The sequence below is a fragment of the Cherax quadricarinatus genome, chromosome 62, assembly GCF_038502225.1.
Source record: "Cherax quadricarinatus isolate ZL_2023a chromosome 62, ASM3850222v1, whole genome shotgun sequence".
In the NCBI taxonomy this organism is placed as follows: Eukaryota; Metazoa; Arthropoda; class Malacostraca; order Decapoda; family Parastacidae; genus Cherax; species Cherax quadricarinatus.
The window spans coordinates 21,387,920-21,532,098 of NC_091353.1; the positions used below are offsets into that span (position 1 = coordinate 21,387,920).

Consider the following 144,179-nt stretch of genomic DNA (forward strand, 5'->3'; position numbering starts at 1 on the left):
GCTAGTGGATCGCTTTTTGAGATATCATAATTTGTTTTTGATTTATGTGAGGGCAAAAGTCAGATATTTGGCTGAAAGTCAAAAAACATACAAAATTTATTTTTTTTAAGAATGAAGAAAGGATAAATTACAGAAAGGCAATCCACTAGAAATACAGTTTAGCATTGTTTTATGCGTAGATAATGCCAAAACAGCTTCTCCAAGTCCCACTTCGACGGTACCTTGCAATATGTATGATTATGTATGATTATTAGTAAATAATTTTTTTCTCAGTTGTTTTTTGAGCTATCTTATTGAAACTTGGTCACATTACTATTGAAAGGTGCTTCTTTACGTACAAAAAAAATGAAAGAAATCGAACGAAAAATAAAAAAAAAAAAATTTAAGGCCGGAATTCCCCCTTCAGCAGCCTCTGAGTTTCTTTCTCAATGAACATCCGATCCTCATAAGAATAGCGGCGTGACTTAGCTGTAATCGATAGCCAGTCTCCGTTTCCTATAATCATCCTTAACAACAACAACCTGTGCACGCCAAGGGGAATTACTCGGTTCTATAATACCATCCTTCAGCAGCCTCTGAGTTTCTCAATGAACATTCGATCCTCATAAGAATAGCGGCGTGACGTAGCTGATATAGGATGGCAATCCGCGGTAAGATTTGCAAACAGCTTTGGTGGGTCTACCCATAAAGTGCAAAGTCCACAGACAACAAGAGGAGGCAGTTCACCTCCATATGTTAAGGTGACACTACCATGCAGCTTCTGAAAGTCCTGACCAAGGATAACATCAGAGCACAGTTGTGGCAGAATAGCTAAATGTACATCTTGATAATCCTTTCCATTAACTCTGAGATTTACCTTACAAAACCCTAAGGTCTGAATAGAGAGAGATGTTGATGCCATGGAAACGGTACCTGATGAGTGATGTAGAGTCAAGGAGTGGCGTTTAACTAAGTCAAGATTGATGAAACTCTCTGAGCTGCCACTATCAATAAGACCATCTACTTCTGTTCCTTTGATGAATACTTTCACAACTGCCTTTGACAGTGAATTTGGAGTAGCCGCAGAAGTCACTGTCGCTAGAGTCGCATGATCACTGGAATGTGTGGAGGCACTAGCTCTTGTTGATGCATTAGCATGACATACTTTAGCAAAGTGACCTTTCTTGTGGCATTTATGGCACATTGCCTCACGAGCAGGACACTTTGGACGTGGATGTCTTGAAAAACCACAAAAGAAACACACCATACCTGCTGCTGCTGTCACTGAGGCAGGTTCCACAGTAACTTCATTGCAAGAGTCTTGGTCAGGAATTGCAGCACTTACCACTCGAGAAGGCTGAGTGATACTGTATACTTCAGAATTCTTCTGGGCTGAATCTAGAGCTCTTGCCTGGTCAAAGGAAGTGGCTCAGTCGAGAGTTTTATTCTTCAATAAACGTTGCCTTATTATTGGTGATTGCAGGCCACTGATAAAAGCATCCCTGATGGACTCTTCACAATACTGAGCAGCTGTCACTGCTTGGAAGTGACAGTCCTTACCTAAAATTTTCAGTGCTTGAAGGTATTCCTCTAAGGATTCATCAGTCTGCTGGCGGCGAGTTGCAAGGCGATAGCGTGCAAAGATTTCATTTGTAGGTTTAATATACTAAGACTTGAGGGTTTTGATAGCATCTTCATAGGTATTACACTCAGAAATAGCCTCATATATCTTAGGTGACACAAAATTGATGAGCAGACTTAGTTTATCTAGATCTGTTTTAGGAAGGGCTCCCAAGAAGTTTTCGAAAGTCTTAAACCAGTGCTTCCATTCCTGAGCAGCCGTTGATAAGCTGGGGTCACAGTCTAGCCTCTCAGGTTTCAGTAAACGCTCCATGTTGTGATGTAGTCTAGCGCAGGATCACCGCCAGGTAGCCCAGGATTCAATGTTCAATAAATTGTTGTGATAGAAACACAGGCCTTATCTCTAGGCTTTATTGGTTAACACAAGCCTATCCGATGTTATCCTGACGCCAAATGACTTCGAACAGGCGATAAATGACATGCCCATGCACTCTGCCCCAGGGCCAGACTCATGGAACTCCGTGTTCATCAAGAACTGCAAGAAGCCCCTATCACGAGCCTTTTCCATCCTATGGAGAGGGAGCATGGACACGGGGGTCGTCCCACAGTTACTAAAAACAACAGACATAGCCCCACTCCACAAAGGGGGCAGTAAAGCAACAGCAAAGAACTACAGACCGATAGCACTAACATCCCATATCATAAAAATCTTTGAAAGGGTCCTAAGAAGCAAGATCACCACCCATCTAGAAACCCATCAGTTACACAACCCAGGGCAACATGGGTTTAGAACAGGTCGCTCCTGTCTGTCTCAACTACTGGATCACTACGACAAGGTCCTAAATGCACTAGAAGATAAAAAGAATGCAGATGTAATATATACAGACTTTGCAAAAGCCTTCGACAAGTGTGACCATTGCTTAATAGCGCACAAAATGCGTGCTAAAGGGATAACAGGAAAAGTCGGTCGATGGATACACCCGCACTGTGTCAAGCGTGTCAGCGTGCCTCGTTGTGCTCCGGGTTTTCTCGTGTTTTCACGATCGCTCTTACGTGCTAGAACTTTAATTTGTGTCATCAATCCTATACGATACATCCCTCTAGCGCCTGGAACCAATCTTGGGCGGAAAACATTATATACTGAGTCAAAAAAGGAGAATTAGTGTGCACTACCAAGCAGAGTTTACTGCCAGAGGGGAATCATAGGCCTGTGTTCCGTGTGCAAAATAATAATAATAATTGAACTTTTCTTTGTCAGAGGAAAGAAAGTCTCCCTGATAACATTGTGTATACATAGTGTATAGTGTATACTACAGTGGCTCCCTAGTATATTGATGATAAAGGCTAAAGTGTCATTTGAAAACAGGTGAATTTGTAAATGAAGTGATAAGCCTATAGAGGCAGGTGCCAGAAGTCGCCAGAAGCTTACCACAGGTCAGCTGTTTTTAATAATCTTCCTGGCTTGCTAGAGTACTCGAATATAATCTAGTGACACCAGTGAATAGCAGAATACAGTGTTGTAGTAGCAACTAACCAGTATTATAATGGTACTTAGTGGAGTGGAGTGACTTTCATTAGTTTAATTTTTCTTGAAATACCAGACGTATACTGTGAATTTCATATAACCTGTAGTTAGCAGCGGTCGCAATATACACTATGAGAAGCAATTATTACTACAGAAAAAGCGTCCTTCCTCCAAAATTTCCACCAGTCAACTATAGTGGTAATATAGCATTTATTGTGGTGGAGACGGAAAAAAAAAATAGAAAAGCTAGATACAGCGATTGATAAACAAGGGTTGAGGTCGACCGTTCGTCATTGTAGGAGCTACCAGCAGTCACCGGTTTCTTCAACATGCAATTTATACTTTTGTACCAATCAAATCACATATTACTCGGGTAGATAATTTCCAGTAGATCCTTCATGTGTTAGCTCAAATCACTGACCAGTATGTTTTAAATAAGTGACCCACTGATCAGATCAGATCGACTGGTCCGAACCCTTGACTGGTCCGAACCCTTGACTGGTCCGAACCCTTGACTGGTTTCAAACGGTTTCGTTGGACAATAAAGCAGACTGTAAACGGATGGGGTTGTAGGCGCCCTTATAAACACAAACATTAAATATAAATCAGGAACGTGCACGGTAAGCTGTCCAATATACAAAAACAGTTAGAAACAGAAATACAAATAGCTAGAGCTTCATTTAAGGAGGTTATTAATAGAATATTCAAGAGGTTGCTAGTAGAATTGCAGTAAATCAACCATTCAAATCATTATGAAGCTGTGTGTAGTCTGTGGTCAGTCAAACAAACGGGCTTCCACATGGGTAAATTGTCATTTTTGTGGAAATTGGTGTCACGCCCCTTGTGCAGATATCCAAGAACTAGCTACAAGCAGTATTAAAACAGGGAAGTGTTTTTGGGTATGCCCAAATGAGATAAATCTGTGGACTAAAATCACAAGGGTATTAAAAGAGGACAACATCAAAGCTGCTTTCATAGAAAACCTGGAAGCTTTCTACAACAGATGGGAACATAAAAAGTCTGGGCTGAATGGTACTGCCCTTGATACTGGCCATGTAGTCAGAAACTGTACGGCTGGAGGTGATGTCCTGGTAGTCAGTAAATGTGGGGCTGATAGTGCTGTCCTGGGAGACAGTAATGGTGAAGCAGGAGGTGCTGTCCTGGGAGACAGTAATGGTGAAGCTGGAGATTTTGTCCAGGTAGTCGGGAATTATACGCAGGAAGGAATACATATAAATGACCTCATAGGGGACAGGAGCCATAGTAGGGAAACAAGTGTAGTCAAAGATAAGATAAAACCAATATTGCAAACTAGAAATACCGCAGGAAATAGCAAACAAGAGGACTCCACTAGCAATAGTGAGGATATATTACCAAAAACAACTGGTGGGAGCTCCATTGTTGGTGCTAGGGAGGATAGAAGTAAGACAGGGAAACATGCACCAACAGGGAATACAGTCACAGAAACCCAAGGCAAACGGAAACCAAGCCTGTGCACATACTATGCACTTTCAAATTCAATTCAAATTCCTCTAAGAAAAAGGAGTAGATGTAAAATAGAAAGAGACAGGCGCTCCCTTTACAGGCGACGGAAAAGAATAACAGAGCGGCTAAAAGAGGTCAATATATCTGAAATGCGCAGGGAGACACTGGTCAGAGAAATAGCAAGCATCGAACTTCAGCTAAAAGAATCCTTTAGGAGTCAGGAATCGCGGGAAGAACTAAAAGCTATAAATGAAATCGAAAGAAACCCAAAGTATTTCTTCTCCTATGCCAAATCAAAATCGAGAACAACGCCCAGTATTGGGCCCCTACTTAAACAAGATGGGTCCTACACAGATGACAGCAAGGAAATGAGTGAGCTACTCAAGTCCCAATATGACTCAGTTTTTAGCAAGCCGCTAACCAGACTGAGAGTCGAAGATCAAAATGAATTTTTTATGAGAGAGATACAAAATTTGATTAACACAAGCCTATCCGATGTTATCCTGACGCCAAATGACTTCGAACAGGCGATAAATGACATGCCCATGCACTCTGCCCCAGGGCCAGACTCATGGAACTCTGTGTTCATCAAGAACTGCAAGAAGCCCCTATCACGAGCCTTTTCCATCCTATGGAGAGGGAGCATGGACACGGGGGTCGTCCCTCAGTTACTAAAAACAACAGACATAACCCCACTCCACAAAGGGGGCAGTAAAGCAACAGCAAAGAACTACAGACCAATAGCACTAACATCCTATATCATAAAAATCTTTGAAAGGGTCCTAAGAAGCAAGATCACCACCCATCTAGAAACCCATCAGTTACACAACCCAGGGCAACATGGGTTTAGAACAGGTCGCTCCTGTCTGTCTCAACTACTGGATCACTACGACAAGGTCCTAAATGCACTAGAAGACAAAAAGAATGCAGATGTAATATATACAGACTTTGCAAAAGCCTTCGACAAGTGTGACCATGGCGTAATAGCGCACAAAATGCGCGCTAAAGGAATAACAGGAAAAGTCGGTTGATGGATCTATAATTTCCTCACTAACAGAACACAGAGAGTAGTCGTCAACAGAGTAAAGTCCGAGGCAGCTACGGTGAAAAGCTCTGTTCCACAAGGCACAGTACTAGCTCCCATCTTGTTCCTCATCCTCATATCCGACATAGACAAGGATGTCAGCCACAGCACCGTGTCTTCCTTTGCAGATGACACCCGAATCTGCATGACAGTGTCTTCCATTGCAGACACTGCAAGGCTCCAGGCGGACATCAACCAAATCTTTCAGTGGGCTGCAGAAAACAATATGAAGTTCAACGATGAGAAATTTCAATTACTCAGATATGGTAAACATGAGGAAATTAAATCTTCATCAGAGTACAAAACAAATTCTGGCCACAAAATAGAGCGAAACACCAACGTCAAAGACCTGGGAGTGATTATGTCGGAGGATCTCACCTTCAAGGACCATAACATTGTATCAATCGCATCTGCTAGAAAAATGACAGGATGGATAATGAGAACCTTCAAAACTAGGGAGGCCAAGCCCATGATGATATTCTTCAGGTCACTTGTCCTATCTAGGCTGGAATATTGCTGCACTCTAACAGCACCTTTCAAGGCAGGTGAAATTGCCGACCTAGAAAATGTACAGAGAACTTTCACGGCGCGCATAACGGAGATAAAACACCTCAATTACTGGGAGCGCTTGAGGTTTCTAAACCTGTATTCCCTGGAACGCAGGAGGGAGAGATACATGATGATATACACCTGGAAAATCCTAGAGGGACTAGTACCGAACTTGCACACGAAAATCACTCACTACGAAAGCAAAAGACTTGGCAGACGATGCACCATCCCCCCAATGAAAAGCAGGGGTGTCACTAGCACGTTAAGAGACCATACAATAAGTGTCAGGGGCCCGAGACTGTTCAACTGCCTCCCAGCACACATAAGGGGGATTACCAACAGACCCCTCGCAGTCTTCAAGCAGGCACTGGAGAAGCACCTAAAGTCAGTTCCTGATCAGCCGGGCTGTGGCTCGTACGTTGGTTTGCGTGCAGCCAGCAGCAACAGCCTGGTTGATCAGGCGCTGATCCACCAGGAGGCCTGGTCACAGACCGGGCCGCGGGGGCGTTGACCCCCGAAACTCTCTCCAGGTAAACTCCAGGTATAAGGATTACAATGCTGAGTTTACAGAAATTTGGTTATTGTTTGGTTTACATGTAGTAAAATTGTGATTACAGAGTGTACCACTAGAACGCTTAGCATGGCTAGGCATTTCGGGCATACTTAGTTTTATTCTTAATTGTAAAATATTACAAATTATGAGGTAAGTTGGTATTATGGCTAAGTGACTAAATACTAGTTTGTGAGTTTAGCAATGTGAATGCTTTTGTTTTGGCACAGTACATAGTTTCAGTATTGGAGTATCACAGGATTCATTATTTTAAGACTGAGATTAATATTTCTGTTTATGGTCAAATGAGTGAGTGAGTGTAAGTTTGAACCACCAGGTGGTATTCGTGTAGTTAGTTGACGGGGTGTATCAGGGAGATAAGATGTTTTCTAATGGTAGTTTTGAAGGTGATGAATGTGTCTACAGTTCTAGAGTTCTCAGGTAGGGTATTCCAGATTTTAGGGCCTTTGACATACATTGAATTTTTGTAAAGGTTTAGTCGGACACGGGGAATGTCGTAGAGATGTTTGTGTCTGGTGTTATGCCTGTGGGTTCTGTCACAACTATCAAGAAAGCGTTTTAGGTTAAGGTTGATATTAGAGTTTAAGGCCCTGTAGATGTAGATTGCACAGTAGTAAGTGTGGATGTAATGAACTGGGAGTAAGTTTAGATCTATGAAGAGTGGGGGGGTGTGTTGCCAGGGATGGGATTTAGTGATTATTCTTACTGCAGCTTTTTGTTGGGTTATTATTGGCTTTAGGTGTGTTGCTGCAGTTGATCCCCAAGCACAAATAGCATAGGTGAGGTATGGATAAATAAGTGAGTGGTATAGTGTGAGAAGGGCATTTTGCGGCACGTAGTATCGTATCTTGGAGAGGATCCCAACCGTTTTGGATACTTTTTTGGCTATATGCTGGATATGGGTGCTGAAATTCAGGTTGTTGTCAAGGTATAAGCCTAGGAATTTTCCCCCATTATTTCTGGTAATTAGAGTGTTGTCAATCTTAATGTTAATTTGTGCATCTCCTGCTCTGCTACCAAACATAATATAGTAGGTTTTGTCAGTGTTAAGCGTAAGTTTATTGGCTGTCATCCAAGTCGATATTTTAATCAGCTCCTCATTCACAATGGTGTTGAGGGTGGCAAGATTAGGGTGAGAGATGACATAAGTCGTGTCATCAGCAAAGAGAATGGGTTTCAGGTGTTGGGATACGTTTGGAAGGTCATTGATGTATATGAGGAAGAGCAGGGGACCAAGGACACTTCCCTGCGGTACTCCAGTATCAAGTGGCCGTGTTGCTGATGCTGTGTCTTTAATGGTGACGTACTGACACCTATTAGTAATGTAAGATTTGAAATAAGCAAGCGCATGGCCTCTTATACCATAGTGATCAAGTTTGTGGAGTAGGATGTCGTGGTCTACTGTGTCAAAAGCTTTTCTTAGGTCAATAAAAATTCCTAGTGGATATTCCTTATTTTCCAATGCTGTGTAAAGCAGATCTAGCATTTTTATGATTGCATCATTAGTGCTTTTATTTTTCCCGAATCCAAACTGGCAGGGGTTGAGTATGTTTTGAGCCGTTATAAATGAATACAGTCTCCTGTGCACGAGTTTCTCAAAGATTTTGGATAGCAATGGCAAGTTAGATATTGGCCTATAGTTGTTTAAGTCTGTAGGGTCACCACCTTTATGTATTGGTGTAACCCTTGCCATCTTGAGTAGATTCGGGAAGGTGCTAGTCTCTATTGACTTGTTAAAAAGTAATGAAATAGCATGCGAAAGGACATGGGCCGCTCGCTTGTACAGTAATGGTGGGACATGAGACAGATTCCCTGAGTTATTTTTAAGTGACTTTATGATCTCAATGACTTCCGTGGGCTCAGTTGGTGCAAGATAGAAGGAATTAGGGAAATTTCCATCTAGGTAGTCCCCGGCATGGGCATTGGTATGTGGGATTTTACTGGCGAGATTAGATCCTATGTTTGAGAAGAAGTCGTTTATCTTGTTAGCTGTGTCAGTAGGATGTAGTGGTGTTTCATTAGGTTTAGTTAGGACAATATTCTTGGTTTTTCTCAGTTTGTGGGTCCCTAGAATCTGAGAGAGTGTTTTCCAGGTCTTTTTTATATCTCCTCTAGTGTCTGTGAATCTACTGGAGTAGTATAGTTGTTTGGCTTTTTTTATTACTTTGGTGAGAGCTGATGAATAGTGTTTAAGAGTATCTTTGTGTATTAAGCCCTGTCTATATTGCTTTTCATATTGGTGTTTCTTGTCAATGGATTTCAGAATGGTGCTGGTTAGCCATGGGCAACCAAGCCGTTTGTTTGTGATCTGTTTTGTTTTTATAGGACAAAAACCTCTCACATTGATAAACATCTACAGAGTTCCACAGTCAAACATTAGCCAATTTAGTCAAAACCTAGGAAGTATGATAACTGATGCACGCATGAACAAAGATCACTTACTACTCTCAGGTGACTTCAATATAAATCTCCTGCAAGACCAGGACCCACACGTTACTGAATTCACAAACACAATGAGTAACTGTATGTTGCTACCAACAGTAACAAAACCTACAAGAGTTACAGAGACTAGTGTTTCCCTACTTGACCACATCTGGACCAACACCATATCCCCTTTAAAATCAGGCATAATTACAGATAATACCACAGACCACTACCCTACTTTCCTCATAACAACTCTTGGTAAATTACCCCAAGACACTACTAAAGTCACCTTCAGACTTCACAATGAGGCAGCCATTAATAACTTCACAACAGCATTAGCAAACATTGATTGGCACACTGAGCTAGAAATCAATACAGATATTGACGAATGTATTAATAATTTTCTAAAAAAGACTCAATACCTCTATAACAAGCACTGCCCTAAAAAAACTAAGCAGATGACAGCTAAGAGACTGAACAGTCCCTGGCTAACACCCAGCATTCTCAAATCCATAAATACAAAACACCAATATGAAAAACAGTACAGAATGGGTCACATAACCAGAGACCAAACAAAACGTTACTCGTCAATCCTAACCAGCCTGATAAGAAGGGCAAAAAAATTGTATTATGAGAACAGATTATCCAACTTACGAGGTGATATAAAAAAGACCTGGAAAACCCTATCAGAAATTCTGGGAACAAAAAAGATATCACGAAATAGCGAAATAAAATTAGCAAAATCAGATGAACCCCAACTCCCACCAACAGAAACAGCAAACAGACTCAATGATTTCTTCTCCACTATAGGACAAAACCTTGCCAATAAAATCCCAAGCTCAGATACCCCACCAAATGACTACCTCACCGGCAACTACCCGAACACACTGTTCCTAGCTCCGACTAACCCATACGAAGTCTCCCTTATTATCAACGCACTAAAAAACAAGACAGGAGATTTAAATACCTTACCACCCTTTATATACAAAAAAGTGTCACAAGTGCTATCACCAATCATTGCAACACTCTTTAACAAATCCATTGAATCCTCCACCTTCCCTACAGTACTCAAAATAGCAAGGGTCACCCCGATCCACAAAGGAGGAGACCAAACAGAGTTGAATAACTATAGGCCAATATCCAACTTACACCCTCTCTCAAAAATCTTCGAAAAATTAATTCATAAACGAATCTACTCCTACCTTATCTCCCAAAACATACTCAACCCCTGCCAATTTGGATTCAGGCCTAATAAAAATACTAATGATGCTATTATACACATGCTAGAACATATATACACTGCAATAGAGAAAAAAGAAGTCCCACTGGGGATCTTCATTGACTTACGTAAAGCTTTTGATACAGTTGACCATGACTTGCTCCACGTAAAATTATCACACTATGGTATAAGAGGGCACTCCCTCAACTACCTCAAGTCATACCTCAGCAACAGAAGCCAATATGTGTACGCAAATGGGGCAAACTCTTCTGCACAACCAATTACAGTTGGTGTCCCACAGGGAAGTGTCCTTGGCCCTCTTCTCTTTCTCCTATACATAAATGACCTACCAAATGCTTCTCAATTACTCAAACCCACACTATTTGCTGATGACACAACATACGTCTTCTCCCACCCGAGCCCAGTCAAGCTAGCCAATACTGTAAATACCGAATTACAGAAAATATCTACCTGGATGAGTACTAACAAACTTACACTAAACATTGACAAAACCTACTTCATTCAGTTTGGTAACAGAGCTACAGATGTCCCTCTTAACATAATGATAAACGGATCACCTATCACAAAGCTAACAGAGGGAAAATTCTTAGGAATCCACCTTGATAATAGACTCAAATTTCATACACATATACAACAAATTTCTAAGAAAATTTCCAAGACTGTAGGCATACTATCGAAGATACGGTACTATGCTCCACAGTCAGCCCTCCTGGCCCTATATCACTCTCTTATTTACCCCTATCTCACCTATGGAATTTGTGCATGGGGCTCAACAACAAGTAACCATCTCAGACCACTAATTACCCAACAAAAGGCTGCAGTTAGAATGATAACAAATTCTCACTACAGGCAGCACACTCCACCAATATTCAATACACTCAACCTACTCACCATACAAAACATCCATACTTATTACTGCACCTATTACATACATAGAACACTCAACTCTGATATTAACCCTCCCCTCAAACATCTCCTTGCCAACCTCAACAGAACACATGACCATAACACAAGGCACAGATCACTCTTTGATATTCCTCGTGTCCATCTCACGCTATGCAAAAACTCAATGCACATAAAAGGCCCTAAAATCTGGAATTCATTACCTGTTAATATAAAAGAAACACTACCTGTTTATAAATTCAAGTCTCTTCTCAAAGATCACTTACTCACCCAAAACCAAATAAATACTGAATAACTGAACCTTATAAATTGTATATCTTAAATGTTTCTCACAATTATATCACATAAATGTTAAACCTAAAACCCAATCTAACTTTATTATTTTTTAAATTCACTACCTAACAGAATACTCCATTCTACTGAATTTACAACAATGCATGCAACCATATGACCTGTCTTTGTAATACTCACTTGTGCTTTATAGTAATCAGTTTACATTAATGTTTTTCACTGATTTCATCATTGCTTAGTTAATCTTAAGTTAATTTTAAGCCAGCCCGTAATGCTATGCATAGTATAAGTGGCTTTGGCATGCTGCTCTTATCTGTATTTTTTTTTGTACCTCTGTAAGTGTGCTCAAATTATAAATAAATAAATAAATAAATAAATAAATAGTCTAAGTAATTTGTTAAGAAAAATGTCTGTCCAGTCATCAATACCATTGGCCTTGGAGAATTCTGTAGGCCAATCAACAGTCTCTAGGTCAGCTGTGAACTTCCTTACTGAGGCCTCGTCATGGAGTCTAAATGAAACTTTGTTGCATTCAAGTGGTGGTTTACTAATGTTTGTCAGGAGGAAGGTAGGGTAGTGGTCTGTAGTGCTATCTGTGATTATCCCTGATTTAAGGGGGGCTAGTATATTGGTCCATATGTGGTCTATTATGGTTGCACTTGTCTCAGTGAGCCTGGTTGGTTTAGTTATTGTTGGTATGAGAAGTGTGTTGTTCATATTGTTGATGAAATCAGCTACAGGCTGATCATCTAGTAAGCCAAGGTTGATGTTGAAGTCTCCAGCTAAGAGAAGGTGGTGCTTATTCATTTGTCTGTTTGTTATTAGTGACTTTAATTTCTCACTGAAATTTGGGATGTTTGTGTGAGGTATCCGATAAATGGCACCGATTGTTATAGGCGTCTTAAGGTTTTTTACAGTAAAATTAGCAAAAATGTATTCCCCATATTCATCACTAAAGCAAGTGGTGCTAAGACAATATAATTGGTTAGAGTAATAGATTGCAATACCACCCCCAACTTGGTTTGTTCTGCAGTTGTGAATTGCTGTGTATCCTGGTAGAGGGTAGATATCTATTGTGTCCTGCTTAAGCCAGGTCTCAGTAAGAATAATGCAGGAGAAGGGTGTCTTTAGTGATTCAAGGAGTGGTAGGAGGTCATCATAGTGTTTGCTTAAGGACCTGATGTTGTAGTTAAGTACTGATAGACTTTTAGCATTGTTTAGGATAGTGGTGGCTTGTGATGCTGTGTAATAAAGGCAGTTACTTTCCAATAGGTTTTGATTGGGTGTCAGATTATGGAGGTTTAGATCAGGGTCAACGTGATCAATCATCTTCTAGGTTTAAATTATGGTTATTTATATCCTGAGTTGTGTGTTGAGTTCTACTACTGATATCTGTAGTGGTAGGAAGTTTGGACAAGTATATAGCTAGAGTATTTTGGTCATGTAGGGTATAGTCACTACTAAACATAATGAAGTTGATGTTGTCTATGTGTTGTGCTGGAATGAACTAAAGTACAACTAGGTATAAACTAGTAATATAAAAATACAAATTAAAAATAGAACAAGACTCTCACTTGTAATTGCACTAAGGTCTAATAATGACTTTTGTGGAGTCTATGTTTTGAGCTAGAGTGAGCTAAAGTACAACAGGTTTAATCTAATAATATAAAAGTACAAATTAAAAATAGCACTAGTCTCTCACTAGTAATTGCACTATGGTCTAATATAGTGAATTTGGTATTGTCTATGTCTTGAGGTAGAATGAGCTATGGTACAACTGAATTTAATCTAATAATATAAAAATACAAATTAAAAATAGCACCAGTCTCTCACTAGTAATTGCACTATGGTCTAATATAGTGAATTTGGTATTGACTATGTATTGAGCTAGAACGAGCTATAGTACAACTAGGTTTGGTCTAATAGTATAAAAATACAAATTACAAATAGTACCAGTCTCTCACTAGTAATTGCACTATGGTCTAGTGTTGTGAATTTGGTATTGACTATGTATTGAGCTAGAATGAGCTAGAGTAAAACTGTGATTAATCTAATAATATAATAAAGGAACAAGACTCTCAATTGTAATTGCACTAAGGTCTTATATAAGTTGTTTACAAGAATTAGAGTATAATTAGATTTAAATTGACAGGATAAAATACACAAATTAAGGTAGCAAAATAATAATAAAAAAAATGATAAAAATAAAAATGGCAATGACTTGGTTATAATATGCTAGTAAGATGGTAGACAGGATAATATAAAAGTTGTAGTTGAAAATACTAGGTTAAAAAAGTATGGAATAAAAATGGTCAATAAAAGAAGTTTACAATAAGTTTGATCAATATAGTTTAAAGTAAAATTGGGCAATAATAGGGATTTAGAATAAAATTGGGCAATTGAGTATTTTTTAAAGTGAGGTAGAATTATTGAAGACAAGTTATGGTTAGTTTATAATAAAATAAGATGGAACAGTGATGTGGTAAGTTGTAAAAAAGGAGATAGATTCTGTAGATATTAAATACAATTAAGACTATGAGGTAGAATGGACGTTGAATACAACAATGACAATTAAAATTAGTTGGAGTATTAGAATTTTAGGGGGGCACTTAGGGGGGCACTTGGTATCTGCTGGCATGGGAAATCTGGAAAAACAGATGGGCCGTGCAACTATGACCACAATAGAAAATGCCATGCCTATATGACAACAGGAAAATGCAAACTCCCTTCCTGTAAGCTTTTTCACCCTGAACTGTGTACAGGAAAGAATGTGCTATAACTTAAATTGCCAGGCATACCATCTAAAGGGGACAAAAAGATACAAAACATCCAGGCCATGGGAAAACCTGGGTAGCCACAGCCACTCAAGAATGAGGGGTTTTTTTAGTGCCAGGAAGGAAAAAAAACTGGCAGGAAATGGCAGAAATCGTACACCAAATCCAGTCATTCCTGGAGTGGAACCACAGTCGATGGCCTCCACTCCAAACCAACAGATACAGATACTAATGCCGGAAAAAAAAATCCCCCCCCCCCAGTACCAACAATACCACCAGTCCAATAACATTCTTCTTTGCAAATATACAGGGTCTAAAGCCAGCAACAAACAACAAAATACCTTTCATCCGTGGACTGCTTGCAGAGGCAAAGGCAATGTTCGCGGCTTTCACCGAGACCCACATAAAGGATCACTTGGACAACGAAATATGGATCCCAGGTTACAACCTATACAGATGTGACAGAGTGAACAGGCAAAAAGGGAGGGGGGGTTGGACTGTACATTGCAGAGTCACTTGTTTGCACAGAACTGCTTAATGCCTCAAATGATGTAGTGGAAGTTTTAGCAGTAAAGGTCGTGAACCAAAACCTAGTCATTGTGGTAGTCTACAAGCCTACGGATGCAACATCCCAGCAATTCCAGGAACAGCTGTTAAAAATTGATCACTTTCTGGAAAATCTTCCAGCTCCTGCACCCAACATCTTGCTCCGGGGGATTTCATCTTAAGGCACCTAAAATGGAGGAATATAGCAAATAATATTGTTGCAGTAATAACACCAGGAGGCAGCTCTGATGAAAACTCACTCACACGAGCTTTTAAATCTCTGCACAAAATTCAATTTAAACCAGCAAATAATAGAGCCTACTAGGCTGGAGAATACACTAGACCTCATCTTCACTAACAATGATGATCTGATAAGAAATGTCACCATATCAAAAACAATATACTCAGATCACAACATAATTGAGGTTCAGACATGTATGCGTGGAGCCCCAGACCGACATAATGAGACTAGTCACGAGGGAGCATTCACCAAATTCAACTTCAATAACAAAAACATAAAGTGGGACCAAGTAAACCAAGTCCTAACCGATATAAGCTGGGAAGATATACTAAGCAACACAGACCCCAACTTATGCCTAGAACAGATTAACTCGGTGGCACTCGATGTATGCACAAGGCTTATTCCTCTAAGAAAAAGGAGGAGTAGATGTAAAATAGAAAGAGACAGGCACTCCCTTTACAGGCGACGGAAAAGAATAACAGAGCGGCTAAAAGAGGTCAATATATCTGAAATGCGTAGGGAGACACTGGTCAGAGAAATAGCAAGCATCGAACTTAAGCTAAAAGAATCCTTTAGGAGTCAGGAATCGCGGGAAGAACTAAAAGCCATAAATGAAATCGAAAGAAACCCAAAGTATTTCTTCTCCTATGCCAAATCAAAATCGAGAACAACGTCCAGTATTGGGCCCCTACTTAAACAAGATGAGTCCTACACAGATGACAGCAAGGAAATGAGTGAGCTACTCAAGTCCCAATATGACTCAGTTTTTAGCAAGCCACTAACCAGACTGAGAGTCGAAGATCAAAATGAATTTTTTATGAGAGAGCAACAAAATTTGATTAACACAAGCCTATCCGATGTTATCCTGACGCCAAATGACTTCGAACAGGCGATAAATGATATGCCCATGCACTCTGCCCCAGGGCCAGACTCATGGAACTCTGTGTTCATCAAGAACTGCAAGAAGCCCCTATCACGAGCCTTTTCCATCCTATGGAGAGGGAGCATGGACACGGGGGTCGTCCCACAGTTACTAAAAACAACAGACATAGCCCCACTCCACAAAGGGGGCAGTAAAGCAACAGCAAAGAACTACAGACCAATAGCACTAACATCCCATATCATAAAAATCTTTGAAAGGGTCCTAAGAAGCAAGATCAACACCCATTTAGAAACCCATCAGTTACACAACCCAGGGCAACATGGGTTTAGAACAGGTCGCTCCTGTCTGTCTCAACTATTGGATCACTACGACAAGGTCCTAAATGCACTAGTAGACAAAAAGAATGCAGATGTAATATATACAGACTTTGCAAAAGCCTTCGACAAGTGTGACCATGGCATAATAGCGCACAAAATGCGTGCTAAAGGAATAACAGGAAAAGTTGCTCGATGGATCTATAATTTCTTCACTAAGAGAACACAGAGAGTAGTCGTCAACAGAGTAAAGTCCGAGGCAGCTACGGTGAAAAGCTCTGTTCCACAAGGCACAGTACTCGCTCCCATCTTGTTCCTCATCCTCATATCCGACATAGACAAGGATATCAGCCACAGCACCGTGTCTTCCTTTGCAGATGACACCCGAATCTGCATGACAGTGTCTTCCATTGCAGACACTGCAAGGCTCCAGGCGGACATCAACCAAATCTCTCAGTGGGCTGCAGAAAACAATATGAAGTTCAACAATGAGAAATTTCAATTACTCAGATATGGTAAACATGAGGAAATTAAATCTTCATCAGAGTACAAAACAAATTCTGGCCACAAAATAGAGCGAAACACCAACGTCAAAGACCTGGGAGTGATCATGTCAGAGGATCTCACCTTCAAGGACCATAACATTGTATCAATCGCATCTGCTAAAAAAATGACAGGATGGATAATGAGAACCTTCAAAACTAGGGAGGCAAAGCCCATGATGACACTCTTCAGGTCACTTGTTCTATCTAGGCTGGAATATTGCTGCACACTAACAGCACCTTTCAAGGCAGGTGAAATTGCCGACCTAGAAAATGTACAGAGAACTTTCACGGCGCGCATAATGGAGATAAAACACCTCAATTACTGGGAGTGCTTGAGGTTCCTAAACCTGTATTCCCTGGAACGCAGGAGGGAGAGATGCATGATTATATTCACCTGGAAAATCCTAGAGGGACTAGTACCGAACTTGCACACGAAAATCACTCACTACGAAAGCAAAAGACTTGGCAGACTATGCACCATCCCCCGAATGAAAAGCAGGGGTGTCACTAGCACGTTAAGAGACCATACAATAAGTGTCAGGGGCCCGAGACTGTTCAACTGCCTCCCAGCACACATAAGGGGGATTACCAACAGACCCCTGGCAGTCTTCAAGCTGGCAATGGACAAGCACCTTAAGTCAATTCCTGACCAGCCGGGCTGTGGCTCGTACGTTGGTTTGCGTGCAGTCAGCAGCAACAGCCTGGTTGATCAGGCTCTGATCCAACAGTAGGCCTGGTCACAGACCGGGCCGCGGGGGCGTTGACCCCCGAAACTCTCTCCAGGTAAACTCCAGGATCTATAATTTCCTCACTAACAGAACACAGAGAGTAGTCGTCAACAGAGTAAAGTCCGAGGCAGCTACGGTGAAAAGCTCTGTTCCATAAGGCACAGTACTCGCTCCCATCTTGTTCCTCATCCTCATAGCCGACATAGACAAGGATGTCAGCCACAGCACCGTGTCTTCCTTTGCAGATGACACCCAAATCTGCATGACAGTGTCTTCCATTGCAGACACTGCAAGGCTCCAGGCGGACATCAACCAAATCTTTCAGTGGGCTGCAGAAAACAATATGAAGTTCAACGATGAGAAATTTCAATTACTCAGATATGGTAAACACGAGGAAATTAAATCTTCATCAGAGTACAGAACAAATTCTGGCCACAAAATAGAGCGAAACACCAACGTCAAAGACCTGGGAGTGATCATGTCGGAGGATCTCACCTTCAAGGACCATAACATTGTATCAATCGCATCTGCTAAAAAAATGACAGGATGGATAATGAGAACCTTCAAATCTAGGGAGGCCAAGCCCATGATGACACTCTTCAGGTCACTTGTTCTATCTAGGCTGGAATATTGCTGCACACTAACAGCACCTTTCAAGGCGCGTGAAATTGCTGAACTAGAAAATGGACAGAGAACCTTCACGGCGCGCATAACGGAGATAAAACACCTCAATTACTAGGAGCGCTTGAGGTTCCTAAACCTGTACTCCCTGGAACGCAGGAGGGAGAGATACATGATTATATACACTTGGAAAATCCTAGAGGGACTAGTACCGAACTTGCACACGAAAATCACTCACTACGAAAGCAAAAGACTTGGCAGACGATGCAACATCCCCCCAATGAAAAGCAGGGGTGTCACTAGCACGTTAAGAGACCATACAATAAGTGTCAGGGGCCCGAGACTGTTCAACTGCCTCCCAGCACACATAAGGGGGATTACCAACAGACCCCTGGGAGTCTTCAAGCTGGCACTGGACAAGCACCTAAAGTCAGTTCCTGATCAGCCGGGCTGTGGCTCGTACGTTGGTTTGCGTGCAGCCAGCAGCAACAGCCTGGTTGATCAGGGGCTGATCCACCAGGAGGCCTGGTCACAGACCGGGCCGCGGGGGCGTTGACCCCCGAAACTCTCTCCAGGTAAACTCCAATACTTCTGCAACAACAAAATATAATGACTAGTACATCTAATACCGGCTTCTACAGGGATGGTGATGTCTTGCATATGTCAAGAGAAAAGTTACAACTACAGGCCACATATTTAAACTCACAATGTAATCTTCATCACTAATATATGGATATAAGAGAAGAGAATCACACACCATGCGTTGGCGCCCATGACACACACCAAGCTGTTGTTGTTGTTAAGGGCCCCAAGAGGTGGTGCAGTATTATCCTGCTGCTGCTCCCCACAGGAGCAGTATCACTACACAGTGTTACCCTGGTCCATGAGTTTTTTAAGTGCACTTCCAGTTATAAGGCCTCGTGGGAGTCTTTGTTTACACAGAGCATGACGCCGTTCATGTGTGAATGTATGATAGGTGACACCACCACTCACATTCCCTCCCCCACTAACATTACAAGCATCACTATAACTGTCATCACCAACACCACTACCAACATTGTGTTCATTACATTTATCAACAGTATTGTATTCAACATTAATGTCAATGTGGTTAACCTCATCACACTCTGCACCACCACTTATATTACATTCATCAATATTACCAACATCACAGACACCACTGCCCTCATCACACTCTGCACCACCACTTACCTGGAGTTTACCTGGAGAGAGTTCCGGGGGTCAACGCCCCCGCGGCCCGGTCTGTGACAAGGCCTCCTGTTGGATCAGAGCCTCATCAACCAGGCTGTTACTGCTGGCTGCACGCAATCCAACGTACGAGCCACAGCCCGGCTAATCAGGAACCGACTTTAGGTGCTTGTCCAGTGCCAGCTTGAAGACTGCCAGGGGTCTGTTGGTAATTCCCCATATGTATGCTGGGAGGCAGTTGAACAGTCTCGGGCCCCTGACACTTATTGTATGGTCTCTTAACGTGCTAGTGACACCCCTGCTTTTCATTGGGGGGATGTTGCATCGCCTGCCAAGTCTTTTGCTTTCGTAGTGAGTGATTTTCGTGTGCAAGTTCGGTACTAGTCCCTCTAGGATTTTCCAGGTGTATATAATCATGTATCTCTCCCGCCTGCATTCCAGGGAATACAGGTTCAGGAACCTCAAGCGCTCCCAGTAATTGAGGTGTTTTATCTCCGTTATGCACGCTGTGAAGGTTCTCTGTACATTTTCTAGGTCAGCTATTTCACCTGCCTTGAAAGGTGCTGTTAGTGTGTATTACAACCCAGGATCCAAATGGCCTGTTACCCCAGGTGTAATGGGAGCAAATAAACACAGTAGAAAAAGTTTAGACTTATATTATCCTTCACCAATTTATAACAGCAATATGTACACTATGTACAGAGATAAGTATAGTGCACTCCACGGTAAGCAAAGCAGAAATAGAACCCACAAGATAGCAGACCGTGCTTCAACCAGCTCTAGAATGGGAATGACAAGGGCAGACAGGAGAGCGGTACCCAATTAACCTCTGCGATTGCCAAAACCATCTTCTTATTGGCTAGAACCTGGTCACTAGTTGAACGACGGGGCCCCATCATCAACTCTTAGCAACCTGGTTTGCTGGTTGGGGGAGATAGCCTGTAAATGAGGGTGTGTACATGCGCCGAATAAAGGTTACGTACTCTTTGCATGCCACAGTGTGCAGCAATATTCAAGCCTAGATAGAACAAGTGACCTGAAGAGTGTCATCATGGGCTTGGCATTCCTAGTTTTGAACGTTCTCATTATCCATCCTGTCATTTTTCTAGCAGATGCGATTGATACAATGTTATGGTCCTTGAAGGTGAGATCCTCCGACATGATCACTCCCAGGTCTTTGACGTTGGTGTTACGCTCTATTTTGTGGCCAGAATTTGTTTTGTACTCTGATGAAAATTTAATTTCCTCGTGTTTACCATATCTGAGTAATTGAAATTTCTCATCGTTGAACTTCATATTGTTTTCTGCAGCCCACTGAAAGATTTGGTTGATGTCCGCCTGGAGCCTTGCAGTGTCTGCAATAGAAGACACTGTCATGCAGATTCTGGTGTCATCTGCAAAGGAAGACACGGTGCTGTGGCTGACATCCTTGTCTGTGTCGAATATGAGGATGAGGAACAAGATGGGAGCGAGTACTGTGCCTTGTGGAACAGAGCTTTTCACCGTAGCTGCCTGGGACTTTACTCTGTTGACTACTACTCTCTGTTAGTGAGAAAATTATAGATCCATCAACCGACTTTTCCTGTTATTCCTTTAGCACGCATTTTGTGCGCTATTACGCCAAGGTCACACTTGTCAAAGGCTTTTGCAAAGTCTGTATATATTACATCTGCATTCTTTTTGTCTTCTAGTGCATCAAGGACCTTGTAGTGAATCAATAGTTGAGACAGACAGGAGCGACCTGTTCTAAACCCATGTTGCCCTGGATTGTGTAACTGATGTGTTTCTAGATGGGTGGTGATCTTGCTTCTTAGGACCCTTTCAAAGATTTTTATGATATGGGATGTTAGTGCTATCGGTCTGTAGTTCTTTGCTGTTGCTTTACTGCCCCCTTTGTGGAGTGGGGCTATGTCTGTTGTTTTTAGTAACTGTGGGACGACCCCCGTGTCCATGCTCCCTCTCCATAGGACGGTAAAAGCTCGTGATAGGGGCTTCTTGCAGTTCTTGATGAACACGGAGTTCCATGAGTCTGGCCCTGGGGCAGAGTGCATGGGCATGTCATTTATCGCCTGTTCGAAGTCATTTGGCGTCAGGATAACATCAGATAGGCTTGTGTTAACCAAATTCTGTGGCTCTCTCATAAAAAATTCATTTTGATCTTCTACTCTCAGTCTGGTTAGCGGCTTCCTAAAACCTGAGTCATATTGGGACTTAAGTAGCTCACTCATTTCCTTGCTGTTATCTGTGTAGGACCCATTTTGTTTAAGTAAGGGCCCAATACTGGACGTTGTTCTCGACTTTGCTTTGGAATAGGACAAGAAATACTTTGGGTTTCTTTCGATTTCATTTATGGCTTTTAGTTCTTCCTGCGATTCCTGACTCCTATAAGATTCCTATAGCTTAAGTTCGATGTTTGCTCTTTCTCTGACCAGTGACTCCCTACGCATTTCAGATATATTGACCTCTTTTAGCCGCTCTGTTATTTTTTTCCATCGCCTGTAAAGGGAGCGCCTGTCTCTTTCTATTTTACATCTACTCCTCCTTTTTCTTAGAGGAATGAGCCTTGTGCATACATCGAGTGCCACCGAGTTAATCTTTTCCAGGCATAAGTTGGAGTCTGTGTTGCTTACTATATCATCCCAGCTTATATCGGTTAGGACTTGGTTTACTTGGTCCCACTTTATGTTTTTGTTATTGAAGTTGAATTTGGTGAAAGCTCTGGTGGCTCTGGTGGCCTGGTGGTTAACGCTCTCGCTTCACACGGTGAGGGCCTGGGTTCGATTCCCAGCCAGAGTAGAAACATTGGACGTGATTCTTTCCACCTGTTGTCTATGTTCCATATCAGTAAAATGGGTACCTGGGTGTTAGTCGACTGGTGTGGGTCGCATCCTGGGACACTGACCTAAGGAGGCCTGGTCACAGACCGGGCCGCGGGGGCGTTGACCCCCGGAACTCTCTCCAGATAAACTAATTTCATTATGTCGGTCTGGGGCTCCGCGCATAAATGTCTGAACCTCAATTATGTTGTTATCTGAGTATATTGTTTTTGATATGGTGACATTTCTTATCAGATCATCATTGTTAGTGAAGATGAGGTCTAGTGTATTCTCCAGTCTAGTAGGCTCTATTATTTGCTGGTTTAAATTGAATTTTGTGCAGAGATTTAAAAGCTCGTGTGAGTGTTAGTTTTCATCAGAGCTGCCTCCTGGTGTTATTTCTGCAACAATATTATTTGCTATATTCCTCCATTTTAGGTGCCTTAAGTTGAAATCCCCCAGGAGCAAGATGTTGGGTGCAGGAGCTGGAAGATTTTCCAGACAGAGGTCAATTTTTAACAGCTGTTCCTGGAATTGCTGAGATGTTGCATCCGGAGGCTTGTAGACTACCACAATGACTAGGTTTTGGTTCTCGACCTTTACTGCTAAAACTTCCACTACATCATTTGAGGCATTAAGCAGTTCTGTGCAAACAAGTGACTCTGCAATGTACAGGTCAACCCCCCCCCTTTTGCCTGTTCACTCTGTCACATCTGTATAGGTTGTAACCTGGGATCCATATTTCGTTATCCAAGTGATCCTTTATGTGGGTCTCAGTGAAAGCCGTGAACATTGCCTTTGCCTCTGCAAGCAGTCCACGGATGAAAGGTATTTTGTTGTTTGTTGCTGGCTTTAGACCCTGTATATTTGCAAAGAAGAATGTCATCGGACTGGTGGTATTGTTGGTACTGCGGGGGTTATTTTTTTTTCCGGCATTAGTATCTGTATCTGTTGGTTTGGAGTGGAGGCCATCGACTGTGGTTCCACTCCAGGAATGACTGGATTTGGTGTACAATTTCTGCCATTTCCTGCCAGTTTTTTTTCCTTCCTGGCACTAAAAAACCTCTCCCTCTTGAGTGGCTGTGGCTACCCAGGTTTTCCCATGGCCTGGATGTTTTGTATCTTTTTGTCCCCTTTAGATGGTATGCCTGGCAATTTAAGTTATAGCACAGTCTTTCCTGTACTGAAGAGGTACGCATTTCAGGGTGAAAAAGCTTACAGGAAGGGAGTTTGCATTTTCCTGTTGTCATATGGGCATGGCATTTTCTAGGGTGGTCATAGTTGCACGTCCAGTCTGTTTTTCCAGATTTCCCATGTCTGCAGATACCAAGTGCATAGTATGTGCACAGGCTTGGTTTCCATTTGCCTTGGGTTTCTGTGACTGTATTCCCTGTTGGTGCATGTTTACCTGTCTTATTCCTATCCTCCCTAGCACCAACAATGGAGCTCCCACCAGTTGCTTTTGGTAATATATCCTCACTATTGCTAGTGGAGTCCTCTTGTTTGCTATTTCTTGTGGTATTCCTAGTTTGCAATATTGGTTTTATCTTATCTTTGACTACACTTGTTTCCCCACTGCGGCTCCTGTCCCCTATGAGGTCATTTATATGCATTCAATCCTGCACATAATTCCCGACTAATAGGTGTTTAATGTGTCGATATGGGTCAAAATGTGTATTTGAAAATAGAATAGAACCAACAGTTCCCTCTGCGTCTGCACGGATGTGAGCGGGGAGAGGTCGAGACAGGGCAGGGAGAGGCGGCAGTGTTTTGAATGGGTTTAAGAGGCTGTGAAAACATGGGACCAGGAAATTGGCGTTTACGGCAGCCTAAGGATTAATATAGGCCTCACTTCATAATAGGAAGTGTCGTGACTGTCCCTGGTGAAGAGTGAGGGAACGTGATTGATGGCACCGCTGTAATTAAGTGGTAAAATTAGTGAATAATGGTAGGACCGGGGTGATGGGCGTGTCGCCATGGAATGTGTCCAGGGAAAATTACCCGTGAGTTAATCCTCACTCATCGGTCTCAGATCTTAATGGAGTGACCTCTAATGTGCATAATAATTATGAGACATTAAATCGTCTTGTGAATTGTAATGTAATTAATGATAATAACACTAAGTTAAGAGAATGCGTGAAGTGAAATAAGTCGCCTTACTCCGAGTGAACACGTTAGACCGCGTTGTTCCCGTCCCAAGGATAGTGAAGTTTTATGGAGTCACGACTTCTAAACCGGGACAAACCAACGGATACCTCGTCCTGCTGGAATAAGAACCGTGTCGGTGTAGCAGGACATCGAAATGTGATGGTAAATGGAGGAAATAAGGAGCATCAATCACCCACAGTTAAGTAGCCCTTCTAGTTATAGCAGACTGATACTGGCCAGTTAGGCATGTTGTAATTGGATAGGTTATGGGTGATCCAGCTACATCAAGTGACCACCAGAGAATATCTGGTAAGTGCTGGGATTATGTACAAATGTTTTCCTTTGATGGATATATCCATGTGTAACCTACCCGCCCCCCCTTCATTTAGTTAAACTAATATAATCTATACAGTCCACAATTAATTAGTAGCGCCGTACTTGGGGGTGCTATCCAATTTATACTGGTCTCGGATAGATATGGATAAGATTGTGAGGGTCGAGGGGACCACCTGCAGTGACCAGAGGTGGTTAAGTTTTCTCACATGTCTACACGGGTGACTACGGTAAACAATATAGTTGTTGTCTCCCAATGAGATTACTCGTATGCATGTAATGTTGAAGTATATACAGGTAATCGCCCTAGAAAATTTTCCATAATATTCATCAGTATTACCAACATCACAGACACCACTGCCCTCATCACACTCTGCACCACCACTTATATTACATTCATCACTATTACCAACATCACAGACACCACTGCCCTCATCACACTCTGCACCACCACTTATATTACATTCATCACTATTACCAACATCACAGACACCACTGCCCTCATCACACTCTGCACCACCACTTATATTACACTCATCACTATTACTAACATTACAGACACCACTGCCCTCATCATGATGCTCACTGTAGTTATCAACACAAGTATTATATTCGTCATTACTGTAATTAAGAACACCACCACCACCTTGTTCAGCAGCCTTACACTTGCTTTCACAAATTGTGACAGTCTTGTTATTGGTACACTCTACACATATTTCCTTGTGCTGCTTAAGTTGTTGTTTCAGGAGAAATTGTTGTGTTTCCAGTACCCTTATGCGAGACATCAGGTTGTATACCACAGGAGCAAGACTTGGAATATCTGGAGACGTGAAGCCCCGGTCAGCTGAGCTCCTTGGGTGACTGTCAGCTGACTCAGCTAGGCTGGTATTGACAGCCGACGTGATGGAGGTCTGATGACGTGCTCCCCAGGTGAGGTGCTCAACCCCATTGTCTGAGGGCAGGCATGAGCCAGTATTCAGACTCGAGGTACCTGGTAGTCCTAGGGGGTCATAATGAGGGGTACATGGTGAGGTGTGGGTGGCTGTGATGTGGGCACCCCTCACACTGCAATCAGTATGAGCTGCTGTAACTCCTGAGGTCTTACAATTGATACATTGTTTAGCAACAGTCTGTTGATGTTTGATAATATCATAACACCGTTCAGAAGGATGAGCATTGGCACACACTGCACACCAGTGTGACTTAGATGGGCATTTCCTGGCGATGTGGCCCCAGCGTTGACACTTACAACATCGACGTTGAGGAGGTCTGTACAAAGCAATGTTATAGCGTCTGTTGAGGGCTGCACGAGAGTGAATATAGCGTGGCAGAGTCCCCTGGCCAGTCCACTCAGCTAATATCAGATCGTTGGAAAGTCGATGAGGGCTTGCAACTTGCTCTGACGCCAGATATTGAGGATTCAAGTGCTTGTTGACGTTGTAGATGACAATAAGCACTTTAGGTGCTCTTGGTGGGGCAGCTCGGAGTTTGATGTTGGCATATTCGTGAGTGAGAAGTTTGTCTATAAATGCTGAATCATTAGGCACAAAGACGTAGTTATCCTCATCGTGGACAAACTTGATCGTTTTCTCTAGGTTGTCTACACTAGCTTCGAAAAACCAGTTACACTTGGTCTCTTGATCAGTGTTGTTAGGGAAACCTAACCTGACAGCTTTGGGAGGGTGTGCACCCACCGTATTGCTTGCAGCAAGCTTTCTCTGGAAGCCTCGTTCCTTTTTCCGAGCCTGTTTACTAAAATATGTTTCAAATCTGCCTTCACCATCATCTATGTCAACACCATCAGCTATACTCATTGCTGACAGCAGTTTCACACTGGCGATGGGTTACAGGATACCGGTGAATAGAAAGGACAAGGAAGATATATTCACCTCGCTAGACATAGGCAGTATGGGATTCAGAACAGATGTAACTGCAGTGTAACTTGGCCTTCACTGGCTGGCTTGGAGTGCTGTTTAGCCTGGATCAGCTAAATCCACCCTTATCCCATATGTAGATAATGGCGACAAGTTAAAGGATACCGGTGAATAGCAAAGTCGAGGAAGGGACATTCACCTCACTAGACACACGCAGTATGGGTGTAAGTGGCATGCGGGTCTTATAGTGCCATTTTCAAGGTCACCCAGCAGGCCAGACATTCCTCACTCATTTTAAGCCTACGTAGGTACTGATGGTCGCACAGTGTCCTAAGTCAGTGAAATCCACTCGTGCAAATAGTTACAACAAACCTGCAGCACTTAACACTTCTAGCACACGTATGACAGACGAATGTTCACTCTGTGCACAAGCAAATCAACACAAACTTACTATGTTTATAGGTGAACCTCTGGCATGTCCCACTTAAAAAGTCAGTACTGCAATGCTCGTTAAATTGTTCTTAACTAAGCCACTACAGGAAACAATGGTATGCCAGCAGCACTGTAGAACATATAAGTAGACATGCTGGGCCTTAGGACAGCTGTAACTGCAGGCTGCCTTAGCTTGTTCTGGCCAGCTTGGAGTGCTGCTTTCAAGCCTGCTTGAATGTGCTTGCTAAGCCCGTGTCAACCACTTGGATATTTGCTTGTAGCAGGCAGGTAGGCACACAGGAGACATATTCGTAAGATGAGTGGAGTGCGGCACAGAGAACTAACATGGGCACTCAAGCACTTATGTGGTCTGGCAGAAACCGCCTCTAGACCATAAGTAAATAGAGGCGAATGGCTGAGTTCCAAATCGAGGAAGGAGGGGAGGCAGACGAGGCAGAGTGAAGGTAGGCCTCCTACACCCACTTCAAATCAACATGTTTGTGTTTCACTAGGTATATCACTAGTCACAGTTCACACATAAGCGTTCCAGCAGCAATTCAGCTGCACTCCAGCGATATTTGTTGCATGATGAGTTATCAGTCGCGTGAGATAAGCAGTTCTGATACAGAAAGCTTAGGACCTCACTCCCACGCACGTCCTCTCCCCTCAACCGACACAGCCGTAACTCGCTTTTAAATCTCTGCACAAAATTCAACTTAAACCAGCAAATAATAGAGCCTACTAGACTGGAGAATGCATTGAACCTCATCTTCACTGTCAATGATGATCTGATACGAAATGTCACCATATCAAAACCAATATACTGTACTCGGATCAAAACATAATCGAGGTTCAGACATGTATGCGTGGAGCCCCAGACCGACAAAACGATATCAGTCACGAGGGAGCCTTCACCAAATTCCATCCTGCATATAATTCCCGACTAATAGGTGTTTAATGTGTCGATATGGGTCAAAATGTGTATTTGAAAATAGAATAGAACCAACAGTTCGAACAGCCAACATGGCCGACGTGGCAGGTTGTGTAGCGGGCTAGCTGCGGGATTTTCAAGGATAGCTCCTGATCAAAGAGGCTGACCAGGTCCCTACTTAACAGAACTCAGTGTGAATGCTTTGAGAAGATACCAGAGCAGCGAACGGACTTCACAGTGCATCATTTCAGCGTAAATAGTTGAAGTGTTGTGCAGAAGGTTTGGTGTTGTCGAGTCAGGACCAGTCAGCGCCTCCCCCCTCTCCGCTGGGGGGGAGGGGGAGGGCGTGTGTAGTAAACAGTGACCCTCTCATAACGCCTCGCCCCTGCCCGTCTCCCCCGCCTCACCCACCCAACTCCCAGCGCCACCCCATCTCTAGAGGGTACTTCTCCCCTAACCCACGATGTCAGCGATGGCACTGCATGGAGTGCCGGGCTCACAGGAACTTCCACTACAGGGACAGCATCGTGGAGTTCGACTGCGAGGCAGCTGTCAGGTGTGCCACAGGCAGTGTGTACTCAGTTCCTCAAGCTTCAACATCCGTGCACACGAGGGCCTGGGATCTTCAGTCAACTTGGCGTCCACCAGGACGTTGCCATGTCCCTAGGACAGCTTTCCATCGGGCTGCTAATGGAGCCACTGGCTTCTTGGACCTCTTGGGGAGGGTCGATGGTGCTCGTGCAAGCAGCAGATCCCGGGGCAACTTGCTGCTGTTTGCAATGGCTGTCTGCCGAGGAGAGACAGGCACCTAGCAACATCTGTTGTTGGGGCAATGGATGAATTCCCTGCTATGTTTGTTAACTGCTCATTACTCTGTAATTTGTCTATGATTGTAATCATGTGATAACGTGTTTATCATTCATTACCTTTGAAACTTGTCATGATTTTGACCAGTTCTACCTGGAGCTCATTACCTTTGTAAATTCTCATGATTAATGTGTTTATGATTCATTACCTTTGCAATTATTCATGAGTGTGACCAGCTCTACCTGGAGCTCATTACCTTTGTAACTTGGTCATGATTATGACCAGATCTGGTTCATTACCTTTGTAACTTGCTCAGCTATCAAAACTTTGGAGTCCAGTCCCTGGACCAATTATGTACCTCTGTAATCTTTTGACTACCACCCACAGGATGGGTATGGGGTGCATAATAAACATATTAAACTATTAAACTAACCAACAGTTCCCTCTGCGTCTGCACGGATGTGAGCGGGAAGAGGTCGAGACAGGGCAGGGAGAGGCGGCAGTGTTTTGAATGGGTTTAAGAGGCTGTGAAATCATGGGACCAGGAAATTGGCGTTTACGGCAGCCTAAGGATTAATATAGGCCTCACTTCATAATAGGAAGTGTCGTGACTGTCCCTGGTGAAGAGTGAGGGAACGTGATTGATGGCACCGCTGTAATTAAGTGGTAAAATTAGTGAATAATGGTAGGACTGGGGTGATGGGCGTGTCGCCATGGAATGTGTCCAGGGAAAATTACCCGTGAGTTAATCCTCACTCATCGGTCTCAGATCTTAATGGAGTGACCTCTAATGTGCATAATAATTATGAGACATTAAATCGTCTTGTGAATTGTAATGTAATTAATGATAATAACACTAAGTTAAGAGAATGCGTGAAGTGAAATAAGTCGCCTTGCTCCGAGTGAACACGTTAGACCGCGTTGTTCCCGTCCCAAGGATAGTGAAGTTTTATGGAGTCACGACTTCTAAACCGGGACAAACCAACGGATACCTCGTCCTGCTGGAATAAGAACCGTGTCGGTGTAGCAGGACATCGAAATGTGATGGTAATTGGAGGAAATAAGGAGCATCAATCACCCACAGTTAAGTAGCCCTTCTAGTTATAGCAGACTGATACTGGCCAGTTAGGCATGTTGTAATTGGATAGGTTATGGGTGATCCAGCTACATCAAGTGACCACCAGAGAATATCTGGTAAGTGCTGGGATTATGTACAAATGTTTTCCTTTGATGGATATATCCATGTGTAACCTACCCGCCCCCCCTTCATTTAGTTAAACTAATATAATCTATACAGTCCACAATTAATTAGTAGCGCCGTACTTGGGGGTGCTATCCAATTTATACTGGTCTCGGATAGATATGGATAAGATTGTGAGGGTCGAGGGGACCACCTGCAGTGACCAGAGGTGGTTAAGTTTTCTCACATGTCTACACGGGTGACTACGGTAAACAATATAGTTGTTGTCTCCCAATGAGATAACTCGTATGCATGTAATGTTGAGGTATATACAGGTAATCGCCCTAGAAAAATTTCCATAATATTCATCAGTATTACCAACATCACAGACACCACTGCCCTCATCACACTCTGCACCACCACTTATATTACATTCATCACTATTACCAACATCACAGACACCACTGCCCTCATCACACTCTGCACCACCACTTATATTACATTCATCACTATTACCAACATCACAGACACCACTGCCCTCATCACACTCTGCACCATCACTTATATTACACTCATCACTATTACTAACATTATAGACACCACTGCCCTCATCATGATGCTCACTGTAGTTATCAACACAAGTATTATATTCGTCATTACTGTAATTAAGAACACCACCACCACCTTGTTCAGCAGCCTTACACTTGCTTTCACAAATTGTGACAGTCTTGTTATTGGTACACTCTAGTGTAATAATAGTGGTGCAGTGTCCCCAGTGTCAGCGTGCCTCGTTGTGCTCCCGGTTTTCTGGTGTTTTCACGGTCGCTCTTACGTGCTAGAACTTTAATTTGTGTCATCAATCCTATACGATACATCCCTCTAGCGCCTGGAACCAATCTTGGGCGGAAAACATTATATACTGAGTAAAAAAAGGAGAATTGTGTGCACTACCTAACAGAGTTTACTGCCAGAGGGGAATCATAGGCCTGTCCCGTGTGGAAAAATAATAATAATTGAACTTTGTGTCAGAGGAAAGAAAGTCTCCCTGAAAGCATTGAGTATACATAGTGTATAGTGTATACTACAGTGGCTCCCTAGTATATTGATGATAAAGGCTAAAGTGTCATTTGAAAACAGGTGAATTTGTAAATGAAGTGATAAGCCTATAGAGGCAGGTGCCAGAAGTCGCCAGAAACTTACCACAGGTCAGCTGTTTTTAATAATCTTCCTGGCCTGCTAGTGTACTCGCATATAATCTAGTGATACCAGTGAATAGCAGAATACAGTGTTGTAGTAGCAACTAACCAGTATTATAATGGTACTTAGTGGAGTGGAGTGACTTTCATTAGTTTCTTTTTCTTGAAATACCAGACGTTACTGTGAATTTCATATAACCTGTAGTTACCAGCGGTCGCAATATACACAACGAGAAGAATTATTACTACAGAAAAAGCGCCCTTCCTCCAAAATTTGCACCAGTCAACTATAGTGATAATATAGCATTTATTGTGGTGGAGACGGAAAAAAAAAAAAAAATATAGAGAAGCTAGATACAGCGATTGATAAACAAGGGTGGAGGCTCGACCGTTCGTCATTGTAGGAGTGCCAGCAGTCACCGGCTCTTCAACACGCAAGTTATACTTTTGTATCAATCAAATCACATATTACTCGGGTAGATAATTTCCAGTAGATCCTTCATGTGTTAGCTCAAATCACCGACCAGTATGGTTTAAATAAGTGACCCACTGATCAGATCAGATAGACTGGTCCGAACCCTTGACTGGTCCGAACCCTTGACTGGTCCGAACCCTTGACTGGTCCGAACCCTTGACTGGTCCGAACCCTGGACTGGTTTCAAACGGTTTCGTTGTGCACCACATAGAGAGGTTATTAATAGAATATTCAAGAGGTTGCTAGTAGAATTGCAGTAAATCAACCATTCAAATCATTATGAAGCTGTGTGTAGTCTGTGGTCAGTCAAACAAACGGGCTTCCACATGCATAAATTGTCATTTCTGTGGAAATTGGTGTCACGCCCCTTGTGCAGATATCCAAGAACTAGCTACAAGCAGTATTAAAACAGGGAAGTGTTTTTGGGTATGCCCAAATGATATAAATCTGTGGACTAAAATCACAAGGGTATTAAAAAAGGTCAACATCAAAGCTGCTTTCATAGAAAACCTGGAAGCTTTCTACAACAGATGGGAACATAAAAAGTCCGGGCTGAATGGTACTGCCCTTGATACTGGCCATGTAGTCAGAAACTGTAAGGCTGGAGATGATGTCCTGGTAGTCAGTAAATGGGGGGCTGATAGTGCTGTCCTGGGAGACAGTAATGGGGAAGCTGGAGGTGCTGTCCTGGGAGACAGTAATGGTGAAGCTGGAGGTGCTGTCCTGGGAGACAGTAATGGTGAAGCTGGAGATGCTGTCCTGGGAGACAGTAATGGGGAAGCTGGAGATGCTGTCCTGGGAGACAGTAATGGTGAAGCTGGAGATTTTGTCCAGGTAGTCGGGAATTATATGCAGGAAGGAATACATATAAATGACCCCATAGGGGACAGGAGCCATAGTAGGGAAACAAGTGTAGTCAAAGATAAGATAAAACCAATATTGCAAACTAGAAATACCGCAGGAAATAGCAAACAAGAGGACTCCACTAGCAATAGTGAGGATATATTACCAAAAACAAATGGTGGGAGCTCCATTGTTGGTGCTAGGGAGGATAGAAGTAAGACAGGGAAACATGCACCAACAGGGAATACAGTCACAGAAACCCAAGGCAAACGGAAACCAAGCCTGTGCACATACTATGCACTCGGTATCTGCTGGCATGGGAAATCTGGAAAAACAGATGGGACGTGCAACTATGACCACCCTAGGAAATGCCATGCCCATATGACAACAGGAAAATGCAAACTCCCTTCCTGTAAGCTTTTTCACCCTGAACTGTGTACCTCTTCAGTACAGGAAAGACTGTGCTATAACTTAAATTGCCAGGCATACCATCTAAAGGGGACAAAAAGATACAAAACATCCAGGCCATGGGAAAACCTGGGTAGCCACAGCCACTCAAGAGGGAGAGGTTTTTTAGTGCCAGGAAGGAAAAAAAACTGGCAGGAAATGGCAGAAATCGTACACCAAATCCAGTCATTCCTGGAGTGGAACCACAGTCGATGGCCTCCACTCCAAACCAACAGATACAGATACTAATGCCGGGAAAAAAATCCCCCCCAGTACCAACAATACCACCAGTCCGATACCATTCTTCTTTGCAAATATACAGGGTCTAAAGCCAGCAACAAACAACAAAATACCTTTCATCCGTGGACTGCTTGCAGAGGCAAAGGCAATGTTCGCGGCTTTCACCGAGACCCACATAAAGGATCACTTGGACAACGAAATATGGATCCCAGGTTACAACCTATACAGATGTGACAGAGTGAACAGGCAAAAGGGGGGGGTTGGCCTGTACATTGCAGAGTCACTTGTTTGCACAGAACTGCTAAATGCCTCAAATGATGTAGTGGAAGTTTTAGCAGTAAAGGTCGAGAACCAAAACCTAGTCATTGTGATAGTCTACAAGCCTCTGGATGCAACATCCCAGCAATTCCAGGAACAGCTGTTAAAAATTGACCACTGTCTGGAAAACCTTCCAGCTCCTGCACCCAACATCTTGCTCCTGGGGGATTTCAACTTAAGGCACCTAAAATGGAGGAATATAGCAAATAATATTGTTGCAGTAATAACACCAGGAGGCAGCTCTGATGAAAACTCACACTCACGCGAGCTTTTAAATCTCTGCACAAAATTCAATTTAAACCAGCAAATAATAGAGCCTACTAGACTGGAGAATACACTAGACCTCATCTTCACTAACAATGATGATCTGATAAGAAATATCACCATATCAAAAACAATATACTCAGATCACAACATAATTGAGGTTCAGTCATGTATGCGCAGAGCCCCAGACCGATATAATGAGATTAGTCACGATGGAGCATTCACCAAATTCAACTTCAATAACAAAAACATAAAGTGGGACCAAGTAAACCAAGTCCTAACCGATATAAGCTGGGAAGATATACTAAGCAACACAGACCCCAACTTATGCCTAGAACAGATTAACTCGGTGGCACTCGATGTATGCACAAGGCTTATTCCTCTAAGAAAAAGGAGGAGTAGATGTAAAACAGAAAGAGTCAGGCGCTCCCTTTACAGGCGACGGAAAAGAATAACAGAGCGGCTAAAAGAGGTCAATATATCTGAAATGCGTAGGGAAACACTGGTCAGAGAAATAGCAAGCATCGAACTTAAGCTAAAAGAATCCTTTAGGAGTCAGGAATCGCGGGAAGAACTAAAAGCCATAAATGAAATCGAAAGAAACCCAAAGTATTTCTTCTCCTATGCCAAATCAAAATCGAGAACAACGTCCAGTATTGGGCCCCTACTTAAACAAGATGGGTCCTACACAGATGACAGCAAGGAAATGAGTGAGCTACTCAAGTCCCAATATGACTCAGTTTTTAGCAAGCCGCTAACCAGACTGAGAGTCGAAGATCAAAATGAATTTTTTATGAGAGAGCCACAAAATTTGATTAACACAAGCCTATCCGATGTTATTCTGACGCCAAATGACTTCGAACAGGCGATAAATGACATGCCCATGCACTCTGCCCCAGGGCCAGACTCATGGAACTCTGTGTTCATCAAGAACTGCAAGAAGCCCCTATCACTAGCCTTTTCCATCCTATGGAGAGGGAGCATGGACACGGGGGTCGTCCCTCAGTTACTAAAAACAACAGACATAGCCCCACTCCACAAAGGGGGCAGTAAAGCAACAGCAAAGAACTACAGACCAATAGCACTAACATCCCATATCATAAAAATCTTTGAAAGGGTCCTAAGAAGCAAGATCACCACCCATCTAGAAACCCATCAGTTACACAACCCAGGGCAACATGGGTTTAGAACAGGTCGCTCCTGTCTGTCTCAACTATTGGACCACTACGACAAGGTCCTAAATGCACTAGAAGACAAAACGAATGCAGATGTAATATATACAGACTTTGCAAAAGCCTTCGACAAGTGTGACCATGGCGTAATAGCGCACAAAATGCGTGCTAAAGGAATAACAGGAAAAGTCGGTAGTTGGATCTATAATTTCCTCACTAACAGAACACAGAGAGTAGTCGTCAACAGAGTAAAGTCCGAGGCAGCTACGGTGAAAAGCTCTGTTCCACAAGGCACAGTACTCTGGCCACGAAATAGAGCGAAACACCAACGTCAAAGACCTGGGAGTGATTATGTCAGAGGATCTCGCCTTCAAGGACCATAACATTGTATCAATCGCATCTGCTAGAAAAATGACAGGATGGATAATGAGAACCTTCAAAACTAGGGAGGCCAAGCCCATGATGACACTCTTCAGGTCACTTGTTCTATCTAGGCTGGAATATTGCTGCACTCTAACAGCACCTTTCAAGGCAGGTGAAATTGCCGACCTAGAAAATGTACAGAGAACTTTCACGGCGCGCATAACGGAGATAAAACACCTCAATTACTGGGAGCGCTTGAGGTTTCTAAACCTGTATTCCCTGGAACGCAGGAGGGAGAGATACATGATTATATACACCTGAAAAATCCTAGAGGGACTAGTACCGAACTTGCACACGAAAATCACTCACTACGAAAGCAAAAGACTTGGCAGACGATGCACCATCCCCCCAATGAAAAGCAGGGGTGTCACTAGCACGTTAAGAGACCATACAATAAGTGTCAGGGGCCCGAGACTGTTCAACTGCCTCCCAGCACACATAAGGGGGATTACCAACAGACCCCTGGCAGTCTTCAAGCTGGCACTGGACAAGCACCTAAAGTCAGTTCCTGATCAGCCGGGCTGTGGCTCGTACGTTGGTTTGCGTGCAGCCAGCAGCAACAGCCTGGTTGATCAGGCGCTGATCCACCAGGAGGCCTGGTCACAGACCGGGCCGCGGGGGCGTTGACCCCCGAAACTCTCTCCAGGTAAACTCCAGGTAAACTCGCTCCCATCTTGTTCCTCATCCTTATATCCGACATAGACAAGGATGTCAGCCACAGCACCGTGTCTTCCTTTGCAGATGACACCCGAATCTGCATGACAGTGTCTTCCATTGCAGACACTGCAAAGCTCCAGGCAGACATCAACCAAATCTTTCAGTGGGCTGCAGAAAACAATATGAAGTTCAACGATGAGAAATTTCAATTACTCAGATATGGTAAACATGAGGAAATTAAATCTTCATCAGAGTACAAAACAAATTCTGGCCACAAAATAGAGCGAAACACCAACGTCAAAGACCTGGGAGTGATCATGTCGGAGGATCTCACCTTCAAGGACCATAACATTGTATCAATCGCATCTGCTAGAAAAATGACAGGATGGATAATGAGAACCTTCAAAACTAGGGAGGCCAAGCCCATGATGACACTCTTCAGGTCACTTGTTCTATCTAGGCTGGAATATTTCTGCACACTAACAGCACCTTTCAAGGCAGGTGAAATTGCCGACCTAGAAAATGTACAGAGAACTTTCACGGCGCGCATAACGGAGATGAAACACCTCAATTATTGGGAGCGCTTGAGGTTCCTAAACCTGTATTCCCTGGAACGCAGGAGGGAGAGATACATGATTATATACACCTGGAAAATCCTAGAGGGACTAGTACCGAACTTGCACACGAAAATCACTCATTACGAAAGCAAAAGACTTGGCAGACGATGCACCATCCCCCCAATGAAAAGCAGGGGTGTCACTAGCACGTTAAGAGACCATACAATAAGTGTCAGGGGCCCGAGACTGTTCAACTGCCTCCCAGCACACATAAGGGGGATTACCAACAGACCCCTGGCAGTCTTCAAGCTGGCACTGGACAAGCACCTAAAGTCAGTTCCGGATCAGCCGGGCTGTGGCTCGTATGTTGGTTTGCTTGCAGCCAGCAGCAACAGCCTGGTTGATCAGGCTCTGATCCACCAGGAGGCCTGGTCTCAGACCGGGCCGCGGGGGCGTTGACCCCCGGAACTCTCTCCAGGAGTTATGTCATGTCCAGGAGAGTTATGTCATATTTCCTTGTGCTGCTTAAGTTGTTGTTTCAGGAGAAATTGTTGTGTTTCCAGTACCCTTATGCGAGACATCAGGTTGTATACCACAGGAGCAAGACTTGGAATATCTGGAGACGTGAAGCCCCGGTCAGCTGAGCTCCTTGGGTGACTGTCAGCTGACTCAGCTAGGCTGGTATTGACAGCCGACGTGATGGAGGTCTGATGACGTGCTCCCCAGGTGAGGTGCTCAACCCCATTGTCTGAGGGCAGGCATGAGCCAGTATTCAGACTCGAGGTACCTGGTAGTCCTAGGGGGTCATAATGAGGGGTACATGGTGAGGTGTGGGTGGCTGTGATGTGGGCAGCCCTCACACTGCAATCAGTATGAGCTGCTGTAACTCCTGAGGTCTTACAATTGATACATTGTTTAGCAACAGTCTGTTGATGTTTGATAATATCATAACACCGTTCAGAAGGATGAGCATTGGCACACACTGCACACCAGTGTGACTTAGATGGGCATTTCCTGGCGATGTGGCCCCAGCGTTGACACTTACAACATCGACGTTGAGGAGGTCTGTACAAAGCAATGTTATAGCGTCTGTTGAGGGCTGCACGAGAGTGAATATAGCGTGGCAGAGTCCCCTGGCCAGTCCACTCAGCTAATATCAGATCGTTGGAAAGTCGATGAGGGCTTGCAACTTGCTCTGACGCCAGATATTGAGGATTCAAGTGCTTGTTGACGTTGTAGATGACAATAAGCACTTTAGGTGCTCTTGGTGGGGCAGCTCGGAGTTTGATGTTGGCATATTCGTGAGTGAGAAGTTTGTCTATAAATGCTGAATCATTAGGCACAAAGACGTAGTTATCCTCATCGTGGACAAACTTGATCGTTTTCTCTAGGTTGTCTACACTAGCTTCGAAAAACCAGTTACACTTGGTCTCTTGATCAGTGTTGTTAGGGAAACCTAACCTGACAGCTTTGGGAGGGTGTGCACCCACCGTATTGCTTGCAGCAAGCTTTCTCTGGAAGCCTCGTTCCTTTTTCCGAGCCTATTTACTAAAATATGTTTCAAATCTGCCTTCACCATCATCTATGTCAACACCATCAGCTATACTCATTGCTGACAGCAGTTTCACACTGGCGATGGGTTACAGGATACCGGTGAATAGAAAGGACAAGGAAGATATATTCACCTCGCTAGACATAGGCAGTATGGGATTCAGAACAGATGTAACTGCAGTGTAACTTGGCCTTCACTGGCTGGCTTGGAGTGCTGTTTAGCCTGGATCAGCTAAATCCACCCTTATCCCATATGTAGATAATGGCGACAAGTTAAAGGATACCGGTGAATAGCAAAGTCGAGGAAGGGACATTCACCTCACTAGACACACGCAGTATGGGTGTAAGTGGCATGCGGGTCTTATAGTGCCATTTTCAAGGTCACCCAGCAGGCCAGACATTCCTCACTCATTTTAAGCCTACGTAGGTACTGATGGTCGCACAGTGTCCTAAGTCAGTGAAATCCACTCGTGCAAATAGTTACAACAAACCTGCAGCACTTAACACTTCTAGCACACGTATGACAGACGAATGTTCACTCTGTGCACAAGCAAATCAACACAAACTTACTATGTTTATAGGTGAACCTCTGGCATGTCCCACTTAAAAAGTCAGTACTGCAATGCTCGTTAAATTGTTCTTAACTAAGCCACTACAGGAAACAATGGTATGCCAGCAGCACTGTAGAACATATAAGTAGACATGCTGGGCCTTAGGACAGCTGTAACTGCAGGCTGCCTTAGCTTGTTCTGGCCAGCTTGGAGTGCTGCTTTCAAGCCTGCTTGAATGTGCTTGCTAAGCCCGTGTCAACCACTTGGATATTTGCTTGTAGCAGGCAGGTAGGCACACAGGAGACATATTCGTAAGATGAGTGGAGTGCGGCACAGAGAACTAACATGGGCACTCAAGCACTTATGTGGTCTGGCAGAAACCGCCTCTAGACCATAAGTAAATAGAGGCGAATGGCTGAGTTCCAAATCGAGGAAGGAGGGGAGGCAGACGAGGCAGAGTGAAGGTAGGCCTCCTACACCCACTTCAAATCAACATGTTTGTGTTTCACTAGGTATATCACTAGTCACAGTTCACACATAAGCGTTCCAGCAGCAATTCAGCTGCACTCCAGCGATATTTGTTGCATGATGAGTTATCAGTCGCGTGAGATAAGCAGTTCTGATACAGAAAGCTTAGGACCTCACTCCCACGCACGTCCTCTCCCCTCAACCGACACAGCCGTAACTCGCTTTTAAATCTCTGCACAAAATTCAACTTAAACCAGCAAATAATAGAGCCTACTAGCTGCTTGTGTAAAACATTTGAGAGAATGATTCTTAATCGTCTCATGTACAGAATCAAACAATTTTTGTCTCCCCGGTTACATGGTTTCATGCATGGAAGGAGCGTGCATCATTGCATAGCCACCTTTCTCACCCTGCACACTGACAGTTCCTACACTACCTTCCTTGACCTTAAATCCGCTTTCGATGTAGCCAACCGACATGTAATAATTAGTGAACTTGCCAGAATGGATGTTGGAGGATGGCTTCTCCGCTGGATTAAAGGCTACCTGTCCAACAGAAAATCGTCTGTGTTGTTCCAGGGACATAGAAGTGTAACTAAAGACTTTGAATTAGGAACCCCACAGGGAGGTGTGCTCAGTCCCACACTGTTCAATATTCTAATTAATGCATTACTTAATGCTATGCCTAGTCAGCCCCATAATTATGTGATTAGTTTTGCTGATGATATAATGATTCACACCACCGGATTCTCCAACACCCAAAACATTCTTAATCATGTACTAGCCTCGTGTCAGGACCTGGGGTTGATAATCTCTACTGATAAAACAAAGATACTCAATAGGCGTCCTCCTCGACAGAGAGGCACAGTTCGTCAGATCCAATTGCATGATGGGTCTCTTCTAGAATATGTAAGCAGATACAGGTATCTAGGCTTTGAGGTTCCACTACTTGGACCTGTTGTAACAAGACTTTGTCGCCAATACAAAGAACGACTAAGAGCACTTAGAGTTGTGGCAGGGCTTCACCCCAGGTATGGTGCTAATGTTAAAATTGTGAAAATGATGTATCTTGCTTATATTAGATCATTGGTTGATTATGCTGCGCCACTACTTGCTCTTGTGTCTGACTGGAAGCTTGGAGGGCTGGAAAAACTGCAGAACGAAGCAATGAGGATCATCCTAGGATGCCCTCGTACTGCCAAAATTTTAAATATGCAAAAAGAACTTGATATTCCAAGCATCAGAGATCGTGTTACTGAAAGAAATATCCTAATTGGGGTTAATATGCTCAGGCAAGCTCATTCAAACCCCTGCACAGAAGCCCTCCAAACTTTCCTCAGCACTGGTGAACACTCCTCCAGATGGATCGAAAAGACTGGAACCGACCTCCGCATGAATCAGATACATGATCTATGTCAAGTAAGGCAACAGCGGCACTTCTCCGCTCCATGGAATATTACCCCATTCCAAACTACCATTCCTCCATTTCCCCCCAAACTACTTCTTAAATCACAACCAAAACTTCGCCTTGAAGCCAAACATGAGGCCTTAAGCTGTATTGATAACTTAGTCACACAGCACACACTCTCGCAAATTATTTACGTTGATGGTTCTGTTCACCAATCCACTGGTGCAGCTGGTAGTGCTGCTGTTGTCGTACAGAGTGATGGCTCTCTTAAAGAAATTGGAGCACGCATCAATAATTGGGCCTCTACCCTTCAGACAGAACTGTTTGCCATACTCCTTGCACTGAAATGCATCTATGTATCAAAGATTGACAGTTTAATTGTAACTGATTCTCTGTCATCCATAAATGCTCTCAACTCATTAAGCATAAATTGTGGCATGCTTGTGTCAGAAGCCAGACACAGGTATGGTAGGATTGTGGACAGTGGAGTCAGAGTGCACATGCTGTGGATTCCATCTCACATTGGTCTTCAGATGCATGATAGAACTGATAAATTGGCTAAGCTGTATGCTTTCAAAGAGGGAGTAGATTACAATCTTGGCTTGTCAGGTAGTAGTTTGAGAACAATAATACGAAAAGAACTTCAGCTGAATTTTATGGACTTAAGGCTCAGGGAGATTGACACCAGTGAGTCCATCTATCATCATTCTATCATGCAGGAGGAGCCACATGTCTATGGTGCATCCAACAAAATAAGCAGACTCTTGGATGTCACTACCGCCCGGCTCCGGCTGGGTTACAAGTATCTTTGGCAGGTTAAATCACCACCACCAGATGTAGACCAAACGAAATGTAAACTTTGCCAGATGGATTATTGTCACACCCTGCGTCATTATGTACTGGAGTGCGATAAAATTAATGAATTTAGAAACAATTCACTACCTAACAGAATACTCCATTCTACTGAATGTACAACAATGCATGCAACCATATGACCTGTCTTTGTAATACTCACTTGTGCTTTATAGTAATCTGTTTACATTAAAGTTTTATCACTGATTTCATCATTGCTTAGTTCATCTTAAGTTAATTTTAAGCCAGCCCGTAATGCTATGCATAGTATAAGTGGCTTTGGCATGCTGCTCTTATCTGTATTTTTTGTACCTCTGTATGTGTGCTCAAATTTTTAAATAAATAAATAAATAAATAAATGATGATCTGATACGAAATGTCACCATATCAAAACCAATATACTGTACTCGGATCAAAACATAATCGAGGTTCAGACATGTATGCGTGGAGCCCCAGACCGACAAAACGATATCAGTCTCGAGGGAGCCTTCACCAAATTCAACTTCAATAACAAAAACATAAAGTTTACCTGGAGTTTACCTGGAGAGAGTTTCGGGGGTCAACGCCCCCGCGGCCCGGTCTGTGACCAGGCCTCCTGGTGGATCAGCGCCTGATCAACCAGGCTGTTGCTGCTGGCTGCACGCAAACCAACGTACGAGCCACAGCCCGGCTGATCAGGAACTGCCTTTAGGTGCTTGTCCAGTGCCAGCTTGAAGACTGCCAGGGGTCTGTTGGTAATCCCCCTTATGTGTGCTGGGAGGCAGTTGAACAGTCTCGGTCCCCTGACACTTATTGTATGGTCTCTTAACGTGCTAGTGACACCCCTGCTTTTCATTGGGGGGATGGTGCATCGTCTGCCAAGTCTTTTGCTTTCGTAGTGAGTGATTTTCGTGTGCAAGTTCGGTACTAGTCCCTCTAGGATTTTCCAGGTGTATATAATCATGTATCTCTCCCTCCTGCGTTCCAGGGAATACAGGTTTAGAAACCTCAAGCGCTCCCAGTAATTGAGGTGTTTTATCTCCGTTATGCGCGCCGTGAAAGTTCTCTGTACATTTTCTAGGTCGGCAATTTCACCTGCCTTGAAAGGTGCTGTTAGAGTGCAGCAATATTCCAGCCTAGATAGAACAAGTGACCTGAAGAGTGTCATCATGGGCTTGGCCTCCCTAGTTTTGAAGGTTCTCATTATCCATCCTGTCATTTTTCTAGCAGATGCGATTGATACAATGTTATGGTCCTTGAAGGTGAGATCCTCCGACATAATCACTCCCAGGTCTTTGACGTTGGTGTTTCGCTCTATTTTGTGGCCAGAATTTGTTTTGTACTCTGATGAAGATTTAATTTCCTCATGTTTACCATATCTGAGTAATTGAAATTTCTCATCGTTGAACTTCATATTGTTTTCTGCAGCCCACTGAAAGATTTGGTTGATGTCCGCCTGGAGCCTTGCAGTGTCTGCAATGGAAGACACTGTCATGCAGATTCGGGTGTCATCTGCAAAGGAAGACACGGTGCTGTGGCTGACATCCTTGTCTATGTCGGATATGAGGATGAGGAACAAGATGGGAGCTAGTACTGTGCCTTGTGGAACAGAGCTTTTCACCGTAGCTGCCTCGGACTTTACTCTGTTGACGACTACTCTCTGTGTTCTGTTAGTGAGGAAATTATAGATCCATCGACCAACTTTTCCTGTTATTCCTTTAGCGCGCATTTTGTGCGCTATTACGCCATGGTCACACTTGTCGAAGGCTTTTGCAAAGTCTGTATATATTACATCTGCATTCTTTTTGTCTTCTAGTGCATTTAGGACCTTGTCGTAGTGATCCAGTAGTTGAGACAGACAGGAGCGACCTGTTCTAAACCCATGTTGCCCTGGGTTGTGTAACTGATGGGTTTCTAGATGGGTGGTGATCTTGCTTCTTAGGACCCTTTCAAAGATTTTTATGATATGGGATGTTAGTGCTATTGGTCTGTAGTTCTTTGCTGTTGCTTTACTGCCCCCTTTGTGGAGTGGGGCTATGTCTGTTGTTTTTAGTAACTGAGGGACGACCCCCGTGTCCATGCTCCCTCTCCATAGGATGGAAAAGGCTCGTGATAGGGGCTTCTTGCAGTTCTTGATGAACACAGAGTTCCATGAGTCTGGCCCTGGGGCAGAGTGCATGGGCATGTCATTTATCGCCTGTTCGAAGTCATTTGGCGTCAGGATAACATCGGATAGGCTTGTGTTAATCAAATTTTGTGGCTCTCTCATAAAAAATTCATTTTGATCTTCGACTCTCAGTCTGGTTAGCGGCTTGCTAAAAACTGAGTCATATTGGGACTTGAGTAGCTCACTCATTTCCTTGCTGTCATCTGTGTAGGACCCATCTTGTTTAAGTAGGGGCCCAATACTGGACGTTGTTCTCGATTTTGATTTGGCATAGGAGAAGAAATACTTTGGGTTTCTTTCGATTTCATTTATGGCTTTTAGTTCTTCCCGCGATTCCTGACTCCTAAAGGATTCTTTTAGCTTAAGTTCGATGCTTGCTATTTCTCTGACCAGTGTCTCCCTGCGCATTTCTGATATATTGACCTCTTTTAGCCGCTCTGTTATTCTTTTCCGTCGCCTGTAAAGGGAGCGCCTGTCTCTTTCTATTTTACATCTACTCCTCCTTTTTCTTAGAGGAATAAGCCTTGTGCATACATCGAGTGCCACCGAGTTAATCTGTTCTAGGCATAAGTTTGGGTCTGTGTTGCTTAGTATATCTTCCCAGCTTATATCGGTTAGGACTTGGTTTACTTGGTCCCACTTTATGTTTTTGTTATTGAAGTTGAATTTGGTGAATGCTCCCTCGTGACTAGTCTCATTTTGTCGGTCTGAGGCTCCACGCATACATGTCTGAACCTCAATTATGTTGTGATCTGAGTATATTGTTTTTGATATGGTGACATTTCTTATCAGATCATCATTGTTAGTGAAGATGAGGTCTAGTGTATTCTCCAGTCTAGTAGGCTCTATTATTTGCTGGTTTAAATTGAATTTTGTGCAGAGATTTAAAAGCTCGTGTGAGTGTGAGTTTTCATCAGAGCTGCCTCCTGGTGTTATTACTGCAACAATATTATTTGCTATATTCCTCCATTTTAGGTGCCTTAAGTTGAAATCCCCCAGGAGCAAGATGTTGGGTGCAGGAGCTGGAAGATTTTCCAGACAGTGGTCAATTTTTAACAGCTGTTCCTGGAATTGCTGGGATGTTGCATCCGGAGGCTTGTAGACTACCACAATGACTAGGTTTTGGTTCTCGACCTTTACTGCTAAAACTTCCACTACGTCATTTGATGCATTAAGCAGTTCTGTGCAAACAAGTGACTCTGCAATGTACAGGCCAACCCCCCCCTTTTGCCTGTTCACTCTGTCACATCTGTATAGGTTGTAACCTGGGATCCATATTTCGTTGTCCAAGTGATCCTTTATGTGGGTCTCAGTGAAAGCCGCGAACATTGCCTTTGCCTCTGCAAGCAGTCCACGGATGAAAGGTATTTTGTTGTTTATTGCTGGCTTTAGACCCTGTATATTTGCAAAGAAGAATGTTATCGGACTGGTGGTATTGTTGGTACTGGGGGGGGATTTTTTTTCCGGCATTAGTATCTGTATCTGTTGGGACCAAGTTTACCTGGAGTTTACCTGGAGAGAGTTTCGGGGGTCAATGCCCCCGCGGCCCGGTCTGTGACCAGGCCTCCTGGTGGATCAGCGCCTGATCAACCAGGCTGTTGCTGCTGGCTGCACGCAAACCAACGTACGAGCCACAGCCCGGCTGATCAGGAACTGACTTTAGGTGCTTGTCCAGTGCCCGCTTGAAGACTGCCAGGGGTCTGTTGGTAATCCCCCTTGTGTGTGCTGGGAGGCAGTTGAACAGTCTCGGGCCCCTGACACTTATTGTATGGTCTCTTAACGTGCTAGTGACACCCCTGCTTTTCATTGGGGGGATGGTGCATCGTCTGCCAAGTCTTTTGCTTTCGTAGTGAGTGATTTTCGTGTGCAAGTTCGGTACTAGTCCCTCTAGGATTTTCCAGGTGTATATAATCATGTATCTCTCCCTCCTGCGTTCCAGGGAATACAGGTTTAGAAACCTCAAGCGCTCCCAGTAATTGAGGTGTTTTATCTCCGTTATGCGCGCCGTGAAAGTTCTCTGTACATTTTCTAGGTCGGCAATTTCACCTGCCTTGAAAGGTGCTGTTAGAGTGCAGCAATATTCCAGCCTAGATAGAACAAGTGACCTGAAGAGTGTCATCATGGGCTTGGCCTCCATAGTTTTGAAGGTTCTCATTATCCATCCTGTCATTTTTCTAGCAGATGCGATTGATACAATGTTATGGTCCTTGAAGGTGAGATCCTCCGACAGAATCACTCCCAGGTCTTTGACGTTGGTGTTTCGCTCTATTTTGTGGCCAGAATTTGTTTTGTACTCTGATGAAGATTTAATTTCCTCATGTTTACCATATCTGAGTAATTGAAATTTCTCATCGTTGAACTTCATATTGTTTTCTGCGGCCCACTGAAAGATTTGGTTGATGTCCGCCTGGAGCCTTGCAGTGTCTGCAATGGAAGACACTGTCATGCAGATTCGGGTGTCATCTGCAAAGGAAGACACGGTGCTGTGGCTGACATCCTTGTCTATGTCGGATATGAGGATGAGGAACAAGATGGGAGCTAGTACTGTGCCTTGTGGAACAGAGCTTTTCACCGTAGCTGCCTCGGACTTTACTCTGTTGACGACTACTCTCTGTGTTCTGTTAGTGAGGAAATTATAGATCCATCGACCGACTTTTCCTGTTATTCCTTTAGCGCGCATTTTGTGCGCTATTACGCCATGGTCACACTTGTCGAAGGCTTTTGCAAAGTCTGTATATATTACATCTGCATTCTTTTTGTCTTCTAGTGCATTTAGGACCTTGTCGTAGTGATCCAGTAGTTGAGACAGACAGGAGCGACCTGTTCTAAACCCATGTTGCCCTGGGTTGTGTAACTGATGGGTTTCTAGATGGGTGGTGATCTTGCTTCTTAGGACCCTTTCAAAGATTTTTTATGATATGGGATGTTAGTGCTATTGGTCTGTAGTTCTTTGCTGTTGCTTTACTGCCCCCTTTGTGGAGTGGGGCTATGTCTGTTGTTTTTAGTAACTGAGGGACGACCCCCGTGTCCATGCTCCCTCTCCATAGGATGGAAAAGGCTCGTGATAGGGGCTTCTTGCAAGTAAACCAAGTCCTAAATGATATAAGCTGGAAGATAGACTAAGCAGCACAGACCCCAACTTATGCCTAGAACAGATGTAAAATAGAAAGAGACAGATGCTCCCATTACAGGCGACGGAAAAAAATAACAGAGCGAATAAAAGAGGCTAATATATCTGAAATGCGTATGGAGACACTGGTCAGAGAAATAGCAAACATTGAACTAAAGCTAAAGGAATCTTATAGGAGTCAGGAATCGCAGTAAGAACTAAAAGCAATGAATGAAATTGAAAGAAACTCAAAGTATTTCTTTTGTAATGCCAAATCAAAGTCGAGAACAATATCCAGTATTGGGCCCCTACTTAAACGAGATGGGTCCTACACAGATGATAGGAAGGAAATGAGTGAGCTACTCAAGTCCCAATATGATTCAGCTTTTTATAAGCCGCTAACCAGACTGAAAGTCGAAGATCAAAATGAATTTTTTATGAGAGAGTCACAGAATTTGGTAAACACAAGCCTATCTGATGTTGTCCTGACGCGATAAATGACATGCCCATACACTCTGCCCCAGGGCCAGACTCATGGAACTCTGTGTTCATCAAGAACCGCAAGAATCCCCTATCACGTGCTTTTACCATCCTATGGAGAGGGAGCATGGACACGGGGGTCGTCCCACAGTTACTATTAACAACAGACATAGCCCCACTCCACAAACGGGGCAGTAAAGCAATAGCAAAGAACTACAGACTGATAGCACTAACATCCCATATCATAAAAATCTTTGAAAGGGTCCTAAGAAGCAAGATCGCCACCCACCTAGATACCCATCAATTACACAACCCAGGGCAACATGGGTTTAGAACAGGTCGCTCCTGTCTGTCCCAACTACTGGACCACTTCGACAAGGTCCTAGATGCACTAGAAGACAAAAAGAATGCAAATGTAATATACACAGACTTTGCAAAAGCCTTCGACAAGTGTGACCATGGCGTAATAACACACAAAATGCGTGCTAAAGGAATAACAGGAAAAGTTGGTAGGTGGATCTATAACTTCCTCACAAATAGAACACAAAGAGTAGTAGTCAACAGAGTAAAATCTGAGGCGGCTACGGTGAAAAGCTCTGTTGCACAAGGCACAGTACTCACTTCCATCTTGTTTCTCATCCACATATCTGACATAGACAATGAAGTCAGCCACAGCACCGTGTCTTCCTTTGCAGATGACACCCGAATCTACGTGACAGTGTCTTCCATTGCAGACACTGCAAGGCTCCAGGCGGACATCAACCAAATCTTTCAGTGGGCTGCAGAAAACAATATGAAGTTCAACGATGAGAAATTTCAATTACTCCGATATGGTAAACATGAGGAAATTAAAACTTCATCAGAGTAGAAAACAAATTCCAGCCACACAATAGAGCGAAAAATTAACGTCAAAGACCTGGGAGTGATCATGTCGGAGGATCTCACCTTCAAGGACCATAACATTGTATCAATCGCATCTGCTAGAAAAATGACAGGATGGATAATGAGAACCTTCAAAACTATGGAGGCCAAGCCCATGATGACACTCTTCAGGTCACTTGTTCTATCTAGGCTGGAATATTGCTGCACTCTAACAGCACCTTTCAAGGCAGGTGAAATTGCCGACCTAGAAAATGTACAGAGAACTTTCACGGCGCGCATAACGGAGATAAAACACCTCAATTACTGGGAGCGCTTGAGGTTTCTAAACCTGTATTCCCTGGAACGCAGGAGGGAGAGATACATGATTATATACACCTGGAAAATCCTAGAGGGACTAGTACCGAACTTGCACATGAAAATCACTCACTACGAAAGCAAAAGACTTGGCAGACGATGCACCATCCCCCCATTGAAAAGCAGGGGTGTCACTAGCACGTTAAGAGACCATACAATAAGTGTCAGGGGCCCGAGACTGTTCAACTGCCTCCCAGCACACATAAGGAGGATTACCAACAGACCCCTGGCAGTCTTCAAGCTGGCACTGGACAAGCACCTAAAGTCGGTTCCTGATCAGCCGGGCTGTGGTTCGTACGTTGGTTTGCGTGCAGCCAGCAGTAACAGCCTGGTTGATCAGGCTCTGATGCACCAGGAGGCCTGGTCACAGACCGGGCCGCGGGGGCGTTGACCCCCGGAACTCTCTCCAGGTAAACTCCAGGTAAACTCCAGGTAAACTCCAGGTAAACTCCAGGTGTGTTTTCAGGGAGATTTTCACACTTTTGATTTTAAATTAATGAGATGATTTCTTTGTATGGTGGAATTTATTTTTGAGTTCCTGATGTCTCATGATCAATATTACAAAAAAAAAAAACTTTCTGGAGTTAACAAGTCGATTTGAAAATCCTTAGAATATCTCAGTTTAATAACCGCTGTTTTAAAATTATATTTATGGAACCAATCATATATTCTGGAAAGCAAATTCTGAGGCTTCCTAAACAGAAGACTTTTTTAATTTCGTTTGTAATAATAATAATAATAATAATAATAATAATAATAATAATAATAATAATAGTAATAATAATAATAATAATAATAATAATAATAATAATAATAATAATAATAATAGGAGGCGGAACTCTGTGTATAAGCTGTCTACAACAATAATTGCTCTTTTTTTTTTTTTGCTTTAATAATAAACTATAATCTAACGTTCCTTCAGTGAATAGAGTGAGTCAGTTATGGTGGTGTCGTGCTGATCCATCTAAGGTACAAAAGTTCTGCGGAGATCTCAATCTTATCAAGGTCTTCCCTTTATTTACTAGCTACAATAACTGCCAATTTTATCTCTCTCACGAGAACACTAACAACAGTGTTCAGGAAAATTACCGGATTAAGTAAATTATGGTGTATTGTCCTGACATTCACGCAATACAATAGCAGGAAGATTGATGTTTTTTTGTGGTTGTTTTGTGGTGTATATATAGTAACCCAAGACATCAACAACCACTGTACATCACTCGTGCTTGCTATCGCACGAAGGTAAGTTGCTAGTGTTACTGCTGCTGTATTATCCTTGTGGGTTTAGCGTTTAGGTACATAATATTCGCCAGGACAAGTGTCCTGACACGGGTCTTAATCTCTCGGTGACTCATTAAGTACTGAGTTTTGAGTGTAATAATAATAATAATAATAATAATAATAATAAGCGTTACTGTTCCGCCAGAGTCAGTACTGGAACACTGGTTCACGGAGCTCACTTGGTTACTTCTCCGCCAGAGTCAGTACTGGAACTGGTTCACGGAGCTCACTTGGTTACTTCTCCGCCAGAGTCAGTACTGGAACACTGGTTCACGGAGCTCACTTGGTTACTGCTCCGCCAGTCAGTACTGGAACACTGGTTCACGGAGCTCACTTGGTTACTGCTCCGCCAGAGTCAGTACTGGAACACTGGTTCACGGAGCTCACTTGGTTACTGTTCTGCCAGAGTCAGTACTGGAACACTGGTTCACGGAGCTCACTTGGTTACTGCTCCGCCAGTCAGTACTGGAACACTGGTTCACGGAGCTCACTTGGTTACTGTTCCGCCAGAGTCAGTACTGGAACACTGGTTCACGGAGCTCACTTGGTTACTGCTCCGCCAGAGTCAGTACTGGAACACTGGTTCACGGATAACCCATGGATCAAATCAAATCAAGTTTATTCTCTATAAAGATTACAATGTGGCCCGGTGGCCTGGTGGCTAAAGCTCCCGCTTCACACACGGAGGGCCCGGGTTCGATTCCCGGCGGGTGGAAACATTTCGACACGTTTCCTTACACCTGTTGTCCTGTTCACCTAGCAGCAAATAGGTACCTGGGTGTTAGTCGACTGGTGTGGGTCGCATCCTGGGGGACAAGATTAAGGACCCCAATGGAAATAAGTTAGACAGTCCTCGATGACGCACTGACTTTCTTGGGTTATCCTGGGTGGCTAACCCTCCAGGGTTAAAAATCCAAACGAAAACTTAACTTAACTTAACTTACATATTTTAGGATATTGTGTGGTTTACATGTTATAAAATACTAATTACAGAGAGGGTCACTATCACACCTAGCATGGCTATGCATTTCGGGCAGACTAAGATTAATTCATAACTCTAAATTATTACAGATTCTGGAGCAAGTTGGTATTAAGGCTAAGTAACTACATTACAGTTTGTAAATTTAGCAATGTGAATGCTTTTGTTTTGGTACAATACATAGTATCTATATTGGAGTATTTTTATTTATTTTATTTATTTATTTATTTTATGTCTTTGCAAACAGTACATTGATATTTTATATTTACAATAGTGGGTTGCAATACAAAGAGAGCCTCTATTATGCCTAGGTATTATGGTCCAACTTAACATTATTGGCTTACAGACATCTTAACACTAAGGATTATATCATAGTTGTACAATAGAATATTAATTATTTCATAGTTGTACAGTAGAATATTAATTATTTCATAGTTGAACAGTAGATTATTAATTATAAGTGAATTAAATTTGTATAAGACAAAGGATATATTCTTATAGTCTAAAATGCTTTTTGTGAAAACAATGGTTCAATTATATTCGTGTCAACAATGGATAAAAGGTTCAATGTGATTGTTTCAGTTATGATGTGGGAGTACATAGGTGAGTAAGTGTGTACTGAGTATTTAGCATTTAGTCTAAGGTGATTAAGTGGCTTTTGAGAAGAGTCTTAAATTGATTTTCAGACTGGGTTACTTTAATATCTTTTGGTAATGAATTCCATATTTTGGGGCTCTTTATGTGCATAAAGTTTTTACACAGTGTGATATGGACACGAGGTATATCAAAAAGAGATCTGTGTCTTGTGTTGTTGTCATGTGTCCTGTTTAGGTTGGTGAGAAGTTTGAGTGGAGGGTTTATATTTGCGTGTATTGTCCTGTGTATGTAGTAGACACATGAATAGGAATGGATGTTCTTAATGGTGATCAGATTCAGACTTTTGAAAATTGGTGGAGTATGCTGGCGAGAGTGGGAATTTGTTATCATTCTTACTGCTGCCTTTTGCTGGGTTATTAGGGGTTTTAGGTGATTGGATGTTGTTGATCCCCATGCACAAATTCCATATGTAAGATAAGGGTATATGAGTGAATGGTACAGTGCCAGGAGAGCTGATTGTGGAACGTAGTACCTTATCTTTGATAGTATGCCTACAGTCTTGGAGATTTTCTTGGTGATTTGTTGTGTGTGTCCGGAACTTAAGGCTACTGTCAAGGTGGATACCTAGGAATTTTCCCTCTGTGAGTCTTGTGACTGGTGATCCATTTAGCGTTATGTTAATCAGATCATTTACAGCTTTGTTTCCAAACTGAATGAAATGGGTTTTATCAGTATTCAGGGTAAGTTTATTAGTCATCATCCAGGCAGATATTTTCTGCAATTCGGCATTGACTGTGTTTGTTAGTATGACTGTGTTTGGGTGGGAAAAGACATATGTAGTGTCATCTGCAAATAATATGGGTTTGAGTAGCTGTGATGCATTCGGTAGATCATTGATGTAGATGAGAAAGAGGAGTGGTCCAAGGAAGCTTCCTTGTGGGGCTCTTACTGTGGTTGGTTGGGTGGAAGAGTTTGCATCATTTGCATACACATATTGAGTTCTGTTACTAAGGTATGATTTTAGGTAGTTGAGGGAGAGGCCTCTGATACCACAGTGCGTTAATTTGGAGTAAAACAATTCATGGTCGACTGTATCGAAAGCTTTACGTAAATCAATGAAAATGCCCAGCGGGACTTCTTTCTTTTCGAGTGCGGTATATATTAGTTCTAGCATGTGTATGATAGCATCATTTGTGCTTTTATTATTCCTGAATCCAAACTGATAAGGGTTTAATATGATGTGTGAGACGAGGTAGGAATAGATCCGTCTATAAATTAATTTTTCAAAGATTTTAGAGAGCAGTGGTAAGTTAGATATTGGTCTATAGTTATTCAAGTCAGCTTGGTCACCTCCTTTGTGTATCGGAGTGACCCTTGCTATTTTGAGGATTGTTGGGAAGGTAGATGATTCAATGGATTTGTTAAAGAGCGTTGCAATAATTGGTGACAATACTTGAGAAGCTTTTTTGTACATAAAATCAGGCAAGTTGTTTATGTCTCCTGCCTTGTTTTTAAGGGTGTTGATGATGAGCATAACTTCAGTGGGGTTGGTTGGAACTAGGAATAGCATATTTGGGTAGGTACCTATGAGGTAGTCTGATGGACGGGTGTTCGTGCTTGGTATTTTGTTCACTAGATTTTTTCCTATGGTGGAGAAGAAAACATTGAGTCTGTTCGCTGTTTCAGTAGGTGTCAGTAGCGGTTCATCTGATTTTGTTAGTTTGATTGTTTTGTTTTTGGATAACTTTTTATTTCCAAGAATTTCAGATAGAATTTTCCAGTTTTTTTTCATATCACCTTTGATATTATGTAATCTATTTTCATAAAAAATTTTTTAGATCTTCTCATCAGGCTGGTAAGTGCTGACGAGTAACTTTTCAACTGTTCTCTAGTTATTTGACCCATTCTATACTGTTTTTGATATTTGTGCTTTGTGTTAATGGATTTGAGGATGCTTGGTGTTAGCCAGGGATTATTCAGTCTCTTTGCTGTGATCTGTTTAGTTTTTGGGGGCAATGTTTGTTATAGAGGCTTTGGGCTTTTTTTTAGAAAATTATTTATGCATTCATTCATATCTGTATGTGTTTCAAGCTCATTTTACCAATCGATATTATTCATAACTGCTATAAAGTTGTTAACTGCTGTCTCGTTATGTAGTCTGAAAGTTACTTTAGTAATGTCTTGCAAACTTATGACTAGTCAGGATTCATTATTTTAAGATTCGTATTTCTGTGTTTATAGTCACTTGAGAGATTGTGTGAGTGTTAGTGTGAACCACCAGGTGGTTTTCGTGTACTTATCTGACAGTGGGGTGTATCAGGGAGATAAGATGTTTTCTAACGATGAGTTATCAGGTAGGGTGTTCCAGATTTTAGGACCTTTTATGTACATTGAATTTTTGTAAAGTTTTAGCAGGACACGAGGAATGTCATAGAGATGTTTATGTCTGGTGCTATGCCTGTGGGTCCTGTCACAACTATCAAAAAAGGATTTTAGGTCAGGGTTAATATTGGAATTTAAGGTCTTGTAGATGTAGGTTGCACAGTAGTAAGTGTGGAAGTTCTGAACAGTGAGTAAGTTTAGATCTGTGAAGAGTTGGGGGGGGGGTTGCGTGGGATTGGATTGCGTGATTATTCTTACTGCAGCTTTTTGTTGGGTTATTATTGGCTTTAGGTGTGTTGCTGCAGTTGATCCTCAAGCACAAATAACATAGGTGAGGTATGGATAAATGAGTGAATGGTATAGTGTGAGAAGGGCAGATTGCGGCATGCAGTATCGTATCTTGGAGAGGATCCCAACCATTTTGGATACTATTTTTGTTATGTGTCGGATATGGGTGCTGACATTCAGGTTGCTGTCGAAGTGTAGGTCTAGGATTTGCCCTCATTATGTCTGGCAATAAGAGTATTGTCTATCTTAATGTTAAGTAGTGCAACACCTGCTCTGCTACCAAACATAATATAGCAGGTTTTGTCAGTGTTAAGTGTAAGTTTATTGGCTGTCATCAAAGTAGATATTTTGAGCAGCTCCTCGTTAACAATGGTGTTGAGGGTGACAAGATTTGGGTGGGAGATGACATAATCGTGTCGTCAGCAAAGAGAATGAGGTTGAGGTGTTGTGATGCGTTGGGAAGATCATTGATGTATAAGAGGAAGAGCAGGGGTCCAAGGACACTTCCCTGTGGTGCTCCAGTATCAAGTGGCCGTGTTGATGAGGCTGTGTCTTTAATGGTGACATACTGATACCTATTAGTAAGGTAGGATTTGAAATATGCAAGTACATGGCCTCTTATACCATAATGATCAAGTTTGTGGAGTAGGATGCCATGGTCTACTGGGTCAAAAGCTTTTCTTAGGTCAATAAAAACTCCTAATGAATATTCCTCATTTTTCAGCGCTGTGTAAAGCAGATCTAGCATTTTTGCAATTGCACCATTAGTGCTTTTATTTTTTCTGAAGCCAAATTGGCAGGGGTTAAGTATGTTTTGTGCTGTTATAAATGAATATAGTCTCCTGTGCACGAGTTTCTCGAAGATTTTAGGTAGCAATGGTAAGTTTGATATTGGCCTGTAGTTGTTTAAATCTGTAGGTTCACCACCTTTATGTATTGGTGTAACCCTTGCTGTCTAGAGTAGTGTCTTGGGAATTTGCTCAGAGCATGGTCTTGCATGGTCCTATGACCGAAAGGCATTGATAATGATGTGCCAAGTGTTTGTTGAAGGTTGCTGAAACACCAGTCCTCGATGTTATATACACCAAGTTGTCAGCAACAAGACAGGATACACAGTCTCAGTGTTATATACACCAAGTTGTCAGCAACAAGACAGGATCCACAGCCTCGGTGTTATATACACCAAGTTGTCAGCAGCAAGACAGGATACACAGTCTAGATGTTATATGCACCAAGTTGTCAGTAACAAGACAGGATACACAGTCTAGATGTTATATGCACCAAGTTGTCAGTAACAAGACAGGATACTCAGTCTAGATGTTATATGCACCAAGTTGTCAGTAACAAGACAGGATACACAGTCTAGATGTTATATGCACCAAGTTGCCAGTAACAAGACAGGATACACAGCCTCGGTGTTATATGCACCAAGTTGTCAGTAACAAGACAGGATACTCAGTCTAGATGTTATATGCACCAAGTTGTCAGTAACAAGACAGGATACACAGCCTCGGTGTTATATACACCAAGTTGTCAGTAACAAGACAGGATACACAGTCTAGATGTTATATGCACCAAGTTGTCAGTAACAAGACAGGATACACAGTCTAGATGTTATATACACCAAGTTGTCAGTAACAAGACAGGATACACAGTCTAGATGTTATATACACCAAGTTGTCAGTAACAAGACAGGATACACAGTCTAGATGTTATATGCACCAAGTTGTCAGTAACAAGACAGGATACACAGCCTCGGTGTTATATGCACCAAGTTGTCAGTAACAAGACAGGATACACAGCCTCGGTGTTATATGCACCAAGGTGTCAGTAACAAGACAGGATACACAGTCTAGATGTTATATGCACCAAGTTGTCAATAACAAGACAGGATACACAGTCTAGATGTTATATGCACCAAGTTGTCAATAACAAGACAGGATACACAGTCTAGATGTTACATGCACCAAGTTGTCAATAACAAGACAGGATACACAGTCTAGATGTTATATGTACCAAGTTGTCAGCAGCAAGACAGGATACACAGCCTCAGTGTTATATACACCAAGTTGTCAGTAACAAGACAGGATACACAGCCTCGGTGTTATATGCACCAAGTTGTCAGTAACAAGACAGGATTACCTGGAGTTTACCTGGAGAGAGTTCCGGGGGTCAACGCCCCCGCGGCCCGGTCTGAGACCAGGCCTCCTGGTGGATCAGAGCCTGATCAACCAGGCTGTTGCTGCTGGCTGCACGCAAACCAACATACGAGCCACAGCCCGGCTGATCCGGAACTGACTTTAGGTGCTTGTCCAGTGCCAGCTTGAAGACTGCCAGGGGTCTGTTGGTAATCCCCCTTATGTGTGCTGGGAGGCAGTTGAACAGTCTCGGGCCCCTGACACTTATTGTATGGTCTCTTAACGTGCTAGTGACACCCCTGCTTTTCATTGGGGGGATGGTGCATCGTCTGCCAAGTCTTTTGCTTTCGTAGTGGGTGATTTTCGTGTGCAAGTTCGGTACTAGTCCCTCTAGGATTTTCCAGGTGTATATAATCATGTATCTCTCCCTCCTGCGTTCCAGGGAATACAGGTTTAGGAACCTCAAGCGCTCCCAATAATTGAGGTGTTTTATCTCCGTTATGCGCGCCGTGAAAGTTCTCTGTACATTTTCTAGGTCGGCAATTTCACCTGCCTTGAAAGGTGCTGTTAGTGTGCAGCAATATTCCAGCCTAGATAGAACAAGTGACCTGAAGAGTGTCATCATGGGCTTGGCCTCCCTAGTTTTGAAGGTTCTCATTATCCATCCTGTCATTTTTCTAGCAGATGCGATTGATACAATGTTATGGTCCTTGAAGGTGAGATCCTCCGACATGATCACTCCCAGGTCTTTGACGTTGGTGTTTCGCTCTATTTTGTGGCCAGAATTTGTTTTGTACTCTGATGAAGATTTAATTTCCTCATGTTTACCATATCTGAGTAATTGAAATTTCTCATCGTTGAACTTCATATTGTTTTCTGCAGCCCACTGAAAGATTTGGTTGATGTCTGCCTGGAGCTTTGCAGTGTCTGCAATGGAAGACACTGTCATGCAGATTCGGGTGTCATCTGCAAAGGAAGACACGGTGCTGTGGCTGACATCCTTGTCTATGTCGGATATAAGGATGAGGAACAAGATGGGAGCGAGTACTGTGCCTTGTGGAACAGAGCTTTTCACCGTAGCTGCCTCGGACTTTACTCTGTTGACGACTACTCTCTGTGTTCTGTTAGTGAGGAAATTATAGATCCATCGACCGACTTTTCCTGTTATTCCTTTAGCACGCATTTTGTGCGCTATTACGCCATGGTCACACTTGTCGAAGGCTTTTGCAAAGTCTGTATATATTACATCTGCATTCTTTTTGTCTTCTAGTGCATTTAGGACCTTGTCGTAGTGGTCCAATAGTTGAGACAGACAGGAGCGACCTGTTCTAAACCCATGTTGCCCTGGGTTGTGTAACTGATGGGTTTCTAGATGGGTGGTGATCTTGCTTCTTAGGACCCTTTCAAAGATTTTTATGATATGGGATGTTAGTGCTATTGGTCTGTAGTTCTTTGCTGTTGCTTTACTGCCCCCTTTGTGGAGTGGGGCTATGTCTGTTGTTTTTAGTAACTGTGGGACGACCCCCGTGTCCATGCTCCCTCTCCATAGGATGGAAAAGGCTCGTGATAGGGGCTTCTTGCAGTTCTTGATGAACACAGAGTTCCATGAGTCTGGCCCTGGGGCAGAGTGCATGGGCATGTCATTTATCGCCTGTTCGAAGTCATTTGGCGTCAGGATAACATCGGATAGGCTTGTGTTAATCAAATTTTGTGGCTCTCTCATAAAAAATTCATTTTGATCTTCGACTCTCAGTCTGGTTAGCGGCTTGCTAAAAACTGAGTCATATTGGGACTTGAGTAGCTCACTCATTTCCTTGTTGTCATCTGTGTAGGACCCATCTTGTTTAAGTAGGGGCCCAATACTGGACGTTGTTCTCGATTTTGATTTGGCATAGGAGAAGAAATACTTTGGGTTTCTTTCGATTTCATTTATGGCTTTTAGTTCTTCCCGCGATTCCTGACTCCTAAAGGATTCTTTTAGCTTAAGTTCGATGCTTGCTATTTCTCTGACCAGTGTCTCCCTACGCATTTCAGATATATTGACCTCTTTTAGCCGCTCTGTTATTCTTTTCCGTCGCCTGTAAAGGGAGCGCCTGTCTCTTTCTGTTTTACATCTACTCCTCCTTTTTCTTAGAGGAATAAGCCTTGTGCATACATCGAGTGCTACCGAGTTAATCTGTTCTAGGCATAAGTTGGGGTCTGTGTTGCTTAGTATATCTTCCCAGCTTATATCGGTTAGGACTTGGTTTACTTGGTCCCACTTTATGTTTTTGTTATTGAAGTTGAATTTGGTGAATGCTCCCTCGTGACTAATCTCATTATGTCGGTCTGGGGCTCCGCGCATACATGACTGAACCTCAATTATGTTGTGATCTGAGTATATTGTTTTTGATATGGTGATATTTCTTATCAGATCATCATTGTTAGTGAAGATGAGGTCTAGTGTATTCTCCAGTCTAGTAGGCTCTATTATTTGCTGGTTTAAATTGAATTTTGTGCAGAGATTTAAAAGCTCGCGTGAGTGTGAGTTTTCATCAGAGGTGCCTCCTGGTGTTATTACTGCAACAATATTATTTGCTATATTCCTCCATTTTAGGTGCCTTAAGTTGAAATCCCCCAGGAGCAAGATGTTGGGTGCAGGAGCTGGAAGGTTTTCCAGACAGTGGTCAATTTTTAACAGCTGTTCCTGGAATTGCTGGGATGTTGCATCCGGAGGCTTGTAGACTATCACAATGACTAGGTTTTGGTTCTCGACCTTTACTGCTAAAACTTCCACTACATCATTTGAGGCATTTAGCAGTTCTGTGCAAACAAGTGACTCTGCAATGTACAGGCCAACCCCCCCCCCCTTTTGCCTGTTCACTCTGTCACATCTGTATAGGTTGTAACCTGGGATCCATATTTCGTTGTCCAAGTGATCCTTTATGTGGGTCTCAGTGAAAGCCGCGAACATTGCCTTTGCCTCTGCAAGCAGTCCACGGATGAAAGGTATTTTGTTGTTTGTTGCTGGCTTTAGACCCTGTATATTTGCAAAGAAGAATGTTATCGGACTGGTGGTATTGTTGGTACTGGGGGGGGGATTTTTTTTCCGGCATTAGTATCTGTATCTGTTGGTTTGGAGTGGAGGCCATCGACTGTGGTTCCACTCCAGGAATGACTGGATTTGGTGTACGATTTCTGCCATTTCCTGCCAGTTTTTTTTCCTTCCTGGCACTAAAAAACCTCTCCCTCTTGAGTGGCTGTGGCTACCCAGGTTTTCCCATGGCCTGGATGTTTTGTATCTTTTTGTCCCCTTTAGATGGTATGCCTGGCAATTTAAGTTATAGCACAGTCTTTCCTGTACTGAAGAGGTACACAGTTCAGGGTGAAAAAGCTTACAGGAAGGGAGCTTGCATTTTCCTGTTGTCATATGGGCATGGCATTTCCTAGGGTGGTCATAGTTGCACGTCCCATCAGTTTTTCCAGATTTCCCATGCCAGCAGATACCGAGTGCATAGTATGTGCACAGGCTTGGTTTCCGTTTGCCTTGGGTTTCTGTGACTGTATTCCCTGTTGGTGCATGTTTCCCTGTCTTACTTCTATCCTCCCTAGCACCAACAATGGAGCTCCCACCATTTGTTTTTGGTAATATATCCTCACTATTGCTAGTGGAGTCCTCTTGTTTGCTATTTCCTGCGGTATTTCTAGTTTGCAATATTGGTTTTATCTTATCTTTGACTACACTTGTTTCCCTACTATGGCTCCTGTCCCCTATGAGGTCATTCATATGTATTCCTTCCTGCGTATAATTCCCGACTACCTGGACAAAATCTCCAGCTTCACCATTACTGTCTCCCAGGACAGCATCTCCAGCTTCCCCATTACTGTCTCCCAGGACAGCATCTCCAGCTTCACCATTACTGTCTCCCAGGACAGCACCTCCAGCTTCACCATTACTGTCTCCCAGGACAGCACCTCCAGCTTCCCCATTACTGTCTCCCAGGACAGCACTATCAGCCCCCCATTTACTGACTACCAGGACATCATCTCCAGCCTTACAGTTTGTGACTACATGGCCAGTATCAAGGGCAGTACCATTCAGCCCGGACTTTTTATGTTCCCATCTGTTGTAGAAAGCTTCCAGGTTTTCTATGAAAGCAGCTTTGATGTTGACCTCTTTTAATACCCTTGTGATTTTAGTCCACAGATTTATCTCATTTGGGCATACCCAAAAACACTTCCCTGTTTTAATACTGCTTGTAGCTAGTTCTTGGATATCTGCACAAGGGGCGTGACACCAATTTCCACAGAAATGACAATTTATGCATGTGGAAGCCCGTTTGTTTGACTGACCACAGACTACACACAGCTTCATAATGATTTGAATGGTTGATTTACTGCAATTCTACTAGCAACCTCTTGAATATTCTATTAATAACCTGCTAGGTGGTGCACAACGAAACCGTTTGAAACCAGTCCAGGGTTCGGACCAGTCAAGGGTTCGGACCAGTCAAGGGTTCGGACCAGTCAAGGGTTCGGACCAGTCTATCTGATCTGATCAGTGGGTCACTTATTTAAACCATACTGGTCGGTGAATTGAGCTAACACATGAAGGATCTACTGGAAATTATCTACCCGAGTAATATGTGATTTGATTGATACAAAAGTATAACTTGCGTGTTGAAGAGCCGGTGACTGCTGGCACTCCTACAATGACGAACGGTCGAGCCTCCACCTTTGTTTATCAATCGCTGTATCTAGCTTCTCTATATTTTTTTTTTTTTTTTTTTTTTTTTTTTTTTCGGCTCCACCACAATAAATGCTATATTATCACTATAGTTGACTGGTGCAAATTTTGGAGGAAGGGCGCTTTTTCTGTAGTAATAATTGCTTCTCGTTGTGTATATTGCGACCGCTGGTAACTACAGGTTATATGAAATTCACAGTAACGTCTGGTATTTCAAGAAAAAAGAAACTAATGAAAGTTACTCCACTCCACTAAGTACCATTATAATACTGGTTAGTTGCTACTACAACACTGTATTCTGCTATTCACTGGTATCACTAGATTATATGCGAGTACACTAGCAGGCCAGGAAGATTTTAATTAAAAACAGCTGACCTGTGGTAAGTTTCTGGCGACTTCTGGCACCTGCCTCTATAGGCTTATCACTTCATTTACAAATTCACCTGTTTTCAAATGACACTTTAGCCTTTATCATCAATATACTAGGGAGCCACTGTAGTATACACTATACACTATGTATACTCAATGCTTTCAGGGAGACTTTCTTTCCTCTGACACAAAGTTCAATATTATTATTTTTCCACACGGGACAGGCCTATGATTCCCCTCTGGCAGTAAACTCTGCTAGGTAGTGCACACAATTCTCCTTTTTTTTACTCAGTATATAATGTTTTCCGCCCAAGATTGGTTCCAGGCGCTAGAGGGATGTATCGTATAGGATTGATGACACAAATTAAAGTTCTAGCACGTAAGAGCGACCGTGAAACACCAGAAAACCGGGAGCACAACGAGGCACGCTGGTGACTTACACCAGCTGGTGACTTACACAGCCTCGGTGTTATATGCACCAAGTTGTCAGTAACAAGACAGGATACACAGTCTAGATGTTATATGCACCAAGTTGTCAGTAACAAGACAGGATACACAGTCTAGATGTTACATGCACCAAGTTGTCAGTAACAGGACAGGATACACAGTCTAGATGTTATATGCACCAAGTTGTCAATAACAAGACAGAATACAGTCTAGATGTTATATGCACCAAGTTGTCAATAACAAGACAGGATACACAGTCTAGATGTTACATGCACCAAGTTGTCAATAACAAGACAGGATACACAGTCTAGATGTTATATGCACCAAGTTGTCAGTAACAAGACAGGATACACAGTCTAGATGTTACATGCAACAAGTAGTCAGTAACAAGACAGGATACACAGTCTAGATGTTATATGCACCAAGTTGTCAATAACAAGACAGGATACACAGTCTAGATGTTATATGCACCAAGTTGTCAGCAACGAGACAGGATACACAGTCTAGATGTTACATGCAACAAGTAGTCAGTAACAAGACAGGATACAGAGTCTAGATGTTATATGCACCAAGTTGTCAGTAACAAGACAGGATACACAGTCTAGATGTTATATGCACCAAGTTGTCAGTAACAAGACAGGATACACAGTCTAGATGTTATATGCACCAAGTTGTCAGCAACAAGACAGGATCCACAGTCTAGATGTTATATGCACCAAGTTGTCAGTAACAAGACAGGATACACAGCCTCGGTGTTATATGCACCAAGTTGTCAGTAACAAGACAGGATACACAGTCTAGATGTTATATGCACCAAGTTGTCAGTAACAAGACAGGATACACAGTCTAGATGTTACATGCACCAAGTTGTCAGTAACAAGACAGGATACACAGTCTAGATGTTATATGCACCAAGTTGTCAGCAACAAGACAGGATACACAGTCTAGATGTTATATGCGCCAAGTTGTCAGTAACAAGACAGGATACACAGCCTCGGTGTTATATGCACCAAGTTGTCAGTAAGAAGACAGGATACACAGTCTAGATGTTATATTCACCAAGTTGTCAGTAACAAGACAGGATACACAGCCTCGGTGTTATATTCACCAAGTTGTCAGTAACAAGACAGGATACACAACCTCGGTGTTATATTCACAAAGTTGTCAGCAACAAGACAGGATACACAACCTCGGTGTTATATGCACCAAGTTGTCAGTAACAAGACAGGATACACAGCCTCGGTGTTATATTCACCAAGTTATCAGTAACAAGACAGGATACACAGCCTCGGTGTTACATTCACGAAGTTGTCAGTAACAAGACAGGATACACAGCCTCGGTGTTATATTCACCAAGTTGTCAGTAACAAGACAGGATACACAGCCTCAGTGTTATATTCACCAAGTTGTCAGTAACAAGACAGGATACACAGCCTCGGTGTTATATTCACCAAGTTGTCAGAAACAAGACAGGATACACACCCTTTAATATCCTCTTAATGAAGATAAAAACAATATTAAAAAAAATTATTTTTGTGCTAGGAAAAGTATTATTGTTTAGGTACAATTGTTTTTAATTTGTTATGGTTATGACCATATTCTTTTCCCTGTGGGCTACTGTGGGCTACTGTGAGCTACTGTAGGCTACTGTGGGCTACTGTGAGCTACTGTAGGCTACTGTGGGCTACTGTAAGCTACTGTAGGCTACTGTGGGCTACTGTGAGCTACTGTAGGCTACTGTTGGCTACTGTGGGCTACTGTGGGCTACTGTGGGCTACTGTGGGCTACTGTGGGCTACTGTGGGCTACTGTGGGCTACTGTAGGCTACTGTGGGCTACTGTGGGCTACTGTGGGCTACTGGTTTACAGCAGTTGAGTGGTGTCAAACATTTACACCAGACCAAAATGCGAGTATTATAGTATTTCTTATAAATATTGTACATCGACAGTACCAAATCAATTCTCTCTCTCCCTCTCTGTTTTTCTCCGTCTCTCACACACACACCGTGTGGGCCTCTCTATCCCTCTCTGTCTCTTACACAGACACCGTGAGGACGTCCTATCCCTCTCTGTCTCTTACACAGACACCGTGAGGACCTCTCTATCCCTCTCTGTCTCTCACACAGACACCGTGAGGACCTCTTTATCCCTCTCTGTCTCACACACAGACACGGTGAGGATCTCTCTATCCCTCTCTGTCTCTCACACAGACACCGTGAGGACGTCCTATCCCTCTCTGTTTCTTACACAGACACCGTGAGGACCTCTCTATCCCTCTCTGTCTCTCACACAGACACCGTGAGGACCTCTCTATCCCTCTCTGTCTCTTACACAGACACCGTGAGGACCTCTCTATCCCTCTCTGTCTCTCACACAGACACCGTGAGGGCTTCTCTATCCCTCTCTGTCTCTTACACAGACGCCGTGAGGACCTCTCTATCCCTCTCTGTCTCTTACACAGACACCGTGAGGACCTCTCGATCCCTCTCTGTCTCTCACACAGACACCGTGAGGACCTCTCTATCCCTCTCTGTCTCTCACACAGACACCGTGAGGACCTCTCTATCCCTCTCTGTCTCTCACACAGACACCGTGAGGGCTTCTCTATCCCTCTCTGTCTCTTACACAGACGCCGTGAGGACCTCTCTATCCCTCTCTGTCTCTTACACAGACACCGTGAGGACCTCTCGATCCCTCTCTGTCTCTCACACAGACACCGTGAGGACCTCTCTATCCCTCTCTGTCTCTCACACAGACACCGTGAGGAATCGCGGGAAGAACTAAAAGCCATAAATGAAATCGAAAGAAACCCAAAGTATTTCTTCTCCTATGCCAAATCAAAATCGAGAACAACGTCCAGTATTGGGCCCCTACTTAAACAAGATGGGTCCTACACAGATGACAGCAAGGAAATGAGTGAGCTACTCAAGTCCCAATATGACTCAGTTTTTAGCAAGCCGCTAACCAGACTGAGAGTCGAAGATCAAAATGAATTTTTTATGAGAGAGCCACAAAATTTGATTAACACAAGCCTATCCGATGTTATCCTGACGCCAAATGACTTCGAACAGGCGATAAATGACATGCCCATGCACTCTGCCCCAGGGCCAGACTCATGGAACTCTGTGTTCATCAAGAACTGCAAGAAGCCCCTATCACGAGCCTTTTCCATCCTATGGAGAGGGAGCATGGACACGGGGGTCGTCCCACAGTTACTAAAAACAACAGACATAGCCCCACTCCACAAAGGGGGCAGTAAAGCAACAGCAAAGAACTACAGACCAATAGCACTAACATCCCATATCATAAAAATCTTTGAAAGGGTCCTAAGAAGCAAGATCACCACGCATCTAGAAACCCATCAGTTACACAACCCATGGCAACATGGGTTTAGAACAGGTCGCTCCTGTCTGTCTCAACTATTGGACCACTACGACAAGGTCCTAAATGCACTAGAAGACAAAAAGAATGCAGATGTAATATATACAGACTTTGCAAAAGCCTTCGACAAGTGTGACCATGGCGTAATAGCGCACAAAATGCGTGCTAAAGGAATAACAGGAAAAGTCGGTCGATGGATCTATAATTTCCTCACTAACAGAACACAAAGAGTAGTCGTCAACAGAGTAAAGTCCGAGGCAGCTACGGTGAAAAGCTCTGTTCCACAAGGCACAGTACTCGCTCCCATCTTGTTCCTCATCCTTATATCCGACATAGACAAGGATGTCAGCCACAGCACCGTGTCTTCCTTTGCAGATGACACCCGAATCTGCATGACAGTGTCTTCCATTGCAGACACTGCAAAGCTCCAGGCAGACATCAACCAAATCTTTCAGTGGGCTGCAGAAAACAATATGAAGTTCAACGATGAGAAATTTCAATTACTCAGATATGGTAAACATGAGGAAATTAAATCTTCATCAGAGTACAAAACAAATTCTGGCCACAAAATAGAGCGAAACACCAACGTCAAAGACCTGGGAGTGATCATGTCGGAGGATCTCACCTTCAAGGACCATAACATTGTATCAATCGCATCTGCTAGAAAAATGACAGGATGGATAATGAGAACCTTCAAAACTAGGGAGGCCAAGCCCATGATGACACTCTTCAGGTCACTTGTTCTATCTAGGCTGGAATATTGCTGCACACTAACAGCACCTTTCAAGGCAGGTGAAATTGCCGACCTAGAAAATGTACAGAGAACTTTCACGGCGCGCATAACGGAGATAAAACACCTCAATTATTGGGAGCGCTTGAGGTTCCTAAACCTGTATTCCCTGGAACGCAGGAGGGAAAGATACATGATTATATACACCTGGAAAATCCTAGAGGGACTAGTACCGAACTTGCACACGAAAATCACTCACTACGAAAGCAAAAGACTTGGCAGACGATGCACCATCCCCCCAATGAAAAGCAGGGGTGTCACTAGCACGTTAAGAGACCATACAATAAGTGTCAGGGGCCCGAGACTGTTCAACTGCCTCCCAGCACACATAAGGGGGATTACCAACAGACCCCTGGCAGTCTTCAAGCTGGCACTGGACAAGCACCTAAAGTCAGTTCCGGATCAGCCGGGCTGTGGCTCGTACGTTGGTTTGCGTGCAGCCAGCAGCAACAGCCTGGTTGATCAGGCTCAGATCCACCAGGAGGCCTGGTCTCAGACCGGGCCGCGGGGGCGTTGACCCCTGGAACTCTCTCCAGGTAAACTCCAGGTAAACCTCTCTATCCCTCTCTGTCTCTTACACAGACACATGCGTAGGGAGACACTGGTCAGAGAAATAGCAAACATCGAACTTAAGCTAAAGGAATCTTATAGGAGTCAGGAATCGCGGTTTTTAGTTTAATATGTTTATTATGCACCCCATACCCATCCTGTGGGCGCCAAAAGGAATCGCGGGAAGAACTAAAAGTCATAAATGAAATCGAAAGAAACCCAAAGTATTTCTTCTCCTATGCCAAATCAAAGTCGAGAACAACGTCCAGTATTGGGCCCTTACTTAAACAAGATGGGTCCTACACAGATGACAGCAAGGAAATGAGTGAGCTACGCAAGTCCCAATATGACTCAGTTTTTAGCAAGCCACTAACCAGATTGAGAGTCGAAGATCAAAATGAATTTTTTATGAGAGAGCCACAGAATTTGGTTAACACAAGCCTCATCTGATGTTATCCTGACGCCAAATGACTTCGAACAGGCGATAAATGACATGCCCATGCACTCTGCCCCAGGGCCAGACTCATGGAACTCCGTGTTCATCAAGAACTGCATGATAGAGGCTATCACGAGCTTTTACCATGCTATGGAGAGGGAGCATGGACACGGGGGTCGTCCCACAGTTACTAAAAACAACAGACATAGCCCCACTCCACAAAGGGGGCAGTAAAGCAACAGCAAAGAACTACAGACCGATAGCACTAACATCCCATATCATCAAAATCTTTGAAAGAGTCCTTTAAAGCAAGATCACCACCCATCTAGAAACCCATCAGTTACACAACCCAGGGCAACATGGGTTTAGAACAGGTCGCTCCTGTCTGTCTCAACTATTGGATCACTACGACAATGTCCTAGATGCACTAGAAGACAAAAAGAAAGCAGATGTAATATATACAGACTTTGCAAAAGCCTTCGACAATTGTGACCTTGGCGTAATAGCGCACAAAATGCGTGCTAAAGGAATAACAGGAAAAGTCGGTCGATGGATCTATAATTTCCTCACTAACAGAACACAGAGAGTAGTAGTCAACAGAGTAAAGTCCGAGGCAGGCACGGTGAAAAGCTCTGTTCCACAAGGCACAGTACTCGCTCCCATCTTGTTCCTCATCCTCATATCTGACATAGACAAGGATGTCAGCCACAGCACCGTGTCTTCCTTTGCAGATGACACCCGAATCTGCATGACAGTGTCTTCCATTGCAGACACTGCAAGGCTCCAGGCGGACATCAACCAAATCTTTCAGTGGGCTGCAGAAAACAATATGAAGTTCAACGATGAGAAATTTCAATTACTCAGATATGGTAAACATGAGGAAATTAAATCTTCATCAGAGTACAAAACAAATTCTGGCCACAAATTAGAGGGAAACACCAACGTCAAAGACCTGGGAGTGATCATGTCGGAGGATCTCACCTTCAAGGACCATAACATTGTATCAATCGCATCTGCTAGAAAAATGACAGGATGGATAATGAGAACCTTCAAAACTAGGGAGGCCAAGCCCATGATGACACTCTTCAGGTCACTTGTTCTATCTAGGCTGGAATATTGCTGCACATTAACAGCACCTTTCAAGGCAGGTGAAATTGCCGACCTAGAAAATGTACAGAGAACTTTCACGGCGCGCATAACGGAGAAAAAACACCTCAATTATTGGGAGCGCTTGAGGTTTCTAAACCTGTATTCCCTGGAACTCAGGAGGGAGAGATACATGATTATATACACCTGGAAAATCCTAGAGGGACTAGTACCGAACTTGCACACGAAAATCACTCACTACGAAAGCAAAAGACTTGGCAGACGATGCACCATCCCCTCAGTGAAAAGCAGGGGTGTCACTAGCACGTTAAGAGACCATACAATAAGTGTCAGGGGCCCGAGACTGTTCAACTGCCTCCCAGCACACCTAAGGGGGATTACCAACAGACCCCTGGCAGTCTTCAAGCTGGCACTGGACAAGCACCTAAAGTCGGTTCCGGATCAGCCGGGCTGTGGCTCGTACGTTGGTTTGCGTGCAGCCAGCAGCAACAGCCTGGTTGATCAGGGGCTGATCCACCAGGAGGCCTGGTCACAGACCGAGCCGCGGGGGCGTTGACCCCCGGAACTCTCTCCAGGTAAACTCCAGGTAAACTACGAAAGCAAAAGACTTGGCAGACGATGCAACATCCCCCTAATGAAAAGCAGGGGTGTCACTACCACGTTAAGAGACCATACAAAAAGTGTCAGGGGCCCGAGACTGTTCAACTGCCTCCCAGCATACATAAGGGGGATTACCAACAGACCCCTGGCAGTCTTCAAGCTGGCACTGGACAAGCACCTAAAGTCGGTTCCTGATCAGCCGGGCTGTGGCTCGTACGTTGGTTTGCGTGCATCCAGCAGTAACAGCCTGGTTGATCAGGCTCTGATCCACCAGGAGGCCTGGTCACAGACCGGGCCGCGGGGGCGTTGACCCCCGGAACTCTCTCCAGTTAAACTCCAGGTAAACACCGTGAGGACCTCTCTATCCCTCTCTGTCTCTCACACAGACACCGTGAGGACCTCTTTATCCCTCTCTGTCTCTTACACAGACACCGTGAGGACCTCTCTATCCCTCTCTGTCTCTTACACAGACACCTTGAGGACCTCTCTATCCCTCTCTGTCTCTTCCACAGACACAGTGAGGACCTCTCTATCCCTCTCTGTCTCTTACACAGACACCGTGAGGACCTCTCTCTCCCTCTCTGTCTCTCACACAGACACCGTGAGGACCTCTCTATCCCTCTCTGTCTCTTACACAGACACCATGAGGACCTCTCTATCCCTCTCTGTCTCTTACACAGACACCGTGAGGACCTCTCTATCCCTCTCTGTCTCTCACACAGACACCGTGAGGACCTCTCTATCCCTCTCTGTCTCTCACACAGACACCGTGAGGACCTCTCTATCCCTCTCTGTCTCTCACACAGACACCGTGAGGACCTCTCTATCCCTCTCTGTCTCTTACACAGACACTGTGAGGACCTCTCTATCCCTCTCTGTCTCTCACACAGACACCGTGAAGGCTTCTCTATCCCTCTCTGTCTCTTACACAGACACCGTGAGGACCTCTCTATCCCTCTCTGTCTCTTACACAGATGTCGTGGCGGGTTCATAGGAGATATGAAGGTTGGAGATAAACACACTTGTTGGATGGTAAAAGTATATTGCAGAGTGTGAGAAGGGAGGCCCAGCCTGCCTGTCCTATCGCCTGCTTGGATTACCGGGAACTGAGGAGGATTCCAGGCGCGAAGGGCTCACAACACCGTCACGTGATGTCACACTAACTAGTCCCTAGGCCTAGCAAGGGATTGTGTATGTAAAACATACAGATGGTGCTAACTATGATACTCAGATAAGCTGTACAACACATGTAGGGGATCAGCAACTATGCTGACAGCTTGGTCATGTTACGTATGTCGTCTCGACATACAATACTATGCCATAGGCTGAACAGGCAGGTCGCTCTGGGCCGATTCTATACAATAACAAAGACATATGTAACTTAGAACTAATGGATGGTATCATAATGGATGTTAACATAATGCATTACAAATTATCAGTACAAATCACATTATAATAAAGGATGGAATTGAGCAATCGATCTGTATTCATGCACTCTACGGATTCTGAGGAAGAATTAATATATATTTACAAAGGTGAAAGTAAATAAACAGCAAGGCAAATCTGGCGCACACAGATCAGTACTGCTAATCTCAGAATTCGGAGGGGACGTGAACACAAAAAAAAAAATCTGAAAACTGATCAACTGATAGCAAAACACACAGTTGACAACTTCATTCATCGTCCTGATAGCCTCTCTATGAGTCGCTGATGAGTACCAGTCCGATCTGTCTTATTGTTCATATCACAGAATTCATGGCCATGACACATCCGAGTGCAATGCTCTCTACTACCTTCAGTACTCTAGATCCTTCTGTGGCCGTTCCAACTGCGGAGCCAGGATAGGAAATAGAGGTCGGGGTTCTCAGAATAACCAGAACCAGCCTCATTCTTCCAATTCGGAGGGAATCCGAGCGCCCCAGTCAACCCGTCCCGTGGTGACAGTAGGTGATAATGAGTACACCATCCCTGTTCACAATTCCTTTGAAGCCTTAAGCAGTCTCTAGAATGATAATCCTGTAAATGATGTTGCTTCACACGTCTCTGACGTAGATGAATTTGGGGATGAAGTGGAACATGCCTTCTCCAATGACAATCCACCTTTTTGTCTGCACATAACTCCCAATGAAATGATAGGTCCTCTAGTGCAAGCATCTATGCGTTCATGGACTCTGATGCGCAAGTTAATATTATCAGGTCTAGTTTGTTTAAAGATAAGTAGTTGCGACGTGTCCTCCTCGTTGAACCAACTACTGTAACCTCCCTTAGTGGAGTAGCTGGTTCCCTTCTGCATGTCCGAGGTCAGACTTCCCCCACCTTTCTGTTTCTTTCCTTGTTGTTGACCAGATTACTTTCCCTGGTGACCGTCTACTGGGATTTGCTTCCATGAGGGACTTATGTATTGTGCTTGACTCTTACCGTTAGCATGCTCAAATTGACGACTTGCTCGTTCCATTTTGGGGTTACCAACTTGGATCAGAGATCTGCCATACTGCCGCAGAGTACGACGTTCGGATTAAGTCCTTACAAGCCAATGCATTTTCCAGTAGCGTACCCAAGCGGTCAGGCACTAATAACTCTGTCACTCCCATCTGTGTTCCACCTACACCTTCAGACATGCAGGATAGTGTTCCGTTGCCTCAAGTGTCCGAGGACACTCAGACTGCCTTGAGTGCACAGCCTATCTCTGCAATGACTGTTCAAGTAGTAGTTTCTCCACAGGGGATGCCTTGTCAGAGAACGATTATTTGAAAATAGTAATGCCATCTCTTGTTGATGTCACGTGCCATCTGCAGAAATACGTCTCTGTTGCGGCTAGTGCTCTCACTAGAGTATCTGTTGTTGTTCCTAGTGTTCCAGATGGTGATAACGTCCAAGTTGACAGTGATTCCTGCAAGGTCAAGGGTTTATTTGTTGAACCATCCTTACATGTTGTAAGAGACAGTAAGATCCATTTATTCATTGCTAACAATTCTGGTCACAGTGTTCGTCTCTGGGCAAATACCAATCTCATTGACCTGGTTCACTATCCTTACCCCCACCTGACCAATGGGTCGGTGCTATTTCAACAGGGGAGACCTCATCCACTTCACTGGATCAATCCATCCCACCGCCACCACCATTTGTCGTGGCGGGTTCGTAGGAGATATTAAGGTTGGAGATAAACACACTTGTTGGATGGTAACACTATATTGCAGAGTGTGAGAAGGGAGGCCCAGCCTACCTGTCCAATCTCCTGCTTGGATTACTGGGAACTGAGGAGGATCCCAGGACCTCTCTCTCTCTCTGTCTTACAGAGACGGCAAGTAATAAGAGTATCTGGACTTCCTTCACTCCCTGCATCAAGGTCGTGGTTTCTTTCTCCTATAACTACGGTATATCCTTCAGGTTGTCGTGTAGTTACACCATGAAGGTTTTGATGTCTGCGTTGTTGATGGTGGCATTAGTAGTGATGGTTGCTGATGCCTCGCCCCAAGCAAGTGAAGGAACTAGCGCCTGCCCAGATGTTGGCCCAGAAATCGCCATGGACGCCCTGAGTAAGTCAATACTGAAACTACTGAGAAATTTGTGCGAGGTGCTTCCTGGTTTATTATATACGACTCATTTAAGGAAAAAAATTTAATCTTGCTGAATCGCTATAACCCTTCATTTGTGAGGACTCCATGACATACGAACTTAAAACTTTCTTTGAACTGTTGGCCGTATAAGAATATTACAGCAAAAGTTTAGGCTCTAATGTGGTTTTATATTCTGTGTTTGAAGATAAAGCTTTACCTGGTGATGTGTTCCCTCAGCTGATGAGCTGTGTGTGCACGCTGACAAGACCAGGTGTGATGCTAACATGGACAGTTGCAGACACCACCACAATCCTTCCATGCACGATCATGTGGGCGACTGGAAAGACAGAATGATTGAAAACATCACCATCTGTGCCACCGAGCTGGGTTACACCTACAATCCTGCCAGTTCAAGTGAAGAAAGTTAGTACTTTGTGTCCCAGCTTTATTTTGGGGCAAAAATGTTGACTCTAGAAATGCCTATCAAGTTGTTATTGTATTGTTCTAGTTTGTGAGAACCACAGACCGTCTCATCTCACTGTCATGAATTATTGGAGTACTGGAGTTCATTTCCTTTACATATTTATTAATTTATCATTTATTGTATTCCACGAAAACATTATAATAAGTGTTAAAGCCATAATATTTTATCTGTTGTTGCAGAGTCTGGTGAGAGCGATGAAAGTTGTGTCCATCACTGTACTTTCGAGAATCATCTCGTTGATTTAGGTATCACGAAGGATGAACTGGTACCTATGATCCGCTGTCTTATGATCTTAAAAGAATCAGTAAGTTTGTGGCTACGTGTACTCACCTATATGTGGTTGCAGAGGTCAGTTCTTAGCTCCTGACCCCACTTCTTAGCTTGCCACTTGCCATTTTCACTCCTTCTTATCTTTGTGGACATTATCGTACCTGCTCTTAAAGCTCTGCCTCCACCACTTCTTCATCGAGGTCATCCCACTCTGCGACCACTCTGAAACTGAAGATATACTTCCAAACATCCCTGTGTCTTAAACTTCCAGCTGTGTCCAATAATACTCATTTCTCGACTCTCAAACAACCTTTCCAAGTCTATCGTATCAATTCCCTGGAATATTTTGTATGTTGTTATATCTCCCCTTGCTCTTATGTCCTCCATTGTTGTTAGATTCACTTCCATTAACGTCTTGTAACAGCTCCTGTACCGTAACTCACTAACACCTCTCACTGTTTACTGCTTCACTTCTTCCTGTTTCTTGACAGACTTCTTAAGGTGTGAGCTGCATACTGGTGCTGTGTACTCTAACATGGGTCTCACATATGTTGTATAGTGTGTACTCACCTATTTGTGGATGCAGGGGTCTATTCATAGCTCCTGGCTCCACCTCTTCACTGATCGCTACTAGGTCCTCTCTCTCCCTGCTCAGTGAGGTTTATCATACCTCGTTTTGAAACTATGTATGGTTCCTCTTGTGTGTGTGTGTGTGTATGTGTCATTAACAACTGATGTGTCGTCTTTGAATGGTCTCGTAAACAATTCTAAACATTTAATTCATTTTTTCTCAACTTTTCTTCAAACCCTTAAGAGTGATAGCTCGCCTAGTTTAGTTTAATATCTTTATTACCCAGCATACACCCGTCCTGTGGTCGGTACCTCGCCGTCACACTGCATTATTACCCAGCATACACCCGTCCTGTGGTCGGTACCTCGCCGTCACACTGCATTATTACCTAGACACCCGTCCTGTGGTCGGTACCTCGCCGTCACACTGCATTATTACCCAGCATACACCCGTCCTGTGGTCGGTACCTCGCCGTCACACTGCATTATTACCCAGCATACACCCGTCCTGTGGTCGGTACCTCGCCGTCACACTGCATTATTACCCAGCATACACCCGTCCTGTGGTCGGTACCTCGCCGTCACACTGCATTATTACCCAGCAGACACCCGTCCTGTGGTCGGTACCTCGCCGTCACACTGCATTATTACCCAGCATACACCCGTCCTGTGGTCGGTACCTCGCCGTCACACTGCATTATTACCTAGACACCCGTCCTGTGGTCGGTACCTCGCCGTCACACTGCATTATTACCCAGCATACACCCGTCCTGTGGTCGGTACCTCGCCGTCACACTGCATTATTACCCAGCAGACACCCGTCCTGTGGTCGGTACCTCGCCGTCACACTGCATTATTACCCAGCATACACCCGTCCTGTGGTCGGTACCTCGCCGTCACACTGCATTATTACCCAGCATACACCCGTCCTATGGTCGGTACCTCGCCGTCACACTGCATTATTACACAGCAGACACCCGTCCTGTGGTCGGTACCTCGCCGTCACACTGCATTATTACCTAGACACCCGTCCTGTGGTCGGTACCGCGCCGTCACACTGCATTATTACCCAGCAGACACCCGTCCTGTGGTCGGTACCTCGCCGTCACACTGCATTATTACCTAGACACCCGTCCTGTGGTCGGTACCTCGCCGTCACACTGCATTATTACCCAGCAGACACCCGTCCTGTGGTCGGTACCTCGCCGTCACACTGCATTATTACCCAGCATACACCCGTCCTATGGTCGGTACCTCGCCGTCACACTGCATTATTACACAGCAGACACCCGTCCTGTGGTCGGTACCTCGCCGTCACACTGCATTATTACCTAGACACCCGTCCTGTGGTCGGTACCGCGCCGTCACACTGCATTATTACCCAGCAGACACCCGTCCTGTGGTCGGTACCTCGCCGTCACACTGCATTATTACCTAGACACCCGTCCTGTGGTCGGTACCTCGCCGTCACACTGCATTATTACCCAGCAGACACCCGTCCTGTGGTCGGTACCTCGCCGTCACACTGCATTATTACCCAGCATACACCCGTCCTATGGTCGGTACCTCGCCGTCACACTGCATTATTACACAGCAGACACCCGTCCTGTGGTCGGTACCTCGCCGTCACACTGCATTATTACCTAGACACCCGTCCTGTGGTCGGTACCGCGCCGTCACACTGCATTATTACCCAGCAGACACCCGTCCTGTGGTCGGTACCTCGCCGTCACACTGCATTATTACCCAGCATACACCCGTCCTGTGGTCGGTACCTCGCCGTCACACTGCATTATTACACAGCAGACACCCGTCCTGTGGTCGGTACCTCGCCGTCACACTGCATTATTACCTAGACACCCGTCCTGTGGTCGGTACCGCGCCGTCACACTGCATTATTACCCAGCAGACACCCGTCCTGTGGTCGGTACCTCGCCGTCACACTGCATTATTACCCAGCATACACCCGTCCTGTGGTCGGTACCTCGCCGTCACACTGCATTATTACACAGCAGACACCCGTCCTGTGGTCGGTACCTCGCCGTCACACTGCATTATTACCTAGACACCCGTCCTGTGGTCGGTACCTCGCCGTCACACTGCATTATTACCTAGACACCCGTCCTGTGGTCGGTACCGCGCCGTCACACTGCATTATTACCCAGCAGACACCCGTCCTGTGGTCGGTACCGCGCCGTCACACTGCATTATTACCCAGCAGACACCCGTCCTGTGGTCGGTACCGCGCCGTCACACTGCATTAGTTTATCACCGACCGACCAGTAATATATTTTAATGGGGTCTGTTTCACTGTGTCATAAATTTAAGTAACAGTTAACCACTTTATTGTTGAAAATACAGACCAATATTGTCTTCTAAGTTTGGTATAAACCACGGAACGAGTTAGGTTTGAACCCATGGCGAGTTGTAAAACTCCAGGCAAGTGCGCAAGCCACTGGGCCATGGCGAATCTCGCGCCATAGGTTTAAACCCCATCCGTTCAATGGGTGGTAGTCAAAATATTACAAAGGTACATAATGGGTCCAGGGACTGGAGTACATACTTCTGATAATTAAACAAGTTAGAGTTTAATGAATTATTTACGTGTTTATATCAGGTTACAATGGTGATACAAGTTACTTATATCTCTATCTTCCTCACAGTCAATGATTTTATCATCTTTATACGTTTTAATTTTTAATTCAAGTCCGTTTTGGACAAAAAGGCTATGCTATACCCCGTGGTCTGGTTGGTAACGCTCCCGCTTCACACACGGAGGGCCAGGATCAATTCCCGGCGGGGCAGAAACATTTTGATGCATTTCCTTACATCTGCTGTCCTGTTCACCTAGCAGCAAGTAGGTACCTGGGTGTTAGTCGACGGGTGTGGTCGCATCCTGGGGGGGGAGGAAGATTGAGGACCATAATGGAAATAAGACAGACCAGTCCTTGATGACGCATTGAATATCTTGGGTAGCTAACACTTCCTACCCTGGGTTATCCTGGGTAGCTAACACTTCCTACCCTGGATTATCCTGGGTAGCTAACACTTCCTACCCTGGGTTACCCTGGGTGGCTAACACTTCCTACCCTGGGTTACACTGGGTGGCTAACACTCCCTACTTTGAGTTATCCTGGGTAGCTAACACTCCCTACCCTGGGTTACCCTAGGTGGCTAACACTCCCTACCCTGGGTTACCCTGCATGGCTAACACTCCCTACCCTGGGTTATCCTGGGTAGCTAACACTCCCTACCCTGGGTTATCCTGGGTGGCTAACACTCCCTACCCTGGGTTACCCTGGGTGGCTAACACTCCCTACCCTGGGTTATTCTGGGTGGCTAACACTCCCTACCCTGGGTTATCCTGGGTGGCTAACACTCCCAACCCTGGGATACCCTTGGTGGCTAACACTCCCTACCCTGGGTTACCATGGGTGGCTAACAATCCCTACCCTGGGTTACCCTGGGTGGCTAACACTCCATACCCTGGGTTATCCGGGGTGGCTAACTCTCCCTACCCTGGGTAACCCTGGGTGGCTAACACTCCCTACCCTGGGTTACCCTGGGTGGCTAATACTCCCTACCCTGGGTTATTCTGTGTGGCTAACACTCCCTACCCTGGGTTATCCGGGGTGGCTAACTCTCCCTACCCTGGGTTACCCTGGGTGGCTAACACTCCCTACCCTGGGTTATCCTGGGTGTCTAGCACTCCCTACCCTGGGATACCCTCGGTGGCTAACACTCCCTACCCTGGGTTACCATGGGTGGCTAACACTCCCAACCCTGGGTTATCCTGGGTGGCTAACACTCCCTACCCTGGGATACCCTCGGTGGCTAACACTCCCTACCCGGGGTTACCCTGGATGGCTAACACTCCCAACCCTGGGTTATCCTGGGTGGCTAACACTCCCTACCCTGGGTTACCCTGGGTAGCTAACACTCCATACCCTGGGTTACCCTGGGTGGCTAACACTCCCTACAATGGGTTATCCTGGGTGGCTAACAATCCCTACCCTGGGTTACCCTGGGTGGCTAACACTCCCTACCCTGGGTTATCCTGGGTAGCTAACACTCCCTACCATTGGTTACCCTGGGTGGCTAACACTCCCTACCCTGGGTTATCCTGGGTGGCTAACACTCCCTACCCTGGGTTATCCTGGGTAGCTAACACTCCCTACCCTGGGTTATCCTGGGTGGCTAACATTCCCTACCCTGGGTAATCCTGGGTTACTAACACTCCCTACCCTGGGTTACCCTGGGTGGCTAACACTCACTACCCTGGGTTACCCTGGGTGGCTAACACTCCCTACCCTGGGTTATCCTGGGTAGCTAACACTCCCTACCCTGGGTTACCCTGGGTGGCTAACACTCCCTACCCTGGGTTATCCTGGGTAGCTAACACTCCCTACCCTTGGTTACCCTGGGTGGCTAACACTCCCTACCCTGGGTTATCCTGGGTGGCTAACACTCCCTACCCTGGGTTATCCTGGGTGGCTTACACTCCCTACCCTGGGTTACCCTTGGTGGCTAACACTCCCTACCCTGGGTTACCATGGGTGGCTAACACTCGCTACCCTGGGTTATCCTGGGTGGCTAACACTCCCTTCCCTGGGTTACCCTGGGTGGCTAACACTCCCTACCCTGGGTTATCCTGGGTAGCTAACACTCCCTACCCTGGGTTATCCTGGGTGGCTAACACTCCCTACCCTGGGTAATCCTGGGTTACTAACACTCCCTACCCTGGGTTACCCTGGGTGGCTAACACTCACTACCCTGGGTTACCCTGGGTGGCTAACACTCCCTACCCTGGGTTATCCTGGGTAGCTAACACTCCCTACCCTGGGTTACCCTGGGTGGCTAACACTCCCTACCCTGGGTTATCCTGGGTAGCTAACACTCCCTACCCTTGGTTACCCTGGGTGGCTAACACTCCCTACCCAGGGTTATCTTGGGTGGCTAACACTCCCTACCCTGGGTTATCCTGGGTGGCTTACACTCCCTACCCTGGGTTACCCTGGGTGGCTAACACTCCCTACCCTGGGTTACCATGGGTGGCTAACACTCGCTACCCCGGGTTATCCTGGGTGGCTAACACTCCCTACCCTGGGTTACCCTGGGTGGCTAACACTCCCTACCCTGGGTTACCATGGGTGGCTAACACTCGCTACACTGGGTTATCCTGGGTGGCTAACACTCCGTACCCTGGGTTATCCTGGGTGGCTAACACTCCCTACCCTGGGTAATCCTGGGTTACTAACACTCCCTACCCTGGGTTACCCTGGGTGGCTAACACTCCCTACCCTGGGTTACCCTGGGTGGCTAACACTCCCTACCCTGGGTTATCCTGGGTAGCTAACACTCCCTACCCTGGGTTACCCTGGGTGGCTAACACTCCCTACCCTGGGTTATCCTGGGTAGCTAACACTCCCTACCCTGGGTTACCCTGGGTGGCTAACACTCCCTACCCTGAGTTATCCTGGTTAGTTAACACACCCTACCCTGGGTTATCCTGGGTGGCTAACACTCCCTACCCTGGGTTATCCTGGGTGGCTAACACTCCCTACTCTGGGTTATCCTGGGTGGTTAACACTCCCTACCCTGGGTTATCCTGGGTGGCTAACACTACCTACCCTGGGTTATCCTGGGTGGCTAACACTCCCTACCCTGGGTTATCCTGGGTGGCTAACACTACCTACCCTGGATTATCCTGGGTGGCTAACACTACCTACCCGGGGTTATCATGGGTGGCTAACACTACCTACCCTGGGTTATCATGGGTGGTTAACACTCCCTGCCCTGGGTTATCCTGGGAGGCTAACACTCCCTACCCTGGGTTATCCTGTGTTGCTAACACTCCCTACCCTGGGTTATCCTGGGTGGCTAACACTCCCTACCCTGGGTTATCCTGGGTGGTTAACAGTCCCTACCCTGGGTTATCCTGGGTTGTTAACCCTCCTTACCCTGGGTTATCCTGGGTAGCTAACACACCCTACCCTGGGTTATCCTGGGTGGCTAACACTCCCTTCCCTGGGTTACCCTGGGTGGCTAACACTCACTACCCTGGGTTATCCTGGGTAGCTAACACTCCCTACCCTGGGTTATGCTGGGTGGCTAAGAATCTCTACCCTGGGTTATAATGGGTGGTTAACCCTCCCTTCCCTGGGTTATCCTGGGTGGTTAACCCTCCCTTCCCTGTGTTATGCTGGGTGGCTAAGAATCCCTACCCTGGGTTATCCTGGGTGGCTAACAATCCCTACCCTGGGTTATAATGGGTGGTTAACCCTCCCTTCCCTGGGTTATCCTGGGTGGTTAACCCTCCCTTCCCTGGGTTATGCTGGGTGGCTAAGAATCCCTACCCTGGGTTATCCTGGGTGGCTGACAATCCCTACCCTGAGTTATCCTGGGGGGCTAACAATCCCTACCCTGGGTTATCATGGGTGCTTAACAATCCCATCCCTGGGTTATCCTGAGTGGCTAACAATCCCTATCCAGGGTTATTCTGGGTGGCTAACAATCCCTACCCTGGGTTATCCTGGGTGGCTAACAATTCCTACCCTGGGTTATCTTGGGTGGTTAGCAATCCCTTCCTTGGGTTATCCTGGGTGACTGACAATCAATACTCTGGGTTATCCTGGGTGGGGACCAATCCCTACCCTGGGCTATCCTGGGTGGTTAACCCTCCCTTCCCTGGGTTATCCTGGGTGGCTAACACTCCCTACCCTGGGTAATCCTGGGTGGCTAACACTCCCTACCCTGGGTTATCCTGGGTAGCTAACACTCCCTACCCCATGTTATCCTGTGTGGCTAACAATTCCTACCCTGGGTTATCCTGGGTGGCTAACAATCCCTACTCTGGGTTATCCTGGGTGCCTAACAATCCCTACCCTGGGTTATCCTGTGTGGCTAACACTCCCTACCCTTGGTTATCCTGGGTGGCTAAGACTCCCTACCCTGGGTTATCCTGGGTGCCTAACACTCCCTTCCCTGGGTTATCCTGGATGGCTAACACTCCATACCCTGGGTTATCCTGGGTGGCTAACACTCCCTACCCTGGGTTATCCTGGGTGGCTAACACTCCCTACTGTTGGTTATAGTGGGTGACAAACAATGCCTACCCTGGGTTATCCTGGGTGGCTAACACTCCCTATCATGGGTTATCCTGGGTGGCTAACACTCCCTACCCTTGTCATGTAGGGGGGTAATGATTAGTGGAATAATCGGGGAATATGGGGGTAAGCGGAGGGAGTCAGTAGGTAGGGGACAGGCGAGGCAATAGGAGGGATGAGTGCGGAGGTAGGTAGGTAATGTGAGGTCACTGGTGACTACAACTTCACCTCTCATTACTCTACCCTCCACTCCACACTACTGAGAGAGAGAGACTCAGCAATCAACATTTGCACCAATAACTCACTACAGTTGTGACCGGGTGTGGAAGTGTGAATTGCTCATTACTCTAAAATTTGTTCATGATTGCAGCCATGTATAAACGTAAGTAACCATTCTTACAGTATTCATTACCTTTGTAACTTGTGAGTTCATTACCTTTGTAACTTGTGAGTTCATTACCTTGTACCTAGTTCAGCCATCAAAACTTTGGAGCCCGGTCCCTGGACCCATTGTGTACCTCTGTAATCTGTAAATACCTTTGTAACTTGTAATGATTGTGACTAGACCTACCTGGAGTTCATTACCTTTGTAAATTGTGAGTTCATTACCTTTGTAAATTGTGAATTCATTGCCTCTGTAACTTGCTCAGCTATCAAAACTTTGAGGCCCAGTCCCTGGACCCATTATGTACCTCTGTAATCTTTTGACTACCGCCCACAGGATGGGTATGGGGTGCATAATAAACATATTAAACTAACTAAACTAACTCCACACTACTCACCCTCTCACTACTTTAACTAAACATAAATAAATGGAAATAAGAATAAATAACGGGGACAGTGAATATTACTATTCTACTCAAACACAGTTTATTATTAAGTCCTGGTAAAATAATATATTTGGGAACGGGAGTACATCATTGGGGTTTAGATAAATGGGGTGGTACACATGAGCAGTGAGACAGGGAACACAATCAACTTGACGAAAATGAATATAACTTACAATATAGTACAGAGGACAGTTCACTACAGGAACTAAGCCACAGGTCCCAAGACCTACACAGCACGAGTACTGCTCCAAGCCAGTACTCTGCCCAATGTCTCCAACAGTCTCTCTTCCCGAGACTCTCCAGCTCAGCTCTGCTCACAGGCCAGAGCTCCGCTCGAATCTCTTCTGCTCAGCTGTTCCTTGGGTTTATATGGTGGTCCAAGCACACCCCACAACCACGTGTATGACCTGACGCCTAGGTCTGACGCCGTCAAGAACAAAAGACCTCAGACATTGGCGTGGCTGACAGACGTTTGCCAAGGCAAAGTGTTACCATATAATTGGTTAAATTAGGTCTCCCCAGAGACCTCACAAGCCCAGCTGAACTACATCACATCCCCCTTTCTCCCCCAATTTAAAATATCTCAGAACTAGGACAATTTGTCCTTGTTATTAGACTATTTTAATCCTAACCCCTTAATTCTATTACAATACAAAGACAAAATTATACATAATACAAAATTATTCAACTACATATATTTCCCTCAACCTTCTCATCTACCACAAGGCAGCGTAATCATACACCTCGCAGTTGGCCAGCATAATAGTTGCTCTCTGGTGCAAAGCCTCCTTACCCGTCATTTCTCCTTAAACCTAAATATCGGGCTCCAGTGCCTTCCCTACTTCTACTAGAAATACACTAGCCAATGCTAGTCACCCTCGCACGTTATCCATTGGGCCAAACCTCTCTAGGCTTCTTTGGCGTGGAAAACTGCTCCAACGGGTTGCATTCTTTCAAGTAACTGCAACTGGACCACTTCACAACCACCAAGGTCGCATTTTCGGCACACTTCACATGCACACTACAACATCTGAAAATCATGACAGGGCAGGCATCGCAGCTAAGACCCTCCATTATCCTATGGCACTACTAGGATTCACTGGCCTCATAAAACAAGGCGGCCATAATCACTGGACCCTTTTCAAGGTCACCTTATTTCACACAGGTAACACTAACACTTCTGGCAAGTCAAAGTAGGCTGGGGACATCTCACACTCTTAATTGTCTCTCATGGCTGGCAGGGCATCCCCGCATACCTGTCGCACAGGTCGACCAGCAAGGCAGGACACACCTCCATACCGCCCCCTTAAAAGCAGGCTGGTCCCAGCAGCTGGAGTCCATCTCCGCGGCTCACGTCCTTCCACATCTCCGAGGATGGCAACTCCTTCATAGTAGATTCTCCTGTCCTGGTACACCAGCCAGAATCCCTCACACACCACTGCAGCATCACCGCCATCTCCTCTTGAGCTCCTGGAGTTTACCTGGAGAGAGTTCCGGGGGTCAACGCCCCCGCGACCCGGTCTGTGACCAGGCCTCCTGGTGGATCAGAGCCTGATCAACCAGGCTGTTGCTGCTGGCTGCACGCAAACCAACGTACGAGCCACAGCCCAGCTGGTCAGGAACCGACTTTAGGTGCTTGTCCAGTGCCAGCTTGAAGACTGCCAGGGGTCTGTTGGTAATCCCCCTTATGTATGCTGGGAGGCAGTTGAACAGTCTCGGGCCCCTGACACTTATTGCATTGTCTCTTAACGTGGTAGTGACACCCCTGCTTTTCATTGGGGGGATGTTGCATCGTCTGCCAAGTCTTTCGCTTTCGTAGGGAGTGGTTTTCGTGTGCAAGTTTGGTACTAGTCCCTCTAGGATTTTCCAGGTGTATATAATCATGTATCTCTCCTGCCTGCGTTCCAGGGAATACAGTTTTAGGAACCTCAAGCGCTCCCAGTAATTGAGGTGTTTTATCTCCGTTATGCACGCCGTGAAGGTTCTCTGTACATTTTCTAGGTCAGCAATTTCACCTGCCTTGAAAGGTGCTGTTAGTGTGCAGTAACATTCCAGCCTAGATAGAACAAGTGACCTGAAGAGTGTCATCATGGGCTTGGCCTCCCTAGTTTTGAAGGTTCTCATTATCCATCCTGTCATTTTTCTAGCAGATGCGATTGATACAATGTTATGGTCCTTGAAGGTGAGATCCTCCGACATGATCACTCCCAGGTCTTTGACGTTGGTGTTTCGCTCTATTTTGTGGCCAGAATTTGTTTTGTACTCTGATGAAGATTTAATTTCCTCATGTTTACCATATCTGAGTAATTGAAATTTCTCATCGTTGAACTTCATATTGTTTTCTGCAGCCCACTGAAAGATTTGGTGGCTAACACTCTGTACCCTGGGTTATCCTGGGTGGCTAACATTCCCTACCCTGGGTTAGCAAACTACCAAGTACCAACACTGAGCACACAGCAACAAACTACCAAGTACCAACACTGAGCACACAGCAACAAACTACCAAGTACCAACACTGAGCACACAGCAACAAACTACCAAGTACCAACACTGAGCACACAGCAACAAACTACCAAGTACCAACACTGAACTCACAGCAACAAACTACCAAGTACCAACACTGATCACACAGCAACAAACTACCAAGTACCAACACTGAGCACACAGCAACAAACTACCAAGTACCAACACTGATCACACAGCAACAAACTACCAAGTACCAACACTGAGCACACAGCAACAAACTACCAAGTACCAACACTGAGCACACAGCAACAAACTACCAAGTACCAACACTCAGCACACAGCAACAAACTACCAAGTACCAACACTGAGCACACAGCTACAAACTACCAAGTACCAACACTGAGCACACAGCAACAAACTACCAAGTACCAACACAAAGCACACAGCTACAAACTACCAAGTACCAACACTGATCACACAGCAACAAACTACCAAGTACCAACACTGAGCACACAGCTACAAACTACCAAGTACCAACACTGAGCACACAGCAACAAACTACCAAGTACCAACACTGAGCACACAGCTACAAACTACTAAGTACCAACACAAAGCACACAGCTACAAACTACCAAGTACCAACACTGATCACACAGCAACAAACTACCAAGTGCCAACACTGAGCACACAGCTACAAACTACCAAGTACCAACACTGAGCACACAGCAACAAACTACCAAGTACCAACACTGAGCACACAGCTACAAACTACTAAGTACCAACACAAAGCACACAGCTACAAACTACCAAGTACCAACACTGATCACACAGCTACAAACTACCAAGTACCAACACTGATCATACAGCTACAAACTACCAAGTACCAACGATGAGCATACAGCTACAAACTACCAAGTATCAACACTGAGCACACAGCTACAAACTACCAAGTACCAACACTGAGCACACAGCTACAAACTACCAAGTACCAACACTGAGCACACAGCTACAAACTACCAAGTACCAACACTGAGCACACAGCTACAAACTACCAAGTACCAACACTGAGCACACAGCTACAAACTACCAAGTACCAACGCTGAGCATACAGCTACAAACTACCAAGTACCAACACTGAGCACACAGCTACAAACTACCAAGTATCAACACTGAGCACACAGCTACAAACTACCAAGTACCAACACTGAGCACACAGCTACAAACTACCAAGTACCAACACTGAGCACACAGCTAAAAACTACCAAGTACCAACACTGAGCACACAGCTACAAACTACCAAGTACCAACACTGAGCATACAGCAACAAACTACCAAGTACCAACACTGAGCACACAGCTACAAACTACCAAGTACCAACACTGAGCACACAGCAACAAACTACCAAGTACCAACACTGAGCACACAGCAACAAACTACCAAGTACCAACACTGAGCACACAGCAACAAACTACCAAGTACCAACACTGAGCACACAGCAACAAACTACCAAGTACCAACACTGAGCACACAGCAACAAACTACCAATTACCAACACTCAGCACACAGCAACAAACTACCAAGTACCAACACTGATCACACAGCAACAAACTACCAAGTACCAACACTGAGCACACAGCTACAAACTACCAAGTACCAACACTGAGCACACAGCAACAAACTACCAAGTACCAACACTCAGCACACAGCTGCAAACTACCAAGTACCAACACTGAGCACACAGCTACAAACTACCAAGTACCAACACTGAGCACACAGCTACAAACTACCAAGTACCAACACTGAGCACACAGCTACAAACTACCAAGTACCAACACTGAGCATACAGCTACAAACTACCAAGTACCAACACTGAGCTCACAGCTACAAACTACCAAGTACCAACACTGAGCATACAGCAACAAACTACCAAGTACCAACACTGAGCACACAGCTACAAACTACCAAGTACCAACACTGAGCACACAGCAACAAACTACCAAGTACCAACACTGAGCACACAGCAACAAACTACCAAGTACCAACACTGAGCACACAGCAACAAACTACCAAGTACCAACACTGAGCACACAGCAACAAACTACCAAGTACCAACACTGAGCACACAGCAACAAACTACCAAGTACCAACACTCAGCACACAGCAACAAACTACCAAGTACCAAGACTCTTTACAAAAATTAAATGTTTAATTTAGCTTTAAAGTTTATTTGTAAAATCTTCATTCCCAGATAAAATTAAGACTTTGTCCCTGCCTTCCACCACAGCTTGAGACCTACCGGGAGTGTATCAACCAGTAGAACAACACTGTATACCCAGCCTGACAACACCTGTCTGAAGAACACCCATCTTGAATACCTGTCTGAAGAACACCGTATGTTTTATACCCAGCCTGACAACACCTGTCTGAAGGCCACCCATCTTGAATACCTGTCTGAAGAACTCCTTATGTTGTATACCCAGTTTGACAACACCTGTCTGAAGAACACCAGTCTTGATCACCTGTCCGAAGAACTCCATATGTTGTACAATAACATAAGAACATAAGAACATAACATAAGAAAGGAGGATCACTGCAGCAGGCCAACGGGCCTGCTGCAGTGGGTAGAGGTGGTAGTAGTAGTAGTAGTGGAACTAAGGAGGTGAGGCTAGAGAGGGACCTGATGACATCATGTAACAGCAGTTCGCAGGATGCGTAATATCCTCTTGATCAGTAATTTTGAAATACTGTAACTACCGGATTTTTGCTTTATAGTGTTACTGACAGAGATTATTGCAGCCTCAGTGGATTTTCTCCGTCTTAAGTCGTCTTCTTTAATCATTAGTTTAGCTTCATTGAATTTCATGAGGTGTCCAACTTCGTCCCTATGTTGAACACATGCGTTTTTGCGGTCATAATTTCTGCAAGCATTTCTGAAAGCATTTTGGAAAGCAAAACGTTGCCACAATAAAATGTCACATTAGTTGCACTTGTGTCCTTTTACTTTAAAGATTCTCCTTGGTATGGACTGATGAAGCCACTGTGTGGCGAAACGTTTCCTCAATAAAGATACCCAGGAGTTGCACATGTGTCTAATTTATCAACATGTCGGTTCTCTGAGCCATTCATTTACAAGCATTTTTGTGTTCTGCGATCCTAATGTCCAGAGTTCTGGCTGTTTCCCCTACATATACTTTGTCACACCCCCCACATGGTATAGTGTAAATTCCTGCACTTGTGCCAGAATCATGCTTAGGTTTTTGTATCAGGTTCCTAATAGTAGTTGAAGAGCTGGTAGATATTTTAGTCAGTTTTCTGTCAAACATTTTTGAAACATTAGTGGCAACGTTGCTAACCAGTAAAACAATGTAACTTGGAGACTTTTCTTCAACTTGACTGGTGTTGGTCTTGCTGAGGATGCGTGTCGCACGTTTCCTGCAGTCACGTATGAAGTGTAGAGGAAAGTGTAGTGAACTAAAAGAGATGGTGATGTATGTGCATTTTCTTCGAGGAACTGCAGACTGGAAATTCTGTAGGCTCTCAGAAAGAAACGCATGTGTTCAACATAAGGACGATGTTGGACACCTAATGAAATTCAATGAAGCTAAATTAGTTATTAAAGAAGACGACTTAAGACTGAGAAAATGCATTGAAGCTGCACTAATCACTGTCAGTAACACTATAAAGCAAAAATCCGGTAGTTACAGTATTTCAAAATTACTAATCAAGAGGATATTACCCATCCTGGGAACTGCTGTTACATGATGTCAGCAGGTTCCTCTCTAGCTTCACCTCCTTAGTTCCACTACTACTACTACTACCACCTCTACCCACTCGTCACTTCACCTGACTCCTGCCACTATATAAATGCGTTTTTCTTAGTTTTCTCTGTATTAGGACTGAAGAAGTCACTCGTGGCGAAACGTTTCCTTTAATAAATGTCCTGAACTGTACATAAGTGTCTTTTTCCACAATGCTGTCTTGGTTTAAGGTTGCTGCTCACCATAACCCCCAAGTCCTTTTCACAATCTGTATGGCTAAGTTCTACATTATTTAACTTATAAGTGCTAGGGTTATGGACACTCCCGAGCTTCAGAACCTTGCATTTATCTACATTGAACTGCATCTGCCACTTTTCTGACCAAGAATAGAGTTTGTCTAAATCCTCCTGAATTTGCTCATATTACTAGTAATACCCTCATCAAGGTCATTGATATGTATTATAAACAACAATGGGCCTAAGACTGATCCCTGTGGAACGCCACTTGTTACAGATCCCCACTCGGATTTAACCCCATTGATGGACACTCTCTGCTTCCTGTCTGTGAGCCATGACTCGATCCACGAGAGCACTTTTCCCTCAATGCCATGAGCTGCCACTTTTTTTAACAGTCTTTGGTGCGGAACTCTATCAAAAGCCTTACTAAAATCTAAGTAAATAATATCAAATTCTTTATCGTGATCAACAGCCTCAAAAGCTTTACTGAAGAAAGTTAATAAATTAGTTAGACAAGAACGGCCTCTTGTGAATCCATGCTGAGTATCATTAATCAAGCTATGCTTATCGAGATGGCTTCTTATAATCTCAGCTATAATTGACTCTAGCAATTTGCCTACAATTGAGGTCAGGCTTACTGGGCGGTAATTTGACGGTAACGACTTGTCCCCTGTTTTAAAAATAGGAATTACATTAGCCATCTTCCACATATCAGGCACTACACCTGTTTGAAGAGATAAATTTAAATTATTAGTTAATGGTTCACAGAGTTCCATTTTGCATTCCTTAAGAACCCTTGAAAAAAGCTCATCAGGACCCGGCGACTTATTTTGCTTCAGTCGGTCTATTTGTTTCATAACCATTTCACTTCCTGTTAGTGAGCCATGACTCGATCCATGACAGCACTCTTCCCCCAATTCCATGAGCTACCACTTTTTTTTATCAGTCTCTAGTGCGGTACTCTATCAAAAGAATTACTAAAGTCTAAATAAACAATATCGAATTCTTTACCATGATCAACGGCCTCAAAAGCTTTACTGAAGAAGGTTAATAAATTAGTTAGGCATGCTGAATCTATGGTTTTTAGTTTAATATGTTTATTATGCACCCCATACCCATCCTGTGGGCGGTAGTCAAAAGATTACAGAGGTACATAATTGGTCCAGGGACTGGACTCCAAAGTTTTGATAGAAGAGCAAGGTACAGAGGTAATGAATTCACAATTTACAAAGGTAATGAACTCACAATTTACAAAGGTAATGAACTCCAGGTAGGTCTAGTCACAATCATGACAAGTTACAAAGGTATTTACAGATTACAGAGGTACACAATGGGTCCAGGGACGGGGCTCCAAAGTTTTGATGGCTGAACTAGGTACAAGGTAATGAACTCACAAGTTACAAAGGTAATGAATACTGTAAGAATGGTTACTTACGTTTATACATGGCTACAATCATGAACAAATTATAGAGTAATGAGCAATTCACACTTCCACACCCGGTCACAACTGTAGTGAGTTATTGGTGCAAATATTGATTGTTGAGACACACACACACACACACACACATACAAATTCATACACACACACACACACACACACACACACACACACACACACACACACACACACACACACACACACACACACACACACACACACACACACATAAACACACACACACGCACACACACACACACACCTGGTCCAGCAAATGGCTTCTCGAATTTAATCCTGCCAAATGCAAAGTCATGAAGATAGGGGAAGGGCACAGAAGACCACAGACAGAGTATAGGCTAGGTGGCCAAAGACTGCAAACCTCACTCAAGGAGAAAGATCTTGGGGTGAGTATAACACCGAGCATGTCTCCGGAAGCACACATCAAGCAGATAACTGCTGCAGCATATGGGCGCCTGGCAAACCTGAGAACAGCATTCCGATACCTTAGTAAGGAATCGTTCAAGACACTGTACACCGTGTATGTCAGGCCCATACTGGAGTATGCAGCACCTGTTTGGAACCCGCACTTGATAAAGCACGTCAAGAAACTAATTTGTGTATTTTATCCTGTCAATTTAAATCTAATTATACTCCAATTCTTGTAAACAACTTATATAAGACCTTAGTGCAATTACAATTGAGAGTCTTGTTCCTTTATTATATTATTAGATTAATCACAGTTTTACTCTAGCTCATTCTAGCTCAATACATAGTCAATACCAAATTCACTATATTAGACCATAGTGCAATTACTAGTGAGAGACTGGTGCTATTTGTAATTTGTATTTTTATACTATTAGACTAAACCTAGTTGTACTATAGCTCTTTCTAGCTCAATACATAGTCAATACCAAATTCACTATATTAGACCATAGTGCAATTACTAGTGAGAGACTGGTGCTATTTTTAATTTGTATTTTTATATTATTAGATTAAATTCAGTTGTACCATAGCTCATTCTACCTCAAGACATAGTCAATACCAAATTCACTATATTAGACCATAGTGCAATTACTAGTGAGAGACTAGTGTTATTTTTAATTTGTACTTTTATATTATTAGATTAAACCTATTGTACTTTAGCTCACTCTAGCTCAAAACATAGACTCCACAAAAGTCATTATTAGACCTTAGTGCAATTACAAGTGAGAGTCTTGTTCTATTTTTAATTTGTATTTTTATATTACTAGTTTATACCTAGTTGTACTTTAGTTCATTCCAGCACAACACATAGACAACATCAACTTCATTATGTGTAGTAGTGACTATACCCTACATTACCAAAATACTCTAGCTATATACTTGTCCAAACTTCCTACCACTACAGATATCAGTATTAGAACTCAACACACAACTCAGGATATAAATAACCATAATTTAAACCTAGAATATGATTGATCACGTTGACCCTGATCTAAACCTCCATAATCTGACACCCAATCAAAACCTATTGGAAAGTAACTGCCTTTATTACACAGCATCACAAGCCACCACTATCCTAAACAATGCTAAAAGTCTATCAGTACTTAACTACAACATCAGGTCCTTAAGCAAACACTATGATGACCTCCTAGCACTCCTTGAATCACTAAAGACACCCTTCTCCTGCATTATTCTTACTGAGACCTGGCTTAAGCAGGACACAATAGATATCTACCCTCTACCAGGATACACAGCAATTCACAACTGCAAAACAAACCAAGTTGGGGGTGGTATTGCAATCTATTACTCTAACCAATTATCTTGTCTTAGCACCACTTGCTTTAGTGATGAATATGGGGAATACATTTTTGCTAATTTTACTGTAAAAAAACTTAAGACGCCTATAACAATCGGTGCCATTTACCGGATACCTCACACAAACATCCCAAATTTCAGTGAGAAATTAAAGTCACTAATAACAAACAGACAAATGAATAAGCACCACCTTCTCTTAGCTGGAGACTTCAACATCAACCTTGGCTTACTAGATGATCAGCCTGTAACTGATTTCATCAACAATATGAACAACACACTTCTCATACCAACAATAACTAAACCAACCAGGCTCACTGAGACAAGTGCAACCATAATAGACCACATATGGACCAATATACTAGCCCCCCTTAAATCAGGGATAATCACAGATAGCACTACAGACCACTACCCTACCTTCCTCCTGACAAACATTAGTAAACCACCACTTGAATACAACAAAGTCTCATTTAGACTCCATGACGAGGCCTCAGTAAGGAAGTTCACAGCTGACTTAGAGACTGTTGATTGGCCTAAAGAATTCTCCAAGGCCAATGGTATTGATGACTGGACAGACATTTTTCTTAACAAATTACTTAGACAATACAACAAACATTGTCCTATAAAAATAAAACAGATCACAAACAAACGGCTTGGTTGCCCATGGCTAACCAGCACCATTCTGAAATCCATTGACAAGAAACACCAATATGAAAAGCAATATAGACAGGGCTTAATACACGAAGATACTCTTAAACACTATTCATCAGCTCTCACCAAAGTGATAAAAAAAGCCAAACAACTATACTACTCCAGTAGATTCACAGACACTAGAGGAGATATAAAAAAGACCTGGAAAACACTCTCTCAGATTCTAGGGACCCACAAACTGAGAAAAACCAAGAATATTGTCCTAACTAAACCTAATGAAACACCACTACATCCCACTGACACAGCTAACAAGATAAACGACTTCTTCTCAAACATAGGATCTAATCTCGCCAGTAAAATCCCACAGACCAATGCCCATGCCGGGGACTACCTAGATGGAAATTTCCCTAATTCCTTCTATCTTGCACCAACTGAGCCCACGGAAGTCATTGAGATCATAAAGTCACTTAAAAATAACTCGGGAAATCTGTCTCATGTCCCACCATTACTGTACAAGCGAGCGGCCCATGTCCTTTCGCATGCTATTTCATTACTTTTTAACAAGTCAATAGAGACTAGCACCTTCCCGAAACTACTCAGATGGCAAGGGTTACACCAATACATAAAGGTGGTGACCCTACAGACTTAAACAACTATAGGCCAATATCTAAATTACCATTGCTATCCAAAATCTTTGAGAAACTCGTGCACAGGAGACTGTATTCATTTATAACGGCTCAAAACATACTCAACCCCTGCCAGTTTGGATTCAGGAAAAATAAAAGCACTAATGATGCAATCATAAAAATGCTAGATCTGCTTTACACAGCATTGGAAAATAAGGAATATCCACTAGGAATTTTTATTGACCTAGGAAAAGCTTTTGACACAGTAGACCACGACATCCTACTCCACAAACTTGATCACTACGGTATAAGAGGCCATGCGCTTGCTTATTTCAAATCTTACATTACTAATAGGTATCAGTACGTCACCATTAAAGACACAGCATCAGCAAGACGGCCACTTGATACTGGAGTTCCGCAGGGAAGTGTCCTTGGTCCCCTGCTCTTCCTCATATACATCAATGACCTTCCAAACGTATCCCAACACCTGAAACCCATTCTCTTTGCTGATGACACGACTTATGTCATCTCTCACCCTAATCTTGCCACCCTCAACACCATTGTGAATGAGGAGCTGATTAAAATATCGACTTGGATGACAGCCAATAAACTTACGCTTAACACTGACAAAACCTACTATATTATGTTTGGTAGCAGAGCAGGAGATGCACAAATTAACATTAAGATTGACAACACTCTAATTACCAGAAATAATGGGGGAAAATTCCTAGGCTTATACCTTGACAACAACCTGAATTTCAGCACCCATATCCAGCATATAGCCAAAAAAGTATCCAAAACGGTTGGGATCCTCTCCAAGATACGATACTACGTGCCGCAAAATGCCCTTCTCACACTATACCACTCACTTATTTATCCATACCTCACCTATGCTATTTGTGCTTGGGGATCAACTGCAGCAACACACCTAAAGCCAATAATAACCCAACAAAAAGCTGCAGTAAGAATAATCACTAAATCCCATCCCTGGCAACACACCCCCCACTCTTCATAGATCTAAACTTACTCCCAGTTCAGTACATCCACACTTACTACTGTGCAATCTACATCTACAGGGCCTTAAACTCTAATATCAACCTTGACCTAAAACGCTTTCTTGATAGTTGTGACAGAACCCACAAGCATAACACCAGACACAAACATCTCTACGACATTCCCCGTGTCCGACTAAACCTTTACAAAAATTCAATGTATGTCAAAGGCCCTAAAATCTGGAATACCCTACCTGAGAACTCTAGAACTGCAGACACATTCATCACCTTCAAAACTACCATTAGAAAACATCTTATCTCCCTGATACACCCCGTCAACTAACTACACGAATACCACCTGGTGGTTCACACTTACACTCACTCACTCATTTGACCATAAACAGAAATATTAATCTCAGTCTTAAAATAATGAATCCTGTGATACTCCAATACTGAAACTATATACTGTGCCAAAACAAAAGCATTCATATTGCTAAACTCACAAACTAGTATTTAGTCACTTAGCCATAATACCAACTTACCTCATAATTTGTAATATTTTACAATTAAGAATAAAACTAAGTATGCCCGAAATGCCTAGCCATGCTAAGCGTTCTAGTGGTACACTCTGTAATCACAATTTTACGACATGTAAACCAAACAATAACCGAATTTCTGTAAACTCAGCATTGTAATCCTTATAGAGAATAAACTTTGAAAGGTTTGCCACAAGGTTAGTTCCAGAGCTAAGGGGAATGTCCTATGAAGAGAGATTAAGGGAAATCGGCCTGATGACACTGGAGGACAGGAGGGTCAGGGGAGACATGATAACGACATATAAAATACTGCGTGGAATAGACAAGGTGGACAAAGACAGGATGTTCCAGGGAGGGGACACAGAAACAAGAGGCCACAATTGGAAGTTGAAGACACAAATGAGTCAGATATTAGGAAGTATTTCTTCAGTCATAGAGTTGTAAGGCAGTGGAATAGCCTAGAAAATGACGTAGTGGAGGCAGGAACCATACACAGTTTTAAGACAAGGTTTGATAAAGCTCATGGAGCGGGGAGAGAGAGGGCCCAGTAGCAACCGGTGAAGAGGCGGGGCCAGGAGCTAAGACTCGACCCCTGCAACCACAAATAGGTGAGTACAAATAGGTGAGTACACACACACACACACACACGCACACACACTCATACACACACACACACACACACACACACTCACACACACACACACACACACACACACACACACACACACACTCATACACACACACACACACTCATATACACTCATACACATACACACGCACACACAAACGCACACACAAACACACACACACACACACACACACAGGAGCTTGGAATCGACCCCTGCAATCTCAACTAGGTGAGTGCGCACACACACACACACACACACACACACACACACACACACACACACACATGCACACATGTGGTAATGCTTTATTTACAGCTAGCAAAGTCAGGGTATTTCTCCAGAATGGTCTGCAATATACCACTGTGGATAAAGTACTTTGCCATTTCTTGAACATTTCTGAGTGAGTTGTTTCTAAATTCATTAATTTTATCGCACTCCAGTACATAATGACGCAGGGTGTGACAATAGTCCATCTGGCAAAGTTTACATTTCGTTTGGTCTACATCTGGTGGTGGTGATTTAACCTGCCAAAGATACTTGTAACCCAGCCGGAGCCGGGGAGTAGTGACATCCAAGAGTCTGCTTATTTTGTTGGATGCACCGTAGACATGTGGCTCCTCCTGCATGATAGAATGATGATAGATGGACTGACTTGTGTCAATCTCCCTGAGCTTTAAGTCCATAAAATTCAGTTGAAGTTCTTTTCGTATTATTGTTCTCAAACTACTACCTGACAAGCCAAGATTGTAATCTACTCCCTCTTTGAAAGCATACAGCTTAGCCAATTTATCAGTTCTATCATGCATCTGAAGACCAATGTGAGATGGAATCCACAGCATGTGCACTCTGACTCCACTGTCCACAATCCTACCATACCTGTGTCTGGCTTCTGACATAAGCATGCAACAATTTATGCTTAATGAGTTGAGAGCATTTATGGATGACAGAGAATCAGTTACAATTAAACTGTCAATCTTTGATACATAGATGCATTTCAGTGCAAGGAGTATGGCAAACAGTTCTGTCTGAAGGGTAGAGGCCCAATTATTGATGCGTGCTCCAATTTCTTTAAGAGAGCCATCACTCTGTACGACAACAGCAGCACTACCAGCTGCACCAGTGGATTGGTGAACGGAACCATCAGCGTAAATAATTTGCGAGAGTGTGTGCTGTGTGACTAAGTTATCAATACAGCTTAAGGCCTCATGTTTGGCTTCAAGGCGAAGTTTTGATTGTGATTTAAGAAGTAGTTTGGGGGGAAATGGAGGAATGGTAGTCTGGAATGGGGTAATATTCCATGGAGCAGAGAAGTGCCGCTGTTGCCTTACTTGACATAGATCATGTATCTGATTCATGCGGAGGTCGGTTCCAGTTTTTTCGATCCATCTGGAGGAGTGTTCACCAGTGCTAAGGAAAGTTTGGAGGGCTTCTGTGCAGGGGTTTGAATGAGCTTGCCTGAGCATATTAACCCCAATTAGGATATTTCTTTCAGTAACACGATCTCTGATGCTTGGAATATCAAGTTCTTTTTGCATATTTAAAATTTTGGCAGTACGAGGGCATCCTAAAATGATCCTCATTGCTTCGTTCTGCAGTTTTTCCAGCCCTCCAAGCTTCCAGTCAGACACAAGAGCAAGTAGTGGCGCAGCATAATCAACCAATGATCTAATACAAGCAAGATACATCATTTTCACAATTTTAACATTAGCACCATACCTGGGGTGAATCCCTGCCACAACTCTAAGTGCTCTTAGTCGTTCTTTGTATTGGCGACAAAGTCTTGTTACAACAGGTCCAAGTAGTGGAACCTCAAAACCTAGATACCTGTATCTGCTTACATATTCTAGAAGAGACCCATCATGCAATTGGATCTGACGAACTGTGCCTCTCTGTCGAGGAGGACGCGTATTAAGTATCTTTGTTTTATCAGTAGAGATTATCAACCCCAGGTCCTGACACGAGGCTAGTACATGATTAAGAATGTTTTGGGTGTTGGAGAATCCGGTGGTGTGAATCATTATATCATCAGCAAAACTAATCACATAATGATGGGGCTGACTAGGCGTAGCATTAAGTAATGCATTAATAAGAATATTGAACAGTGTGGGACTGAGCACACCTCCCTGTGGGGTTCCTATTTCAAAGTCTTTAGTTTCACTTCTGTCCCTGGAACAACACAGACGATTTTCTGTTGGACAGGTAGCCTTTAATCCAGCGGAGAAGCCATCCTCCAACATCCATTCTGACAAGTTCACTAATGATTACATGTCGGTTGGCTACATCGAAAGCGGCTTTAAGGTCAAGGAAGGTAGTGCATGAGCTGTCAGTGTGCAGGGTGAGAAAGGTGGCTCTGCAATGATGCACGCTCCTTCCATGTATGAAACCATGTAACCGGGGAGACAAAAATTGTTTAATTCTGTACATGAGACGATTAAGAATCATTCTCTCAAATGTTTTACACAAGCAACTAGTAAGAGATATTGGGCGAAATGCATTTTGTTGATTGGGCTTAGGAATTGGAATGATGAGGCTGTTGGTCCAAGATTGAGGGAGCTCCCCAGTTACATAGCTCATGTTATATAATTCAAGTAATGGATTACCTGGTACTCGACACAGCGATCTGAGTATGTTGTAAGTAATACCATCCTCACCAGGCGACATGGAGTTGCCCTTAGTTAGTGCTGCATCAAGTTCATAATTAGTGAAAGGAATGTTGCAATCATCTGCCTTGCTGAGCATAAAGCAAACAAGTCTCTCCCTTGCATCATATTTGTCATTTAATTTTGCCTGTGTGGTACTGGAAAGATGGTCATAGCTAGGTGTAGCAGCCCAAGCACTGACTAACTCATTCGCCCTATGTAAGGGATGAGAGTGCGCGATCTGCCCAGTTCTGTTACCCTTAATTCTATTTATGTCCCTCCATGCCCGGCTAAGTGGGGTGTGAGCATTAAGACCGTTGACAAATTTTTCCCAGTCTGTTTGCCGCAGCTCTGTCATACGCTCTCTGGCAGCAGCAAGGGCAGTTTGGAAGAGCGTCAGCATTCCAGGGGTACGACGTTTTCTATAGGCTAGGCCTAGTCTGCGAGCAGTACGTTTCAGTGTACGAAGTTTAGAATCATTGTAATAAGTATGGTTTTTGAAGGAGGTATGATTATTATGGAAGTTTGTTGGGTTTAGAGTACCAAGAGGTTGCAGTGGCGGCTCTAAGTAGTTCTGAATACTGCTCACAAGGTCATTGTTAAAGGTCTCTACAGAGGAACACTCATAGGAATTATACCAGTCAGTCACATGTGCAACAAAGTCATCATGCTGATCTGTGGGAACATTAAAACGTTTCCGTTTGAATATCCCACCAGGAAGGATAGTATTACAAATATCTAGTGAGGTTAGCCTAGGGAAATGATCAGACGCTATATCTGTTACAATGGAAGACTCACAGCTGGCAGAAGTAATGTTGAAGCCCAGGCACAGATCAAGGACGCCTCCATAGATATGTGTGGGTTCAAGATCACCTACAATTTGGACATTATCATGACTGTTTAAGAGTGACAACAGTTGATTACCATTACGATTACCAAACTGTGAGTTTCCAATGCTTTTGTGTCTCGCATTGTAATCGCCAATAATAAGAGTAGGCTCAGAATGAGCACAAGTTGGGAGCTCCAAATAATTAAATTTATCAGCAGGAGCATACAAGTTAAATATGTTGAGAGCAGAGTTCCCTATATAAATCCTAACACCGTGATATTGTAACCCCTCTGTTTTCTTGTGTGCAAGAAGTTGATGGGGAAGTGATTTTTTAATATATAGAACACAAGAGTTAGTAGATTTGAGGTTATATGCAACAAATGATGGTAATTTAGGGGGTTGGGATTTTTCAGAGACTCTGCACTCTTGTAGACACACAACATCAATGGGTTCGGTGGTTACTTTATGATGAAGGTCAGGAAGTCTTTTTCTAAGTGATGCAATATTCCAGCTTAATATAGAAAGTTCATACGAGTTTTGATCCATTATAGTAGTCCTGGGATCATCTTGAGTTTCTCAGCATAATGAAAAAATTGTTCATATAAATAGCAGACCTTATCAATGTCAACAGTGCTACCCTTGTCCATGAGTTTTGTAAGTGCGCTTCCAGTTGTAAGGCCTCGTGGGAGTCTTCGTAAACCCAGAGCACGACGCTGTTTATGTGTGAATGTATGATAGGTGACACCACCACTCACATTCCCTCCTCCACTAACATTACACGCGACACTACAACTCTCATCACCAGCGCCACTACCAACATTGTGTTCATTACATTTATCAACATTGTATTTAACATTAATGTCTATGTGACTAACCTCATCACATTCTGCACCACCACTTATATTACGCTCATCACTATTACTAACATTATAGACACCACCGCTCTCATCACACTCTTCACCACCACTTATATTACGCTCATCACTATTACTAACATTATAGACACCACCGCTCTCATCACACTCTTCACCACCACTTATATTACGCTCATCACTATTACTAACATTATAGACACCATTGCCCTCATCACACTCTTCACCACCACTTATATTACGGTCATCACTATTACTAACATCATTGACACCATAGCCTTCATTATGATGCTCACTACAGTTATCAACACAAGTATTATATTCGTCATTACTGTGATTAAGAACACCACCACCACCTTGTTCAGCAGCCTTACACTTGCTTTCACAAATTGTGACAATCTTGTTATTGGTACACTCTACACATCTTTCCTTGTGTTGTTCAAGTTGTTGTTTCAGGAGAAATTGTTGTGTTTCCAGTACTTTTATGCGCGACATCAGGTTGTATACCACAGGAGCAAGACTTGGAACATCTGGAGACGTGAAGTCCCGGTCAGCTGAGCTATTTGGCTGACTGTCAGCTGACTCAGCTAGGCTGGTATTGACAGCCGACGTGATGGGGGTCTGTTGACGTGCTCCCCAGGTGAGGTGCTCAACCCCATTGTCTGAGGGCAGGCATGAGCCAGTATTCAGACCCGAGGTACCTGGTAGTCCTTGGGGGTCATTATGAGGGGTACAGGGTGAGGTGCGGTTGGCTGTGATGTGGGCAGCCCTCACACTGCAGTCAGCATGAGCTGCTGTGACTCCTGAGGTCTTACAATTGATACATTGTTTAGCAACAGTCTGTTGCTGTTTGATCATATCATAACACCGTTCAGAAGGATGAGCATTGGCACACACTGCACACCAGTGTGACTTAGATGGGCATTTCCTGGCAATGTGGCCCCAAATGATCTGATATTGGCTGAGTGGATTGGTCAAGGGACTCCACCATCATATATCTACTCTCGTGCAGCGCTTAACAGGAGTTACAAAATAGCTTTGTACAAACCACCTCATCGTAGATGCTACAAGTGTCAGCGCTGGGGTCACGTTGCTTTTAAATGCTTTAGTAAGTCACACTGGTGTGCAGTGTGTGCCAAGGCCCATCCTTCTCACCAGTGCTATGATATGATCAAGAAACACCAGACCGTTGCATTAGAATGTATCAATTGTAAGACTCCAGGAGTCACAGCTGCAGATTGACACCAGTGAGTCCATCTATCATCATTCTATCATGCAGGAGGAGCCACATGTCTATGGTGCATCCAACAAAATAAGCAGACTCTTGGATGTCACTACCGCCCGGCTCCGGCTGGGTTACAAGTATCTTTGGCAGGTTAAATCACCACCACCAGATGTAGACCAAACGAAATGTAAACTTTGCCAGATGGATTATTGTCACACCTTGCGTCATTATGTACTGGAGTGTGATAAAATTAATGAATTTAGAAACAACTCACTCAGAAGTGTTCAAGAAATGGCTAAGTATTTTATCCACAGTGGTATATTACAGACCATTCTGGAGAAATACCCTGACTTTGCTAGCTGTAAATAAAGCATTACCACATATGTGCATGTGTGTGTGTGTGTGTGTGTGTGTGTGTGTGTGTGTGTGTGTGTGTGTGTGTGTGTGTGTGTGTGTGTGTGTGTGTGTGTGTGTGTGTGTGTGTGTGTGTGTGTTTGTTTGTGTGTATGTGTATGAGTGTGTGAGTGTGTGTGTGTGTGTGTGTGTGTGTGTGTGTGTGTGTGTGTGTGTGTGTGTGTGTGTGTGTGAGTATGAGTGTGTGTGTGTGTATGAGTGTGTGTGTGTGTGTGTGTATGAGTGTGTGTGCGTGTGTGTGTATGAGTTTGTGTGTGTGTGTGTGTGTGTGTGTGTGTGTGTGTGTGTGTGTGTGTGTGTGTGTGTGTGTGTGATTATGTGTGTGTGTGTATGAATTTGTATGTGTGTGTGTGTGTGTGTGTGTGTGTGTGAGAGAGAGAGACTCAGCAATCAACATTTGCACCAATAACTCACTACAGTTGTGACCGGGTGTGGAAGTGTGAATTGCTCATTACTCTAAAATTTGTTCATGATTGCAGCCATGTATACACGTAAGTAACCATTCTTACAGTATTCATTACCTTTGTAACTTGTGAGTTCATTACCTTTGTAACTTGTGAGTTCATTACCTTTGTAACTTGTGAGTTCATTACCTTGTACCTAGTTCAGCCATCAAAACTTTGGAGCCCGGTCCCTGGACCCATTGTGTACCTCTGCACTAGTAATGCTGCTGGTGTTGACACCACCTGTTTGGCTGAGTCAGCTGTCAGTCAGCCACCTGGCTCAGCTAACCGGGACTTCATACCTCCAGATGAAGCTAGTCTTGCTGGGGTGGTACACAACATGCAGCTGCGCATAACAGTACTGGAGAAGCAACAATGGTGTTTGAAACAACAACTTGAGCACCACGAGGAAAAACTTACAGAGGTTGCAAATGAGTACATCAACCCACAGATTGTCAGCCATTATGAAAATGAGTGTGGTGATGATGAACAAACTGATGATTGCAGTGGTGTTAATAATTACAAAAATGATGAATCTGATAGTTGTGTGTACAATCACAGTGAAGATGATAAGGGCAGTGAAGACCATCATGATAGTCAAACTGATGAGTGTAATGTATTGATAGATACTGAGTGTGGAGATGACCCGGTTGTTGATAATGGTGTATGTATCACTGGTCATAATGATGAGGGAAGTGATACATGTGATGATAGTGATGAGTGTAATAAAAGTGGAGAGGTGAGTGCGAGGGATAGTGTCACCTTCCACACATTCACAGACAAAGAGCGCAGTGACCTCTGTATACAAAGACTCCCAAGAGGTCTCACTAATGGAAGTGCACTTAGGAGACTCATGGATAAGGATAATACTGATGATATTGATATTGATTATGTCTGTTTGTTATTTAGTAAGTTTTTTCATTTTGCTGAGAAATTGAATTCTATCCCTGGACTTTTATAATGGAACCAAACTCGTATAAACTATCCATTTTAAGTTGGAATATTGCGTCACTTAGAAAAAGATTTTCTGACCTGCATCATAAAGTAACCACTGAATCCATTGATATTGTGTGTCTACAAGAGTGCAGAGTCCCTGAAAAATCCTAACCCCCTAAATTGCCATCATTTGTTGCATATAACCTCAAATCTACTAATTCTTGTGTTCTATATATTAAAAAATCACTTCCCCATCAACTTCTTGCACATAAGAAAACAGAGGGGCTACAGTATCACGGTGTTAGGATTTATATTGGGAACTCTGCTCTCAACATATTTAACATATTTAACATCTACAGGACCTTAAACTCCAATATCAACCTTGACCTAAAATGCTTTCTTGATAGTTGTGACAGAACCCACAGGCATAACACCAGACACAAACATCTCTACGACATTCCCCGTGTCCGACTAAACCTTTACAAAAATTCAATGTATGTCAAAGGCCCTAAAATCTGGAACACCCTACCTGAGAACTCTAGAACTGCAGACACATTCATCACCTTCAAAACTACCATTAGAAAACATCTTATCTCCCTGATACACCCCGTCAACTAACTACACGAATACCACCTGGTGGTTCACACTTACACTCACTCACCCATTTGACCATAAACAGAAATATTAATCTCAATCTTAAAATAATGAATCCTGTGATACTCCAATACTGAAACTATGTACTGTGCCAAAACAAAAGCATTCACATTGCTAATCTCACAAACTAGTATTTAGTCACTTAGCCATAATACCAACTTACCTCATAATTTGTAATATTTTAAAATTAAGATTTAAACTAAGTCTGCCCGAAATGCCTAGCCATGCTAGGTGTTCTAGTGGTACACTCTGTAATCATTATTTTACTACATGTAAACCACACAATAACCAAATTCTGTAAACTCAGCATTGTAATCCTTATAGAGAATAAACTTTGAATTTGAATTGAATTTGAACTTGTACGCTCCTGCTGATAAGTTTAATTACGTGGAGCTCCCAACTTGTGCTCAGTCTGAACCTACTCTCATTATTGGTGATTATAATGCAAGACACAAAAGCATTGGAAACTCTCAGTTTTGTAATCGTAATTGCAATCAACTGTTGTCATTCTTAAACAGTCATGATAATGTGCAAATTGTAGGTGACCTTGAACCCACATATCTATGGAGGTGTCCTTGATCTGTGCCTGGGCTTCAACATTACTTCTGCCAGCTGTGAGTCTTCCATTGTAACAGATATAGCGTCTGATCATTTCCCAAGGCTAACCTCACTAGATATTGGTAATACTATCCTCCCTGGTGGGATATTCAAACAGAAACGTCTTAATGTTTCCCCTGATCAACATGATGACTTTGTTGCACATGTGACTGACTGGTATAATTCCTATAAGTGTTCCTCTGTAGAGACCTTTAACAATGACCTTGTGAGCAGTATTCAGAACTTCTTAGAGCCGCCTCTGAAACCTCCTGCTACTCTAAATCCAAATGACTTCCATAATAATCATAAGTCTTATAAAAACCATACCTATTACAATGATTCTAAACTTCGAACATTGAAACGTACTGCTCGCAGACTAGGCCTAGCCTATAGAAACCATCGTACCCCTGAAATGCTGAGCCTCTTCCAAACTGCCCTTGCTGCTGCCAGAGAGCGTATGACAGAGCTGCGGCAAACAGACTGGGAACAATTTGTCAATGGTCTCAATGCTCACACCCCACTTAGCCGGGCATGGAGGGACATAAATAGAATTAAGGGTAACAGAACTGGGCAGATCGCGCACCCTTATCCCTTACATAGGGCGAATGAGTTAGTGCATGGGCTGCTACATCTAGCTATGACAGTCTTCCCAGTACCACACAGGCGAAATTAATGGACAAATATGATGCAAGGGAGAGACTTGTTTGCTTTATGCTCAGCAAGGCAGATGACTGCAACATTCCTTTCACTAATTATGAACTTGATGCAGCACTAAGTGCAACTCCACGTCGCCTGGTGAGGATGGTATTACTTACAACATACTCAGATTGCTGTGTCAAGTACCAGGTAATCCTTTACTTGAATTATATAACATGAGTTATGTCACTGGGGAGCTCCCTAAATCATGGACCAACAGCCTCATTATTCCCATTCCGAAGCCCAATCAACAAAACTCATTTCGCCCAATATCCCTTACTAGCTGCTTGTGTAAAACATTCGAAAGGAGGATTCTTAATCGTCTTATGCACAGAATTAAGCAATTCTTGTCTCCCCGGTTGCATGGCTTCATGCATGGAAGGAGTGTGCATTATTGCATTACCACCTTTCTCACTCTGTACACTGACAGCTCATACACAATCTTCCTTGACCTTAAATCTACTTTTGATGTAGCCAACCGACATGTAATCATTAGTGAACTTGCCAGAATGGATGTTGGAGGATAGCTTCTCCGCTGATTAAAGGTTACCTGTCCAACAGAAAGTCGTCTGTGTTGTTCCAGGGACCCTCCTCGACAGAGAGGCACAGTTCGTCAGATCCAGTTGCATGATGGGTCTCTTCTAGAATATGTAAGCCGATACAGGTATCTAGGCTTTGAGGTTCCACTACTTGGACCTGTTGTAACAAGACTTTGTCGCCAATACAAAGAAAGACTGAGGACACTTAGAGTTGTGGCAGGTTTTCATCCCAGGTATGGAGCTAATGTTAAAATTGTGAAAATGATGTATCTTGCTTATATTAGATCATTGGTTGATTATGCGGCGCCACTACTTGCTCTTGTGTCTGACTGGAAGCTTGGAGGGCTGGAAAAACTGCAAAACGAAGCAATGAGGATCATCCTAGGATGCCTTCGTACTGCTAAAATTTTAAATATGCTGAAAGAACTTAATATTCCAAGTATTAGAGATCGTGTTACTGAAAGAAATATCCTTATTGGGGTCAATATGCTTAGGCTAGCCCATTCAAAGCCCTGCACAGAAGCCCTCCAAACTTTCCTCAGCACTGATGAACATTCTTCCAGATGGATCGAAAAAACTGGAACCGACCTCCGCATGAACCAGCTACATGATCTATATCAAGTTAGACAACAGAGACATTTCCCTGCTCCATGGGATATTACCCCATTCCAAACTACCATTCCTCCATTTCACCCCAAAACTCTTCTTAAATCACAACCAAAGCTTCGTCTTGAAGCCAAACATGATGCCTTAAGCTGTATTGATAACTTAGTCACACAGAACACACTTTCACAAATTATTTACGTCGATGGTTCTGTTCACCAGTCCACTGGTGCAGCTGGTAGTGCTGCTGTTGTCACACAGAGTGATGGCTCTCATAAAGAAATTGGAGCACGCATCAATAACTGGGCCTCTACCCTTCAAACAGAACTGTTTGCCATACTCCTTGCACTCAAATGTGTCCATGTATCTAAGGTTGACACTTTAATTGTAACTGATTCTCTGTCATCCATAAATGCTCTCAACTCATTAAGTATAAATTGTGGCATGCTTGTGTCAGAAGCCAGACATAGATATGGTAAGATTGTGGACAGTGGAGTCAGAGTGCACATGCTGTGGATTCCATCTCACATTGGTCTTCAGATGCATGATAGAACTGATAAATTGGCTAAGCTGTATGCTTTCAAACAGGGGGTAGATTACAATCTTGGGTTGTCAGTTAGCAGTTTGAGAACAATAATACGAAAAGAACTTCAAATGAACTTTATTGACTTAAGACTTAGGGAGATTGACACAAGTCAGTCCATCTATCATCATTCCATCATGCAGGAGGAGCCACATGTCTATGGTGCATCCAACAAAATAAGCAGACTCTTGGATGTCACTACTGCCCGGCTCCGGCTGGGTTACAAGTATCTTTGGCAGGTTAAATCCCCACCACCAGATGTAGACCAAACGAAATGTAAACTTTGCCAGATGGACTATTGTCACACATTGCGTCATTATGTACTGGAGTGTGATAAAATTAATGAATTTAGAAACAACTCACTCAGAAATGTTCAAGAAATGGCAAAGTATTTTATCCACAGTGGTATATTGCAGACCATTCTGGAGAAATACCCTGACTTTGCTAGCTGTAAATAAAGCATTACCACTGTGAGGGAAAAGTTTAATCATCGTTGGTCCTTTATCTCCACTTTCATCTGGGGGACATAGATATATATTAACATTAGTTGATTATGCTTCGAGTTTCCCTGAAGCCATACCCTTAAAGACCATAACTACTACAGAGGTGGCTGAAGCCCTTTTGTCCATCTTCTCCAGAGTGGGCATCCCTAGAGAAATTTTGTCTGACCGTGGGACACAATTCACATCTGACTTAATGCAACATCTATACCAACTTCTGGGAGTGAAGCCTCTCTTCACAACACCCTATCATCCCAGCTGTAATGGGAGGATTGAGTGCCAGCATTCGATTCTCAAGTCCATTTTAAGGAAACTTTGCTCCCTTAAACCTAAGGAGTGGCATCGTTACCTACCCTGTGCTTTGTTTGCCATGAGGGAAGTTCCCAGTGACTCATTGGGGTTTTCACCTTTTGAACTTCTCTATGGTAGACAGGCCAGAGGTCCACTGTCCATCCTTCATGACTTATGGACTAATGAGGAGGTAAATGCTGAGGTTCAGTCTTCTTACCAGTTTCTCCTTGACCTTAGATCCAAACTTGAGGAGACCTCTGACATAGTTTCGAAGAACCTAAGCTTGTCAATGGACCAGTACAAAACCTATTTTGACTCCAAAAGTCAGAGGAGAAGTTTTAAAGTAGGAGATGAAGTTCTTGTACTTTTGCCTATCAAGTCAAATAAATTATTAGTAGCATGGAAAGGTCCATATAAAGTATTAAAAATTTGTGGGAAAGTTGACTACCTCATAGAAGTCAAGGGGAAACCTAAGCTTTATCATATCAACATCCTTAAGAAATATTACCGAAGAAATTCGGTTAACTGCCTTAACAACTTTGACTTAGTTTTTCCACACGAACTTGATAAGGCAACTGAAGAATGTAAAGTGTGCATAATTGACACCTCTAACTTAGACTATGATGAAGAACTACATGACTTGGTGACTCTTGACCACTCGGATGCTACCAACATTAATATTAATGAATCTTTGGATGACCATAAAAGACATGAACTACTTCAATGTGTGAGTAACTTTTCAGACGTCTTTACTGATATTCCAGGTGTTACCTCCACGGTAGTCCATAAGATTGACTTATTGACGGACAATCCTATCAAACGGAAATTATACCCAGTTCCAGTTCACCTTAGGGATGCATTTCACCGAGAGGTAGACAAATTATTAAAATTAAAGATCATTGAACCTTCAGTATCTTCATATTGTTCACCAGTAGTCATGGTTAAGAAGGAGGATAATTCATATAGACTTGCTATTGACTTCAGAGGCCTTAATGCTATAACTCGGTGGGATGCTGAGCCTATGCCCTTAATAGATAGCGATCTACACAAATTTTATGACTCTTCCTTCTTTTCAGAGATTGATATTGCGCAGGCATATCATCAAGTAATGTTAGATCCTTCTTCTAAGCAGTACACCGCTTTTCCTACACACCAAGGACTGATGCAGTATAGAACTATGCCCTTCGGTTTGGTAACTGCCTGTGCTACCTACGTGAGACTGATGAGAAAGGTCTTGGGTAATATGCCAAATGTTGCAGTTTATTTTGATAACATTTACGTAATGACATCTACGTAGGGCGAACATATCCAAACATTAACATCAGTTTTGCGTAGGTTACGCTCACATGGCCTCACTGCCAAGCCGAAGAAATGCATCCTTGGGTATAACAAGATTAAATATCTTGGACTGATACTATCTAATAACACTCTGCAGCCTCTCCCCAGTAAGATCAAAGCTTTATTAGAATTTAAATTCCCCAAAACCAAGAAACTCATGCGTAGCTTTCTTGGTTCTGTAAATTTTTATGCACGGTTTATCCCGAATCTTGCTGATCTTACAGGCATCTTATCGGACTTCCTTAAAAAGTCTGTGAAGGAACCTCTTGAACTTTCCGACATAGCTCGGGAAAAGTTTAATGAGATTAAAAGTATCTTTTCGAAAGACCCTATACTTAAGATTCCAGATATTAATAAAACATTTTGTTTGAGAACTGATGCCTCCAATACTGGATTAGGTGCGGTGTTACTACAATACCATGATGGTACTCCCTTCCCTGTATGCTTCCTAAGCCGGAAACTCCTTCCCGCAGAAACGAGATACTCCACAATAAAGGAATGTTTGGCCCTTGTGTGGGGTATCTCCAAACTTAAATTTTATTTGCTGGGAAAAGAATTCATTTTAGAAACGGACCACAAACCTTTGATATACCTAGAAACTTTTAAGGGAACCAACAGTCGCCTCTTGAGGTGGACATTGGCACTCCAGGCTTTTAAGTTCCATATTGTGTATATCAATGGTTCATCCAATTATTTCTCTGACTGGTTAAGTCGTGACAGTCAGTAGAAGATTTGTTGCCTTACGCGACTTCCACATGTTAGAACTTTTTCCTCGCCTATTCTTCTTATACTATCATGTGGGGTTCGAACACGTGGATAGGGTAAAGTAATACTCATGTAGGCTGGAAGTACGTATAATTATAACAGTAAGTATGGAAGAGCCAAACAGCCGTGACCTGCCTCCTTGCTCACTCTCATCAGACTGACTAACCCCAGTACCCATATGTGAGGGGGTGTTTGAAATACTGCTGTGGTCAGCACAATATGAATACAGACAGTGATTCACGCAGAGACGGTTGGTAGTGAGTCATCTACTGGTACACTGGTTACTGGTAACTGGTACTACTACTGAGAGCTCAGCGACGCTTAGAAGCTGGGTTGGCTGACTGGCTTAACCCACGAGAATGGCTGACTGGAAGACGGGTAACGATGCACACAGCATTAAGGAGCAGGTGGATGACAGGAGACAGGCTGGATGACAGGCTGACTGGCGTACTTCCACAGTCTGGCTTACTGACTGGCTTAATTGCAAAATCCGGGTCAACCCCTCGGAGATTGAAGCAATTAGCACACGAACTAAGCCAGGAAGCTTGAAAAACAGCTGCAACAGGCTTGCAGGCTGGAGGTTGTGAGGGGAGCGAGTAGCTGGTGGGTGAGACGGTTCACCTTTTGACCTGCTGGCTACTCACAAACAGTCTTCTAACGTCTTGAAATACCCTTAAAAAAGCTTAAATCCACGCCCACACCGGTGCCACCATTTATCATGTGGGGTTCGAACACGTGGATAGGGTAAAGTAATACTCACGTAGGCTGGAAGTACATATAATTATAATGGTAAGTATGGAAGAGCCAAACAGCCGTGACCTGCCTCCTTGCTCACTCTCGTCAGACCGACTAACCCCAGTACCCATATGTGAGGGGGTGTTTGAAATACTGCTGTGGTCAGCACAATATGAATACAGACAGTGATTCACGCAGAGACGGTTGGTAGTGAGTCATCTACTGGTACACTGGTTACTGGTAACTGGTACTACTACTGAGAATACTCCTTGACTATAAGTCTTGGTATGGGGGAGTGTGAGGGAAAAGTTCAATAGATAGGAGTAGAGAGGGAATATGTATATATATATATATATATATATATATATATATATATATATATATATATATATATATATATATATATATATTAACAATAATTTCATTGCCGGCTACTCATTAAGGTAGGGTCAGTCTAGCTCCCGATATTCCCGCCTTTTCTCCCCCAACCCCTAAATTGATAGTTTGTCTGCCGGCTACTAGTTAAGGTAGGGTAAGTCAAGCTCCCGTTTTTCCTGCCTTTTCTCCCCCTCCCTGAAGTGATAGTTTGACTGCCGGCTGCTTGTTAAGGTAGGGTCAGTCTAGCTCCCACTATCCCTTCCCCTCCCTCTTCCCCCCCCCAAAAGGTGACGTGTGGGGCTCTGGTTAAACAGTAAATCACTAGACTCACAGCTCCCAACTCTACTGTAAGTACATGCCTGCCTTGTATTCTAGTGGATTTATTGGTTGAAAGCTTCACTTTTGATCAATAATCAACTTAGTCTTTTCAGCCTTGCTCTATGTTGACTGTTGTAATAATCACCACATCTTTTAAGTATCAGACTTACCATGGAGAGTGATTATTTAAGCAGTGGGTAACCTGTCTATCTTTCCAGCTTGGATGTCAGAGAGGGTCACCTGGCAATCAACGAGTAGAACAGGAGAAGGACTAACGTCCAGAGACTTCTCCATTTTGTATTGAACTACCTGTGCACCTGTATGAAAGAGCAGGATGTAACTCCACAGCATTGCAGCGGTAAAGAACCTGCTTTCCTGTCTTCGGGATAGAATACTCACTGGTATACTGTGAAGAACTAGCCAGTGGTGGTCACCAACACCTGCGACCCCCCCCCATCATCAGCAACGGCTACGATTTCAACAACAGTGTCACCAACACCAGACACCCACGTTTTATATACATTTAAATTAGCGTTGAATTCAGTTATCATTTATATTTTTCATTTTTCATTTTCTTTAATGTAGGATTAATATTTCATATTTAAGTGTTTTAAATTTTATATTTTCTATATAATAAAGTGTTTATGTTTGTCTGTTATTATTTCTTTTTCTATTCACTAATTTTCCTGAGGAGGAGCCAGCATTGGTAATACTGTCTGAAGTTGTTACAGGGCTGAGTAAGCCTTCACAACCACATGTGTGCATGTGTGTGTACTCACCTAGTTGTACTCACCTAGTTGAGGTTGCGGGGGTCGAGTCTGAGCTCCTGGCCCTGCCTCTTCACTGATCGCTACTAGGTCACTCTCCCTGAGCCGTGAGCTTTATCATACCTCTGCTTAAAGCTATGTAGGGATCCTGCCTCCACTACATCGCTTCCCAAACTACTCCACTTACTGACTACTCTCTGGCTGAAGAAATACTTCCTAACATCCCTGTGATTCATCTGTGTCTTCAGCTTCCAACTGTGTCCCCTTGTTACTGTGTCCAATCTCTGGAACATCCTGTCTTTGTCCACCTTGTCAATTCCTCTCAGTATTTTGTATGTCGTTATCATGTGACCCCTATCTCTCCTGTCCTCCAGTGTCGTCAGGTTGATTTCCCTTAACCTCTCCTCGTAGGACATACCTCTTAGCTCTGGGACTAGTCTTGTTGCAAACCTTTGCACTTTCTCTAGTTTCTTCACGTGCTTGGCTAGGTGTGGGTTCCAAACTGGTGCCGTATACTCCAATATGGGCCTAACGTACACGGTGTACAGGGTCCTGAATGATTCCTTATTAAGATGTCGGAATGCTGTTCTGAGGTTTGCTAGGCGCCCATATGCTGCAGCAGTTATTTGGTTGATGTGCGCTTCAGGAGATGTGCCTGGTGTTATACTCACCCCAAGATCTTTTTCCTTGAGTGAGGTTTGTAGTCTCTGACCCCCTAGATTGTACTCCGTCTGCGGCCTTCTTTGCCCTTCCCCAATCTTCATGACTTTGTACTTGGTGGGATTGAACTCCAGGAGCCAATTGCTGGACCAGGTCTGCAGCCTGTCCAGATCCCTTTGTAGTTCTGCCTGGTCTTCGATCGAGTGAATTCTTCTCATCAATTTCACGTCATCTGCAAACAGGGACACCTCAGAGTCTATTCCTTCCGTCATGTCGTTCACAAATACCAGAAACAGCACTGGTCCTAGGACTGACCCCTGCGGGACCCCGCTGGTCACAGGTGCCCACTCTGACACCTCGCCACGTACCATGACTCGCTGCTGTCTTCCTGACAAGTATTCCCTGATCCATTGTAGTGCCTTCCCTGTTATCCCTGCTTGGTCCTCCAGTTTTTGCACCAATCTCTTGTGTGGAACTGTGTCAAACGCCTTCTTGCAGTCCAAGAAAATGCAATCCACCCACCCCTCTCTCTCTTGTCTTACTGCTGTCACCATGTCATAGAACTCCAGTAGGTTTGTGACACAGGATTTCCCGTCCCTGAAACCATGTTGGCTGCTGTTGATGAGATCGTTCCTTTCTAGGTGTTCCACCACTCTTCTCCTGATAATCTTCTCCATGATTTTGCATACTATACATGTCAGTGACACTGGTCTGTAGTTTAATGCTTCATGTCTGTCTCCTTTTTTAAAGATTGGGACTACATTTGCTGTCTTCCATGCCTCAGGCAATCTCCCTGTTTCGATAGATGTATTGAATATTGTTGTTAGGGGTACACATAGCACCTCTGCTCCCTCTCTCAATACCCATGGGGAGATGTTATCTGGCCCCATTGCCTTTGAGGTATCTAGCTCACTCAGAAGCCTCTTCACTTCTTCCTCGGTGGTGTGCACTGTGTCCAGCACTTGGTGGTGTGTGTGTGTGTATGTGTACTCACCTAGTTGCTCACCTAGTTGAGGTTGCGGGGGTCGAGTCCGAGCTCCTGGCCCCGCCTCTTCACTGATCGCTACTAGGTCACTCTCCCTGAGCCGTGAGCTTTATCATACCTCTGCTTAAAGCTATGTAGGGATCCTGCCTCCACTACATCGCTTCCCAAACTACTCCACTTACTGACTACTCTCTGGCTGAAGAAATACTTCCTAACATCCCTGTGATTCATCTGTGTCTTCAGCTTCCAACTGTGTCCCCTTGTTACTGTGTCCAATCTCTGGAACATCCTGTCTTTGTCCACCTTGTCAATTCCTCTCAGTATTTTGTATGTCGTTATCATGTGACCCCTATCTCTCCTGTCCTCCAGTGTCGTCAGGTTGATTTCCCTTAACCTCTCCTCGTAGGACATACCTCTTAGCTCTGGGACTAGTCTTGTTGCAAACCTTTGCACTTTCTCTAGTTTCTTCACGTGCTTGGCTAGGTGTGGGTTCCAAACTGGTGCCGTATACTCCAATATGGGCCTAACGTACACGGTGTACAGGGTCCTGAATGATTCCTTATTAAGATGTCGGAATGCTGTTCTGAGGTTTGCTAGGCGCCCATATGCTGCAGCAGTTATTTGGTTGATGTGCGCTTCAGGAGATGTGCCTGGTGTTATACTCACCCCAAGATCTTTTTCCTTGAGTGAGGTTTGTAGTCTCTGACCCCCTAGACTGTACTCCGTCTGCGGCCTTCTTTGCCCTTCCCCAATCTTCATGACTTTGCACTTGGTGGGATTGAACTCCAGGAGCCAATTGCTGGACCAGGTCTGCAGCCTGTCCAGATCCCTTTGTAGTTCTGCCTGGTCTTCGATTGAGTGAATTCTTCTCATCAACTTCACGTCATCTGCAAACAGGGACACCTCAGAGTCTATTCCTTCTGTCATGTCGTTCACAAATACCAGAAACAGCACTGGTCCTAGGACTGACCCCTGCGGGACCCCGCTGGTCACAGGTGCCCACTCTGACACCTCGCCACGTACCATGACTCGCTGCTGTCTTCCTGACAAGTATTCCCTGATCCATTGTAGTGCCTTCCCTGTTATCCCTGCTTGGTCCTCCAATTTTTGCACCAATCTCTTGTGTGGAACTGTGTCAAACGCCTTCTTGCAGTCCAAGAAAATGTAATCCACCCACCCCTCTCTCTCTTGTCTTACTGCTGTCACCATGTCATAGAACTCCAGTAGGTTTGTGACACAGGATTTCCCGTCCCTGAAACCATGTTGGCTGCTGTTGATGAGATCGTTCCTTTCTAGGTGTTCCACCACTCTTCTCCTGATAATCTTCTCCATGATTTTGCATACTATACATGTCAGTGACACTGGTCTATAGTTTAATGCTTCATGTCTGTCTCCTTTTTTAAAGATTGGGACTACATTTGCTGTCTTCCATGCCTCAGGCAATCTCCCTGTTTCGATAGATGTATTGAATATTGTTGTTAGGGGTACACATAGCGCCTCTGCTCCCTCTCTCAATACCCATGGGGAGATGTTATCTGGCCCCATTGCCTTTGAGGTATCTAGCTCACTCAGAAGCCTCTTCACTTCTTCCTCGGTTGTGTGCACTGTGTCCAGCACTTGGTGGTGTGCCCCACCTCTCCGTCTTTCTGGAGTCCCTTCTGTCTCCTCTGTGAACACTTCTTTGAATCTCTTGTTGAGTTCTTCACATACTTCACGGTCATTTCTTGTTGTCTCTCCTCCTTCCTTCCTTAGCCTGATTACCTGGTCCTTGACTGTTGTTTTCCTCCTGATGTGGCTGTACAACAGTTTCGGGTCAGATTTGGCTTTCGCTGCTATGTCATTTTCATATTGTCTTTGGGCCTCCCTTCTAATCTGTGCATATTCGTTTCTGGCTCTACGACTGTTCTCCTTATTCTCCTGGGTCCTTTGCCTTCTATATTTCTTCCATTCCCTAGCACACTTGGTTTTTGCCTCCCTGCACCTTTGGGTAAACCATGGGCTCATCCTGGCTTTTTCATTATTCCTGTTACCCTTGGGTACAAACCTCTCCTCAGCCTGTGTGTGTGTGTGGGTGTGTGTGTGCGTGTGTGGGTGTGTGTGTGTGGGTGTGTGTGAGGGTGTGTGTGTGGGTGTGTGTGAGGGTGTGTGTGTGGGTGTTGGTGTGTGTGTGCGTGTGTGTGTGTGTGTGTGTGTGTGTGTGTGTGTGTGTGTGTGTGTGTGTGTGTGTGTGTGTGTGTGTGGGTGTGTGTGTGCGTGTGTGGGTGTGCGTGTGTGGGTGTGTGTGCGCGTGTGTGTGTGTGTGTGTGTGGGTGTGTGTGAGGGTGTGTGTGTGGGTGTGTGTGAGGGTGTGTGTGTGGGTGTTGGTGTGTGTGTGTGTGGGTGTGTGTGTGTGGGTGTGGGTCCTTGTGTGTATGCATATATTTGTACGCTCGTGTGCACATGTCCGTGCGTGCGCCCTCGTGTGTGTATGTGTGTGCACGCGCTAGTGTGGGTGTATGACCAACTTAATATTTGTATTTATAACTCATTACAATTGTGACCAGGTGTGGATGTATCAGTGGCTCATTACTTTGTAATTTGTTCATGACTGTAACCATGTATAGGAGTGAGGCTGATCCATTACCTTTGTAACTTGCCATGATTGTGACCAGATCTACCTGGAGTTCATTACCTTTGTAACTAGTTCAACTATCATAACTTTGGGGTCCAGTCACTGGACCCATTATGTACCTTTGTAATCTTTTGACTACCGCCCACAGGATGGGTATGGGGTGCATAAAGATATTAAACTAAAGTGTGTGTGTGTGTGTACTCACCTAGTTGAGGTTGCGGGGGTCGAGTCCGAGCTCCTGGCCCCGCCTCTTCCCTGATCGCTGCGTGTGTGTGTGTGTGTGTGTGTGTGTGTGTGTGTGTGTGTGTGTGTGTGTGTGTGTGTGTGTGTGTGTCTCAACAATCAACATTTGCACCAATAACTCACTACAGTTGTGACCGGGTGTGGAAGTGTGAATTGCTCATTACACTATAATTTGTTCATGATTGTAGCCATGTATAAGCGTAAGTAACCATTCTACAGAATTCATTACCTTTGTAACTTGTGAGCTCATTACCTTTGTACCTAGTTCAGCTATCAAAACTTTGGGGGCCCAGTCCCTGGACCATTACGTACCTCTGTAATCTGTAAATACCTTTGTAACTTGTCATGATTGTGACCAGACCTACCTGGAGTTCATTACCTTTGTAAATTGTGAGCTCATTACCTTTGTAAATTGTGAGTTCATTACCTTTGTAAATTGTGAGTTCATTACCTCTGTAACTTGCTCAGCTATCAAAACTTTGGAGTCCAGTCCCTGGACCAATTATGTACCTCTGTAATCTTTTGACTACCGCCCACAGGATGGGTATGGGGTGCATAATAAACATATTAAACTAACTAACATCTGCCACTTCTCCGACCATTGCGTCAGTCTATTCAAATCATCCTGGAGTGCTCTAATGTCCTCATCAGAATGAATTAGACGGCCTATTTTGGTATCATCAGCAAATTTGCTTATGTCACTATTTATTCCCTCATCTATGTCGTTTATGTAAATTGTGAACAACACGGGCCCAACACTGACCTCTGAGGAACACCGCTCGTGACGTGCCCCCATTCTGATTTCTCCCCATTTATGCAAACTCTCTGCTGTCGATTTGTCAGCCATGCCTCTACCCAGGAAAAAATTTCTCCTCCTATTCCGTGTGCCCTAAGTTTCCTCAATAGCCTCTGGTGTGGAACTCTATCGAAAGCCTTACTGAAGTCCATATACACAATATCATATTCATTACCATGATCTACCTCCTCAAACACCTTAGTGAAAAAAGTTAGTAAATTCGTAAGACAGTAACGCCCCTTTGTAAAACCGTGTTGAGAATCATTAATCAATCTGTGCCTGTCAAGATGGCTACGAATAGCTTCGGCAATTATTGATTCCATGAATTTTCCCTCTATGGAGGTAAGGCTTATTGGTCTATAGTTCGAAGCCAAGAACCTGTCACCTGCCTTGTAAATAGGTATTACATTTGCCATTTTCCACTTATCAGGCACTATGCCAGTTTGTAGTGATATGTTAAAAAGATTAGCCAAAGGTATGCTAAGTTCCTCTTTACATTCCTTTAACACCCTTACAAACAGTTCATCAGGACCTGGGGATTTGTTAGGTTTTAGTTTCTCTATTTGTCCGAGGACCATGTCACTAGTTACCGCAATCGTACATAGTTTATTATCATCCTGTTCTACGTAATCTATTATTTCAGGAATATCGCTAGTATTTTCCTGGGTGAAAACTGAGAGGAAGTAGGTATTTAGAATTTCACACATATCCTTATCACTGTCAGTGATCTGACCAGAGTTACTCTTAAGTGGGCCAATCTTGTCCCTAATCTTACTTCTGTATACCTGAAAGAACCCTTTTTTGGGTCAGTCTTTGAATCCCTTGCGACCTTAGCCTCATAATCTCTTTTTCCTTTTCTTATTCCTTTCTTTATTTCTCTCTTTAATTGAATATATTGATTTCTTAACTGCCCATCCCCTCTTTTGATACACCTATATATGCCTCTCTTTTGATCAATGAGATGTTTTAATCTATTGTTCATCCATTTGGGATCATTTTTGTTAGATCTAATTTCTCTACTTGGAACAAAAGTTGTCTGGGCAGCTAGAACTATGCTCTGAAAAACGTCATATTGGCAACCAAGATCACCTACCTGACCCATAGTTAGGACATCCCAATTTAGCCCACCCAAGTAATTTTTCAGTCCCATGAAGTCGGCCAAGCAAAAATCTGGGACAGAGATTTGATTGCAGTTATCTGGGTAATTCCATGATATATTGAAACTAAGTGATTTGTGATCACTTTCCCCAAGCTCATCATTAACCTCAAGATTATTAATTAGTGAATTTTTGTTGGCAAGAACCAAGTCAAGCAGATTGTTTCCTCTAGTTGGTTCTGTCACAACCTGTTCTAAAAAGCAATCCTGAACCGTATCAAGAAAGTCACTAGACTCAAGATTTCCTGTCATATTGTTCCAATCAATTTGTCTAAAGTTAAAATCTCCCATTATCACAACATTTTCATATCTAGATGCCTTATGAATTTCGTCCCATAACAGCTTACTGCACTCCCTATCAAGGTTTGGGGGCCTATAAATCACACCCAAAATTAATATGTCACGTCCCTAGTGAAACTGTAGCCAAACCGATTCTGTGTTTGATGTTTCTAATCTTATATCATGTCTAAGACAACAATTTAAATTTTCTCTGACATACATCGCCACACCACCACCCTTCCTGTTGACCCTATCAGTGTGGAATAGTTTATAACCCCGTATGTTGCATTCAGAAGGCGTTTCTCTATCTTTCAGGTTGAACCAGGTCTCTGTTATACCAATAATATCTATATTACCTACACTTGCAAGTAATTTTAGCTCATCTATTTTATTTCTTAGACTCCTACTATTTGTATAGTAAACCTTAAGGGAGCTAGTCACTTGTTGCCCTCCGGTAAGCTGTCGTAATATACAAGTACAGTTAGAAATAGAAATACAAATAGCTAGAGCTTCACTTTAAGGGGTTACTAATAGAGTATTCAAGAGGTTGCTAGTAGAATTACAGTAAATCAACCATTTAAATCATGAAGCTGTGTGTAGTCTGCAGTCAATCAAACAAACGGGCTTCCACATGGATAAATTGTTATTTTTGTGGAAATTGGTGTCACGCCCCTTGTGCAGATATCCAAGAACTAGCTACAAGCAGTATTAAAACAGGGAAGTGTTTTTGGGTATGCCCAAATGAGATCAATCTGTGGACTAAAATCACATCGGTATTAAAAGAGGATAACATCAAAGCTGCTTTCATAGACAACATGGCAGCTTTCTACAACAGATGGGAACATAAAAAGTCTGGGCTGAATGGTACTGCCCTTGATACTGGCCATGTAGTCAGAAACTGTAAGGCTGGAGGTGATGTCCTGGTAGTCAGTAAATGTGGGGCTGATAGTGCTGTCCTGGTAGACAGTAATGGTGAAGGTGGAGGTGCTGTCCTGGGAGACAGTAATGGTGAAGCTGGAGGTGCTGTCCTGGGAGACAGTAATGGTGAAGCTGGAGATTTTGTCCAGGTAGTCGGGAATTATACGCAGATAGGAATGCATATAAATGATCTCATGGGAGATAGGAGCCGTAGTGGGGAAACAAGTGTAGTCAAAGATAAGATAAAATCAATATTGCAAGCTAGAAATACAACGGGAAATAGCAAACAAGAGGACTCCACTAGCAATAGTGAGGATATATTACCAAAAACAACTGGTGGGAGCTTCATTGTTGGTGATAGGGAGGATAGGAATAAGACAGGTAAACATGCACCAACAGGGAATACAGTCACAGAAACCCAAGGCAAACGGAAACCACCAAGCCTGTGCACATACTATGCACTTGGCATATGCAGGCATGGGAAATCTAGAAAAACAAATGGGACGTGCAACTATGACCACCCTAGAAAATGCTGTGCCCATAAAAATACAAACACCCTTCCTGTAAGCTTTTTCACCCTGAAATGTGTACCTCTTCAGTACAGGAAAGACTGTGCTATAACTTAAATTGCCAGGCACACCATCTAAAGGGGACAAAAAGACACAAAACATCCAGGCCATAGGAAAACCTGGGTAGCCACAGCCACTCAAGAAGGAGAGGTTTTTTAGTGCCAGGAAGGAAAAAAAACTGGCAGGAAATGGCAGAAATCGAACACCAAATCCAGTCATTCCTGGAGTGGAACCACAGTCGATGGCCTCCACTCCAAACCAACAGATACAGATACTAATGCCGGAAAAAAAATCCCCCCCCCAGTACCAACAATACCACCAGTCCGATGACATTCTTCTTTGCAAATATACAGGGTCTAAAGCCAGCAACAAACAACAAAATACCTTTCATCCGTGGACTGCTTGCAGAGGCAAAGGCAATGTTCGTGGCTTTCACTGAGACCCACATAAAGGATCACTTGGACAACGAAATATGGATCCCAGGTTACAACCTATACAGATGTAACAGAGTGAACAGGCAAAATGGGGGGGGGGGGTTGGCCTGTACATCGCAGAGTCACTTGTTTGCACAGAACTGCTTAATGCCTCAAATGATGTAGTGGAAGTTTTAGTAGTAAAGATCGAGAACCAAAACCTAGTCATTGTGGTAGCCTACAAGCCTCCGGATGCAACATCCCAGCAATTCCAGGAACAGCTGTTAAAAATTGACCACTGTCTGGAAAATCTGCCAGCTCCTGCACCCAACATCTTGCTCCTGGGGGATTTCAACTTAAGGCACCTAAAATGGAGGAATATAGCAAATAATATTGTTGCAGTGATAACACCAGGAGGCAGCTCTGATGAAAACTCACACTCATACGAGCTTTTAAATCTCTGCATAAAATTCAACTTAAACCAGCAAATAATAGAGCCTACTAGACTGGAGAATACACTAGACCTCATCTTCACTAACAATGATGATCTGATACGAAATGTCACCATATCAAAAACATACTCATATCACAACATAATTGAGCTTCAGACATGTATGTGCGGAGCCCCAGACTGATATAATGAGATTAGTCATGAGGAAGCATTCTCCAAATTCAACTTCAATAACAAAAACATAAAGTGGGACCAAGTAAACCAAGTCCTAACCGATATAAGCTGGGAAGATATACTAAGCAACACAGACCCCAACTTATGCCTAGAACAGATCAACTCGGTGGCACTCGATGTATACACAAGGCTTATTCCTCTAAGGGAGACACTGGTCAGAGAAATAGCAAGCATCGAACTTAAGCTAAAGGAATCTTACAGGAGTCAGAAATCTCGGGAAGAACTAAAAGCCATAAATTAAATCGAAAGAAACCCAAAGTATTTCTTCTCCTATGCCAAATCAAAGTCGAGAACAACGTCCAGTATTGGGCCCCTACTTAAACAAGATGGGTCCTACACAGATGACAGCAAGGAAATGAGTGAGCTACTCAAGTCCCAATATGACTCAGTTTTTAGCAAGCCGCTAACCAGACTGAGAGTCGAAGATCAAAATTATTTTTTTATGAGAGAGCCACAAAATTTGGTTAACACAAGCCTATCTGATGTTATCCTGACGCCAAATGACTTCGAACAGGCGATAAATGACATGCCCATGCACTCTGCCCCAGGGCCAGACTCATGGAACTCCGTGTTCATCAAGAACTGCAAGAAGCCCCTATCACGAGCTTTTACCATCCTATGGAGAGGGAGCATGGACACGGGGGTCGTCCCACAGTTACTAAAAACAACAGACATAGCCCCACTCCACAAAGGAGGCAGTAAAGCAACAGCAAAGAACTACAGACCGATAGCACTAACATCCCATATCATAAAAATCTTTGGAAGGGTCCTAAGAAGCAAGATCACCACCCATCTAGAAACCCATCAATTACACAACCCAGGGCAACATGGGTTTAGAACAGGTCGCTCCTGTCTGTCTCAACTATTGGATCACTACGACAAGGTCCTAGATGCACTAGAAGACAAAAAGAATGCAGATGTAATATATACAGACTTTGCAAAAACCTTCGACAAGTGTGACCATGGCATAATAGCGCACAAAATGCGTGCCAAAGGAATAACAGGAAAAGTCAGTCGATGGATCTATAATTTCCTCACTAACAGAACACAGAGAGTAGTAGTCAACAGGGTAAAGTCCGAGGCAGCTACGGTGAAAAGTTCTGTTCCACAAGGCACAGTACTCGCTCCCATCTTGTTCCTCATCCTCATATCGGACATAGACAAGGATGTCAGCCACAGCACCGTGTCTTCCTTTGCAGATGACACCCGAATCTGCATGACAATGTCTTCCATTGCAGACACTGCAAGGCTCCAGGCGGACATCAATCAAATCTTTTAGTGGGCTGCAGAAAACAATATGAAGCTCAACGATGAGAAATTTCAATTACTCATATATGGTAAACACGAGGAAATTAAATCTTCATCAAAGTACAAAACAAATTCTGGCCACAAAATAGAGCGAAACACCAAGGTCAAAGACCTGGGAGTGATCATGTCGGAGGATCTCACCTTCAAGGCCCATAACATTGTATCAATCGCATCTGCTAGAAAAATGACAGGATGGATAATGGGAACCTTCAAAACTAGGGATGCCAAGCCCATGATGACACTCTTCAGGTCACTTGTTCTATCTAGGCTGGAATATTGCTGCACACTAACAGCACGTTTCAAGGCAGGTGAAATTGCTGACCTAGAAAATGTACAGAGAACCTTCACAGCGCGCATAACGGAGATAAAACACCTCAATTACTGGGAGCGCTTGAGGTTCCTGAACCTGTATTCCCTGGAACGCAGGCGGGAGAGATACATGATTATATACACTTGGAAAATCCTAGAGGGACTAGTACCGAACTTGCACACGAAAATCCCTCACAACGAAAGCAAAAGACTTGGCAGACGATGCAACATCCCCCCAATGAAAAGCAGAGGTGTCACTAGCACGTTAAGAGACCATACAATAAGTGTCAGGGGCCCGAGACTGTTCAACTGCCTCCCAGCATACATAAGGGGGATTACCAACATACCCCTGGCAGTCTTCAAGCTGGCACTGGACAAGCACCTAAAGTCGGTTCCTGACCAGCCGGGCTGTGGCTCGTACGTTGGTTTGCGTGCAGCCAGCAGTAACAGCCTGGTTGATTAGGCTCTGATCCTCCAGGAGGCCTGGTCACAGACCGGGCTGCGGGGGCGTTGACCCCCGGAACTCTCTCCAGGTAAACTCCAGGTACTATCTCTCTTTGTTTGTTGATCAATTGATTTGCCAATACTATAAACTTTATTTTGAATATTGTCTTTTAGACATATCCCTGATGTATCCCGGTAATAACTGCTGTTTTTAACCCTAATGCTGCAGCCTGATTGTTTCCCACAAACACCCATACCTCTATAATCTATCAGTTTAAATTCCTAGACAAGTCATCAATTATCCCCTCAACTGAATTGGCTAATGCAACCACTCCATCCCCAGAGAGATGAACCCCATCCCTTGTGTACATATCACGTTTGCCAAAGAAAAGGTCCCAGTTATCAATGAATGGGATTGCAAGTTCCTTGCAGTACCTGTCTAGCCAGCGATTTATACCAATTGCCCTAGACATCCATTCATTGCCCACTCCCTTTCTAGGCAAGATGCTACATATGACTGGGATCCCTCCCTTAGACCTAACTACTTCTATGGCCGACCTGTACTTATCCAGCAGCTCCTCTCTCCTGCCCTTCCCAATGTCATTACCCCCAGCACTAAGACAGATAATGAGCTTGTTCCTATTACCTGCCATAATATTATCCAACCTGCTGACTATGTCGCCAACACCAGCTCCAGGAAGACACACTCTGTCTGACCTTTCTGTCTCTGTTACAAAATGCATGGTCTATATATCTTACCTGAGAATCGCCTACTATTAAAATATTCTTACCTTGATTAGCAGGGGAATCAGTGGTACCTTCAACCTCGCTAACCACTGAAGTACACTCGTCTTGGAGAACAGAGAATCGATTTCTTACCTTTACATCTTCTCTATTAACTCTCCTCATCTTCCTTCTTCCTGAACTGTGAACCACTTGCCACTTAAAGCGGCTGCCACTATCACTGCTGGTGACCATTCCTTTCTTACCAGCTAAATCCTTCTCACACTCGCTCCCAAACTCATCAATGTGAAGCTTCAGCTTCCTATTTTCTTCCTGAAGAAGTAGAATCTCCTTCTTCAACACATGAACTTGGGATTCTAAAGTGGCCCGGTGGCCTGGTGGCTAAAGCTCCCGCTTCACACACGGAGGGCCCGGGTTCGATTCCCGGCGGGTGGAAACATTCGACACGTTTCCTTACACCTGTTGTCCTGTTCACCTAGCAGCAAATAGGTACCTGGGTGTTAGTCGACTGGTGTGGGTCGCATCCTGGGGGACAAGATTAAGGACCCCAATGGAAATAAGTTAGACAGTCCTCGATGACGCACTGACTTTCTTGGGTTATCCTGGGTGGCTAACCCTCCGGGGTTAAAAATCCGAACGAAATCTTATCTTATCTTATCTTACAACAAGCCATGGTGCTTGGTAACAGCCCATGCTAACTCCCAAGAGCTTAGCGGTATGATCGCACTTGACCACTGACCTCAGCATAATTGTCTCTAGTAATTTGCCTACATAAAAGTTAAGACACATGTGCAACATCTGGATATCTTTATTGTAGACGTTTCGCCATCCAGTGGCTTTATCAATACAGATTCTAGGACATAATAGGAAGACAGTAGAACTATATACAAAAGATGAGGTAATCAGTCCCTCAGCCTTGGAGTTAGTGTTCGCAGCATCGTGGTGGAGGAGAATCTGGAGCAAAGGCAAGAAGACTGGCGGTTATATAGGCGTCAGTGGATAGGGACGGGCAGCAGACGAGGGCATAGTCACTGGTAGGCGGGATTCCCCAGTGGAAGTAGGTCCTTCCCAATCCACTGACGCCTATATAACCGCCAGTCTTCTTGCCTTTGCTCCAGATTCTCCTCCACCACGATGCTGTGAACACTAACTCCAAGGCCGAGGGACTGATTACCTCATCTTTTGTATATAGTTCTACTGTCTTCCTATTATGTCCTAGAATCTGTATTGATAAAGCCACTGGATGGCGAAACGTCTACAATAAAGATATCCAGATGTTGCACATGTGTCTTAACTTTCATATTGTCGGTATTTTATACCTTTCTTGCACAATTTGCCTACAATTGAGGTTAGGCCTATTGGGCGGTAATTTGACGGTAACGACTTGTCCCCTGCTTTAAAAATAGAAAGGAGATATTAATAAAGTACTGAGGGTGTCGAACCAGGAAGAACCAGAAATAATGGATTTAAGTTGTAAAGGACCTGCCTAGTATGGGCCAACAGGCCTCCTGCAGTGTTCCTCCTTTCTTATGTTCTTATTTAGATTTAGAAAGGACATAGGCAAGTACTGGTTCTCTAACAGAGTTGTGGATGCCTGGAACAGTCTTCCCAGTAGGGTGATAGAGGCTAGGACCTTGGGTGGCTTTAAAAAAAGGTTGGACAAATATATGAGTGGGAGGGGCTGGGTTTGACTGGTGTCATTGGGTACGGGAGTTAATTCTTGGGTAGCTTTGGGAAGAGGTCGTTTTGATAAGGACCTGCCTTGCGTGGGCCAGTAGGCCTTACCTGGAGTTTACCTGGAGAGAGTTTCAGGGGTCAACGCCCCCGCGGCCCGGTCTGTGACCAGGCCTCCTGGTGGATCAGCGCCTGATCAACCAGGCTGTTGCTGCTGGCTGCACGCAAACCAACGTACGAGCCACAGCCCGGCTGATCAGGAACTGACTTTAGGTGCTTGTCCAGTGCCAGCTTGAAGACTGCCAGGGGTCTGTTGGTAATCCCCCTTATGTGTGCTGGGAGGCAGTTGAACAGTCTCGGGCCCCTGACACTTATTGTATGGTCTCTTAACGTGCTAGTGACACCCCTGCTTTTCATTGGGGGGATGGTGCATCGTCTGCCAAGTCTTTTGCTTTCGTAGTGAGTGATTTTCGTGTGCAAGTTCGGTACTAGTCCCTCTAGGATTTTCCAGGTGTATATAATCATGTATCTCTCCCTCCTGCGTTCCAGGAAATACAGGTTTAGAAACTTCAAGCGCTCCCATTAATTGAGGTGTTTTATCTCCGTTATGCGCGCCGTGAAAGTTCTCTGTACATTTTCTAGGTCGGCAATTTCACCTGCCTTGAAAGGTGCTGTTAGAGTGCAGCAATATTCCAGCCTAGATAGAACAAGTGACCTGAAGAGTGTCATCATGGGCTTGGCCTCCCTAGTTTTGAAGGTTCTCATTATCCATCCTGTCATTTTTCTAGCAGATGCGATTGATACAATGTTATGGTCCTTGAAGGTGAGATCCTCCGACATAATCACTCCCAGGTCTTTGACCTTGGTGTTTCGCTCTATTTTGTGGCCAGAATTTGTTTTGTACTCTGATGAAGATTTAATTTCCTCATGTTTACCATATCTGAGTAATTGAAATTTCTCATCGTTGAACTTCATATTGTTTTCTGCAGCCCACTGAAAGATTTGGTTGATGTCCGCCTGGAGCCTTGCAGTGTCTGCAATGGAAGACACTGTCATGCAGATTCGGGTGTCATCTGCAAAGGAAGACACGGTGCTGTGGCTGACATCCTTGTCTATGTCGGATATGAGGATGAGGAACAAGATGGGAGCTAGTACTGTGCCTTGTGGAACAGAGCTTTTCACCGTAGCTGCCTCGGACTTTACTCTGTTGACGACTACTCTCTGTGTTCTGTTAGTGAGGAAATTATAGATCCATCGACCGACTTTTCCTGTTATTCCTTTAGCGCGCATTTTGTGCGCTATTACGCCATGGTCACACTTGTCGAAGGCTTTTGCAAAGTCTGTATATATTACATCTGCATTCTTTTTGTCTTCTAGTGCATTTAGGACCTTGTCGTAGTGATCCAATAGTTGAGACAGACAGGAGCGACCTGTTCTAAACCCATGTTGCCCTGGGTTGTGTAACTGATGGGTTTCTAGATGGGTGGTGATCTTGCTTCTTAGGACCCTTTCAAAGATTTTTATGATATGGGATGTTAGTGCTATTGGTCTGTAGTTCTTTGCTGTTGCTTTACTGCCCCCTTTGTGGAGTGGGGCTATGTCTGTTGTTTTTAGTAACTGTGGGACGACCCCCGTGTCCATGCTCCCTCTCCATAGGATGGAAAAGGCTCGTGATAGGGGCTTCTTGCAGTTCTTGATGAACACAGAGTTCCATGAGTCTGGCCCTGGGGCAGAGTGCATGGGCATGTCATTTATCCCCTGTTCGAAGTCATTTGGCGTCAGGATAACATCGGATAGGCTTGTGTTAATCAAATTTTGTGGCTCTCTCATAAAAATTCATTTTGATCTTCGACTCTCAGTCTGGTTAGCGGCTTGCTAAAAACTGAGTCATATTGGGACTTGAGTAGCTCACTCATTTCCTTGCTGTCATCTGTGTAGGACCCATCTTGTTTAAGTAGGGGCCCAATACTGGACGTTGTTCTCGATTTTGATTTGGCATAGGAGAAGAAATACTTTGGGTTTCTTTCGATTTCATTTATGGCTTTTAGTTCTTCCCGCGATTCCTGACTCCTAAAGGATTCTTTTAGCTTAAGTTCGATGCTTGCTATTTCTCTGACCAGTGTCTCCCTGCGCATTTCAGATATATTGACCTCTTTTAGCCGCTCTGTTATTCTTTTCCGTCGCCTGTAAAGGGAGCGCCTGTCTCTTTCTATTTTACATCTACTCCTCCTTTTTCTTAGAGGAATAAGCCTTGTGCATACATCGAGTGCCACCGAGTTAATCTGTTCTAGGCATAAGTTTGGGTCTGTGTTGCTTAGTATATCTTCCCAGCTTATATCGGTTAGGACTTGGTTTACTTGGTCCCACTTTATGTTTTTGTTATTGAAGTTGAATTTGGTGAATGCTCCCTCGTGACTAGTCTCATTTTGTCGGTCTGGGGCTCCACGCATACATGTCTGAACCTCAATTATGTTGTGATCTGAGTATATTGTTTTTGATATGGTGACATTTCTTATCAGATCATCATTGTTAGTGAAGATGAGGTCTAGTGTATTCTCCAGTCTAGTAGGCTCTATTATTTGCTGGTTTAAATTGAATTTTGTGCAGAGATTTAAAAGCTCGTGTGAGTGTGAGTTTTCATCAGAGCTGCCTCCTGGTGTTATTACTGCATCAATATTATTTGCTATATTCCTCCATTTTAGGTGCCTTAAGTTGAAGTCCCCCAGGAGCAAGATGTTGGGTGCAGGAGCTGGAAGATTTTCCAGACAGTGGTCAATTTTTAACAGCTGTTCCTGGAATTTCTGGGATGTTGCATCCGGAGGCTTGTAGACTACCACAATGACTAGGTTTTGGTTCTCGACCTTTACTGCTAAAACTTCCACTACATCATTTGAGGCATTAAGCAGTTCTGTGCAAACAAGTGACTCTGCAATGTACAGGCCAACCCCCCCCTTTTGCCTGTTCACTCTGTCACATCTGTATAGGTTGTAACCTGGGATCCATATTTCGTTGTCCAAGTGATCCTTTATGTGGGTCTCAGTGAAAGCCGCGAACATTGCCTTTGCCTCTGCAAGCAGTCCACGGATGAAAGGTATTTTGTTGTTTGTTGTTGGCTTTAGACCCTGTATATTTGCAAAGAAGAATGTTATCGGACTGGTGGTATTGTTGGTACTGGGGGGGGATTTTTTTTCCGGCATTAGTATATGTATCTGTTGGTTTGGAGTGGAGGCCATCGACTGTGGTTCCACTCCAGGAATGACTGGATTTGGTGTACGATTTCTGCCATTTCCTGCCAGTTTTTTTTCCTTCCTGGCACTAAAAAACCTCTCCCTCTTGAGTGGCTGTGGCTACCCAGGTTTTCCCATGCCCTGGATGTTTTGTATCTTTTTGTCCCCTTTAGATGGTATGCCTGGCAATTTAAGTTATAGCACAGTCTTTCCTGTACTGAAGAGGTACACATTTCAGGGTGAAAAAGCTTACAGGAAGGGAGTTTGCATTTTCCTGTTGTCATATGGGCATGGCATTTTCTAGGGTGGTCATAGTTGCATGTCCCATCTGTTTTTCCAGATTTCCCATGCCAGCAGATACCAAGTGCATAGTATGTGCACAGGCTTGGTTTCCGCTTGCCTTGGGTTTCTGTGACTGTATTCCCTGTTGGTGCATGTTTCCCTGTCTTACTTCTATCCTCCCTAGCACCAACAATGGAGCTCCCACCAGTTGTTTTTGGTAATTTATCCTCACTATTGCTATTGGAGTCCTCTTGTTTGCTATTTCCTGCAGTATTTCTAGTTTGCAATATTGGTTTTATCTTATCTTTGACTACACTTGTTTCCCTACTATGGCTCCTGTCCCCTATGAGGTCATTTATATGTATTCCTTCCTGCGTATAATTCCCGACTACCTGGACAAAATCTCCAGCTTCACCATTACTGTCTCCCAGGACAGTATCTCCAGCTTCACCATTTCTGTCTCCCAGGACAGCACCTCCAGCTTCACCATTACTGTCTCCCAGGACAGCACTATCAGCCCCACATTTACTGACTACCAGGACATCACCTCCAGCCTTACAGTTTGTGACTACATGGCCAGTATCAAGGGCAGTACCATTCAGCCCAGACTTTTTATGTTCCCATCTGTTGTAGAAAGCTTCCAGGTTTTCTATGAAAGCAGCTTTGATGTTGTCCTCTTTTAATACCCTTGTGATTTTAGTCCACAGATTTTCCTCATTTGGGCATACCCAAAAACACTTCTCTGTTTTAATACTGCTTGTAGCTAGTTCTGGGATATCTGCACAAGGGGCGTGACACCAATTTCCACAAAAATGACAATTTATCCATGTGGAAGCCCGTTTGTTTGACTGACCACAGACTACACACAGCTTCATAATGACTTGAATGGTTGATTTACTGCAATTCTACTAGCAACCTCTTGAATATTATATTAATAACCTTAAATGAAGCTCTAGCTATTTGTATTTCTGTTTCTAATTCTTTTTGTATATTGGACAGCTTACCGTCACGTTCCTGATTTTTAATGTTTGTGTTTATAAGGGCGCCTACAACCCCATCCGTTTACAGTCTGCTTTATTGTCCAACGAAACTGTTTGAAACCAGTCCCGGGTTCGGACCAGTCAAGGGTTCGGACCAGTCAAGGGTTCGGACCAGTCGATCTGCTCTGATCAGTGGGTCACTTATTTAAAACATACTGGTCGGTGATTTGAGCTAACACATGAAGGATCTACTGGAAATTATCTACCCGAGTAATATGTGATTTGACTGATACAAAAGTATAACTTGCGTGTTGAAGAGCCGGTGATATCTGGCAGCTCCTACAATGACGAACGGTCGACCTCCACCCTTGTTTATCAATCGCTGTATCTGGCTTTTCTATTTTTTTTTTTCCGTCTCCACCACAATAAATGCTATATTATCACTATAGTTGACTGGTGCAAATTTTGGAGGAAGGACGCTTTTTCTGTAGTAATAATTGCTTCTCGTTGTGTATATTGCGACCGCTGGTAACTACAGGTTATATGAAATTCACAGTAACGTCTCGTATTTCAAGAAAAAGAAACTAATGAAAGTCACTCCACTCCACTAAGTACCATTATAATACTGGTTAGTTGCTACTACAACACTGTATTCTGCTATTCACTGGTATCACTAGATTATATGCGAGTACACTAGCAAGCCAGGAAGATTATTAAAAACAGCTGACCTGTGGTAAGTTTCTGGCGACTTCTGGCACCTGCCTCTATAGGCTTATCACTTCATTTACAAATTCACCTGTTTTCAAATGACACTTTAGCCTTTATCATCAATATACTAGGGAGCCACTGTAGTATACACTATACACTATGTATACTCAATGTTATCAGGGAGACTTTCTTTCCTCTGACACGAAAAGTTCACTTTATTATTATTTTTTTTCCACACGGGACACAGGCCTATGATTCCCCTCTGGCAGTAAACTCTGCTAGGTAGTGCACACTAATTCTCCTTTTTTGACTCAGTATATAATGTTTTCCGCCCAAGATTGGTTCCAGGCGCTAGAGGGATGTATCGTATAGGATTGATGACACAAATTAAAGTTCTAGCACGTAAGAGCGACCGTGAAAACACGAGATAACCCGGAGCACAACGAGGCACGCTGATAGTATATAAACCTATCAGTACACCTTCTGCAGTGTTCCTCCATTCTTATGTTCTTAAAAATAGGAATTACATTAGCCATCTTCCACATAAGAACATAAGAACATAAGAAAGGAGGAACACTGCAGCAGGCCTGTTGGCCCATACTAGGCAGGTCCTTTACAATTCATCCCACTAACAAACATTTGACTAACCCAATTTTCAATGCCACCCAAGAAACAAGCTCCGATGTGCAAGTCCCTCTCAAATACAACCCCTCCCACTCATGTACTTATCCAACCTAAATTTGAAACTACCCAAAGTCCTAGCCTCAATAACCCAACTAGGTAGACTGTTCCACTCATCAACTACCCTATTTCCAAACCAATACTTTCCTATGTCCTTTCTAAATCTAAACTTATCTAATTTAAATCCATTACTGCGGGTTCTCTCTTGGAGAGATATCCTCAAGACCTTGTTAATATCCCCTTTATTAATACCTATCTTCCACTTATACACTTCGATCAGGTCTCCCCTCATTCTTCGTCTAACAAGTGAATGTGACTTAAGAGTCTTCAATCTTTCTTCATAAGGAAGATTTCTAATGCTATGTATTAATTTAGTCATCCTACGCTGAATGTTTTCTAACGAATTTATGTCCATTCTGTAGTATGGAGACCAGAATTGAGCTGCATAATCTAGGTGAGGCCTTACTAATGATGTATAAAGCTGCAGTATGACCTCTGGACTTCTGTTGCTTACACTTCTTGATATAAATCCCAGTAATCTATTTGCCTTATTACGTACGCATAGGCATTGCTGTCTTGGTTTAAGGTTGCTGCTTACCATAACCCCCAAGTCCTTTTCGCAATCTGTATGGCTAAGTTCTACATTATTTAACTTATAAGTGCTAGGGTTATGGACACTCCCGAGCTTCAGAACCTTGCATTTATCTACATTGAACTGCATCTGCCACTTTTCTGACCAAGAGTAGAGTTTGTCTAAATCCTCCTGAAGTTCCCTAACATCTACGTTTGAATCAATTATCCTACCTATCTTCGTGTCATCGGCGAATTTGCTCATATCACTAGCAATTCCTTCATCAAGATCATTGATATATATTATAAACAACAACGGGCCCAAGGCTGATCCCTGTGGAACGCCACTTGTTACTGATCCCCACTCGGATTTAACCCCATTTATGGACACTCTCTGCTTCCTGTCTGTGAGCCATGACTCGATCCACGAGAGCACCCTTCCCCCAATGCCATGAGCTGCTACTTTCTTCAACAGTCTTTGGTGCGGAACTCTATCAAATGCCTTACTAAAATCTAAGTAAACAATATCAAATTCTTTATCGTGGTCAACAGCCTCAAAAGCTTTACTGAAGAAAGTTAATAAATTAGTTATACAAGACCGGCCTCTTGTGAATCCATGCTGAGTATCATTAATCAAGCTATGCTTATCGAGATGGCTTCTTATAACCTCAGCTATGTAAAGTAAAAGGACACAAGTGCAACTAATGTGACATTTATTGTGGCAACGTTTCGCTCTCCAGGAGCTTTATCAAGCCATTACAAACAATACATGGACACAGAGGGTATATAAAGGCTCAGAGTGAGGTGAATACTAGTGAGGTACCATTTTGATGTTCACTAGTGGTAGTAGTAGTAGTAGTAGTAGTGGTAGTGACAAAAGTAATACAATATGGTAGAGCAATTAATTCGTACCATATTGTATTACTTTTGTCACTACCACTACTACTACTACTACTACTACCACTAGTGAACATCAAAATGGTACCTCACTAGTATTCACCTCACTCTGAGCCTTTATATACCCTCTGTGTCCATGTATTGTTTGTAATGGCTTGATAAAGCTCCTGGAGAGCGAAACGTTGCCACAATAAATGTCACATTAGTTGCACTTGTGTCCTTTTACTTTACATATTGTCGGTAATTCTACCAACTTTATTACAACCTCAGCTATAATTGACTCTAGCAACTTGCCTACAATTGAGGTCAGGCTTATTGGGCGGTAATTTGACGGTAACGACTTGTCCCCTGTTTTAAAAATAGGAATTACATTAGCCATCTTCCACATATCAGACACTACACCTGTTTGAAGAGATAAATTAAAAATATTAGTTAATGGTTCACAGACTTCCATTTTGCATTCCTTAAGAACCCTTGAAAAAACCTCATCAGGACCCGGTGACTTATTTTGCTTCAGTCGGTCTATCTGCTTCACAACCATTTCACTAGTGACTGTGATGTTACATAATTTATCTTCTTCTGATCCACTATAAAAATTAATTACCGGAATATTATTAGTGTCTTCCTGTGTAAAAACCGAGAGAAAATAATTATTTAAAATCGAGCACATTTCATTCTCTTTGTCAGTAAGATGCCCATAGTTATTTTTAAGGGGACCTATCTTATCTCTGACTTTTGTTCTATATACCTGGAAAAAACTTTTTGGGTTAGTTTTAGAATCCCTAGGAACTTTAATTTCATAGTCCCTTTTAGCTTTTCTTATCCCCTTTTTAATGTCCCTCTTAATGTCAATATACTGATTCATAAGATGACCCTCGCCTCTTTTGATACGCCTATAAATTCCTTTCTTATGCCCTAGTAGATATTTCAGCCTATTATTCATCCATTTTGGGTCATTTCTATTTGATCTAATTTCCTTATAAGGGATAAACGTTCTTTGAGCAGCATGTATTGTGTTCAGAAAACTGTCATATTGATAGCTCTCTTCGTTACCCCAGTCAACAGATGATAAGTGTTCTCTAAGCCCATCGTAATCTGCTAAGCGAAAATCTGGGACTGTTACTGAGTTATCCCTACTATCATACTTCCATTCAATTCTAAATGTAATAGATTTGTGGTCGCTAGCACCCAGTTCCTCTGAAACTTCTAAAGTATTAACAAGGGATTCATTGTTTGCCAGAACTAAGTCAAGCAGGTTATTTCCCCTTGTAGGTTCTGTCACAAACTGATTCAAGAAACAATCCTGAACTACTTCTAAGAAATCGTATGATTCTAAATTCCCAGTCAAGAAATTCCAATCAATATGACTAAAGTTAAAGTCTCCTAGAATTACTACATTATCGTGCCTTGTGGCCCTAACAATTTCCTCCCATAGTAGTCTCCCTTGGTCCCTATCTAAATTTGGGGGACGGTATATCACACCTAAAATTAATTTTTCATGCCCCTCTGAAAATTCTATCCAAACAGACTCTGTATGTGTTACTTCAGACTTAATACCCGTTTTTATAAGAACATAAGAACATAAGAATGTAGGAACACTGCAGAAGGCCTACTGGCCCATACGAGGCAGGTCCTTATCAAAACGACATCTACCTAAAGCTACTCAAGAAACAACTCCCGCACCCCCCAACACCAATCAAACCCAGCCCCTCCCACTCATATATTTGTCCAGTCTCTTCTTAAAGCTACCCAAGGTCCTAGCCTCTATCACCCCACTGGGAAGACTGTTCCACGCATCTACAACTCTGTTAGAAAACCAGTACTTACCTATGTCCTTTCTAAATCGAAATTTATCCAACTTAAATCCATTATTCCTGGTTCTTACCTGGTTCGACACCCTCAGTACTTTATTAATGTCTCCCTTGTTTATGCCCGTCATCCACTTATACACTTCAATGATATCTCCCCTCATTCTACGCCTCTCTAGAGAGTGGAGATTTAAGGCTTTAAGTCTATCTTCATACGGGAGGTTCCTTACACAGTAAATCATTTTAGTCATTCTTCTCTGTATGTTCTCTAATGAGTCTATGTCCATCCTGTAGTAAGGGGACCAAAACTGAGCAGCATAATCTAAATGAGGCCTCACTAGTGATGTATAGAGCTGTAAAATAACTTTTGGACTTCTGTTACTTATACTTCTTGAGATAAATCCAAGTAATCTGTTGGCCTTGTTGCGCACACTGAGGCACTGCTGTCTTGGCTTTAGATTTCTGCTTACCACGACTCCCAAGTCTTTTTCACATTCTGTATGACCAAGCTCTACTTCACCTAGATTATAGCTTCGAGGGTTATTTTCATTACCAAGGGCAAGTACCTTACACTTATCCACATTAAACTTCATCTGCCATTTCTCAGACCAAGACATTAATTTGTTCAAATCGTCCTGGAGTTCATTGATATCCTCCTCAGAGTGAATTATACGGCCTATCTTTGTATCATCAGCAAACTTACTCATGTCACTAGTAATCCCTTCATCAAGGTCATTAATGTAAATTATGAACAAGAGAGGGCCTAAAACTGATCCGTGTGGAACGCCACTAGTGACTAATCCCCATTCAGATTTCACTCCATTAATGGTAACTCTCTGCTTTCTATTGGTAAGCCATGCCTCAATCCATGCTAGAACTTTACCTCCTATATCATGAGCTGCCACTTTTCTTAAGAGTCTCTTGTGAGGTACTCTGTCGAAGGCTTTACTAAAATCCAAATAAACAATATCATATTCCTTATCACTGTCAACTGCCTCAAATGTTCTATTGAAGAACGTCAGTAAGTTTGTCAGGCAGGAACGACCTCTCGTGAATCCATGCTGAGATTCATTTATCAAGTTATGCTCTTCAAGGTGACTTCTGATAATGTCAGCTATAATTGATTCTAATAACTTGCCCACTATAGATGTCAGGCTTATTGAACGGTAATTTGAAGGAGTGGACTTATCCCCTGATTTGAATATAGGAACCACATTAGCTATCTTCCACATCTCTGGCACAACACTGGTAAGGATGGACGCATTGAATACACTCGTTAATGGCTGACTAAGCTCCATCTTGCATTCCTTAAGTACCCTTGAAAACAACTCATCGGGTCCCGGGGACTTATTTTGTTTCAGTTTGTCTATCTGTTTAATAACCATGTCCCTCGTGACAGTAATATTAGTTAACTTAAATTCATCAGGAACTAAATAATTGTTAATTATTGGAATCTCATTTACATCTTCCTGTGTAAAAACTGACAAAAAATAGTCATTAAATAAGGAACACATTTCCAGTTCATTATCCGTCAGCTGTCCATTCCCAGATTTCAGAGGTCCTACTTTTTCCTTCACCTTCGTCCTATACACTTGAAAGAACCCCTTTGGATTAGTCTTTGATTCATTAGCGACTCTAATTTCATAGTCACGTTTAGCCTTTCTAATCGCCTTTTTTACTTCTCTTTTAAGCTGAACATATTGGTCAGTAAGGTTAACCTCTCCTCTTCTGATGCGCCTATAAATTCCCCTTTTCTCCCCTAATAGATGCTTTAACCTCCTGTTAACCCATTTGGGATCGTTATTATTAGACCTAATTTCTCTCTGGGGAATGTATATACTCTGGGCACTGTGTACATTATTAAGAAAACAATCATAAAAGCAGATCCCTTCATATTCATAAGTATGATTATCGTCAATAAAATCATTAGCTAGATAACCCCAATCAAGATTAGACAGATGTTCCCTAAGTCCATTATAATCGGCAGAACGAAAATCGGGGATTTTTACTGTATTATCATTATTCTTGCATTCCCAATTAATGCTGAAGGTGATGGATTTGTGATCACTTGCGCCAAGCTCTTCAGTGATCTCCAGATTATTCACTAGTGTTTCCTTATTTGACAAGACTAGGTCTAGCAAATTATTACCCCTGGTAGGTTCAGTTACACTCTGTTTCAGAAAACAGTCCTGAACTGTTTCCATGAAGTCACTGGATTCTAGATTACCTGTCAAAGAATTCCAGTCAATTTGGCTAAAGTTAAAGTCCCCTACTATGACTACGTTACTGTGTCCAGAAGCCCTAACAATTTCGTCCCAAAGAAGTCTCCCTCTATCGTGATCCAAGCCTGGAGGTCGGTATATTACACCTAGAATTAGTTTTTCTTGACCCTCCACGAACTCTACCCAAACAGACTCTGTTACTGCTCCATCTATTTTTATACCTTTTTTTATCCAACAATTAATATTTTCTCGAACATACAATGCAACTCCTCCCCCTTTCCCATTACATCTATCCACATTGAATAACTTAAATCCCTGAATATTACACTCAGCAGTCATATCCCGACTCTTTAAATCATACCACGTTTCAGTTAATGCAATGATATCAAAGTTCCCAGCACATGCTACCAAACGTAGTTCATTAATTTTATTTCTTGCACTTCGACTGTTAGCATAAAATACCATCATATGTTTTTTCTTCTGCACATTTTTTCTATTCATCTTTGTTTTTACACAATTTCTGAAATTATCATTACCCAGAGTTACTCCATGACAGTTACTATTAAGATTCTTAATATCAGAGCATAAGTCAATATATCCATACTCATTATTAATCATTTCTAAACCCATACCTCTAACTAATCCTAGTTTAAAGTCCTAACAACCCCCTCAACTGAGTTAGCAAGAAAACCCACACCTGCCCTGGATAAGTGAACCCCATCCCTGGCATACATGTCATTTCGGCCATAGAAGTTGTCCCAGTTGTCAATGAATGGTACTGCATTATCCTTACAGTGTTTATCCAGCCAACAATTAATACCAATTGCTCTGGACAACCATTCATTACCAACACCTCTTCTTGGCAAAATGCCACATATAACAGGGCGCCCCCCTTCTTCCTAATCATGTCTATAGCTGTCCTGAACTTTCTAACTAAATCCTCACTTCTACGCTTGCCTACATCATTGCCTCCAGCACTGAGGCAAATAATAGGATTGATCCCATTACCGTTCATGATGTTGTCAAGCCGGCTAACAATGTCCTCCATCCCAGCCCCAGGAAAGCATACCCTTTGTCTCCTACTCCTGTCCTTCAAGCAGAATGCCCTATCCATGTATCTAACCTGGCTATCCCCAACAACAACAATATTCTTACCTTCCTTGTCGTTCGTCGTGACGATCCCAGTAGTAGACTCACATTCGTCGGGTAGCACCGAGAATGCGTTGGAGGTTTCCACGGGAGTTTCCACAGCAGTCTCTTTCTTCTTCATCGTTTCTGGCTTTCCATTCGTCTTCTTGATCGTCAACTTCGTCGTCCCCTGCTGTCCAGCCACTGACCACGATCCCTTCTTGACCTGAGGACTCGAAACAGGAGGACTACTACGAATCCTCTTGTTTTCCTCGGTCAATCGCCGTATCTCCATCTTCGCTGCCTTCAATTCTTCCTTAAGTTGCTGGTAAAGTTGGTCGATGGAGGGCATCTTGGTTCAGTCCACGGGAGCAAACAAGACACTCCTTCACAGAGTTAAGTACAGGTCAGCACTCAAAGTACAGGTCACCACTCAAGAGCACACAAACAGGTCTTCACAGAGCTAAATACACATCACCACTCGGACATACAATGCCACCCCACCCCCCTTCCCGATACTTCTATCTACTTGGAACAATTTAAAACCCTGAATGTGACATTCTGCAGGCATGTCCCGACATTTTGAATTAAACCACGTCTCAGTAATGGCAAATACATCTATGTTACCTGCACTAGCAACTAGTCTCAACTCGTCCATCTTATTCCTAGCACTGCGACTATTTGTGTAATAAATTTTTAATGACCCTCCACTCTCTTTACCCTTCCTGCTCCTTTCTGTTATTCCACTAAACTTATTACTGTCCTTGTCAATTAGTGCCACTGGCTTTCCAATATCCACCTCATTTTGCCTATTACTAGTTCTCCTAGTACTCATGTTACTACCGTGCGACTTCACAGTTTTCCCGCCAAAACCCATACCACTAACTATTCCTAGTTTAAAGACCTAACAGCTCCCTCCACTGCGTTGGCCAGTGCTACCACCCCACACCTAGATAAGTGAACCCCATCCCTGGCATACATGTCATTTCTTCCATAGAAGAGGTCCCAGTTGTCAATGAATGTTACCGCATTTTCCTTACAGTACTTGTCCAGCCAGCAATTGACACCAATTGCTCTGGACAACCATTCATTTCCAACTCCTCTCCTTGGCAAAATGCCACATATGACAGGTTTCCCACCCTTCCTCCTAATTATCTCTATTGCTGACCTATACCTGCTAATCAGGTCCTCACTCCTACGTCTGCCAACATCGTTGCCTCCAGCACTGAGACAGATAATAGGATTGCTCCCATTACCTCTCATGATGTCATCCAGACGGCTAACAATATCCTTCATCCCAGCCCCAGGAAAACACACTCTCTGCCTCCTACTCCTATCCTTCAAGCAGAATGCCCTATCCATGTACCTAATCTGGCTATCCCCAACAACAACAATGTTCTTACCTTCCTTGGCATCGTCCGTCGTGATGCTCCGAGTAGTCGACTCACATTCGCCAGGTAGCATTACACCACTTGTAGAATTCGTCAAGACGTTCTCGATGGTCTTCGTTGGGGTTTCTAGGGATGTCTTACTCACGTCTGCCAATGCTTCTTTGGTGCTCGTTGTGGCATTCCCAGTAGAACACTCACATTCGTCAGGTAGCACCGAGAATGAGTTGGAAGTTTCCACGGTAAATGAGTTGGAAGTTTCCACGGTAAATGAGTTGGAAGTTTCCAGACACTACACCTGTTTGAAGAGAAATATTAAAAATATTAGTCAATGGTTCACAAAGTTCCATTTTACACTCTTTAGAACTCTTGAAAAAAGTTCATCAGAACCCGGGGATTTATTTTGCTTTAACCGGTCTATTTGTTTGATAACCAATTCGGTAGTGACTGTGATATTGCATAATTTATCATCTTCAGGCCCACTATAAAAATTAATTACTGGAATATTGATAGTGTCTTCCTGAGTGAAAACCGAGAGAAAATAATTATTAAGAATAGAACACATTTCATTCTCCTTGTCAGTATGATGCCCAGAGTTATTTTTAAGGGGACCTATCTTATCTCTAACTTTTGTTCTATAAACCTGGAAAAAAGTTTTTGGGTTAGTTTTCGAATCTCTAGCAACTTTAATTTCATAGTCCCGTTTTGCTTTTCTTATCTCCTTTTTAACGTCCCTGTTAATATCAATATACTGATTCATAAGATGACCCTCACCTCTTTTGATGCGCCTATAAATTTTTTTTTCTGTCCTAAAAGATATCTGAGCCTATTATTCATCCATTTGGGGTCATTTCTATTCGATCTAATTTCCTTATATGGGATAAATGTCCTTTGGGCAGCATGTATTGTGTTAAGAAAGCTGTCATACTGATAGCTCTCTTCGTTACCCCAGTCCACAGATAAGTGTTCTCTAAGCCCATTGTAATCTGCTAAGCGTAAATCTGGGACCATTACTGAATTATCCCTACTGTCATACTTCCATTCAATGGTAAAGGTAATTGATTTGTGATCGCTTGTGCCGAGTTTCTCTGTAATTTCTAAATTATTAACAAGGGTTTCCTTGTTTGCCAAAACCAAGTCAAGCAGGTTATTTCCCCTTGTAGGCTCTGTCACAAACTGCTTCAAAAAACAATCCTGAATTACTTCTAAGAAGTCTATTTGATTTTAAATTCCCAGTCAAAAAATTCCAATCAATATGACTAAAGTTAAAGTCTCCTAGAATTACTACGTAATCGTGCCTTGTGGCCTTAACAGCAGTTTCCTCCCAAAGTAGTCTCCCTTGGTCCCTATCTAAGTTTGGGGGATGGTATATCACACCTAAAATAAATTTTTCACGTCCCTCTGAAAATTCTATCCAAACACTCTGTATGTGATATTTCAGACTTAATACCCATTTTTATCCAACAGTTCAAGGGATCTCGGACATACAGTGCCACCCCAACCCCCTTCCCGATACTTCTGTCTACTTGGAACAATTTAAAACCCTGTATGTGACATTCAGCAGGCATGTCCCGATTTTTCCTATTGAACCACGTCTCAGTTAAGGCAAATGCATCAATGTTACCTACACAACACCTGTCTGAAGAACACTGGTCTTGAACACCTGCCTGAAGAACACCCGTGTCCCTTTTTCGTTCGGTAACGCGGATTGGGTAAGGATACTTACATAGGCAATAATGGAGTATAATTAAAATGGAATATATGGGAAGCGCCTAGCCTGACCCGCCTCTCTACTCCCTATCCTTTCGATTGACTCACGAGATGGTTCCTAGGGGTGAGCGGGTTCAAAACATGCTAAGGTCAGCTGTGATAATGAATAAAAAGTTATTCACACAGACGGTAGTGAGTCACTACTACTGGCACTGGTAACTGGTTACTTGTAACTGGTACCTAGTAGTGACCAGTGAAGAGGCAGGGCCAGGAGCTGGGATTCGACCCCTGCACCACAACTAGGTGAGTACAACTAGGTGAGTACTGGTACTGGTACTACTGAGATCTTAGTGACGCTAATGTATGTCATCCCGACATACAGCTAATACAAACTAGAGACGACAGGCTTACTGCTTTGGCTGATTCTATACAATGTCAAAGTACACAACAATTGAACATTATAACATACATAAGGAGAATATCAGAATGGAAACTAATGTAACTTACTGTAATGCATTACATGGTATGATATAGCAAAACTCATAGAATGAGATTCAACATTGGGATTACACAATAGAAGTGATTAAAAAAAATTGATTGATCGATTTGTATTCATGTGATCTACGGATTCTGAGGAAGGATATGTACAAAGAAAGAAGTGTTTAACAGAAAAGGCAGACTTTGTGCACTCAAATCTAGACTGTTAAATCTCAGAATTTGGAGAGAACGTGAACACACAAAAAAGTTGATATTGTAGTAGACAGTAGAAATACAATGTAAACTATATTATTCATTTATACAGGTTATTTACATTTAACCCCAACTCTGCTAGTGTGAGATTGACATATGCAGAATGGGTATCATCTCTGGGAGGATCAAACTCTTTTGCACTGGCTAACTCATTCCATGGTTGAGGCAGATCTGAATTGGTAGTTACAAATGATACTTGAGGATTTCTCAATACCTGTCGTGTACGTAGGGAATAATGACATTCAGGTTGATCGTCTGACTGAGTATTGTAAAGTAAAAGGACACAAGTGCAACTGACTGAGTATCAGAGGTAGAGGGTACAGGATCAGGAGGATTGTCAGAGTCTGTCACATTAGTCTGAGTTGGAACATCATTATCATCACATACTAACTTCATATGATCTAAATGCATTTCTTTATACTGACCAGTACTAATTTCTCTAACCTTATACTTATTACCAGTGATATGTTCAGCTACTTGATAAGGACCAACAAACTTTTGATCAAGCTTAGGCACTGCAGACGTTTTGTTAGAGTTAGTCAGCATAACTCTCGAACCTATGGTAACTTTGGACAGCTTTGCTCAAGTGTTAGCGACTCTTGTAAATTCTGCTGTTGATTTATGAAATGTTTCATGGATACTTCTAAAGACACTTTGAGCTAAGCTGGTACGAGTTGCTATGAAATCATCAGGGTTGTAATTTGGTTTTGGGTTAGAATATAACTCATATGGCAAAAGTTTATCTACACCGTACAATGCATAATGTGGAGTGTCACCTACAGAAACATTGTAAGCAGAATTTATAGCACACTGCACATCAGGTATAACTTCATCCCAAGTTTCACTGTTGGGATTGATAGTGGCTCTCAAGACAAGTACTTTCTTATTGGTTCGTTCTGCTAACCCATTGCTAGCAGGATGATGAGGAACAATGGTGGATTTAGAGATCTTGTACAAGGTACACAAATTTTCAAGAATCTCATTACAGAATTCACCTCCATTATCTGTTACTAGGGGCTTAAGGGTGGTATGCCTGCAGATAATGCGTTCTTTAAGATAAGATAAGATAAGCTTTCGTTCGGATTTTTAACCCCGGAGGGTTAGCCACCCAGGATAACCCAAGAAAGTCAGTGCATCATCGAGGACTGTCTAACTTATTTCCATTGGGGTCCTTAATCTTGTCCCCCAGGATGCGACCCACACCAGTCGACTAACACCCAGGTACCTATTTGCTGCTAGGTGAACAGGACAACAGGTGTAAGGAAACGTGTCGAAATGTTTCCACCCGCCGGGAGTCGAACCCGGGCCCTCCATGTGTGAAGCGGGAGCTTTAGCCACCAGGTCACCGGGCCACCGGCTTTAAACACTTTAGGTACTGTCTCAGTCTTATCTGCAATAGGAACTAACTCACAATATCTGGTGAAGTGGTCTACCATAACACAGATGTTTGTTGCCCTGGAGGGAACATTGGAAATTAGTTAACAGATCTAGCGCAACTTTCCCACGGTTTGCTAGTAGTTGGATACACGTGGATTGGATTAGGACCATTAACATTACCTTTATGTTGCATTCAGACACTACATTTCTTAACATACTCAGAAATATCAGTTGCCATACGAGGCCAAAAGTATTTCAATCTGGCTTGTTTTACTGAGTGATCCATACCAGGGTGCACAACACCTGGTACATCGTGAACTAGCTGTAAGGTTACATTCACTAGTGACTGAAATTACTAACTGGTATACCCTTCTGCTAGGAGTACCCAACTCGGCTGTTTGATACAGTAATTCTTGGTTAATGACAAAGTCACTGATGGGTGCTGGTGGCTTCACAGTCAGAATAAGATCTTCCTGGAGCAGGAATCGAATCACACCAGACCACATGGGATCTGTTCGTTGAGCATTTTTTACATCCTCGGCAGTAAATGGAGGGTCCGAGTTACTATACTAACATGTCACGATAAAGCATCTGCGACTACATTTGACTTGCCAGGTAAGTGTTCAAAGGTAGGATTGAACTCTTGGATAGTCAAGGTCCATCTGGCTAACCTTCCAGTAGGTTGTTTGTTCTGGAATGAAGGTATCAGTGGAACATGGTCTGTCAAGACATGAACAGAGTACTGATAAATGTCCCAGAAGTGTTTTAAAGACCATACTATTGCTAAAGCTTCTTGCCCAGTGTGAAGGCTTACTCAGCCCTGTAACAACTTCAGTCAGTATTACAGAGGCTGGCTCCTCCTCAGGAAAATTAATGAATAAAAAAAGAAATAATAATTCACAAAGATAAACACTTTATTATAAAGTAATGCAAAGATAAAACATTGAAACATGAATGTGTATCCTACTTGAAAGAAAAATGAAAAATGAAAAATATAAACGATATCTGTATCCAACGCTAATATGTACAGTTAAACTGGGGTGTCTAGTTGCTGTTGACACTGTCTTGTAGAAATTGTAGCCATTGCTGATGATGTGGGGGGGGGGGGTCACAGGTGTTGAGTGACAACCCAACGGCTAGTCCTTCACAGAGTCTATAGCCTTGAATAGTCAGTCCAGATGACAGGAACGCAGGTTCTTTACCACTGCAAAGATGGGGGTAGTTGCCTGCTGTTGCCTACAATTAATCAGGTAGTTAGATCAAAAAGTGACGTCTCAGGACTTCAATCTGTCTCCTTCAACAAGTTTCTTTGTGGCAGATGACCCGAGCTGTCATTCCAAGCTAGAAAGAGACAAAGGTTACCCACTGCTTAAGAAATCACTCTCCATGATAAGTACAATTTAAAAGAAATGGTGATTATCTAACAGCATAACATGGAACTCAAGACTGAAAGGACTATGTTTATTATTGGTCAGAAGTGAAGCTTTCGACCAATATATCTACTAGAATAGAAGCAGAGGCTTTTACTTACAGTTGTGTTGGTCCGAGCCCAACACGTCACCTTTCGGGGTAGAGAAAAGGGGGGTGAGGGGATAGTGGGAGCTAGACTGACCCTACCTTAACAAGCAGCCAGCAGTCAAACTATCATCACCATATACTCACTTGCTGCTCTTATCTGTTGAACTTTTCCCTCACACTCCCCCATACCAAGACTTATAGTCAAGGAGTATAAGAAGAATAGGCGAGGAAAAAGTTCTAACAAGAAGTCGCGTAAAGCACCAAATAATCTACTGACTGTCACGACTTAACCAGTCAGAGAAATAATTGGATGAACCATTGATATACACAATATAAAATTTAAAAGCTTGGAGCACCAATGTCCACCTCAAGAGGCGACTGTTGGTTCCCTTAAAAGTTTCTAGGTATATCAGAGATTTATGATCCATCTCTAAAATAAATTCTTTTCCCAGTAAATAAAATTAAAGTTTGGAGATACCCCACACAAGGGCCAAACTTTCTTTTTCTATGGTGGAGTATCTAGTTTCTGCAGGAAAAAGTTTCTGGCCTAGGAAGCATACAGGGAAGGGTGTACCATCATGGTATTGTAGTAACACTGC

At 43.4% G+C, this 144,179-nt stretch overlaps 1 protein-coding gene across 1 annotated transcript; it reads left to right on the top strand.

Annotated features, from left to right (window-relative positions):
* Positions 1-49,607: 49,607 nt before the first annotated feature.
* On the top strand, positions 49,608-87,697 carry LOC128687231 (uncharacterized). Its single transcript, XM_053774560.2, has 5 exons — positions 49,608-49,648; positions 71,863-72,011; positions 72,270-72,455; positions 72,696-72,820; positions 86,043-87,697. Exons 2-5 carry the CDS (start codon positions 71,882-71,884, stop codon positions 86,073-86,075), a joined length of 474 nt encoding a protein of 157 aa, XP_053630535.1. The 5' UTR covers positions 49,608-49,648; positions 71,863-71,881; the 3' UTR covers positions 86,076-87,697.
* Positions 87,698-144,179: the final 56,482 nt, after the last annotated feature.

Coding starts and splice junctions, on each gene's coding strand:
- LOC128687231 (XM_053774560.2), top strand. CDS start 71,882: ATGAAGGTTTTGATGTCTGCGTTGTTGATGGTGGCATTAGTAGTGATG. Junction 72,012..72,269: donor AATCGCCATGGACGCCCTGA/GTAAGTCAATAC, acceptor GTGTTCCCTCAG/CTGATGAGCTGTGTGTGCAC. Junction 72,821..86,042: donor TTATGATCTTAAAAGAATCA/GTAAGTTTGTGG, acceptor CTTCCACCACAG/CTTGAGACCTACCGGGAGTG.